The sequence below is a fragment of the Ziziphus jujuba genome, chromosome 1 (assembly GCF_031755915.1).
Source record: "Ziziphus jujuba cultivar Dongzao chromosome 1, ASM3175591v1".
NCBI lineage: Eukaryota > Viridiplantae > Streptophyta > Magnoliopsida > Rosales > Rhamnaceae > Ziziphus > Ziziphus jujuba.
In genome coordinates this window covers 13727024-13867597 of record NC_083379.1, presented here as the reverse complement: position 1 = coordinate 13867597, position 140574 = coordinate 13727024, and the positions used below count along the sequence as shown (strand labels likewise).

General features: G+C 32.6%; 16 protein-coding genes across 34 annotated transcripts; 8 read left to right on the top strand and 8 right to left on the bottom strand.

The window, feature by feature from the left end:
• The first annotated feature begins 621 nt into the window (after positions 1-621).
• On the top strand, positions 622-7513 carry LOC107418652 (vacuolar protein sorting-associated protein 2 homolog 2). The gene is made up of 11 exons (XM_016027355.4): positions 622-799; positions 1320-1364; positions 2107-2141; positions 2227-2277; positions 3623-3727; positions 3821-3892; positions 4202-4273; positions 4573-4653; positions 4737-4772; positions 4873-4955; positions 7166-7513. Exons 1-11 carry the CDS (start codon positions 766-768, stop codon positions 7224-7226), a joined length of 675 nt encoding a protein of 224 aa, XP_015882841.1. The 5' UTR covers positions 622-765; the 3' UTR covers positions 7227-7513.
• Positions 7514-8706: 1193 nt separating this feature from the next.
• LOC107418498 (verprolin) lies at positions 8707-9126 on the top strand. The gene has a single exon (XM_016027195.2). The coding sequence runs from the start codon at positions 8707-8709 to the stop codon at positions 9124-9126; it is 420 nt and encodes a 139-aa protein (XP_015882681.2).
• Positions 9127-11127: 2001 nt separating this feature from the next.
• Positions 11128-17491, top strand: LOC107418601 (gamma-soluble NSF attachment protein). The gene is made up of 9 exons (XM_016045198.4): positions 11128-11286; positions 11945-12012; positions 12195-12279; positions 12378-12536; positions 13678-13815; positions 14257-14335; positions 14624-14703; positions 16189-16318; positions 17168-17491. Exons 1-9 carry the CDS (start codon positions 11240-11242, stop codon positions 17270-17272), a joined length of 891 nt encoding a protein of 296 aa, XP_015900684.2. The 5' UTR covers positions 11128-11239; the 3' UTR covers positions 17273-17491.
• Positions 17492-20360: 2869 nt separating this feature from the next.
• On the bottom strand, positions 20361-23431 carry LOC107433840 (succinate dehydrogenase subunit 7B, mitochondrial). The gene is made up of 4 exons (XM_016045201.4): positions 23272-23431; positions 23113-23181; positions 22427-22529; positions 20361-20613 (listed from the first exon to the last, which is right to left on the bottom strand). Exons 1-4 carry the CDS (start codon positions 23326-23328, stop codon positions 20552-20554), a joined length of 291 nt encoding a protein of 96 aa, XP_015900687.1. The 5' UTR covers positions 23329-23431; the 3' UTR covers positions 20361-20551.
• Positions 23432-25644: 2213 nt separating this feature from the next.
• LOC107433851 (DEAD-box ATP-dependent RNA helicase 8) lies at positions 25645-32789 on the bottom strand. 2 transcript variants are annotated; one of them, XM_025067226.3, is made up of 11 exons: positions 32400-32789; positions 31700-31954; positions 30608-30668; positions 29044-29278; positions 28518-28756; positions 28030-28281; positions 27770-27950; positions 26925-27013; positions 26772-26845; positions 26567-26679; positions 25645-26339 (listed from the first exon to the last, which is right to left on the bottom strand). In XM_025067226.3, exons 2-10 carry the CDS (start codon positions 31909-31911, stop codon positions 26601-26603), a joined length of 1422 nt encoding a protein of 473 aa, XP_024922994.1. In that variant the 5' UTR covers positions 31912-31954; positions 32400-32789; the 3' UTR covers positions 25645-26339; positions 26567-26600. The 2 variants fall into 2 exon arrangements, with proteins under 2 accessions (XP_024922994.1, XP_015900705.2); XM_016045219.4 differs by having other exon boundaries at positions 31700-32068; positions 32400-32788.
• Positions 32790-33660: 871 nt separating this feature from the next.
• LOC107433855 (DEAD-box ATP-dependent RNA helicase 6) lies at positions 33661-40571 on the bottom strand. 3 transcript variants are annotated; one of them, XR_007241267.2, is made up of 12 exons: positions 40271-40571; positions 39564-40021; positions 38576-38636; positions 37068-37302; positions 36565-36803; positions 36063-36314; positions 35799-35979; positions 34994-35082; positions 34840-34913; positions 34635-34747; positions 34299-34387; positions 33661-34173 (listed from the first exon to the last, which is right to left on the bottom strand). XR_007241267.2 is itself a non-coding variant. In XM_016045226.4 (11 exons), exons 2-10 carry the CDS (start codon positions 39833-39835, stop codon positions 34669-34671), a joined length of 1482 nt encoding a protein of 493 aa, XP_015900712.2. In that variant the 5' UTR covers positions 39836-40021; positions 40271-40571; the 3' UTR covers positions 33661-34387; positions 34635-34668. The 3 variants fall into 3 exon arrangements, 2 of the variants coding, with proteins under 2 accessions (XP_015900712.2, XP_048330894.1); XM_016045226.4 differs by having other exon boundaries at positions 33661-34387; XM_048474937.2 differs by lacking the exon at positions 40271-40571 and having other exon boundaries at positions 33661-34387; positions 38576-38703; positions 39564-39749.
• A 7059-nt stretch (positions 40572-47630) lies between these two features.
• Positions 47631-56079, top strand: LOC107433853 (lysine-specific demethylase JMJ18). 4 transcript variants are annotated; one of them, XM_025067225.3, is made up of 13 exons: positions 47632-48141; positions 48549-48599; positions 48751-48829; positions 49220-49291; positions 49748-49825; positions 49944-50456; positions 50564-50788; positions 51511-51672; positions 51995-52363; positions 52507-53560; positions 53655-53758; positions 54715-54912; positions 55285-56079. In XM_025067225.3, exons 3-13 carry the CDS (start codon positions 48788-48790, stop codon positions 55648-55650), a joined length of 3183 nt encoding a protein of 1060 aa, XP_024922993.2. In that variant the 5' UTR covers positions 47632-48141; positions 48549-48599; positions 48751-48787; the 3' UTR covers positions 55651-56079. The 4 variants fall into 4 exon arrangements, with proteins under 4 accessions (XP_048330862.2, XP_048330857.2, XP_024922993.2 ...); XM_048474905.2 differs by lacking the exon at positions 49220-49291 and having other exon boundaries at positions 47631-48141; XM_016045221.4 differs by lacking the exon at positions 48549-48599 and having other exon boundaries at positions 47633-48141.
• Positions 56080-57696: 1617 nt separating this feature from the next.
• On the top strand, positions 57697-63580 carry LOC107418909 (WD-40 repeat-containing protein MSI1). Of its 3 annotated transcripts, none has more exons than XM_048474954.2 (7): positions 57697-58138; positions 58434-58760; positions 59156-59308; positions 59764-59888; positions 59995-60090; positions 62337-62567; positions 63403-63580. In XM_048474954.2, exons 1-6 carry the CDS (start codon positions 57794-57796, stop codon positions 62560-62562), a joined length of 1272 nt encoding a protein of 423 aa, XP_048330911.2. In that variant the 5' UTR covers positions 57697-57793; the 3' UTR covers positions 62563-62567; positions 63403-63580. The 3 variants fall into 3 exon arrangements, with proteins under 3 accessions (XP_048330911.2, XP_015883100.2, XP_015883092.2); XM_016027614.4 differs by lacking the exon at positions 63403-63580 and adding an exon at positions 62822-63206; XM_016027606.4 differs by lacking the exon at positions 63403-63580 and having other exon boundaries at positions 62337-62800.
• Positions 63263-64422, bottom strand: LOC107433850 (uncharacterized). Its single transcript, XM_016045217.4, has 4 exons — positions 64102-64422; positions 63874-63984; positions 63649-63729; positions 63263-63468 (listed from the first exon to the last, which is right to left on the bottom strand). The coding sequence occupies exons 1-4, from the start codon at positions 64306-64308 to the stop codon at positions 63385-63387; spliced, it is 483 nt and encodes a 160-aa protein (XP_015900703.1). The 5' UTR covers positions 64309-64422; the 3' UTR covers positions 63263-63384.
• Positions 64423-76866: 12444 nt separating this feature from the next.
• LOC107433846 (CASP-like protein 1B1) lies at positions 76867-78078 on the top strand. Its single transcript, XM_016045212.4, has 3 exons — positions 76867-77184; positions 77338-77461; positions 77704-78078. Exons 1-3 carry the CDS (start codon positions 76973-76975, stop codon positions 77944-77946), a joined length of 579 nt encoding a protein of 192 aa, XP_015900698.3. The 5' UTR covers positions 76867-76972; the 3' UTR covers positions 77947-78078.
• An 819-nt stretch (positions 78079-78897) lies between these two features.
• On the bottom strand, positions 78898-86137 carry LOC107433859 (1-acyl-sn-glycerol-3-phosphate acyltransferase BAT2, chloroplastic). 6 transcript variants are annotated; one of them, XM_060816484.1, is made up of 9 exons: positions 85715-85956; positions 85577-85623; positions 83248-83438; positions 82969-83041; positions 81782-81976; positions 81285-81691; positions 81021-81122; positions 80003-80310; positions 78898-79271 (listed from the first exon to the last, which is right to left on the bottom strand). In XM_060816484.1, the coding sequence occupies exons 3-8, from the start codon at positions 83428-83430 to the stop codon at positions 80095-80097; spliced, it is 1176 nt and encodes a 391-aa protein (XP_060672467.1). In that variant the 5' UTR covers positions 83431-83438; positions 85577-85623; positions 85715-85956; the 3' UTR covers positions 78898-79271; positions 80003-80094. The 6 variants fall into 6 exon arrangements, with proteins under 6 accessions (XP_060672467.1, XP_048330912.2, XP_024922979.3 ...); XM_048474955.2 differs by lacking the exon at positions 85577-85623 and adding an exon at positions 83927-83979; XM_025067211.3 differs by lacking the exons at positions 85577-85623; positions 85715-85956 and adding an exon at positions 86005-86137.
• LOC107433860 (outer envelope membrane protein 7) lies at positions 86043-86585 on the top strand. The gene has a single exon (XM_016045231.4). It carries the CDS (start codon positions 86165-86167, stop codon positions 86378-86380), a length of 216 nt encoding a protein of 71 aa, XP_015900717.1. The 5' UTR covers positions 86043-86164; the 3' UTR covers positions 86381-86585.
• Positions 86586-87739: 1154 nt separating this feature from the next.
• On the bottom strand, positions 87740-93041 carry LOC107418998 (protein LSD1-like). Of its 3 annotated transcripts, none has more exons than XM_016027719.4 (8): positions 92778-93041; positions 92572-92645; positions 91403-91532; positions 90429-90539; positions 89270-89382; positions 88361-88441; positions 88202-88255; positions 87740-88050 (listed from the first exon to the last, which is right to left on the bottom strand). In XM_016027719.4, exons 3-8 carry the CDS (start codon positions 91512-91514, stop codon positions 88009-88011), a joined length of 513 nt encoding a protein of 170 aa, XP_015883205.2. In that variant the 5' UTR covers positions 91515-91532; positions 92572-92645; positions 92778-93041; the 3' UTR covers positions 87740-88008. The 3 variants fall into 3 exon arrangements, with proteins under 3 accessions (XP_015883205.2, XP_015883198.2, XP_048330958.2); XM_016027712.4 differs by having other exon boundaries at positions 91403-91516; positions 92778-93038; XM_048475001.2 differs by lacking the exon at positions 92572-92645 and having other exon boundaries at positions 91403-91516.
• A 1046-nt stretch (positions 93042-94087) lies between these two features.
• Positions 94088-98456, bottom strand: LOC107433837 (proteasome subunit beta type-3-A). Its single transcript, XM_016045199.4, has 7 exons — positions 98299-98456; positions 97997-98178; positions 97792-97899; positions 97596-97685; positions 97234-97318; positions 95511-95605; positions 94088-94382 (listed from the first exon to the last, which is right to left on the bottom strand). Exons 1-7 carry the CDS (start codon positions 98302-98304, stop codon positions 94334-94336), a joined length of 615 nt encoding a protein of 204 aa, XP_015900685.2. The 5' UTR covers positions 98305-98456; the 3' UTR covers positions 94088-94333.
• A 1227-nt stretch (positions 98457-99683) lies between these two features.
• On the bottom strand, positions 99684-106681 carry LOC107433863 (subtilisin-like protease SBT2.2). 2 transcript variants are annotated; one of them, XM_016045236.4, is made up of 10 exons: positions 106009-106681; positions 105071-105230; positions 104516-104913; positions 103591-103686; positions 103224-103296; positions 102700-102982; positions 101608-101939; positions 101228-101498; positions 100811-101092; positions 99684-100669 (listed from the first exon to the last, which is right to left on the bottom strand). In XM_016045236.4, the coding sequence occupies exons 1-10, from the start codon at positions 106218-106220 to the stop codon at positions 100260-100262; spliced, it is 2517 nt and encodes an 838-aa protein (XP_015900722.3). In that variant the 5' UTR covers positions 106221-106681; the 3' UTR covers positions 99684-100259. The 2 variants fall into 2 exon arrangements, with proteins under 2 accessions (XP_015900722.3, XP_048330882.2); XM_048474925.2 differs by having other exon boundaries at positions 105972-106082.
• A 2363-nt stretch (positions 106682-109044) lies between these two features.
• Positions 109045-118757, top strand: LOC107433843 (probable ribose-5-phosphate isomerase 4, chloroplastic). Of its 3 annotated transcripts, XR_007241305.2 has the most exons (10): positions 109045-109300; positions 109422-109549; positions 109709-109778; positions 110092-110196; positions 110325-110420; positions 110526-110582; positions 111177-111294; positions 111385-111451; positions 112131-112674; positions 118426-118757. XR_007241305.2 is itself a non-coding variant. In XM_016045209.4 (9 exons), exons 1-9 carry the CDS (start codon positions 109097-109099, stop codon positions 118496-118498), a joined length of 918 nt encoding a protein of 305 aa, XP_015900695.3. In that variant the 5' UTR covers positions 109046-109096; the 3' UTR covers positions 118499-118757. The 3 variants fall into 3 exon arrangements, 2 of the variants coding, with proteins under 2 accessions (XP_015900695.3, XP_048330928.2); XM_016045209.4 differs by lacking the exon at positions 112131-112674 and having other exon boundaries at positions 109046-109300; XM_048474971.2 differs by lacking the exon at positions 112131-112674 and having other exon boundaries at positions 109046-109300; positions 111385-111456.
• The last annotated feature ends 21817 nt before the right edge of the window (positions 118758-140574 follow it).

Sequence of the window (140574 nt, the reverse complement as noted above, 5' to 3'; positions counted from 1 at the left end):
GTGAAATGGGATAATTTACAAAAGCTTTGCAAACAATAGTGTAGTTTCATTAAATAACTTTTATCGTTATAGAAAAAAAAAAATCTCCTAAACTGTGTAAAATATATAAAAAAGATAAAATATTAAATTTTGATTAACAAATTATAAAATAACCATATTAGCCTTTTTCTTTTTTGTGAATGTTATTAATAAGATAACCAAATGCAGTTAAAAGCAAGTCTTAAATCATTTGCTAGCATTGTTTCCTTAAGAAAAGGTTAAAAGGTGATAGAAAACAATAAAAAAAAACTACTTTTGATTTTGTTAATTAATTTATATTAATTATTTTATTTCATAATAGCTTTTCTGAACATGATTGGATAAACTAGTAGTTATTTATATTTTTGTGTTTTTGAAAAATGCTTTTAGAGACGATTACTTATCAATTTCATTTAAATTATTTGGCTGATATGAGATCTTAAAAATAAAAAAAATAAAAAGAGAAAACAAGAGGGGTAATATGGTCAAAGAGACATCATAACGGCTAGTTGGAAGATTGCCGTTGGTACTGCGTAGAAAAATAACACGCTCCCCCAAAAAAGTGTCTCTTTCTCTCTCTCTCTCTCTCTCTCACTCTCTCTGTCCCTCCTCCTTCTTCATATTCAGAACTAAAAAGTGGAGGTTTTGTTTTTTTGTTGGGTTTTGGTGTAGTGCCGCCTCCACACACCATTTCCAAGCTCTGTGACGCTTCTCCGAATCCCCATTCGCAGATTCTCAGACTACACCATGAACATCTTCAAAAAGAAAACTTCCCCCAAAGGTGGTCTCATCTTTCTCTTTATAGCTTCCTCCTACTTCTACTCCTAGGGTTTTATTTATTTATTTATTTTTTATTTATTTACTCAATCAATATCACGCATTTTTCCTGAAAGTTCAATTTTTTTTTTCGCTTTTTTAGATTGAGTATTGCTTTCCTGGTTTTAATTTAGAAATGCTGTGGCTTTTCCAATGGGTTTTTGAAGTAGGAAGCTATTCGTCCCCTTTTTTTTTTTTTTTTTTTTTTTGGGGCTATTGTTATTATTTTTTGAATCTCGGACCTGCATTGTACACTTTGTTACAAGTGTTCTGAATTTCCTTCCTCATTTAATCATTTCGTTGTTTTTCTCATTAATTTTCTTGACACCCAAACACTGGTAGCGTTTTTCTTTTTTCCCTTTTTGCTTTTTTCTTTTTTTCCCGATTTCTACTTTTATGCTGAAAAAAAAAAAAAATCTTTACGCGATTTGGATTCTATGATGTGAATTAGCAGTGTGATCTGTTTTATATTTTGAACTGAACAGAGGCTCTCCGGACAAGCAAAAGAGAAATGGCTGTAGCCACTAGAGGTATTTTTAGATCTCTGGATTATTTTGTTTTTATAGTTTTGCTACATTCATTTTTCTGTGATCTGAACAAAATTGGACATTTTATTTTTTCTGGTGAATCTTATCTTGTTCAATCATCCCGTTAAGTAGGATTATTTTTGTTACCATCCCTATCTGGCTGTTAAACTGTAAGTATCTATGCCTTCACTTTATTACTTTTTACCATTTCCTTGAGAATCACTTCCATGCTTGAGTAATGTATGCTGTTCTTGTTAGATATTTTGAGAAAGACCAACTCAATTTATTTTATATAATTAAGTTGAAATCCTACACTTTGTTGGGGCTGTATTTTGTACATTTTATAACATTTAGAACTCAGCAACAATATCATGCTGCGAAGCCATTTGAGAAGATTTTAATCTTCTTCTTTATTTATTTACTTGCCAAATCTATTCGATCTTAGTATCTCCTTTTCTTTTCTTTTTTTTTTTAATTTTATTACCTTTTTCCAATGCTTGCTTCTTAATGTTTAAATTTTTATTTTCCCCTATTTTCAAATTTTCAAAGTAGCTAAAAACTCATTTAAAATGGTGTAAGGGCTTGGAGGTATTCATTAGTGAATAAACTTCTTTATATAATAATAAAGAAGTACCTCTTAGATTTGCGACTAAACAAAACTATTATCTTTGAACTATCAGTCTGAGCTATCAAACTGCTACCTTAGTAATGTATCTGTACTCATTATTTTACCTTTATTTTGCAGGTATTGAACGTGAGATTGGATCTCTTCAGTTGGAGGTATGTGTTATTGCTGTCAAGCATTTTTTTTTTTTTTTTTTGAAATAACTGTTCTCAGTCTTTATCCTTTTCTTTGCTATTTTAGGAGAAGAAATTGGTTGCCGAGATCAAGAAAACTGCAAAAACTGGAAATGAGGTAAGTTTTTGTATATAAATAGCTTTGACTTCTCACCTGTATCCTGGGGGTAAAATGTAATAAAGGACCAACTTAGCGTTTCTCAGTTAATAAATCTTAATGTTCATTTTGGACTGAGTGTGGAAATAAGAACTAGTGTTTAATAATATATTTTGGCTTAGCTATGGACCTTTAAGATCATTTCCAAGTGAAGTCATAACAAACAGGCACCATTGCAATGTTGCTGGCTCAATCAAATATTCCAAATTGGTATATCATATAGCTACTTCTAATTTCTGCTTTCGGATAAGCCTCAGAAAATGTGGATTTTCATTAAGTTGCCTTGTTTATATAATTGAATTAACCATTGCTTATGAGGCCAATTTAATTTTAGTTTCAAGATGTCCATTTTCAGTGGAATGATTTGCTTATGCATTAAAAGTTGATTTTGCTGCTTCAGAATAAAAATTAGGATATTGTCCTGGAGGACATCTAAAAGTTGTTTGTATTCTATTAGCATTTGGATGTGTAATTCCTTAAGAAACTAATTATGCTGACTGGATATTTTGGAAAATGGAAGAAAGTAATTATTAGGAACTTGGAAGCAGAATTTTAAATGTTTTCTGAAAAAGGGAGTAGATAAAACACAAGAAGAGAGTAGGACGAGAAAGGAACTGGGGCATGTATAGGGTATGCATGCCACAACCTTTCTTTTTAATATTATCATGTTAGAAAAGCACCCTAGTAAATTTCCTTCTTGGTTCTGGTTTCGTCCTTGCTTTAGGATTACTTTCAGTTTCATCCTTGGTGTAGGATTTCTCATTGCTGAATTCTTCTTGCTAAAGGATTTTTTATGATTTAGGAACTATCTCTATCTGTCTTTCAAGATTCCTCTTTGTCTAAATCCTTATATGACTCTTTTCTTGTTCCCTTAAATATGATCTCCTTTACTTGAATTCAAGCTTGTGTATTCTCCAATTTTAGTGTGTTACCTATAATATATTTTCCTTCTATAATAACTTTACAAATAAGAAAATGTTATTAATATGGAAATTACCTAAAATTAAAGTAACACAAAAATGTGTATTAGAGAGAAAGGAACCACTAAAGGTAACCATTTCTCTTACTGCTAATCAAATACAAGCCTTACATAATGATATGAACCCAAGATGGTAATCTCTCACATGTCTGTTGGAAGTTGTGTAATTATTAATGCCTAAACTCTGTGCGGTTAAGAAGCTTATAGCTCTCAGTAAAAACAATCAGCAATTCAGCTGGCATTAATGAAACTCTTTTTAATTGGAATCCAATGGGTTGTATGTCTCATCATTCAAATTTTTTTGTATTTATCTGAATATTTTTACAGGCTGCCACTAAAATCTTAGCTCGTCAACTTGTTCGGCTACGTCAACAAATAACTAACTTGCAAGGAAGTCGTGCTCAGATAAGGGGTGTAACAACTCATACGCAGGTCAGTTATTTTTCTTCATCTTCTTTAAGTCTTGTGAAATTTAGTTCAACTCTCACTTCCTAGCTATTGTTCTTTTATTGTCAATATTGGCAGGCATTGTATGCCAGCACATCAATTTCTACAGGAATGAAAGGTGCAACAAAAGCAATGGTCGCCATGAACAAGGTATGCTTGTCAAAGGTTCCTACTAGAAAATAGGAACTGATATCATCAGTCCTTGCATAAATACACTCCTTGGGCATTGGTTTTTGCATGAGTCACCTATCATTTAGGTTTAAGCATGGATTTAGAGACTAACAAATAAGTGTCCACATTAACTAAGTTGCTAGATGATTCAAATTATATCTCTCTCTCCTTCAGTATATCTGACTGTACCTTGCAGTTACTGAGTTTGGCATTTAGCTAGAGTGTTTTTGGCCATCTTTATGGTTTGATTATGTAATTAATACAATTGTTATGTGCTTTCTATTACAGCAAATGGAACCTGCAAAACAAGCTAAAGTGATCAGGGAATTCCAGAAGCAGTCAGCTCAAATGGACATGACGGTAATACTTATAGTATTTCAAGAATAGTCTCTAATTTCACTAAATACTTTTTAGTTTAAACTTTTATGCGTCTAGAAATCAACTATATTTACCTCAGATGAAGTTATGCTTTTTGGCTCCAAATAGTGCAGTCTAAGTTACTCACTTCATGAATTGGATTTTCACTTTCACGTGAAGAAAAGTTTTACATCAAAATATCACTCGAGTGTCATAAATGCTACTGAATCATACATTCCCAGTTTGCTGTCTATATAGAGTGCATTCATGTTATAATTAATGTCTCACTATTCTCTATGCAGATTGAAATGATGTCAGAGGCTATTGACGAAACCTTGGACAAAGATGAGGCTGAAGAAGAAACGGAGGAGCTCACTAATCAGGTAAAGTTCTGATATACTGGTTCTTTTTCCTTTTACTGGTCTGTTCCTATTAGTTTCTCTAATTAACATTTTCCATTTCTCAGGTGCTAGATGAGATTGGGGTGGACATTGCATCTCAGGTTTGTTTCATTCTGAGATTGATCATTTCATGTGAAAGTTTCTTCCACTTCATGTTTTATTCATTATTAACTCTGTGTTTCTTGTTCTTGTTCTTTTCAGTTATCTTCAGCTCCAAAAGGCAGGATTGCATCTAGGAATGCTGAAAATGGTCCATCAAGAAATACTGCAAATGTTGTTACTAGGTATGTGCACTAGACCTAACCTTTTTCCATGTTAGAATGCCAGAAGATTTTATGCTGTGCAAGCTTCTGCCTCTGTGTTTTCAATTTTTCTTTTCCTTCTGTCTATGGTAAAATTGCCTGTTATTTTCCATCTTTGAAGTGTTTAAAAAGAATATGGAATATCTGAAATGTGCAGTGTAATATTGAATATCTTAGTTGTTTATGGGTCTCAATTAGGGGTGGCAATTTGGGTCATGACTCGAAAACGACATGTTTAGTTTACTCAGAATTGACACAACTTGACATGAATAAGTTAAATTAATGCATAAAATTTATAAATAATGATATATAAATCTATATTTTAATATATTATAATGTAAAAAATAATTAAACAAAATAAATAATATTAATATTTTATTTAACTGGGGGTTAGACAGGTCAACCCGTTTAACACAAATGTTAAACAGGTACAACCCCTCAACGCGAATTGCCGCCCCTAAAGTATTTTCTTATTCTTTTTACCTTTATCTCTGGCCTCAAGTTTCTAATATTTGAAAAGATTGCTATTAGTTCACTGGAAAGGAAATATGTTCTCATATAAGTGATGCTATAAACTAGAAATAGCTTATGTTACTTAGAAGTGTATGTAGTGTAATGTTGATAAAAGATGTGACATGGCATTGACAGCATGTAACATGGATGGTGGTTTTGGTTGGTTTATTTAAGATGGTGGCACAGGAGTGATTTTAATGGTACTGCTTTATGTTAAAGAGGCATGACTAATGAAATGACATTGATGAGGAAGACCGAAAATAGAGAGGCATTGATAACATTGGTGGTGGACTGTTTGTGGTGTATTTTATCTGGGACAATGGTGCAGGAGGAGCAAGACTGGGTTTAATGGTTTAATTGACAGAATGGGATGGTGGTTTTGGTTTGGTTTAGTTAAGATGGTGATGGCACAGGAGTGATACTTGATTTAATGGTACTGCTTATGTTAAAGAAGCATGCCCAATGGGACAGTGGTTGAAAAAAGAGAGGCATTGATGACGTTGGTGGTGGACTGTTAGTAGTGTTGTTTATTTGAGACTATGGTGCAGGAGCAATACTGGGTTATTTGAGACAATGGTTTTTTTTTTTTTTTTCACAGAAGCATGTCCAATGAAATGGCATTGACTACATTAATCAAAGTAGTCAATGAAATGGAGTGTTTCTTTTAGGGGTTTGAAATTAATATGTCATTGATCAAAGTAGTTGATGACTGTTTATGAAATGGCATTGACTACATTAATCAAAGTAGTCAATGAAATGCAGTTGTTCTTTTAGGGGTTTGAAATTAATGTCATTGATCAAAGTAGTTAATGACTGTTTATGAAATTATGAGTGCTGCATTATTTGTGATATCTTGTAATTTTCAATTGAACAAATTCATGTTTAAAAAATAAGGATTATAGTCAAGTTGTCCATTAAAATTGAGTCACACATATAATATAAATTATACTTGGCAATTCGGGTTGGTGGGTCGTGTTCGTGTCAACCCGTTTAATAATCGTATTAAAAATGCCTAACCCGAACACGACCCATTTATTAATCGTGTCAGATACCTAAAACACTAACCCGACCTGTTTATAAACAGGTCAACACGACACGACCCGTTTAACACGATTATTTTAACGGGTCGTGTTGACCTATTAACCCGTTAACCTGAAATTGACCTATTAACCCGAAAACTAACATATTAACCCGTTAACCCGAAAATTAACCTATTAACCCGAAAATTTATTTTATTTTATTTTTATTTTTATGTTTTTATTTTATTAAAGATGTATTTTTTGTTTTTAAAAAATTAGTAATAGAAAATTATTTTTATAAAATTTTTAATTTATAATATTTTTTAGTTATTAAATATTATATTAGTGATAAAATATTAATTTAAAAGGGTTGTAATAGGTATATAATCGTGTCGGGTTGAAACTGACACGTTTAATAAATGGGTCATAACGGGTCAATTTTGAGTTAAACAGATCAACCCGAAAATGACACGATTAATAATCGTGTTAAACGGATTGACCCGATTATGACCCGAACCCATTTATAATAAACTCAAACCCATTTATTCCGTGTCGTTTTCGAGTCGTGTCGCCGTGTCATGATCCAAATTGCCAGGTCTAATATAAATCTCAACCAGTGCTAGTGCTTTATGTTCTAACAATCTTGCCATTTATATGCAGTTCTGATACTCCTGGTGTAGAGGATCTTGAAAAAAGGTTAGCCTCTCTACGACGCATATGATCGGCGAAGCATGACACCGTGAGCCTCACGCTATTGAAGTACAGTTTTTTCTTTTAAATGTAAATTTAGTTAAATAACAAAAACAAACATATAGAAGTATGGCACTAGTTGTGGTGGATTGATAATATGCTATGTTGTGTTTTTCTGTTTGTCAAATTCTAGTGTGACCAATGTTTTACAGAAAAAAGTAGTTCCCATCCGAATAGTAACAGAAATCCTTGTATTTTCTTGTTTAGCCAGGAGTAACATGAATATGTAGCTGGCACAATTAGACGGTTCGTTTCATATTCCTTGGTTGTTTCTTGTATATTTTCTTCACGTTGGCCTCTTTTGTTATGTTCTCATATATTCCAAAAGAAACATGATATTTGTCCCATAATGATCATCATTATTGGGATCCACATGCAAACATGACCATTTAATTGGTCAGCTCTATAGATTCATTTTCGCATATTAGGTTTTTGAGGTTTAAAAGGTTAAAAATATTATATGTTTAATGCTGTTAATTCACCATTATCATGTCAACAGCCTTTTTAAGTGCTAAGTTATCATGTATTCCAAAAGCTAAGTTTTTATTATTTTGGTAATTGAAGCTTAGTTAAGTTGATCCGACACAAAACCTTAGACCGAAAGAATATGAATGAGGCTTTTAAGTTTTGATTTATATGAACATCGTACACCTTATACTTCTTTATCTTCTTCTTTTTCTTCTTTTTTATTTTTTTAATATATATTTATATATTAATAATCATATGTTCATTTGGGAGTTCTACGGGAACAAAGCATTCAAAACTGTGCAATGTCGAATTGAATGTCTGCCTACGCCATTAAAAAACCTTGGTCCCAAGAACCGATCGAAGCACCTATTTCGATGCTTAAACCATATCACCGTGTCTATTTATACATCTTTAATTTATACATCTGCAGCATGACCCATTTGATAAGCTCCAATATTTCAGATATATTTGCGCCAAGCATGCATGCTAGCCAGACACGTGCATTTTTGCATGCAAGCTAGCATTTGTTTATCTCCTTTTTTATTTATTTATTTATTTTATTTTTTAAGTAATGAATATATATGTATGTTCGTCGGAGATAAGTATTAATTCCTACAGTGTAAAGTCGGTTTCATTTATTAAAAGAGATTAACCATGCCTGATGGCACTCGTTTCAACTCACATCTGCCACACATTTAAAAGCACAGAAACCCCCCCACTTTGGTCTGCTTCATTATATATACTTCTAATGCTGGAAGTCGGCAAAACCATCAACTTCCCCACTTAAGCATCGATCTTTCTAGTTTATTTACAAAGAAAAGAAAAACAAATTATTTGTTCATATATACAGAGAAAGAGAGAGTACTAAAGTTTTGGACTTGGGCTCTCTATCTATCACACCACGTAGATTTCTTTGTTTTAAGTCTACCACATATACACTTTGCATGCATGATCTCATGTTCTCTTCTCCAAAGTCTGTGAAAATGGCCTTGAATCTCATCTTCATGCTAAGCCTGATAATGGCTGCTGGCAATCTTGTAGATTCTCGCATACTACTAGAGAAATTATCGAACGAAAACGAGCAAAGAAATGGAGGAAAGTTGGTGGCAAATAATGATTCCGACAGTAAAGCTAATAATAACAAGATGGTGGAGAACTTGGGTGACATGAAAGATTCACCACCTCTTCCAAATATTCCCCTACTACCTCCTATTCCAGGAACTGGAACAACTCCATCAGCTCCACCTTTTCCTTTTCCTTTTCCTTTTCCTGTTCCTCAGTTCCCAATCCCACCATTTCCAGGAATAACACCTCTTCCTCCTATCCCTACCATTCCTACTTTTCCACTACCACCTCTTCCTCCTATCCCTACCATCCCCTTTCTCACTCCTCCTCCTGCTTAATTAATGTTTATTATATATCTACGTATTTATGTTTATTTGATAGTATTATATGTATCAATAATCATCTACTGTACTCCATCAGGCAACTTAAAATGGCATTTAATATAGATTACTTGATGGAGCAAAGTAGATAGTTTTAGTTTATACAATAATATTACGTTAAGTATTCGTCGAACTTTATAACGAGAATGAGTATGCTTAATCATTTACATGTATATCCTTTAAAGGATATATATATATATATATATAAATGTTTTAGATGCTCATAAATTTATGTTTTTTTATAATAAACACGTTATGTATATATGTATATTGGTATATATGAAGATGTAATGGGACGCAGTAGGGTCAGCTGGTTTTTAGTTTGTACGGTGTTTTAATTTCAAATAAAGTTGAGCTTCAAAAAATTTCAAATAATGTTTCCCTTATGTAATTACAAAAAGTTTTATAGATTTTCTAGTTTGCATGTGTGTGTGGGGTTTAATTCCTCTCCAAGGATTTGAAAGATATGTTTATGGAAACCATATGTATGACTTTGTTCATGAAATTGAATTAGGAATAAATATATTAATGATGTCAAGATGTAATGTGAATCAAATATTATGTAATATGAATCAATTATTATGAAATAATTTAATGAATTATTCATTATGTTGTTTTGTTGAGAATAACATGCATCAGAAAACGAGTCCATATATATATATATATATATATATATTAAGCACTTGATATTAAGCAATTGAATCTATTTTTATAGAAGTTCTAAACAACATGAAACATAAGAGAGGAAAGAATAATGGTCTGTTTGTTAAAAAGGAAAATATTGAAGGAAACTGATTTCCAAAAACTAATTTTTTGGGATTTAGTTTTTCGAGATGAATTTTTTTTAGATTCTTTTTATAGTGTTTGGTTGATTATAAAAGAAATTAGAATTTATAAGTAATTAAATAAATTTATGCATTAAAACTAAAAAATAAAATTGTATTTAAAAAAATATATAAAACTGATTTTTTAGAGAATTTTAAAATGATAACTCTTTAAAGAGATTCACTTTCCATTTCAGTTTTTCTGAAATTTATTTTCTGAGATTCATAAATTCCTCCTTTCAAAAATTTTCCAAATAAAAAAAAAATTTATTTTTTTAGAAAATTTAAATTTCTACTAACTTTACCATTACCCAAACATTTTATAAAGAAAAAAAAAAAGTTGTTTGAAAAAGATAAGAAAAGAAAGTTGTTTGAAAAAGATAAGTGGAGAGGAAAAAATTAGTGAGAAAATTAATGTAAAAAAAAAAAGCTAGAGAAATTAGATAGGTATAATTTGTAGAAAAATTTTAAAGTAAGAGTAAAAAACTCGCGCGCGAGAGAGAGAGAGAGAGAGAGAGAGAGAGAGAGAGAGAGAGAGAGAGAGAGAGAGAGAGAGAGAGAGAGAGAGAGAGAATCAGCAAGAGAAAATAGAAAGAAAAAAATATGTGTTGTAATTTATAAGAGTTTCTATGGATGACGTTAACAGCCGGTGATAAACATTGGTCCCATTGAAAGCGGACTTTTTTAACAAACAAAATAAATAAATAAATAAATTAAATATATTTTCAGATTTTTTAAGTATTAGATAGATTTTCATAAATATTTCTATTCATTAAATATTTTTTTAGCACTTGCTTGCACTGAATTTTTAGGTAAGTTTTTATTTAAAAAAATCATTTATTTTAATTTTCCCTTTTTTTTATTCCTTATATACATTTTAAATTTTTCAGTTCTTTTTCATGCTTCCTAAGATAAGACAGAAGAATAAATAGAAGGATAAATGGTAATTTAAGAAAAGAAAAATTATAAAAAAATAAATAAATATAAGGATATAAATCGTGACATTTATTTGTTAATTTGTCATATATTACTGCTGAGAATACTTCTTGCTCATTGAAAAAAAAAAAAAAAAAAAAATTTGCTTTTACCGTGTTGATAGGGGTAAAATGGTAAAAAGATAGAAAGGTAAAAAGAACGGGGATTTGATAAACTCACAAACGAAACAACTCAGGGAAGAAAACTCGAAAACCAAAACCAAACCGATCAAAAAGAAAGATCATCATTCACTACGGATTGGGAGCTCGGCCATGGCAGCTTCCGATCCTAACAAGTTGATGGCCAAAGCCGATAAACTGTCAGTCTCTCTCTCTCTCGCTCTAAAATCCAGTTTTTACTTGTTCATATTTTTATATATATTACTTGAGAAATTTGTTGGCTGATTTTTAGCTTGTTTTTTCTTGATGATTGCTTCTATTTGTTCCTTTTTTTTTTCTTTTTTTTTTTGGGACTATGCATTTCTTGCAATTTGAAAGATCGAAATGCGTCTAAGACCAGTGTCAATGTTTCAATTTAATTTTGTTATAATTTATCACTTAAATTTAGGGAAACAATAATTTTTTTTCAATTGTGTGGAATATGAAATTCTGGAAATTGCTTCCACTTGATTTTTTTTTAGTTTTATTTTTAATTTTTATTTTTACTTCTTAGCTGCTCTTGTTGATAGAGGCTACTACATGGTGCAAAGACTAAGTGAAAAATGCTACATGATGAATCATGATGCTGGAAACCGATATTTGATTTGTAAATAGAGTGTGATAAACTAGTTTGATAATTTAAACTTCATTTCATTTTCAGAAACACATAGGCATTTTTATTTTTATATTTTAATTTTGAAATGGTTTCTATTGTTTTGGCATTCTTCCTTTTTTCTTTTTCTTTTTTCTGTGTTTTTTCTTCCCCTTGTACTTCGAGTTATTTATAGAATTGTGGACTTTTTCTGTCCAATTTCTCAGAACAAAACTCAGTCTCACAAGATGGAGTGCTGATTGGAAAAGTGCTACTGTCCTATATGAACAGGCTGGTATGCAAGTTTTATGCAATTTAGAACTTTGTTGATATTTTACTATTAATGCTGTAACTGTCAATCAGACATTCACTTGGTCCCTCAGATAGAAAAAAGAAAAAAGAAAATAGGGACTTGCATTAAACTTTGTGTTTGGGCATTTTTTTTTTTCCCCCCTGAAAAGTTCTTGCTGCTTCTAGCTAATGCATATAGGGTTGCCAAGGATTATGAGAAAGCTAAAGAAGCGTTTGAAAAAGCTTCAAAAGGACAAGAGATGATCTCTTCGTATCCTCATTTCAATTGATTAAAATTGCCTATCTTTTCCATATTGTTTTCTGATGCCTACGTAGCTTCTGTCACTGTATCCTTAACAACCAAATCAGACCCTGGGATGCTGCTAAGCATATGGAGTCTGCTGGTGCTCTAGCAAAGGACCTAGGCAAGTGGAATGAAGTTGCTGATTTTTATAGAAGGGCATCTGAGTTATATATTGTTTGTGGGAGATCACAGCCTGCATCAGATGCTCTTGCAAGAGGGGCCCGGTAAAGACATGCTCTTCCTTGGTGCAACTTTGAATTCTACTTTCTTTTTTTCTCTTTTTTGCTTGAACTACTTTCTTATATGTTATCAAAAGAGAAATAAATTCTTTTTATCACATAAAATTTAAAATATTTGGTGACACACGATTGAGCGTCTCATCAAATTGCACAATGTTAATTCTTTCCATACCTCAGCACTCCTTTTAAAATGGATTTGTTTGAACTTATGTCTTTTGTATAGGATCTTAACTTAAAATTAATCAATATCTTTGCATATGAAAGTAAATAACAATAAAGACTATGGTGGTTTCATAAAAGGAAAACTGAATTATTCATTTTTACTATCCCAAAAGACTTCCAATGCTCAATTGGATTTTAGGTCCTTTATTTTTCCCCTTTTTAGCCACCTGATGATCCTTTGATGCTAAGGAAAACCATGTGGTGTTTGTTAGGAATTGAACTCCTCAGCTGGATGCTCATCTGTTAATCTTTGTTCTCATGTGTTCTTGTTGGATTTGTGGCCTTCTGGCCTTCTCTTCCTTGCTAAAGAATCTGCAATATATTTTTATTTCATTTAGGTGTAATTTTTTTTTTTTTTTTTGGGTTCTTCACTTATGTAAAAGAAGAAAGAAATAAAAGGAATTTAATTTGCAAAGAAGAGCTTAGTTACTTGCAAGATTCTCATGCAGAATGCAATTTGGTGCTTTCTTATATTTTTCTTTTATTTTTGTAATCTTTTCTAAATTCTTTTTCTAAGCTACCATTACTCTCCAAAAGCTTAAAAACTTTTGGAATGTTGGCTCAACAGTGATATCAAACAACACAGTACGCTAACATGCTCCTCTCACACTTGTGGGCCTGACCAATAGTTAGAAAACCAAATAAGGGACTTATACAAGCAAAACAAAATAATCAGAATTGAAGTTAGAATGGCCAGAATTTGAAAACAAGAACAATTAGGCTCGGGTAGCATGTTACTACCATCATCCCATTTACCAATAAAGATTAGCTCAACTATGTATATCAAACCTATACAAACAGGCTTAGACCTTTATACTGTCTCATGAAATATTGCTGGGATTACAACCTTGAGCATTCAAATGATCATTTGGAAAACCAATTGGAATGGCTTTTCTTGTAACAGTGCTTTGGAAGATGCTAAACCTGATGAAGCTATTCAGCTGTACACTGATGCTTGTGCTATTCTTGAAGAGGATGGAAGGGAGCAAATGGCATTTGATCTATATCGTGCGGCCACAAGTGCTTACGTAAAACTTGAAAAGTAAGTTTTTATATGGAATACAATGTCAAAGTCCTTATTTCCAGGTGTGTTGGTGAGAGAATGAAGTAAAGGCGCTGTAATTTACCATTATTACAAGTTTTATATACACAAACTTCATTTACGAACAGTTCAATACATGCTTTGCTGGTTGGTTTAAATTATATTGACCATTATACTGTATCAATCAAAAATATTAAATGCTACATGATTCCATTTTCCATTGGCACACTTGTCAATGTTTTGTTTATAATATTTTCTTGTTTTGATATTTTTGATATTTTTCATGGTTGGTAGCAGTTATTGGAATAATTACTTAAAATTAAAAGTTGATTGAGGTTTTATTTTGCAACAAATCAATGTGAATTAAGAATAATCTTTTCGCATATCTGTTTGATTATAAGCATCTTGAGATTTGCTAAATATCTCTTTCATAATGTACAGATATACAGATGCTGCAGCTTTTCTGTTACGATTGGGCGTGGCTGCTGATAAGTGCAATGCTACAAATAGCCAGTGCAAGGTTTGAATGGTTCTGTCTTTATACTACCATTTAGGGTACAGTTTTATATGTTTGATATTTCGTCTCCAACCATGCTACTGCATCATGTAATTGCCCTAAGATGTGCTTCTGTTTGTGTGCAATGACACAAGTTAGCATGGAAGTATGTCAAATTGAACTTTTCTGTTCTCTATCTATCTTGCCAAAAGAAGAGAAAGGAAAATCTTTTGTTTTTCTTTTTAGCTCATTTAGCTCTGTTCTATAAAATGTTTTATGTGATAATGTTCCTAACAACGTTTCTCCAACCAGGCATATCTTAGTGCAATTATTGTTTACCTTTACGCTCATGATTTCAAGCAAGCAGAGAAGTGCTACAATGACTGTTCTCAGTAAGTACAAGGTTTTTTCACTGCTACTTTTGTCCTTGGCAAAGTTTTTTTTATATTGATATGTATTTAATTGGGAATGCACTTCATGTAGCAATGTTAGATGTAATTATGAAAGTTTACTGAGAACAATCAAACTTTAGTATTTCTCTATGCACGGGAAACATTTTGATTGACATTTAAAATACAAAGATCCTAAAATGATTGCAGGATTCTGGGATAGTGGTGGGGGTGACTGATTGATCGAGTCAAACTATAGGATAACGTAAAATGGTGTCATTGATCTGGTCGAGTGATTTTATCTTTTATCTATGGTGTCCTTTGTCCGACTAGCCATGGACTTCTAAACGGTATACAGGAAAAAAACGAGAAGACTCTATGGTTTAATTGGTTGGCACCTTGATATTAGTTCAACACCTTATTGCAAGAATTTCTTTCATAATCCTTGATACAAATTTTTACTTATGGATTGCCATTCAATTATTGTCTACGAAGACTTGATAGAAATGATTTGGCAAACTGCTTACTGAAAACCATGAAGACCAGCAAACAAAAAATTGGACAACATTCATTAATTGGGATATGCATATGGTTTTACCTATGAGAATCTGAAAGATCGTAAAATATTTACAAGACTAGAACTTTAAGACCAGTAGATGGGACAGGAGAAAGGCTAGTAAAAGTGGTTAATAAGGCATTAAAGTGGTTTTAGATGCGAATGGTTAGTTAGTACCATTCTTTTCCTTGTGCAATAAATGATTTCTAACAAAATATATCCAAACTTTGTCAAGTTTTTACTCTTGAATTCCTGGACTGAAGTTTTCTTGACCAGGAAATGGGTAAGATCTGTTGCTAATTCAGTTGTTTGTTTCAAAAACATAATAAACTTTTATAATTGATAAATCGGTTGTTGAATTTTTGTGCCCTTTTTTCTTGCCTAAATTGTTCATTGGTGATCAAGTGGTTCCCTAAAGTTGAACTTTTGGCTTTGACATTTGCTCATTGGAAATTGAATACTTAGTGAAAGCCTATTTTTGTTCTATCTTCTTGTTGGTGAAAAAATTGGATCTCCACTCAACATAACTTGATAGTCTATACTGTCATAAGGTATAGGTGAAGTTATGTTGTTTGGATTGTGATGTTTATTAATGGGTGTTAGTTGCATTTTGGATTTGGTAGTTTTTTCTGGAAGCATGCAATTGGTAGCATGGTTCCTATACCTTTAAAACCTTTACCTAGTACAACTTGATGGTTTCTTGAGCAAAATCTGTGTATTATTGTTTTGTATGTGCCCTGTAAAGCTTGTGAACAGTTGTCTTGTTTTGTTCATATTGTTAATGTTACTTGCTGCTCCTCTTTTGGAAGAAATTCTGTTGTATAATTTGTGAAAAATTCCCTGCATCGATCTCCTAGAATTGAATCTCGTTTTTTTTGTGGTCATCCACTTGAATGGAATTCATTAGCCTTACTGCTTGTGGCTCTTTGCAGGATTGATGCCTTTTTGAGAAGTGATCAATCTCGTTGTGCTAGCAAGTTTCTTTCTGCTTACACGGAAGGTGACATTGAAGAAATCAAACGCCTTGCTCAGTCAAGCACAATTTCAAATCTTGATCACACGGTACTATTTTTGTTGCTTTGCTTGCTTATGTTTGTTGGAATTTGCATGAATTCTGTAAGTAAAAGATGTGATGGTTTATTTGAATCTGTTACGTCTAACTATCCAAGACTAGGGATTATTATTTGCTCAAGGACCATCTAGTTTTGTAAGTTACCGTGATTACTGATTATTATCTAGCTATGTCACATGGCATGGAGGAGAGACTTGGATTTGGCTTAAGTTGTCTAATTTATTGCACTACTTGACAAAGTTTGAATCGATAACTGATACAGCTGACATCTCAATATTTATATGATAAGTTTTCACTTTTCATCATTCAACTATTAATATGGTAGGCCTGGCTCCATGTTGCCCAGCTTTTATAGAATCTAGATCACACTTAAAACTCTTAACAGGTATTTGGGACTTACTAATTGTTACAAGTTACTGGCATCATGCTCGTCCAACAAAAGTTTTAAAGGTTAGAGCGTCATTGCTAGCTTGCTTTTAACATTTCATTGGTATAGAATGATCACTGTCTGCAGGCTTCCTTGTTACAAAACCATCTGTCTGCTGATGTTGCATATTATGTTAGCTTTTCATTGGAAGTTGAGGGCAGTAATAAGCTGATGTTATTCTAGTTTTGATGGATTACTCTGTTGATTTTCACTCTCAAAGAGAGTGGGAGTTATGCCATCTGTTTTTTCCTTTTCGAGCTCCACTTTAGTGTTGTTTGTTTACCATACAAAGTGTTTCCGACCCTATTTGGGTTTCTGCCGTGGTATTATTATTATTATTATTTTACCATTTCTTTGTGTAATGCTTTTGTACCACATTTTGCATATATATGACCGAAATTGATGACTGCAGATCATTAAGCTAGCCAGAAAACTTCCTACAGGTGATTTGAGTGGACTGAAGACCGATGATTCCAAGGATCAAGAAGAACCACTGGATGAAAATGACCTTACTTAGCCTCGGGAAGATGGTAAAACCTGATTTATAATAGTTTTGACTTTACTATGTTCATTCCATATTTGTGAAATTTTTTCTTGAAAACCCCGGGTGCTATTTTTGTGCACATTACTCAATGAACATGAGTTTGTATTTGTGAACAATGATAGTTTGTATTGTGATCAATGATGTAAAGGAGATGATAATAAAAACATTTGCTCAGCTTTGTTTTGGTGTGAATCACAACCACCTACAAATTTTCACTTTGTTTCAGTAGACTATCTGTGAGGAGGTGCACATTTGGGACAGGGGTGGAAGAAGACGAAAAAGCCATCGAAGAAGTGGTCACGAGAAGAGCAGAAAGGAGAAGGAAAACCAAAATAATTTAAAATTATAATAGCACATAAACGTATATATGTAAAACGAAAATAATATGGAATAAACAGAGAAGAAAACTAATAACAAAGAATATATTAAAGAACAGAAAGCATATGTAAAATCTGGAAAAAAAAAAAATAACACATATAAAGTTTTTTTTTTTTTAAAAAAGGTCAAAAATTTGTTTTTAAACAAATCTGTTTTAAGATTGTAGGAAAATAATGAAATAAAATTGAAAATAAAACAGAAATAATATTTTATACATAATAAAACAAAGCCAAAAAAATAATAATAATAAAATAAAAATAATTACATAAATTATGAACTTGTAGGTCACAAGAATAGTATGTAGTAGAATGAATTAATTCAAGGCTTGCGTTCTCAGTTTCTTTAGAACAAATTTGCTGCCATGGGTAAGTGCTTCCGAAGTATCTGTTTCCTTTCAAAAAGAATGGAAGAAAGACAAGATGAATCTCTGATGCTACTGTGTTGTGTTTTCCATCTGACAAGAGCGAGGTATACACAGGCTTCACAAAACGTGATGTTAATCCCATACAGTTACAAAACTCAATTGGCTGTTACAAAATTAATTTATATAATAATAAATATGTAACACTCAATTTAATAGCCAATTAGAAAATTTAAAAACCTTCAAAACCACTATTACAAAACAATTCCATTCCAAAAACCATTTTAATACCCTATCAAAATCATATTTTTTTCAATAAATTTAAAAATGTATTTTCAATGGTTTTATCATTAACTATGAATGTTAAGTGTTTAAGTGACCATCAACAAAAATATATAAATTTTATTGTCGTGACCATCTAAATTTTTTTATTTGCAAAATGATAAAGATCTTTATTGCAAAATACCAACAAAAAAAAAAAAAAAGAATAATTATTATAACAAATGATTCATTTTTTCATCTTTTTCAAAATTTACTAACCATATTTAAACAAATTCTTATTCCGCAAACAACAATAGTATTCAATTCTTTTTTAGTAAACACTTATAAGAAATATTTTATTATAAAAAAAAAATTCCTTCAGATAGAAGTTCCAAAGGTAATTTTTAATTACTTAGCTAAAAGGTAAGAAGATAAATATTTTCACACATGAAATACTTTTTAATCTCATGAACGTGGATATAATGGAACCTTGTAAATATTTAAGTATGATAGACATTAAATCAAACTCACTTGATAAATTTGTTAGGGTTATTAAGGTTACGTTTTAGATATTAAAAGAAGTCTACTTGGTTTATGAATGATATGGAAATGATAATGATGATAATAAAAATTCTAAATACATGATAAATCTAGGATGGAGACTATTATAAAAGAATTTTTGCGTTAAATATTTACATATATGGAATATAGATACAGCCCTGTGTGCTTATATGTCAACCAAGCTGTTGATCACTATGTTTTTACAATGGATTTCCAAGTCAAAAAACACTACACACCTGGATCTCCTTTGAATTTTTTTTCTTTTCTTTATATTCTTGAAGATTAATTTCTTCATGTGATGAAGAAGAAAGAACCTTTTATCTTAATTGATTTTATAGATTAAAATTATATATTCAAAGATAAAAGGTTCTTTTTTTTTGGTGGTATGAAAAAGTTAGTTCCACAAAATGTCAAATCCTAGACTCTAGATAATTTTTATTATTTTGTTCGTTTTATTTTTGGCAGGCTGGCAGCAATATTACGGTTTATCAAGATGCAATCAGAGATATTATATACATATAGCTCTTAAGGTGCTCTTTAGAGCTTAATTAGATAAACTATAATAATCTTCATTGTTTATGGACTTTTTATCTATTCGTTATTATTTTCTTTGGTTGAGATACTATTCGTTCTTTTTCTAATGGAAGTTAGTTGAATAAACAATAAAGATTTTCAGTTATAATAATAATAATAATAATAATAATAATTATTATTATTATTATTATTATTATTATTATTATTATTATTATTCTCCGCTAAGAACATGATTGTGTTGTTATAATATAATATCCACTTATACAAATTTGATATATTGAGGAATTTATGGAAAGTGAGTGTGAGAGACTACCTATTTTGTATTGTGAGGGACTACCTATTTGTGTGACGAGGTACCCATTTGTCTCGCCCAGTTCACATAATAAATACACACACACACACACACACACACACGTAGGTTTATATTAATTTGTACATTAATATAGAAATTAATACAATCAGTCAAACTAAACTGGAATTATTTTGCTTTCTTGAATGTTGGAACTCTCTCTGCCCTTGCAAGAATAGTCAAAGAGAACCAAACTAGGGTATTTTTTGTTTGTTCATTTGTTTTTTTATGTGACGTCTAAATAGAATAGGTAAACATTAAATCTATTATTCAAAGAGAAACTAAACTTGAGTTTTATTTTCTTTGATTCTTAAATCTAAATCTATTAAGCATATGCATTTATTTACTTGAAAGTTTAAGTAGACGATCCATTTTTGCACTCTCTCCAAGTCTAAAACAAAAGGCCACCAGCCTTGAAAATTTAAATCACACTAATCAAAAATCTACTTTAGTCCATGGTAAGTGGAATATATATATACATATATATATATATATATATACATATATATAGACCACCCAATTAACAATTTCACTCTTTCAAACGGTGAACATCTCGTATTACTCACCACGTGAACAAGAAGAAAGTTTTGATAAGATCTATTCTTCATTTCCAGGCCTAAACAAATTTCCATTGCATTGATTGACATAATTTTAATGTATAAAATAAAACAGACCTTATTAAGAAATGAAGGCTCAAGAGGAAAGAAAAACATAAGTTCACAGCATGTCAGAAGAAGATATTTCTGCTTATTTAACACAAACAACTTTCTGAATTGCCAGAGAAATAAATCTACAGAGATCTGCAGCCTTAGCCTTGTTTCCGAGCTTCTTCTCGCATTACTGCTCTGACATATATTTCGTAGCAACAGCCTGAAATTAACACAATAAAAGCATGAGTGTTGTGGAAAAAAGGACTTACTCGTTGTGGTTATCAAATTTAAAGTTTGTGAAGCGTGCACGATGCTATGCTATAATTATCAAAAAGACAATGATGCCTACTTCAACCAAATGATTATTTATTGCAGTCAAATTACCAATGAAAGATAACTCTGCAATGCAATGTAATGAGTATTTAGCATGAATTCATCAGAAGAATGCTACTATTAACTAGTTAATTTGTCCTCATGAACCTGTTCTCTCAGGAGAGGATAATATAGGATTCAAGGCATTTCTTTTAACAGTTGGTTCAGAAGAACCATGCTGATTTGTAAAATATTCTTGGAACTAGCTATGTTAATAGAGTCCGCAGCCACAATAGGCCAAGCAGAGACCTAAATGCAAATACATCCTTACAAACAACTGGACAAGAAATTTTTTAAGTCACCCATAAAATACGTACAATATATATATATATATATATATTTTTTTTTTTCCTTGATGGGAACATCTTATAACCTTGATAGTTCTTTTTTCTTCCAAGGATATGTAAAAATTACATCAGCTGAAAGAACTAATGCATTATTTATTTAGTCTAAATTGCTTAATACCACCTCTCCAACTACAGGTCACTCATCTTGCAAGAAATTAAATTATGTTAACTAAGCCAAAAAGTTGACAATTAATAATAGAACAATGTTACATAAAACACGGAATGTTAGGGTATGTAATTGCAAGCTTGGACAGCAATATTAAGCATCAATCCAAGCTAAGGCTCCAGAAAGGCAAACTGATTGATCAATAAGCATGCATATTGGGAGCATCAACTAATGCTTTAAACTAGCTACTGGGAGCAAAAACGTAGTTTTTTCAGTGAAGAGGTAGTCCAACAATCATTCAACTCAAAAAGATGAAAAATCATTTAAATCACAAATAGAATAGGATAGAAAAACAATCAAAGACCATCCAACTCAGTCTAATTTGATCATCGATCAAATAATGTTAACCATCCACCCAAGTTAAGCTTGGGTTGTGGTAGGTGGGGTCTTTAAACCTTCAGGTTGGCAGAGCCATCTTACAAGTCTTAAGCATCAGGTAAGAATGGGATTGAATTCAATGTATCCATAATCTTACAATCCTACCTTATGTCTAAATTTTATTCTTGTTGCACACCTTCACAGTGGTTTAATTTTTATCATCTTGCAATAATAATGTTATTCCAAATTCTGAAGAATATCATATGAGTGTTTTTGCTTTGGATAGTCCTGAATTGGTAAATTCAAATTTCTTTTATAGGGTCATTTTCCATTTCAAAAACCTTCATTAATGCAATCTACTGCCAATATTTTGCCAGTAAAACCATTTTATTCTACATTGCTAGCATTCTTTATTTGGTACCTTTCTCAAGGTTGCCAAAATGCTAAACTTATAGCAAATCCAAGTCTTTAGTTGTTCTCGACCGTGTGGACTGTGGACCCAAGTTGGTCATCAGTTTTTGGCACTTAATAATGGTAAGTCTTTGAAACAATATCTACATCACCATTCAAATGGAACAGTTTTTTTTTTTTTTTTTTTTTTTTTGGTTACTAATGTTTAAATTTCATCTCAGACCTCATGTCTACAACATCCCCAATATCAAGACAACATTATCTTTGCATGTACAAGTTCATTCAAAAGCTCCAGCATCTTAAAGGAGTTTAATAAACAAATTTTGCCCCAAAAAGGGGGGGGCAGGGAATTACTACCGTCCTACTCTAATTCTCACAAAGCAAGCATATTATACCAAAAGGCTAGAATACCAACGTACCAGCAACTACAACTATGGTGAGGACATCTCCAAGTCTTTTGACCAGCCGCACACTCTTGTTATGTGATTTGTAACGATTTAGAATCGGGTCATCTGCCAAGAGCTGCATTTGGCATCCAACTTAGCACAAAACAACATAAAACTAACTAAAAGACAGCACACAATAACACCATGGATATAAATCATAAATGAAATGCAACCCATTAGAAGCATATTTAGAATTTTAAATCTAAAAAGTTTCTTCAAAAACATGCATATGAGATAAAAACCAAAAGTTTAATGGGTTACTAATATTTCAGTGTTGGGTTCTACAATAGATTATCAGAGGTGCATATTAAATCCTGGCCTTGTATATCATTACTTGGATGTAATGATTTCCTACTAATTATAATGAAATGAGCTCAAGAAGCCCTACTATATAACCTTGTACTCAACTCGCAATAATCCAAAAACAAACTGAAAACCCTGAGCTGTTTGCTTTATTGGGTCTCCTTAAAAATCCATCAAATCCAAATATTCACATTGCTAAAAAGCAAAAACCCCAGATTTTGACATCGAAATCTCAAATGGTTAAAAAAAAAAAAAAAAGGGGGTTGTAAAATCATCAACTTTAAAGGTGTAATTCCGAAACCCAGCTACGAATCAAACAAAACAAGAAATTTATGATAAAGAAAAAGGAAACTCACAGCTTTCTCGCGAGGCCCTAGTTCGGTGTGGAATTGGCGACCCGATAGGTAAGACGCATCGTTTTGTGTCTGCTTTTTGATGGGAAAGAGTTAGAGCGAGCGAGAGAGCGAGCGACTGAGCAAGAAAACGAACAAAAGCAAGAGAGAGAAAGAGAGAACCTGCAGGTGAGAGCGCAAGCGGGAACCGATGGTGGTGTTGTTCATGAAGAAGGCCATGTTTGGTGAATCAGCAAAACCCAGCAACCACAGACCAAAGTGAAGTTCCAAATGGCAAATGGGTCATTAGAGTCTCTCTCTCTCTCTCTCTCAACTCTTTTTGCCACAACCAGTTTGATCACGTGCCTTGCACGTGACTAGAGATAAGATTTATTTAATTTGTTTAATTCAATTTAGTGTTCTCTAATCTGATTATAATGATGATGACGATAATAATAATAATAATTAGTAAATGAAAGTAATAAATCCAACCAGCTAGGATGATTCACCCACCAAAAAAAAAAAAAAAAATCAACTAGGATGATACGTAATCTGTATTTATAGATCTGGCAAAATGTCATATGATTCATTAACACGACATAAATCCATACCATAATTTGCGGGTTTGAATTTGTGATATTAGATTGGATCCGTATTAGTATCACCCAATAAAACACATTCAGAAAATGAGTATTAATAGCTAAAATCCGTTGGAACCCATTTATATGGAATATTTTCGTAATTTTATATGGCATAATAATATTATCCTTAAAACTAAGATAATAAAATGTTTGTTGCCTCTTTAGCCTTAATCTTTGAGATAGACTTTATCTTATTCGTAGTTTAGATTCAACAGTGAATACGTTCCCATTCTCTCATTCTCAATTTCATAATTAAAGAACTCAACAAGATTCATCGAAAGCTATTTTAACATCATTGGAACTTGAAAGTTCAAAGATCTGAAAAAATAATTGATTCAAGATGACAAACTAAGATTTTATTATTATCTAATCAAAATTTGATATTTATGCTTAACGGATGAACGGATTGGATGACAGGTTATACGAAAATTTAATAAATAGGTTAGGGTTTATATATCTCAACACGAAAATTTAATAAGTCGTGTTCGTGTCCAAATAATTTAACACGAATACAATACAACATGACACGAATACGGTTCAACATAACACGTTACTAGGCCTATATATTTACCAAAAACAAAACAAAAATATCTATAAACTATGGAAACATATCCAACCCTCTTACCTCTTAATCTAAAGTACGTTTCCTTTTTACCAAGGGGGAAAAATTGTAAATTTTAACCTTTCTAAGTATCATTTATAAACCCCCAAAAAATAAAAATAAAAATAAAAATAAAAACCAACCTTCCAGAAAGCATTGTGGCTTAAAGCCACTCTCCTGCAATAAGCTGGTCAAAAGAAGAGGGAAGGGAATTTAAATCAAGAACTCCAGACACATAGTTCCTCAAACACCAATTACAAATAAAATGTGCTAAAAAAAAATAAAAACAAATAGTGCTTATTATAAAATGAATGAGTATTCATCACAAGAAGTGCTTTAATAATTATCTTAGTTAATATTTATTAAAAAATTTTGTAGTTTCATCCGTTTTGATTGTTTTACATTTTTATTTGTTACCAGTTTACTTTTCAAGGTTGATTCTACTTCTATTTTTAATATTTAATTTTTAGGGGGGCATTTCATTTTGCTAAATAATAATCTCTAACAGCATTACTAATTTTCATAATCATTAAAGAAATAGATCCTCATGTAATTTTTTTTTTTGAGAATTAAGAAAATAAATGTACCATGCATAATTATTTAAAAATTACACTCTCAAGAAGTTTTTGATTGGCTGCAGAATAACAAGCATAATTCCAATTATTTATTTATACGTATATATATATATATATTACAATAACTTTCTCCTTTTCTGAAGAAATTTGCAATAACATTCTTGAACGAAAAAACTGGTTGTATGAAAAATGATTTTGGTCGTGCAAATAGAAGGTCCTCGTACATTTTTTTATGGCTCTAGCGTTAGCGGGTATACAATAATATGGTCTAGTTTACGCAATCAACTTGGTTGAAATACGATATCTAACTATGGACAGAATAAGCAATAAAATAAATCAAATCTCGGTTAAAAAAAAAAAATACATATACATATATATATATATATATATATATGTATATACGTTTGCAATTGGATTAGATTATGAGCAAACAAAAAATCTAAAAGGAGATTGAAATTAGAAAGAAACTGAATCAGTACGTTCAAATTCAAAATAAAAATTTTCCGAGACTCAGAAACACTTCAACCACCTCCATTACTCATAATTCAACCTATTCCTGTTCCTCTTACGTTCATTCTATTCACATGTAGGCAAAGCTACTGTGACTCAAAAAGCAGGCAAAGCAAATACGAAACGGATCATAATCTTTTTCTACACTTTCAAAAAACAGCCAAAGAAAACGCGTTTAAATAAGTTCAATTTTATCATTGACAAAAATAAGTAGAGAAAAAAACCAAGCGATAAAAATTAGCATACTCCGATTTCCATAAATAGTATGAATGTCATTTGAATCTAAGGAGATCTAGCTCAAGCAGAGGCCCCATTTTTCTGAGAAACAAAATACATGAAGAATCGTTGGCTCGGCTTCCATTGCAATTTGAAGCCGGAATTCTCCAAGGAACACAACTCTGGCCTAATGAATCACTTAATGAAGAGACTTTTACATGGTCACCACCCAAAACATACTATGCTGACTCAATTCTATTCTTGTTAAGCAGTCAAAACACTGGACAAGGAGATAAAAACTAACCAACTACTGGAAAATGAGTAAAATGCTGAAAATTATAAAAAAGAAACAAACCACTTAAAAAAACAAAAAAGAAAACTCTTTTTTTTTTTTTTTTTTTAAGTCTATGAAAATAAAAGGCTTGGCTGAATAAAATACATCTTCCAATAGTTAACTGCCCGTATGAACAGACTAGCAAAAGAGCAAATTATACCAAACCAGCAAGTTAGTCAAAGGAGACTTCCAAATGAACCCAGCTTGAATTCCATTAACGACCGTTAATCATTTAGGGCTATAGATTCAGAAACAAATGAAAGCATTTCGAGGAAAGACACCACCTGCATCAAAGACGGACTTTCCCATTCACAATACCGAATTCTTAGATTGCCTCCTCTGATACAGCAGTAGATACCTTCTCCAATTAGCAGCTTCATTAACCACAGCAAAATAAAAACCATATTATCATTTGCACATATAATGAATACCAATTTTTTCTCACACAGCATAAAGAACTAATATGTTGCAATAGACAGTAGAAATGGTAGTAAACTAATACATTCAAGGCCAGCATGACCATATTATACCATACAGATAAAAAGGTTAAATGCTCGGTACAAAATAAGTTTTCACTGTTACAGCATAGAATATTACTCACCATGTTGTCCATGAAGCAAGTTTTCCACCACCAGTCACCGGCAATAAATTGCCTGATCAATATGGGGGGGAATTTGCTTTATCTCGGTGCCAAGTTCCTGCTCAATCCTATACCTGTTGACAAATTACATAAAAGTAATATCAGATATAAAAGATAAACCAGGGAACATTGATTTGAATATAGATCTAAACAGGAGAATACATACAAGTTAAAACGATCCTCATAGGTGATCAAATTCACAGCTAAACCTAGGTGTCCAAACCGTCCAGATCGACCAACCTGCAAGCAAAACATAATTCATAAGAATGTAACAGAATAAACTGAGAGAAAATTTGAATGTAAAAAATGTCTTACGCACCCTATGAAGATATGTTTCAGAATTCTTTGGGAAATCAAAGTTAATAACAACATTGACCGCTTGAATATCTATTCCCCTTGTAAACAAATCTGCAAAATTCAATCACACAAAAATATGAAACATAAAAACATTAAATAAGCAAACTTAAGTAGTTAGCACTTACACCATGATGAAAAATTCAGAATAGGAACTAATAACTATTATGCAATATTTTCAAGACAAATATATCTTTCTTTACTCGAAACAAAAACTAGGATATACAAGTGGCATGAATATAAACAATGCGCATACAACAAAAGTTAAAATAAACTGAATATAACGGATCAGAAGAATAGAATTGCTTAAGATGACACCAAACCACATGCATTTTGATTTTCAAAAAGACATCTTAATGCGTTACTACTTACCTCGACAACTGGAATTTGAGATTTGCATGAGTCTATCATTGCGATAAGTGTAAAAAACACTATAAAATACCAGCTTCATTTTTCATCCAACAAAAGAAATCATTGCAATGATGATTTTAAAGCACAGTATTAGACCATGATCCAGGATGTGACAAAAAATACTGTACCATCTGCTAGATGATACAGATTGAACAAAAGACTCCCAGTGGGAAATAAACTCCCAAATAAGTAAATATGCTTTACATAAAAATATATATATAAAAAGAAGAAGAAGAAGAAGAAACAAAATAAACAGTCGAGTGTTAGACCTGAAATATTTTAAAACTTCAAAATCATACTTATTCCAATACCTTGAACAAGAAAAAGACGACATTTTAAACCGCAAACTTAATCATTCAATTAAGAATTTTGAATAAAAAAGCAAAAGCACCTACATACCAGTACATACAAGATTCCGGCAAGCACCATTGCGGAAGTCATGAAATACTCTGTTACGATGGTCTTGAAGCATCTTTGCATGAATGTAAAAACATGAATAGCCAAGTTCTGTAATTTTCTTGGCCAGTAACTCTACCCGGTTCACAGAATTGCAGAAGATAATTGATTGATTTATTTGAAGCTGGAAAGGAGAAAAAGTTTAATATCATATCCACAGACAGGCATAACCCCAGGAATCAGTAATTCAGTTGAAACCAAACCTTAGAGAACAGAGTGTTCAGGCAATGAACTTTCTGTCTTTCTTCAACAAAAGCATAGAACTGTGTAATACCCTTTAGAGTAAGCTCATCCATAAGGTTAATAATGTAAGGCCTGTGAAGATATCTATCTTTAAAATCCTTTACTGTAACAGGAAATGTAGCAGAAAACATCAAAATTTGTCGATTTGCAGGCAAAAACTGAATCAATTGCTCAATTGATGGTTGAAACTCTGGGGACAGAAGCTTATCAGCCTGAAATTAGAATAAAATAACAGAAACGAAAAGAATAACAAACTAACAATCAGTTTTTTGGATTTAATGATGTCAAAAACCAATAATTTCAGTATTCTTTCAAACATAGCAACATTATTCATAATAGAAGCATAGCTTAAAAGACAATAGAAAATATTTGATGACAGATGAGACCAAACTAGCACTAACAGTTGTTGCCAAATATTTTTTCACAGATTGAATAATCAAGTATCTACCTCATCCATAACAAGCATTGAGCAGTCTTTTAAGACGCAAACACCCTTTTTTGCAAGATCTAAAATTCTTCCAGGAGTTCCAACAAGTAGATGAACAGGCTGATATAAACGCATTATATCATCCTTCAAACTGGTACCTCCAGTCGTAACCATAACTTGAATATTCAAATGCTTTCCAAGCTCCTTACAAACTTGTGATGTTTGAAGAGCCAACTCACGTGTTGGAACGAGTATAATAACTGCATCAAAATGTTTATTGTCAAGCAAGAATATGAAATGAAAACATGAGAAAAGCATGGAATACCAAGGAATTAATTATTAAAAACCAAAATAATATATCCACACATTTCTTACATCGAAAGTGTACCCAAGGATAACTTGCAGACTTATTAACCATAACTACTCTCACAATAAAACAATCATAATAATGAAAAAAGTAGCTTTACAGAACTAAGCATTACAATGACTGTTATCTTTTGCTTGAGACTAGTTGCTATTGAAGCAGACAACAAGAAATAAATCACACCTTGTATGACGTTGTTATCTTGATCAATTTTTTCCAAGGCAGGAATGCAAAATGCAGCTGTTTTTCCAGTTCCATTTTTAGCTCTTGCAAGAATATCACTACCAGTTAGAGCAATAGGAATACTTTCCTCCTGAATAGGAGATGGTCTTTCAAATCCCTTCTCATATATTCCCATAAGCAGTTCACGTTTCAGAAAGTAGTCCTCAAACTCATTTCCTTTTGTTGCTGTCACATCCTGGGAAGAACATTAATGAGAAGACCCACGCTAGCATAAGCATTACCAAACATTAAAAGAAAGAGGAGTTACATCTACAAATAATAGGAGTTAACATAAAAATATATCCAAAAAGCATCTTCAATTTCGAAAAGCAAATAGATCCCAGAAAAATTATTGTAATCAGAAAATAAGTCATCTTGGTGCATCATTTAAAATTTTCCATGCTAAAGAACTCTATGAACAGAAAAGTAAGACTGTTATTAATTATATATGGCATAGAACCAAAATTGCAAGTTATTTTAACTTTAGAATGATCAGTAGAATTATCGTACAAATATCAAAATACATTATAAGTCAACTCAGTTCTCTGTTTGGTGACATATCCAAAGGAGAAAAGCAATTATATAAAATTATCAATATTATCAAAGACACGTTTGGGCTCATTTAACAAAATATAGACAACAAATGACGTCATGCAAAGGAATTAACATGTTAATCATACAGAAATAGTTTGATGCTTGATTCAGGCAGCTTCTCCCAGAAAAAAATATTTAATTCTATCAATGGTTTTCCAGATTCATGAAGAACCATAAGCTAGCACATCCTTATTTTGCCCCAGTACAAACAACCAGTGGTCCTTGTATATGATGAGACTGATACTTCATGGAAAAAATCCAACGTCATGCAGTAACAACAAAAATCACAAAAATAAAAACACCTAAGCAATCCTTTCAGACATGATACTTTCATATGGAATTCAGCTTTTTGCCTGATATGTTACCTATAGTAGTTTGCTCTTAGTCTTAAATGGAACACTATCCATCTTATTCATCTTAAAAGTCCAAGGTCATGCTTTAAAAACAAAAATCACAAAAATGAAGACAACTATGAAATCCTTTCAGACATGATACTATGATATTGAATTCAGCTTTTTGCCTGATATGTTACCAATAATAGTTTGCTCTTAGTCTTAATGGAACACTATCCATCTAATTCATCAATGAGAACATGTGGTATAACCAGTGGCAATATAAAAGAAGTCTTGATTGCACCATGCCATACAGCATGTTACAACCTCCTGAAAAGAACTTAATTCAACCATAATTATCCACAGAACAAATAATGCTGCACTACAACCCAAAAGAGGAAAAGGGGGGCAGAAGTTGTGACAAAGGGAAAACAAATAAAGCATGCTTTAACCATACAGGTGAATGATACTAAATGATATGATAGAATCAACTCAAGTGTACAAATTAAAGACATAAAACTTGAAATTAGCTTCCCTTGATAAAGCTCTGAAGAAGCATGGAGAATGTGGACCATATAACCAATGCATAGAAAACATACCTCTGTTCTAAAGCGGGTATCAGGAGCGGGTATATTTAACCTTGCTTTCCAATCTTGAGAACTAAGGAGCAAAAGAAAAGGGGAAGAAACTATCAAATTGCATGAAAATTAAGCATCATAACTAAGATATTTATGGCAAAATTAAGCAAGAAAAGAAACAATAATATGACATCAAAAACATTAGTGATAAGCTGGTCAAAGCAGGAAAACTCTCAATGTTTACCAAATTACATTTCCAAAATTAAGAACAATGAGGAAACTACTTCCATAAAATTAAATAATAATAATAATAACAGCAACAACAACAACAAATTAATTTAATTTAAAAAATAATAAACAATAAAAAAAGCAGAAAATGTAGGTACCAAAAACCATCTTGACAATGTTAACATCATCGCAAGGGAATAATTAATTCAAACCCAACCAAATCTATATCAGACTGCTGATCACTTCAAGTCTCCTCTAGTTTTATCCATCAAGCCACAACAACAACCTACCCACAATTTTTTATGAACACACTAAGAACTTCCTCAAGCATAAACACAACACAAATCAACAAGAACATACCCCTTCTATTTACTGCTAAATTTCTCCTCTAAAAATTAACATGTGTTACTTCATTGTACAGTTCAAAACACCATGAAACTGATATAGTATATTATATAATTTATTAAACTGATTTTTTTTTTGTTTTTTGAATTGTAAATCACAATAACCACACTCAGATGTTTTGCAAATAAGAATAATAACAGTTACACATAATTGATCAATTTACATATAATTGTTCCCAAACCATCGACATATAATTCCAATATTCTTCACAGTCCATTCAATCTTCTCAAGTTCCATCATGATCCCACACCTAAAAGTTCATTCATTTCACCAAATTTCACAACAATTCAACCCAATCTCCTAGAGAACCTATCTTACCACTATTGAAAAAATTATAAAAAATTGGGGGGGGGGGGGGGGGCGGGGGGTACAAAAAAGAATTCTTGCCTTTATTGGAAACAAAGATACATAAAATAATAAAAAACAAAATTTAAAAAAAAAAATTGATGCATAACAATACATCCATGAAAACAGAAATACCTTGAGTCTGCAGCTTCAAACTGTACTGTCTTCTCAACTTCGTCTACATTTGAATCAGCTGCACTGCCCAACTGACCTCTCCTCAGCCACTGCTGCTGTTGCTGGTATTGCTGGTGTTGCTGCTGGGGAAGATAGTGCTGGTTCTGAACCACACTCCTCTGTACATACTGCTGCAGAGGGGCCCTTGACTGAAATGCAGGGTTCGCATTCATGCCCCCGCCTCTCCCAGCACCAATCCCGGGAGGATATCTCCCTCTAGGGTTGTGCATTGGTTCAAATGAGATGGAATTTAAACTAGATTTCAAGTTTCAAGAACACAGATTTGGTTCGGAGTATAAAAACAAACACAGCCAAGGCACAGAAAATTTACTGCAAAACCAATCAAACAAATCTGATTAAGATTATGGACTGGCTATTTTCGAGGTTTGAGCTTTAAACGTCGCTTCTAGAAACTAAAAAATGACACTATCAATACAACTATGGAAGGTTGAGTTTAATCTTATTCAAAAATAACAAATTCTAAGTTGGAAAATAAATATTACACAAGCACAAACCCTAATTTCACTAAAACCAAAGAGCAACAGCAAATTATTACTACAGAATACTAAACAACACCAAATCATTTGCTTCTTTCACAAATAGATCGAAAAAACAAGAACAAAAGGAAAAATAAAAAATAAAAAAATTAAAATAAGAGTACCTGATCTCGGTCCACAAGAATAGACTATTATCTGAGTCAAAGGTTTCTCGATTGCGGGTTTGGAAAACCTCGCTGCCAACAACAAATTCAATCTCCGACGTCGATTTAAAACTTCGTAACCTATGTATTTGGGGACTTGTGAATTGGTATTCGGAACTTTGGCTTGTCTAAACGCAAAGGGGATGAGCGAAAGAGAGTTATTGGTTACGTAGGGTTTTTCTTCTCTGCGATTTCAAAGGGTATAGAGAAAGATAAAGGCTCTCTCTCTCTCTCCCTCTCTCTCTCTAGGACTAGGGTTTTCTGGAAATGGCGGAGAAGGCGAGTAGGGAGGGGTTGCAATGGACCAATGGTTGGTCGGCTGAGGCACCAATTTTGGGTGAAATGGACAGAGAAAATTATGATGTGCATTCAATCCCACCGTATGTTAAAAAACTTTATCCACTCCTTTACCCACACGTGTCCCTTAAATTTTCAAATACGTCACTCCCCCTCCCGATTTTGTAAGCGTTGCAAATACCATATATATATATATAAAATTTTGTTTTTTTTTTTTTAACACATTTTCAAATTCACCACCAAAAAATAATAATATACACATTCAAATTTTATTTTTATTGCAATTCCACAAATTTTGTGCACAGGTTTTTAAAAATTCCATGTATAAATTAAATGTAAAAAATTTTCGAATGCTAAAATTATTGCTCTTAATAAAATTCACCTCTATCCAATCCCTATGCATAATAAATTACGACCAAAAAATATAATAAAAGTAATTGGGCTAGCAGAAAATTGAACAGAAACTGCTTAAAAAATGATGCACGCAACAACCAAAAAAAAAATACATATATATATATATATATATATATATTCTGGTTACAGTAAGCTCAATTTGTAATTATTAAAATGTTTCTATGCAAGCAGGTCTCAAAAATTCGACACCTTCGCCATCTCCATCACTCATTATACAACCTCTTCCATTTACTCCTTAAATTTAATAGCAAAGCGTTTTTGTTCAAAAACATCGGAAGAAAAAGCCTGTAAATAAAGTTAAAAACTTTTTTCCCCTTTTTTTAAAAAAAAAAAAAAAAAAAAAATAGTTATTGGGGGTGGGAAATTACAACTTCAAATCATCCTCCAGGAAAACCGTGGCTTTACCATTAGGGCTATTCTGTGTTGCCTTTACCCTAAATAAGTTCAATCTAGTTCTCGTGAAAAAATAAATAAAGAAAATAGAACCCAAAACGTTAGCATACTCTTTAACTTCTCTAAATAAAAGATATGTCATTTGAATTTATAAGGAGTAGAGATGAACAAAGCTAGAAAGAAGCACATCGTCTAGCTTAGAAGCCCTATTTCTCAGCAACAAAATACAAGAAGAATCACGAGATCAGCTTCCATTTTCTAGGCAAAACAGCACCGGCTTCATGAAGCACTAACTGAAGAGACTATTTCATGGTCACCATCCAAAGCATAAATTGGTTACCCATTCTCGTCAAAATACTGGAGAAGGAACTAATAACTAACCATGTACTGAAAATGGGTAAAACTCTTAAGAACTATAAAAACAAAACAATTTTTAAAAAAACAGAAATATTTTTTTTTCTTTTCTTTTTTTTCCTTTTTTTTTTTGTCTTTTTCTCTCTTTTTTTTTTTTTTTTTTTTTTTTTTTTTGGTGGCTGAATAAAGTACTTCTTTCAACAGTTCAACTGAGCGTATGAACAGACTAGAACAAGAGCAAATAGTTCCTAAACCAGCAAGTTAGTCAAAGAGGACCCTGAAAAGAAGCCAGCATCTATAAACCAATATAGACTTCTATTAAGGTCCTGTTAATGTTTCAGGGCTATGAAAATTCAGAAACAAATAAAAGCATTCCAATTTCCAAGGGAAGATACCACCTACATCAAAGACAGATTTCTCCATTCACAGTATCTACTTCTCAGAATGTCTCCTCTGATGCAGCAGTAGATCAAATGTGCAACTTCATCAACCTTGATGAGGGAAAAAAAAAAAAAAACACACATTATCATTTGTACAAATAACATCTCATGTATTTATCTACTGATTTCTTCTTAGACAAAATAAAGAAATAATACATAGCATCAGACCTTAAGATATAGCAGCAAACGATACATTCAATGTTAGCATGACGATATCATACTAGACAGATAACAATCTCAAATGCGCAGTTCGTATGAAATCCTCAGTCACAGCATTACAGCCTTGAATATTACTCACCATGTTGTCCACAAAGCGAGTTTTCCATCATGGGTCACCGGCAATAAATTGCCTGATCAATTTGGGGAGGAATTTGCTTTATCTCAGTGCCAAGTTCCTGCTCAATTCTATACCTGTTGACAAATTACATAAAAGTAATATCAAATATTAAAAGCTAAACCAGAGAACATTGATTTGAATGTAGATGTAAAGAGGAGAATCATACAAGTTAAAACGATCCTCATAGGTGATCAAATTCACAGCTAAACCCAGGTGTCCAAACCGTCCAGATCGACCAACCTGTATGCAAAACCAAATTTATAAGAATGAAACAAAATAAATTGAGAGAAAATCGGAATGTAAACACTTGTCTTACACACCCTATGGAGATATGTTTCTGAGTTCTTGGGGAAATCAAAGTTAATGACAACATTGACCGCTTGAATGTCTATTCCCCTTGTAAACAAATCTGCAAAGTTAATCCGATGAAAATTTGAAACTTAAAAACATTAAATAACTAAATTTTGAAGCAGTTAGTACTTGCAATGTGATGAAACACTCATAATAGGAACCATTATGAAATTATTTTACGACAAACAAATCATTCTTGACTCTATCAAACAATAACTAGGATAAATAAGTGGCCGTAATCTAATAAAACTACATACAATAAAAATTAAAAGAAGCTAAACATTACGCATCAGAAGAATAAAATTGGTTAAAATGAGATCATACCAAAAAAATTGATTTCATGCATTACTATGCTCGAAAACTTAAATGTCAGATTTGCATGAAACTATTATTGCAACAAGCATTAGAAAACACTAAAGACCAACTTCATTTTTTATCCAACGTACATAATCTTTACAATAATGATTTTGATGCACAGTATCAGACCCTAATTCTGAATGAACAATACTTCGCCATCTGCTAGATGATACAGATTTCACATAAAAGACCAATCAATAGGGAAAAATCTGCCCCCAAATAAGTAATACCTTGACAAAAAGACAAAGGTCAAGCTTTATACATGATATATCTTAAAACTAGGAAATCATACTTATTTCAATACCTTGGATAAGAAAAAGGGTGACCTTCTTAATCACAAACATCACCATTCAATTAATAATTTATGGAAAGCAAGCATATCCAAAAATAAATAAAGCAAAAGTACCAATAACATACCAGTACATACGAGATTTCTGCAAGCACCATTGCGGAAGTCATGAAATACTCTGTTACGATGGTCTTGAAGCATCTTTGCATGAATATAAAAACACGAATAGCCAAGTTCTGTAATTTTCTTGGCCAACAACTCCACCCGGTTCACAGAATTGCAGAAGATAATTGACTGGTTTATTTGAAGCTGGAAAGAAAATAAGAAAACTATAATATCATAGCCACAGAGAGGTAAAACCCCATGTATCAGTAGTTCAGTTGAGACCAAACCTTAGAGAAAAGAGTGTTCAGACAGTGAACTTTCTGCCTTTCTTCAACAAAAGCATAAAATTGTGTAATACCCTTTAGAGTAAGCTCATCCATAAGGTTAATAACATAAGGTTTCTGAAGATATCTATCCTTAAAATCCTTAACCGTAACAGGAAATGTAGCTGAAAACATCAAAATTTGTCGATTTGGACTCAAAAACCGAATCAATTGCTCAATTGATGGTTGGAACTCCGGGGACAGAAGCTTATCAGCCTGAAAAAAAAATAAACAAACTAACAATCATATTTTGGTAGTTAATGATGTCAGCAACCAATAATTCCAATATTTCTTCCAAATATAGCAATAGTAATTTGTAACAGAAGCAAAGCATAAAAGACAAAGAAAATATGTGAAATTGAAATTTGCATGTTACAGATGAGATGAAATTAGTACTAACAATTCTCAACTAAGAGATTTTTTTTTTTTTTTAATACATATATTTGGGGAATAATCAAGTATCTACCTCATCCATGACAAGCATTGAGCAGTCTTTCAGGACGCAAACACCCTTTTTCGCAAGATCTAAAATTCTTCCAGGTGTTCCAACAAGTAAATGAACAGGCTGATATAAACGCATGATATCATCTTTCAAACTGGTACCTCCAGTAGTAACCATAACTTGAATATTCAAATGCTTCCCAAGCTCCTTGCAAACTTGTGATGTTTGAAGAGCAAGCTCACGAGTTGGAACAAGTATAACAACTACATCAAAATATTTACTGTCAAATAAAGCATGTGAAATGAACACAGTGATAGCATCAATGCATGATGGAGCCAAGGAATTACTTATATATAGCTAAACAATGTATGAACTCATTTCTAATATCTAAAATGCAACCATAATTATTCACAAAAGATCAAAAAAAAAAAGTAGCTGTATAGAACTAAAGCATCATAATGACTTTTATATTTTGCTGGACACTAATTGCTACTTAAGTAGACAATGGAACAAAAAGAATATCCCACCTTGTATGACATTGATATCTTGATCAATTTTCTCCAAGGCAGGGACGCAAAAGGCAGCCGTTTTTCCAGTTCCATTTTTAGCTCTTGCAAGAATATCACTACCAGTTAGAGCAATAGGAATACTTTCCTCCTGAATAGGAGATGGTCTTTCAAATCCCTTCTCATATATTCCCATTAGCAGCTCACGTTTCAGAAAGTAGTCCTCAAATTCATTTCCCTTAGTTGCCGTCACATCCTGGAAAGAACATTAATTAGAAGGCCCACACTAGTATAAGCATTACCAGAACATTAAAAAAATAAAAATAAAGAAAGTTACATATAAAAACAATAATAGTTAACATAAATGTCAATATATCAAATTAGTATCATGAACTACAATGTTGATTTCCATGACAACGATAACTTTAATCAGAAAAGCAGTCGTAATCTAAACAACATTCAGCTCAATGCATCATTTAAGCTTTTCCAGGCTAAAGAGCTCTACAAGCAGAAAACTAAGACTCTTATTATTTATACATAGTATAGAACCATTTGCATTCTTGAATGATAGATTAAACCATCACCTTTATGTTTACGTTGGAAAGCACAAATATCAACATACTTTACAAGTTAAATCAATTTTCTTTTTAGTGACAGTAACTTATCCAAAAGAGTAAAGCAGGGATATAAAATTATCAATTTTATTAAAAACATTTTTTTGCATATTAAACCAAATGCACACAACAAATGAGGGGCAGCAGAGCACCTGACATGTTAATCATACAGAAAACAGTTCAGTACTTAATTCAGCCAGATTCTTCCACATATATAATCAAATATCAATTTTTTCTAGATTCAAGAAGAAATATAATCCAGCACATGCTTATTCTGCCACAATAAAAACAATTAGTAATCCTACATGCTTTTGACATTTATATAATGAGACTTGTAATTCATAAAAAATCCAGAGTCATGTAACAATAAACATCACAAAAATAGAAACACCTATCAAATCCTTTCAGACAGAATACTTTACTATTTTATGCCTGATATGCTATTTGATACTAATAGTAGTTTGTTCTTAGTTTCTCAAACACAACAATACCATCTTACATCTGATGCTCAATGAGAACCGTGGCATGGCTAATGCCAAGTAAATAAATCTAAATTGCACCATGCTATTTGTCATATTTCAAACTTCTCAAAGGAATTTAATTCAACTGCAATGCTGCAATGAACTCCACTCCAAAGAAGTGTTCGTGCGTGTGCGTGCATGCATGTGTGTGTGTGTTGGGGCAGGGGGATGAAGGGATAACGAATTTAAGTATAAATATGGTCCCATAAATGATCTCCAATAAAGCATGTTTCAACCATACAACTGACATTATACTAAATAATATGAAAGAATCAGCTCAAGTGTACAAATAAAAAACATAAAACACAAAATTAGCTCTGTACAAAAACCTTAGGTAGCACGCAGCACCAGTACTATAAAGTATGACCATATATCAAAAGCATAGAAGAATTACCTCTGTTTTATAGCGAGTATCAGGTGGGGGCATTTTTAACCTTGCCTTCCAATCTTGTGAACTAACGAGGAAAAGAAGAGGAGAAACTTTCAGATTGCATGTATTATGCACCATAACTAATATATTTACTGCAAAATTGGGAGATAAAAAGGCAAACAAACAAACAATGATAAGGCATCAAATTCTAGTGATCAGCCAGTGGAAACATTCTATATATCAACAAAGAAATATTCTTATTGTATGTTTACTAAACTACCATCTCCAAAATTAAGAACAATGTGGAAATGACTCTCGTCAAAAAGATAAAGGGACCAAGTTAAAAACCATCTTGAAGATATTAATATCATTACATCCCAAAACTAATTTAAATACAACCAAATCTTCTGCACCAAGACAAACTGACAAACCTAGTTTAAGAAGACTTTAATCAGACTTCTGACCACTTCAAGTCTCCTCTAGTTCTATCAATCAAGCCACAACAAAAGACCTACTGGAAATGAATTACCAAACACATTAAGATCTTCCTCAACTCAAGCATTTAATCAAACCATATATCAACAAGAACATACCGCATTTATGTCCTTGCAAATTTCTCATCTCTTCTCATACGCATGTAATATCCCATTCTACATCTCAACTACCATGCTCAGATATTTTGGCAAATAACAGTTATGCGTCATAGTTCCCAATCCACCGACACATAGTAAAAAAAATCTACTTCATGGTGCATGCAACCTTCTGAAATTCCATTATAATCCCAAATCTACTTCACAGTACATGCAACCTTCTGAAATTCCATTATAATCCCATTCCCATATCTAAAAGATGATCCATTTAACCAAAGAGTGCAAAATTGAATCCAGTCACCTAGGAAATCGAAAAAAAGACTCTTGCATTTATTCAAAACCAAGTCATCAAGAAATTAAAAAAAAAAAAAAAAAAAAAGCTGACGCGTAAACACACCATATCCATGAGAAAAAATACACACCTTGAGTCCACAGCTTCATACTGTACTGTCTTCTCGACTTCATCTACATTCGAATCAGCTGCACTGCCCAACTGAGCCCTCCTCAACCACTGCTGCTGCTGCTGGTGCTGTTGCTGGTGTTGCTGCTGGGGAAGATAGTGCGGATTCTGAACCACACTCCTCTGTACATACTGTTGCTGAGGGGCTCTTGACTGAAATGCAGGGTTTGCATTCATGCCCCCGCCTCTCCCAGCACCAATCCCGGGAGGGTATCTCCCTCTAGGGTTGTGCATTGGTTCAAATGAGATGGAATTTAAACTAGATTTCAAGTTTCAACTACACAGATTTTGGTCGGTTTTTTAAAGACCAAAAGCAGCCAATGCACAGAAAAATTTACTGCCAAAACAGTCAATCAAATGCAATTAAGGTTACGGATTTGGCGTTCACGAGGTTTGAGCTTTAAGCATAGTTTCCAGAACCTACAAAAGAACGCAATTATGAAATGACTGAGTTTAACCGTATCCAGAAAAACAAAATCAAAGTTCAAAAATAAGTATTATACAAATTACAAGCCCTAATTTCACAAACCCAGATACCAACTGCAAACTGGCACTAAAGAAGAGTTAACAAATACCCAATTATTTGCTTCTTTCATAAATAGATCAGAGAAAAAAAATACAAGAAAGAAGGAAGAAAGAAAGAAAGAAAGAAAGAAAAAAAAGAAGCACCTGATCTCGGTTCACAAGTACAGAGGATCATCCCAGTCAGCGATTTTCTCAATTGCGGGTCTGGACCTCGTGGCAAACAAATTCGATCTCCAACTACGATTAAAAAAAAAAAAAAAACGACGTCGTATGTGCTCGGACTTGCGATGAGAGAGAGAGAGTTACAAGGGTGTAGGGTTTTTCTTGCTCTGAGATTTCAAAGGGGTAGACCGTAGAGAATGGAGCCAAAAAACAAAAAGGTTCTAGGGTTTTGTGGAAATGGCGAAGATTGCTAGTTTGAGGGGAAGCAATGGACCAATGGTTGGTCGGTTGACCTACTGACTTTGGGAAAATGGGAGAAACTACAGTGTGCGGCAGTTCCACCGTATGTTCATGAGCTCTGTTCACTCCTTTACCCCCACGTGTCTACTACAAATTTTTGCATTGCCTTAATTTTCATACAAATTGGAAAAATAAATGTACCATTACCTTATTATTTCTTTTTCTTTTTACCATTTGTAAAATAAAGTTTATAAAGTGACAAAGGGCAACAATGGAGAAACACGGTCAACACCATGGTTTAAACCTCTAGTATTCGTTTTTTTTTTTTTTTTTTTTTTTTTTTTTAGTGAATAAGTAGTATTTGTTATTCGATTCAGTACGAAAGAGATTCTTAGATATCACAGAAAAGGTCTTTTCAAAGTACAATGGAATGGATCTATTATCAACTTACCCAAAAGCACCGAAAAAAATAATAATAATAATAAGATCTTTATTACCAAAAGGTAAAAGGCAAAAAAAAATTAAAAAAAATAAAAATATATATATATTATATATATATCGAAATTCTATGGTGAGAACGGTCTGCATGAGGATTGTAATATTAATGATAGTTTTTCATAGTATTAATGATGATTTTCTAGAAAATCGTTATCAATACTATAAAAAATTATCACCAATACTATGATCTACATAAGAATCCGTATAAAAATCGTCCACACCATAAACAAACTGTGTATATATATATATATATATATCCATGTGTGTGCACAATCGGCATAGATGATGGTTCTCAATGAAATTGCCATAAACTGTGATGTAAGGTCTAGGAGAGGGCACAACCTAAAAAGAAAGTACTAGAAAATAGTAATGTAATAATAAGCTTAATTACATTCAATATTATTAAAAAGTCTATGTTTAAAGTTTTAAAGTAATTACACCATAAGAAACAAAAACTACGAAACAATTGTGTTTAAAATAACTAAATTAAATCTCAAAACATGTAATTTATTTTTTTCATAAATATATACCTAAAATAAATTTTTGAAGTTTCCATGCAAAAATGTTAGGGTGGTTCATAGGCAACAAGACTAATAGTTAAATTTACAAGCCAATCAGATAATCAATCACTCTATCCAAGCATGAGAAAAGGACCTATAGCGTAAGCATGTGGTTTCTTATCCTCAAATGAATTTTTAAGATAACATTTCTGACAAGCGCAAATCAAAACATAATCACCAATTTGAAACGTTTAATACCTGTTATGTGCATTAGACAAATGTCATTAGTGAATATGATAAATCTGGGATATACTAGGCAAGGCTTCAACAAGCTGTGTATGGTAGTATCTAATACGTAAAACGATAAAATCAATAGGGTTGGTGAAACACAAAAATCAAATACAAACATGAAAAGGCTTAATACCAATGGACGAATTGATAAAATTATTATACGCAAGCTTGAAAATGTACAACAAAGAGATCCTGATTGCTTCGTATATCACCAACTACGATTAACCTCCTCAATTTGACCATGAATATTGGGTGAAAATTTTGATATGCAGGTTAAATTAGATTGGGATTGGAATTAGAAAGGAATGAGATAAAAATTAATTTAATCTTATGTTTGATGCCAATCAAACAGAATTAACATTTTTTTTATAATACTTATTAAAATGAATAAAATTATCACATAATTTATTAATTTTTGAGATAAATAAGATGATTTAATATAGACAAGTCTTTTATCTAAATTTTTTTTAAAAGTTGATCTAATTAATTTATTCCCTTTACAATTTTTTATATTAACTCTTCCTTTATAAAATAAAAGAATCATAATACTGTGTTTTAGGCTCTTGAAATCAAATGAAAATAAAAAATAAAATAAGAAAAGAAAAAATAAAGAAATTAAATAACAAAATAAAGAAGGAGATGCAAAAATGGAAAATAATTAAATTAAAAAAGATGGAATAAAAGAAAAGAAAAAAATGTAATAAAGAATCAAGTCAAAAATAATAACAAAAGAAGAGGAAAAAGAAATTAAAATGAAAAAAAAAAAAGTGGTTTTCAACTTTTGGTAAGTGAAATAAGTTTTTCATCTGAACTGGATTAAATAATCCCATCAGAAGGGCAAGATAGTCTAATAGGAGGCGAATTATTTTGGAATTCTAAATTTGTTAATCCTATTGCCAATAGTTTTCAAACACAGGTTAGGGATTATTTTAACTCATCTGAATTCGATATGCCAAGCAAGCACCCCAAAAATACTTAACAAATGTGGCATCTTTATTTGACATCATGGTAAGTGGCCATCCAACTAAGCAAAAAGTAACAATCTCTTAAAAACAAAAAAACAAAAAAAAAAAAATGCTTTGCAATGTGTAAGCCATCTTAGGCTTTACTTTTTGGAGTCACGAATGTAGGGGCAATTTTAGAGAATAATTTAATGTGGAAAAAAGGTCTCTAGGCAATAATAGAGAGCCTAACACAAAACTTGGCCAGGAAGAGGATGGATAGATGACAAAATGTATAATCTTAGTGTTTTGTTTTGGGTTAATAGCATTTTAATGCCCTATATTTTGGCCAAATTTTGTATTGGACTCTTGATTTAAAACATTTCACATGGAATCTTCAATTTATAATTCGTTTTACATTAATCTAATTTCTAAATTGATTTTCAATTTGTCTAACAAAAAATTTAAAAATTAAAAAACTTGACTAATTTTCTTATTAATCAATTTTTTCTTACATTGTTTGTAAATCAAGAAAATTAACCGTATGTTCTACAAGTCAATTTGGATATTAAAATAATCTGACTCAAATTATAAATTGAGGATTTAACATAAAACTTTTTAATTTGAAAATTCAATGTGCAAAATGGCTAAAATAGCATAAGTATTGAAATGCATTTAACCATTTTGTCCTTTTTATTTTCCAAAATTGACTAACTGGTAAACATATAATATTGGGAGATAATCCTAGCAATGTCTTTTTGATGTAAGGCCAATAAGACCGATCCAAAACTTCCAAATGACCACCTAAGCTTCTTGTATGCATTTTCCAAACTAGGAATCCTTGAAGTAAGTTTCAAGGAATGCCCAACCTCTTTGCCTCGAAAATGATAGTTATCATGGATAACAAAGTTTTCATATGACAAGAATGACTATTGATGATCACTTCATAAATAAGATTTAATTTAATATAGATAAAGATACTCAAGTTTCAATCTTATTACATGAGCACTCAATTAATAAAATTAAAATTAAATTCTTAATATCAAAATTCAGATTTAGATTTTTTTTTTAGTGTTTAGATTGCATCAAAAACTAAAATTTAAAATTACATTTATTAATTATCTATTCACAATAAAATTTATTTTTCTTAAATAAAATTTTAATATTTCAGTAAATCTATAATTATACCATTTTTTAATTTTAAATTCTAATACTGAATAGTAAATGAATATCTAATATTAAAAACAATATATCATCCTAATGTGTGTTTGATTGAATACTTAACAATCAAAGAATTTACACAACTTAAGGGAACCACAACTTATTGTTTTGGTTATAACAATGTTTAAGAGCAAGGCAATACTTTTGACTCAAGAATAGGCTAAGTGATTTTGCACTCAACTTCCTTACGTATGATAGTATAAGGCTTGATAATCATAAAAGATGAAAGATTCCTTAAGAAGAATGAATAGCGGATACATTTTCTTATAGACTTTTCAACATCTTTGTTAAAATAAACCTCTTTCTAGACAATCCACCCAAGATAAAAATTGAAAAAAAAGAAAAAAAGAAAAAAAAAAAAAGCCTCTCTCTTAACAAATTTTGAACAAAGTTAAAAACTTCGGCTTAAATTAAAAACTCTTTTTCACCTAAATTCCTTATTTTACCAAAAAGAATGGTCTAAACAATATTTCCCACTTATGATTTTAATTAGGGACGGCAATAATTTTAATGCAAATCAACTTCCAAAGACTTATGTTCTTTATTTCTTTTTTTTCTTTTTTTTCTTTTTTCCCCTTGTCATAAGTTTTCAAAGATTTGAATGCATCTTAAATCTAAATATACCTTACTTATTATGTTTTAATTGTTTTGTTTATTATTTTTCAAAATAAATCATATTAACAATGAAATTTAATGAAAGAGAAATAATTACCCTTGATTAATAAAAATTTTAATATATAGGTCTTCAAATACGAAGCTCATTCAACAACTTTAAGGACTAAATTAAAACTTAAAATATATTGTTGATAATTATGAAAATTTTATTTAAAAAATAGAAAATAAGACAAACTTTTTCAATATAAATATAAAAACAAACAGAAGAAAATGTCTTGGTGAATTAATAGAGATAAGTTCATTTTAAGACATTAGTGCCAAAAAAAAAAAAAAAACCCACCTTTATAATCCATTTCGTTTCCCATTTTCTCAAATTCGTGGATTGAATTAAAGTCACGTGCCATGCAACAAGGTTAGAACCTCAGGGTAGACAGCGAAGTGCTTTACACTCTTAAATCCACAAATAAAAAATTGAAGAGTGGCAATTGCCTCTGCCCTCTGGTCCTTGCAGGCAAATACCATAAGATTGCGATCCTTTAAGCTAACCAATAGTCCATTTTTATATAAATGTCTAGTCTTGCCACTAGTTAATTTTAAAATCTTTAGAGAATAAACTGGTAGTGGTGTAAAGAATAAATTTTATATCTAATCCGATCCGGCCTATTTTTATTTTATTGGATTGATATAATGTATAATGTATAACGTAATTGAATTTGATTGGATTCCATATTTTAGAATCTAATTGGATTGAAATTATTTACTTTATAAAACCGAACCAATTCAATGTCCTAAATATTTTATTTATTCCAATTTTTATATGTTTAAGATATCTTTATTGTTTTTCCAACAAACAAAAAATATTTCTTTTTATTTTGTACATTTGTAATTGTATTTTTATAGGCTTGAAGTATAATAATGTTCGCCTATTAAAATTCTAAATTTTACACAAGTTTGTTTTATGATTTTTAAGAATTAAAGTTAAAAAAAATTCATATTTTGACTATGATTCATCAAATGTATATGTTTTATTATATTTCATCAAATATAAATTTAAACAGATAAAAAAATAACCAATCCAATTTGTTTCTAATTGCATTGAATTTATAACGTAAAGTGGACGGAATTGTATTTAAAAAACTCATAAATTTTTAACCGTTAATAATATTTTATAAAATGATATAAGAGTTTTTAAACACCCTAATAAAAAATAAAAATAAAAATGGAAATTTTTATGAGTTATCGTATAACTTTTTAATACGTGGAACCTAGTCCCCATTTGGTGAGTTGGACGGACCACTTAAGCTCAATGACGTGGTGATCCACCCTACAATAACATATAGGATATTCAAATCACAATAAAATCCGTTGCTAATATAGTCATTGTTAATTGAATGCAAAAGTGGGTTGGACATCCCATTTATAGTTTGTTTTTACCTTTTAAATCTTAAATTTTTTTATGAAAAAATAAAAAGTGAAAAAGAAAATCCATAATAACAACCAATTATAATATCATCTAGAATTCATTGACAATTGTCAACAATTAATAACATATATGAATATTTTTCTATAAAAAATGGGAATTTTTATTTATGTAATATAAAAATTAACAGTAATGATATATATGGATGCCAAAAATTGTCTAATTTAAAAATAAAAAAAATTTTAAAAAACATTTTTTTGTCAAAAAATGCTATTAACCATTTCTACCCAAAAAAGAATAATCAATTACACGCTTTTTATTTATTTTAAAGTTGATTCTCTAAGAAATTTTTTTTTTAATAAATTTATAATGTCTAACAAGCTGATTGGAAGAAGATATTCATTTTGACAATGTTTATATATAACATATTAAAAATTTGTGGAAATTTAACTCAATAAAATAATACTCTGGAGCTTTGTGTCCAAAAAATGATGAACGAGTTTAGTATCTCTAATAATTTTTTTATTTTTTTTATTTATTCCTTTTTTATTTTGAATGGTGATTCTAGTATTGTTGATTAACTAATGATTTGTCTATTTAATTTTTACCTTTACAAAGCTATTTTTCCTTTTCTTGTTGAGTTATATTGTTAATGAATCTTTTAAAAGTAGATATTCATTTTTATAAAAGTGTATATATATCACATCAATTTAATATTAACCGATCAAAATCGATAAAATCGAACTGATTTAATTTGGTTTTGTTCAATTTTATCTTTCAGCAGTTCAATTCGGTTTGAATAATTTTTAGTTCAAACCAAGTTGAACTTAAAAGCATATATAATTTTTTTAATATTTTAATTATAATTAGTTAATTTTTAATTTGTTTAAACACTTTCATTTAAATTATAAGTAATATTAAATTAAAATTGTTAAATATTATATAACATTTTTCAAAATATTAATACATATGATTTTCAGTCTGTTCTAGATCCATAATGGCTCACAATGCATCATACTAAAATGAAGCAAACTAAATTTACAATAATTGGTTCCGTTTAATTTGATTTTATTTTTAGGTTCATTTCAATTTAGTTTGAAAAAAAGGAAAATTAAAATTGGCCGAATCAAATTGATACTCATTTTTGTTATATTTATTTTGAACGGTTGCATTGGATTGGATATTTTGAAATGTCTATGTGATACATTGATGCATCAATAATTTTAACAATTCACATCCTCATTAGTACTGCTGTGCATTATTTATAATACCAAACACATTTAATATGATTTAATATGTTAATTAATAATTAATTGTATTTAAATTCATTTTCTTTTTAACTTTTAAAAACTAAAAATTCTGTATGGATAACGACCATATAAGACAAACTAATTAATAATTGTTGCATTGTTTGGTCAAAATTCTATGATCATGTAGAATAACATAACAAATAACATTTTTTTTTAAATATATATATATATATATAACGCAGAGAAAATAAAAAAGGGAAGGAAAAAAGAAAAAGTACAAATCCAATTGTACAACTGCGGAAGCAACCGACCCAACGCGTTAAGAAAAGAGAGACAAAGAAATGGTTGTGACACTGTGTCAGTGGTGGGACCCACGTTGGGCTTTGTGTTTTGGGTTCTGATGATAAATATTTTATGATATCATCTTTTTCTGTGGTTGGTTGGACTCACCGCTTTCCGTTAATACTGCGTGCGTTTGAGCGGGTTCTTCTTCTTCCATCTTGACCCTCTCCTTTTCCTTTTTTTTTTAATTATCAAAATATTTAATTAATTAATAAAATAATAATAATAATAATAATAATAATAATAATTAAAAGGTTATTTTCTTGTTAAAATTTAGATCCAACTTCCTGGTTTAATGAGGATTCTCTAACCCCCACCTCACCTGGGTTACAATTTGCTTATTTATTTGTTTATTTATTTTCATTTTTTTAAAAAACTAAATAAAATAAATATTTGGATATTCTGAATAAATACCCCGAATATATATATATATATATATAAATTAAAAAAATTGTCTTAACGGAAGAGTAAAGGGTTTTCATTCAAAGTTACACCTTCACGTCTTTCTCGCTGGAAATTAAAAGCCGTTCTTGAGGTAACCCCTTTTCTTTATTTGATTTTATTCCCTTTTTTTTTTTTTTTTTAAATGTTGCTTTGTGGTATTTATTTATTTATTTTTAAGAAAAACTGTGATTTGGGTTTGTTCTGTTTTCTTTGCTTGTAAACGAATCAATTATTAATTTTTTTTTGAAAATTTATTATTTTTCTAAATAAGTTTTGTTTTACTGAGTCAATTCTTTGTTTTATCATTAAAATAAAAAAAAAAAAACCAGATTTTGTGTGAAATTGTTTGATGTGTAGGATTTATGGAAATTGCAAGAGATTGAATCACTTTTGGATAGATATACAAAATTGCAAGTTTTGTGGAGGGGGGTTTTGATTTCAATTATGCTTTTGGGGTTTCTGAGCTGATTGGCATATTGTTTTTGTTGGTTCATGGAGGGAAAAGAATCAGTTTGTGGGGCAAGCTTGCTTGGTGCTTTTGTTAATTTGGTATGCATGAAACATTGTGTTGTTGTTCTTTCTTATGTACATTATTTAGGATTTGAGTTTGTTTAATTATGAAAGAGTTAACGATTTGTTGTGATTATTTGGTTCTATATTGATTTGTAGCGATCAGTAAAGCTGTGGGTTCTTTTTGCAGGTTTTGTAAATTAGGTTTTCCATCATTTTTTCAGCTAATGGAACAGTTTAAATCGCATGCAGAATCTCTTCCAAAAGAAGTATGGAGCTCTATTTCCTATTGTATTATTAATCATACATGTTATATATTCAAAATTACTTAACACCATACATTTGTCATTGACCTATAAGAAATTTCTCCATATATATATATATATATATATGTATATATATAAGAATACTACTACCGCCAAATTTCTTAAAAAGTTGAAATGTAAGGAAAAAAGAAATTGCAGATCTGAAATATATTTTCTGTTTAATGTAAAAATTATCTTGTCCTTTGGTTTTTCCTGATTGTTTGGATTGTTTTTCCTCCTTGCGTCATTTCTTTCTGGCTTTGAAAGTGGAGTTTGATAATCTAATGCTATCTAAAGCACTTGTTTCCTCAGGCTCAACTACCCTTTATTTTGTTTGTGAATATACTTTTGCAGGATCATATGTCTGAGCAAAATAAAAAAAATGGCTGTGATCTCGAGTGCTCTGGAAGTGCTTTAACTCGGAAGGTACACAGTTTTACCATCCAGAGTTGGGAAAGTGCTTTTTGTAGGACAATTGATGGTTCATAGTAACACATTAAGAATGCAGTGTTTCAATTTTATATTGATGTCTCCAAAGCTTTTACATCACTAAATTAGATTAACTAAAGCTTGTTTGGTTAGTTTGAAAATGTCCTAAATTTTCTGTAACACTTAAGAATAAGTTTATGAGATAGCATGAGGCTTTTTCAGTGTGAATAATTAAATTGGTTGAAACCTCTGTTTGAGTCTTAGATTGCTAATCTATTATGTGGCATGATTGACAAAGCAGAGTTATTTAACATCTTAAGTTTAACTTGTTTGAATTTCTTTGCTAAAGACAATGGCTTGGAGTGTTTAACTGACAGCTAGAGAATAGAGATATGAACCTTTACTTTCTCCTGCCATCTTATTGTTTTACTAATGGGATTATAATTGGCACAGATATCTGCTAGATGGGTTCCTGATGAAGCATGTAGGCCTGCTATTGAAGAGGCACCTGTATTTTATCCAACTGTTGAGGTATTTTGCTGTAAAGAATATGCCCTGATGTCATCTTCAATTTTTGTTTCTTTCATATGTGGTAGTGTTACTAGTATTCTTGTGTAACTGACTCTTTGGATTTGCAAATTTTTATTAGGAGTTTGAAGATACACTCGGTTACATGGCAAAGATACAGACAAAAGCACAACCTTATGGTATATGTCGGATTGTCCCTCCACCTTCCTGGATTCCACCCTGCCCTCTTAAGGAGAAAAGCGTTTGGGAGAATGCTAAATTTTCCACACGAGTTCAGCAAGTTGACTTGCTTCAGAACAGGGAACCCATGAGGAAGAAAAACAGAAGCAGGAAGCGAAAAAGAAGGAAGCACTCAAGAATGGGAACAACTAGGAGACGAACCAGTTGTGGTTCAGAAGCTAACATTGCTTCGGAGAGTGATGAGAAATTTGGGTTCCAATCTGGATCAGATTTTACTTTAGGAGATTTTCAGAGATATGCTGATCATTTCAAGCAGCGTTACTTTGGAATGAAGGATACTAATGAATGTTTAGACCCTAGTGGAGTTGGACATGATGAAAGATGGGAGCCCTCTGTCAAAGATATTGAAGGTGAATATTGGCGGATAGTTGAGCAACCTACAGATGAGGTTGAGGTATGGGGATTATGGTTTCAAATTGCTTTCTTTGGCTTTTTAAGGTTTTTTTATGTGGATGTTTAGTTTCCTAAATGGTGATTCTTTTTTTTTATGTAATACTACAGGTTTACTATGGAGCTGACTTGGAAACAGGAGGATTTGGAAGTGGGTTTCCTAAGGCATCATCCATGGTAACTGAAAGTGATTCGGATCCATATGTGATGTCAGGTTGGAATCTAAATAACTTCCCCCGCCTGCCAGGTTCTGTACTATGTTTTGAAGGAAGCGATATCTCTGGAGTTCTAGTTCCATGGCTTTATGTTGGAATGTGCTTTTCGTCATTTTGTTGGGTAGGTCATGCATTATCATATACTTACACATGAATTATTTAGGTAAATATATTACAAAATTTTAGAGAATGGATTCTGTTATGGCTAAAACTGGTTGAGATACACAGAAAACTGACTAGAAGGAGAATAATTGGGTAAATTGTCGGAAACTTATCGTTGATCTCTGTAGGCATCACACACATTAGTTTAGTTACTTGTTGGTGGGTTTCACTGGTTTCAAATTATTAGTCAAATTAGTCTTATAAAAGAAAGAGTGGAATGAGAATGTCTGTATTTCCTATAGTGTGATCTCTTGCAAAATTAGGCCTACTAAATACATATTACTTCTCTCTAAACATAAACAACAAAACCAAATACCGATGGTGCTGCCCGCCAAATATCCTTCTATACTCTGTCTGGGATTAAAAAACTGTTTGTTTTGAAGAAGTGGAGCACCCCTGTAGCTTAGATCATTGAATTCTCACATTTCTGTATTGCATGTATTTTTGGTTTGGGGTTGTTTTATAGTTCATCTGTACATGGGATCCTATTCTTGGTGTATTTTTAATTTAATTGCTTGTCAAAGTCAAATAAAGGACTAAATTAGATATAGCAAACAATAAAGCAGAATGATGTAGTCATATAAATGTCAAAGTTTAGGTCCGTATTTCTTGCATCACCCTCATAAACTTTTCATTTTCTTGCTGGAATTCATCTTGTTTCTTTTCTATGGCTTGAAACAGCATGTTGAGGACCACCACCTCTATTCATTAAATTATCTACACTGGGGTGAACCAAAAGTATGGTATGGAGTACCCGGAAGTCATGCTTCTGCTTTGGAAGCTGCAATGAGGAAACATTTACCTGATTTGTTTGAGGAGCAACCAGATTTACTTAACGAGCTGGTAATATTTGTTGAGACATTTTCTATTTGTTTTGATCTAAAAAACTTTGTTATGATTTGTTTAATTTTTATCTCGTTTTCTTAGAGAATGTGGTAGGATTTTCAATTAATTTTAGATAGCTATGCAGAAATTTGCTTTTAGCATGTGATAGAAATTCAGTTTCTATTTTGTTAATTGATTTTAAAAACGAGATTGTATTCTAGTGATTTATAAAACTGAAAATTGTGCTTTAAACTAGGAAACTGAAAATTCTATTTCTTGCCTTGCTTTTAAATCATATTAGTGTATTTCAGGGACTAAAGTTGTTAACATCCTTTTGCAGGTCACTCAGCTGTCTCCTTCAGTTCTAAAATCTGAGGGAGTACCTGTATATCGAGCTGTCCAACATGCTGGAGAATTTGTTCTTACCTTTCCCAGGGCATACCATGCTGGATTTAATTGCGGCTTCAACTGTGCTGAGGCAGTGAATGTGGCCCCTGTTGATTGGTTGGTGCATGGACAGAATGCAGTTGAGCTCTATAGCAGGCAGTGTCGCAAGACATCAATTTCCCATGACAAATTGTTATTTGGTTCAGTGCGGGAAGCTGTTCGAGCTCTTTGGGAGTTATCAGTTCTTGGAAATAAAGCCCTTCAGAATTTGAGATGGCAAAATGTTTGTGGGAAAGATGGGGTGCTTACCAAGGCAATTAGGGTATGTTATTTCTCTCTCTCCCCCTCCCTTCCTCCCATATATAGAATGCACATGTTTACATAGATTCACATATTTATTGTGTTGTTGTTGGTAAAAATTTTTCTCTAGCACTGTTTGATATTTTCTTATTGTTAATTTGATAGGCAAGAGTACAAATGGAGGAAGAAAGAATCGATCATCTTCCGGCTTCTTTGAAGTTGCAGAAGATGGAAAGAGATTTTGATTTGAAAGATGAGAGAGAATGTTTTTCTTGCTTCTATGATTTGCACTTATCTGCCTGCAGTTGCAAGTGTTCCCCTGACCGGTTTTCATGTCTCAAACATGAAAACAAACTTTGTTCATGTGAAATAGATAACAGATTTGTCCTTCTTCGCTATACCAAAAGTGAATTAAATATTCTGGTTGAAGCATTAGAAGGAGGTTTAGAAGCTCTAAAATTATGGGCATCAATGGAACCTGAAATAGTTTCAATTGATAAAACAGTTGTTACTGCACATAAGCCAGATGTGGAAAGTGGAATTCATGGAATTGACCCACAAGATGAAAGGGAAACTTCATTTTGTTGTCCAGGAACAGAAGATAAGTTGAACACAAATGACTCTTGCAGTTCGCATAGTCATGTTTCTTCCGAAGTAGTTCAGTCAGGGTCTGAACCGGGAACTATTGGCATGTCTCACCTTACTGTTGATGGTCATAGTGAAAATGATGAAACAATGGTTATGAACGATAGTGGTAAGGTGAGGCAGGAGTGCAGTATTGACTTGAATCTTGACTGTGCATCTGATGAACATGAAAGTAGGTTGCTGCATAATTATGATGATTATGAGAAGAAGGCAATCACAAATTCGGATGTAGGAAGAGAACCAGATACATTGAAACTTGTTAGTCACTGTTGTGTTTCTTCTCCAAAACTTCTGGATAGAGATTACCAACTCTCTTCTAGGGACATGGAGTGTGACTCTACATTTGATGATAATAAGTTGTTTGGGGCTGATCTTCTTACTCCAGATTCTTATTCAAATGTGCCAGCGAGCAGCTTGAAGGAAACAGAAATTGTGAACACCTCAGATATAAAGATATTTATGACTCATCAAAGCTCTCCATCACAGAAGTTTGGTTCGTCTGTTGAGCCTATAAATATTGGATCCATTGTCTTTGGGAAACTATGGTGCAACAAGCAGGCTATATTTCCAAAAGGTATTGTACAGTAGCATGTATGAAAAATAATTGTAATTTGTTTTGCATTATATGGGAATGTTCTTAATTCTTCCCAAATGGTAAACTGTTGCAGGATTTAAAAGTCGTGTAAGTTTCTTCAGTGTGCTTGATCCCACAAAAATATGTAGCTACATCTCTGAAGTTCTTGATGCTGGGCTCCTTGGGCCTCTGTTTAAGGTCTCTCTCTCTCTCTCTCTATCTCTCTCTGTGTCTTCCTTTCCCCATAGATGTATCCTTTTTTTTTTTTTTTTTTTTTTTTTTTTGGGGGTTAAGTATGTTGTTTCTGGTTGTATTTCTTGATGCTGGGCTTCATTGGCCTCTGTTTAACGTCTCTCTTTCCCTTCCTCCATAGCTGCTTCTTCTTTCCTTTTTATGTTTTTTCACTGTGAAATATGTTAGTTTCAGTTGAATAGGCTTTTTGAACCTTAATGTTTTTTGTTTTCTCTTCATTTTGCTTCAAACTCAACTCTTGCTAACAAGTTATGGTGACAAATCCCCAACCCGCCATTAGAAGTTATTTTTTCTCTTTCTGATGCCCTGGGATCTCACCTATCAACCCCAAAGAAAAGACATCTTTCTTGTCTTGCTGGGATACAGGGCATGAATGTTTGGGGATATCAAAAATCTGTCCAAAAATTCATATCTCCTGTCATCCTAAGAGACCATCATTTTTTCTTAATTCATTTTTGTTGCAATAAAAAGAAAAGGTGATGTGCATATGAAGAAAAGTTGGTTGAACCTCTAAACAGTTACTAGAGACAACTTGTTACATGGTATCAGGCTTTGCCTTTTCTGTCTCTCTGTTACTCTGAACACTAATGATATTAAAATGAGGACTGAATTGTATTATTGAGAACACAAAGTTGGTTGGTGAGGATGTGATTTAAGTTATACTGCTAGGGCAAAGAGCATGAGATACATGTTAGACAAACTCAAGACATCTTATTTAATGGTTTGACTGTTAGAAAAATTTAATCACAGGCTTATAGGCCTCAGTTTCAACTCTTAAAGGTTCTTGTAAGTTTTAGGTGTTTCTTTTTAGCAGTCAAATTTGCACTAATTCTTTCATATCCACTATTTATTTGTGTTGCGTCATAATGTATATCTTTTTTTTTTTGGGGCACTATTTTCAGGTTACTTTGGAAGATTGTCCAGATGACTCTTTTACAAGCGTTTCAGCAGAGAGCTGTTGGAAAATGGTAATAGAGAGACTGAACCAAGAAATAAAGAGACTAAGTTCACTAGGCAAACAAGGATTACCCTATTTGCAGCCTCTAAATAGCATTGATGGGCTTGAAATGTTCGGGTTACTCTCCCAACCCGTTATTCAGGTAAACCATTATCTTTTTATTTCATTTGTTTTGTTTTGTTTGATTTTCACATTATTCTATGGTTGAGCCAGCTAAAGCGACTTTTGTTTTAAAATTTTATTGCTTGGTGTCTAAGAACAAAACTATATCTCTTGTTTTCATAAGAAATGAAAAGTATACTTTGATGTGAATCTTTAAAGTTGAAAGCATTTTTCCTGTTTCCTACTTCTCCTATTAGTGCTTTTTGGGCATGGGAATTGGGAATGCTGGACACATGGCTGCTTGCATCGAGACTCAAACATATATGTGTTATTTACTGGCATGCATTTGATTTCAAGGGCAAGTTACCTTGTTTTAGTAACTGATTTTGAATTTTGACTGAATTCTCCTCAGGCTATCGAGGCGCTTGATCCAAATCATCAATGCATAGAGTACTGGATTCACAGGCAAACACAGCCCTCTACTTCGAAAAATGATTCTGATGTGAAGAAGCATTCACTCGGACCAATTAGCTCCCTAGGCGAAATGAAGCCAAAGGTTTCTAGTAGAGAGCAGGACGAGAATAACCCATCTATAGGTGGAGGTAACCATTCAACCAACAAAGAAGTGCAGGAGGTTGTACGAGGACTATTGAAGAAGGCGAGTCCCATAGAGTTAGAGACATTGCATAGGATATTCTGCAGTCAATCACAAACTGCTGAATGGAGAGCCGCATTCACAACGTTCATTGCAGAGATGCGGAAAAATGTAGATAATTAAGGAAGAGGAGTAGTAGGTCCCCATCATTCATTCTCATTGAAAAGGTTAACTTTGTTAGTTGATTAGTGATTTTGATATAGGCCAATTCTTTCAAAGGAGAAATTCATAAAGAAGGTTATGTGTCTGTGTGTTGCGGCCAAATGTTTCTGCGAAGTGGTCCACCATTTGATTGACATAGAAAGAAGTACTGAGTAGGTAAGGGTCTAAGATTTTCCAGTGGGGGCATTTGCATTTGCCTTCAACTCACACCCAAAGAGAGATGAGGCGGTTTTGTAAATTACAGAAGTTTAAAAAAAAATAAAAAAATTATGCTAACCTGTCTTTATTAAATTGAACTCCCATTTCAATTTTGTAATCTTGTATCGGAAAGTAATCATTTTTTTTTTTTTCTTTTGCTTCTATTTAGGATTCTGTCTTTGTTCCTTAAAAGGGTATTTCTCTTTGTGGGTTCATAAATTCTGGATTTATTTTAACTAAATTTTTTAAAAACGACAGTTTTTAAAAAAATCACTATTAATATTATTATATAAAGATAAATATTGATCGCAATTTTTTTAACTTTGAAACATTCTGCACCATAACACGGTAAATCTCTCTCTCTCTCTCTCTCTATATATATATATGTATATATATATATATCTTTATATTTCTGATGCATAGTGATTTTTTTTTTCCCCTTTAAAAAAACCATAAAACCTAATTGATACAAAAGTTTCCATCTTCCATAAGAGAATGTAAAACACAGTTATTATTTCGTTGTACATATTTTGTTTTTTTAAGTTTGTTTACTACGTGATAAAATCAAACTTTTCAGAGCTAAAAGACATGTTGTATCTCCTTTTGCCATTTGGAAAAGGATAAATGATTTCTTTTTTTCTTTTTCAAAAAAAGAAAAAAAAAATTGTAGGTGTTCAAAAATTTTGAAAGGGAACTTCCAATGTGCATTTCCGTTCTTGAAAATATTTCATCATTGGCTTTCGAAAATGAAATAAGAAAAAAGAAGAATAATAAAAATTCTTTTTTGAATAGATTCAAAACTTCAAAAAAAAAAATTGGAAAAATTGATTTGTTGACATAAGCAAGTTCAAAAATTTATCAAACACGGGTTAATTTCATAAATTAATTTTGTATTTTATATTTTGAGAATAATTTGTAAAAATAAAAAAATAAAAAATAAAGTCTAGAATGCCTTAATAATACATTGAGAAGTTTTTTTCATTTATACAATATCATTTTTTATACACTACAATTTAAATTTATAAAAAATATAAAATAATTTTATATAATATTTACAATATTTAAAATATCTACAATTTTTACAGTTTTAATTAAACTAAAAAATATAATTTTTTTTAACAAATCGTTTAGAAGTCAAATGCTATTCCACGAAAATTCTTTAACAATGTTTTTAAATAAAACTAATAGTTATGAAAATTTTATAATTTTTTTTTTCTGATTAGAACATTTTTTAGTAATGAAAATATATATTCATCAGAGTGTTTTATCTTAAAAGTATGAACATCTATAAAAATATATTCGCTCAAATAATTTTAAACACATTAGAAATGTTCAGTCATATATTTTTTAATATATTTAAGATATTCATATCTGAAAATATTAGGTAGCATATTTCTAAATGCAATTAAATATTTGATTGTATACTTTTAAATGCATCTGAAATAATCATATCTAAAAATATTTGATGACATATTTTTAAATATATTTAAATATTTATATTTAAAATATTAAATTATATATTTATGAAAATATTTAAAATATTTAATTTTATATTTATAAACATAAATGTATTTAATTAGTAAATATTTTCAATAATAAAATTTTAAATAAAAGCAAAAGTACAAATTTATATTGTTACGGTATAAATTAGTGCAATCATAACTTTTCTAATATATAATATGTTTATATATATATATATATATCTATATATTAATTTTTTTAAATTAATTAAAAATATTACGAGATTAATTTTATTTAGAAACGCGTTATAATATATGGTTTTAAACCCAGGTTTTCACTCACTCGTACCCCTTCTTCGTTATCACAATTCTTGGCGGGAACAGAAGCAGTAGACAAAAGTAGAAAAATCCCGAGAAAGTTGAGCAAGAAAAAAAGAAGGAAAAAAATGGGAAAAGACGAGGAGGAGATGAGGGGAGAAATAGAGGAGAGGCTGATTAACGAGGAGTACAAGATATGGAAGAAAAACACGCCCTTTCTGTACGATTTGGTCATCACGCATGCCCTAGAATGGCCTTCGCTCACTGTCGAATGGCTTCCCGATCGTCAAGAACCTCCAGGGAAGGACTATTCCGTCCAGAAAATGATTCTCGGGACTCATACCTCCGAGAACGAGCCCAATTACCTCATGCTTGCTCAGGTCCAGCTTCCTCTGGAAGATGCCGAGAACGATGCTCGCCATTACGATGACGATCGAGCCGATGCTGGTGGATTTGGGTGTGCCAACGGCAAGGTAATCTTTTTTTATTTATTTATTTTATTTTTTATTTTTATTTTTTGCTATCTGTTCGGTTACCGAGAAAGTTAGAATAAAACATAAAAAGGGTTTTGGGAATTTGCTGATAGATATTAGAAGCTCGAATTTTGAAATGAAATTTTATAAAACAATTATGGCTAAAGATTCTAATTTTCTTTTCTACTTGATTCCGAGCAAAATTGTTTGCACTTGGAAGCTACTGACTGTTTATTCCATTATCCAATTGTGTATATCAATGTGAATGTGCTTTAAATTTCTCCGATTTCTACAGGTACAAATAATACAGCAGATAAATCATGATGGAGAGGTTAATCGGGCTCGTTATATGCCTCAAAACCAATTTATTATTGCAACTAAGACTGTTAGTGCCGAAGTTTATGTTTTTGATTATAGCAAACACCCATCGAAGCCCCCTTTGGATGGTGCGTGTAGTCCGGACTTGAGGCTCAGGGGGCACAGCACTGAAGGGTATGGTTTATCATGGAGTACGTTTAAAGAGGGCCATTTACTTAGTGGTTCAGATGATGCACAGATATGCTTGTGGGATATCAACGCAACACCTAAAAACAAAACCCTAGAGGCTATGCATATTTTTAAGGTACTTTCGATATGTATGTTGGATTCTGTTCGTACCAATATGGTTAAATGTGCTTATTTGTGTTTTACTGAAGTTTGCTTGACGTGCCTGCATTTGCAAAACTAAATCTTAAAGTCTGTATGTGGTTGTGATTGCGGTTTGAAAAAGGCATTGATATTAATGAACAATAAGTAGATGCTAGAGCAAGTGATTGTCAAGGTTAGATATATTTCTACGCGATGAAATTTAAGAACACCATATATAGTGCATGAGATGCTGTGAAAAGCTGATGTCAATTCTTGTAATAAGATAGCTTCTTACGTGTATGAAACTTAAATATCATGCTGATGATGTATGTTTACAGCTACTTGTGATGAGATTCATAGACATTTGATTGAAAGCAATTTTTGAAATAGGTGCATGAGGGTGTCGTAGAAGATGTAGCATGGCATTTGAGGCATGAATACTTATTTGGTTCAGTTGGTGATGATCAATATCTGCATATATGGGATCTCCGGACTCCGACAGTTAGCAAGCCAGTTCAATCTGTCATAGCTCATCAAAGTGAGGTGAGTGCTGTGAATATCCTTCTTCCTTGATTCTCTGCCTTATCACTTCCATGGAATCTGTGTGCGAAACATTCACTTTTGAGAAGTAGAGTTTTATTTATTAGTTATTTCATGCTCGATGTCAACATGGTTGCTTATCAAAACATGCATTTGCACCATTGCGGTCTAGTTTAGTGATGGAATTTATTTGTTTTGAATATTGTAGCATAACTACTATTTTGCCATCTTACCCACCTTTTTTTGGAAACATGCTCTTTGATGGGACTAATGTGTCTTTTATGTTTTCTTTATTTCATTTTGATGTCAATACCTTCCCATCCATTAATGTGGTAGTCCTCTTTGATATATGTTTGGATTCAATGATCTTACTCTACTAAAATAACTGTGGGGAAATTCTATTTCTTATAGTTTTTATCAGTTGTTGAAATAATCTCTTTCTTGTGACATTGTTTTAGGTTAACTGCTTGGCTTTTAATCCCTTTAATGAATGGGTTGTTGCAACTGGATCCACTGACAAAACTGTTAAGCTGTTTGATCTTCGCAAAATCGGTACCACACTCCACACTTTTGATTGTCACAAGTAAGGATCCTCCCTTTGAATGCAATGTACTTATGATACACATTATCTTTAAACTTTGCTATGCACTCTCTATCATTGAACTAAAACTTTTTCATGATTTTATCAGGGAGGAGGTTTTCCAAGTTGGATGGAATCCAAAAAATGAGACCATCTTGGCTTCTTGTTGCCTTGGACGGAGGCTCATGGTGTGGGATCTTAGCAGGTATTTCTTAAACAATAATCCTCCATTCTTTTATTTGTTAGATTGCTATTGTATGTATCTGGGACTCCTGCTTTCCTGCTTATACAATATGACAAATACAATCTTGAACTTTAAGTTTAAACCGATGTAATATCGTTACTAGTTTTGCATGGCAGTTTTGTAAGTTTTGCTTCATTGATTAGTTTTTGAGGTGGGAAGGTTTGACATAGGTCATATTGGAGCTTAGATATTTCTTATAGAGATATATAAATTGTGATATAGTTCCAACATCCATTCTATTACAGGACATCTTCATTAGATGAAAATCTGATGTGGAATCTTTTATCTCAGCCAAACATAAAATAATTATGTATAATTGAGGTTGATTATTTAGCAAGGTTAGGATTGATAAGCAAGAAAAAACTGGGCTGGTGCATATGTCAGGTATGATTTTGGCTATTTGCAAAATAAGCAAACAAATATAGAAAAAATTATATTACGGAACCAAGAAATTACATATAAGATAGGGGGTGAGGACAAAGGGATTGCATATAAGATAGGATGAAGCTCACATCCAAAGATTATCATCACATGGTGCCAAGATATGTAAAGTATAACTCATTCTTAATCCATGTTTACCATAATAATGTTGTCATCCTTTATTTTGAAAACATATATAGTACAACATAAGTAGGGTGCATGTCTTTTGTTACTAGCAACTGGAGAGCAAACACATTTTGCTACCAAGTAAGCTAGTTAGGAGTTATCCAGGAAAGGGAAAAAAAAAAAAAAAAAGGAGGAAAATTAAGGTTAATTTTGGGCCCTTTTGAATTATCTGCAAAGAGTACAAAGACTAAAGAGTACTATTAGTAATTACAAAATAAGAACATAATGCAATTGATATGTGGTTGTAAAATGACGACCACATGTATACCTGATTAAAAACCTAAAAGATTATACTATTTGAATGTAGATATTTAATGTTTTTTAGTTTGCCTGTCTTGTATTTCTTATTGAGTATCATTTTGAAACCTGCATTAAGCATTATTAGCAGCAAAATTCAGTGTCATCTTTTGTTTGGCAGGTGCTCCATTGTGTTGCATAGTTAAAACAGTAAACTTTTATAGTTAAAATCAAAACTGAAAATATCAAAGTCCCTAAAGTTCTGAATTGCAGTAGATGAACATAACTGGGTTTTTCTTCTGGGCGGAATTCTCCTAGCCATTCTGTTTTTGCCAATAATACTTTCAATTTTTCCCCCCCTATTTGGCTTGTTTTGCATGTGCAATAAGCAGTTTTTCATGTGTGGTCCTATAAACTAATGATAAATGTACAGCTCATACTTATTATTTCAAATTTTCCCTTAGATATTTTGGTTTTTGAATGAAATTGATACCATTCCATAGTGTTCTTGAGGTCTAAAATGACTCAACAGACAAGAAGGGCTGCATTTAAAATTAGTTTATATTGCACTATTCCCCACTGAAGGATCATATGATTTTTATAGTTGTACTTTGAACTTTAAATGTGAATGGAAGTTAGGATTTGTGTTCATTTCTTACTGTCTGGTACAATGAGAATTAAGGGTTGGAAAAAAAGAAATTGAGGGTGATTCTAAATTACATATTGGTTGGGCTAGGTAAAATTGGCTTGGTTATGCGTGGCAGTTTGAAATAGATTCATTTTATAGACAACTCTTTAATTAGGAGGTAAGATGCTCTCATGTATTGAGAGAGAAAATGCAGAGAAGATTTTATTTTCGGCTGAAAGTTTAGTTTATCTGAAGCAACTTCAAAAATAGTGCAACCTTTATGTTTGTAGGCCAAGACTAGGAATCTTACATCCTTAATTACTCTCTTTCATCAGCAATGCTTGTTTAGCTGTAGCTTTAAAATATGATAAAACTCGGTGAACTTGAGTCAATTACTATGTTAATACTCTTTTCTGCAGTCAAGAATTTTTAAAGAAGTCATTTTGTATACATATTTCCACATAACCCATATTGAAAGTGTAAAAAAATGTGAAAAATTAAGTTAAATTAGGGTGCTACCTTATCATTGCTTAGAGTAATTATAGCAATGTTGTTCAGGTGATCAAAACTCTTTGAATGTAATATAAATGGGTGGTAGAAACAGACTTGTATATTATGAAACTGAACATTTGCTCTTTATTTGGTATGCAACTATGCACTACCCTCTGGGATTTTGAGTGAAATTTGATTTGGTGATAATATTTGCTGAATTGATGACTTTTTGTGCTTCTTACAGAATTGACGAAGAGCAAACACCAGAGGATGCTGAAGATGGCCCACCAGAGTTGCTGTTTATTCATGGTGGTCACACAAGTAAAATATCTGATTTTTCCTGGAACCCATGTGAAGATTGGGTCATTGCTAGCGTTGCTGAAGATAACATTCTCCAAATCTGGCAGATGGCTGAAAACATCTACCATGATGAAGACGATTTACCCGAAGAATCAACAAAAACTGCTTAATTAGTGTAATTTCTCAAGCTTTTAATGGTCCAGTGCAGTAACATAGGGTTTTTCGTTATTTATTTTCTCTGTAATTTTCTTCTTGTTCTTTTGCCTTCACATTTGCATAAGAATTTGCTTGGACAGACGTTACTTTGTGTTCACCCATGCATGCTAATTTAATGCTGAACAGCATATGAATCAGACTGTTTAGGAGAAGTCATTATGTGAGTTTGAAGTGCCATTAATTTTTGGCTGATATAGTTGTTGCTGATTTCAGAGTCGATATGGATCGAATTTATGCACAGTGAAGTACGTAGTAAGTCTTAGGTCAGGCTGACCAGAGTTGAAATATGCAAAATTCACTTCATGGTCTTTGAATTCATTCATTTGGATTTGGTCTTATCTTCCGATCATCAGAATTGAGCGAATGCAAGGGTTTGGTCTGGCATGCATTGTTTTGGATGAAATTACGTGCAATTTTCCCTTCCATTCTGCTGCACTTCAATAGTCGATATATTTATATATATATAAATATGTATATGACTTTTTGTATTTCAGATTAACCCTAAGTGACACGTTTAGAGGCACAAAAAATAGTTGAAAGATTCATCAACACATGCCAATTTATATACGTAAAATTTTATGCTTGTTGTCCCAGCTTATATTAGGGTGTCTGATGACTGGTTGCATGTAAGATTACATGTAACTGGATGCTAAGTGCCCGATAAAATATTATTGTCCGTATATGTATAATATATGATATATGTGCCAAGCATTCATTGTACACGCAAATTTATTTGAGGAAACAATAGAAAACCAATCAATACAATACATAAATGACTATTTATCCAATTGCAGTAATTCTATATTCTTGCTGAGCTCTTCTAGCTTTTGCATCCTCAATCTTTCGCTCTCTGCTAGCAGCTGGTAAGAAGTTTTCAGCGACAATGTGAAGGAGAAAACAAAATCTATATCAGAACCATCAATTACTAGTAATTATTTTCGTATCACTAAAGCATCTCGAAAAAGGTATTTTATTTATTATTTTGGCAAAAACAATTCAAAAATTGAAAGTTCATAATAGAGATGTTTTGTAATATTTACCTCTACTAAAGTGGTGACAAGCTGAGTCTTCTCTAAGTTCTTTTCATCGAAAGTTTGAAGTGCCTCTTTATACTCCTTTTCCTATCGCAGTTAAGAATTACAACCCCAAAAAAAAAAAAAAAAAAAAAAAGAGTTATATTCATTGAAATTCAAAAGTTTCATGTTTTTCTTATGCGAATGAGGCAAAAAAATAAAAAACTTAGAGAAAAATATATGGATGCACACCTTCTTCTGGCAGGTATGTCCAATTGACTTAAGCTCTCGATTAGCTATATCGATTTTCTTTCGAAAATTAGCTACATCCTTCCTCATGGGATCTGCCATTACTTCGAGTTCCTGCAAAGATTGTGTATAAATAATGCAGAAAAGTATATATACATGCATGATTTGTGGAATTATATATATATATATATATGTACATGCATGATTTGTGGAATTGGAATACAGACTTACTTCCCAAATGTGTGCCAAACGCCTAGTTTCTTCTTCGGCACGACCCAATTGAAGCTGAACCTTGTTCCTAACCTCCATTATCTTTCTCTCAATTTCTTCTTCCCTAGCTTGGAAACTTGATAAGGTCTCCTCATGTTCCTCAATATTCTCCTCTGTTGATAGCCTCCCACTGCTTCCGATACTACCAAGGCTTAGCATCTTCTGCATAATTAATTTCTTAGTTCCACAACACCAACCACCCTCTCTATTCTTTTGTAATGATCGGTCCTTTGTGTTTCCTTTGCTTTAAAACTTCCCTCCCCCACCCCCTCTCTTTGGTGCTTAAATATCTTAAATTTTGAATTTCAAGGATAATTATGCCAAAAATATATATTATAATGTAAAAACATTTTAATCTCTCCAAATTGTTTAAGTAGCTAAAGGATTTGCATGTAAAATTGTTTCCGTTTTTGTACTTTTCACACCAAAAAGTAGTTTAAAATGTCAATTTTTGCAAAGGAAAGCAAAGCTATTTTTTCCAGTGTGGATCGCATTTGCTTTAAGCAAGAGGAAGCGTGTGAAGCGACAGAAAGTATAATTGGCCAAAAATTATGTTTGTGGGTTTATGCTTGTTGGTCACTTCTCATGCTGTGTCATTTATCTTGGGAGTCACACTCTATTTGGGCTTCATCTAAAAAAAGGCACAAAATATTATTTTGTATTTAGCGGTCAATTTAATACATATGTATAAGCATAAAATAATTATCACATTATAATATTCTAAAATTTCATTTGGAAGTGTTAATTTTGGTGAGAATTTTGAAATTTTTTAAGAAAAAGAAATTTTCCTAAGTTTGGATGATTTTAAGAAGGAAGAAATTATGAGCATTAGAGGAAATTAATTCCATAATATTAGAAAATAAGGTGAAAAGTGAATTCTTTAAAAAAATATATATTATTTTAAAATTTTCTGAAAATTTAGTTTTATATTTTTTTTATTAAAATACAAATTAATCTTCAATTTTTGAAACATAAATTAATTTCTTATACTTTTTTTAGTGAATAAATTAATTAATTACTTGTAAGTTCTAAATAACCTTGTATTCACAAAACACTTTAACAAATAATTTATAAAAAATTGATTTCAAGGAAACTAAATCTTCAAAAAATTAATTTTTAAAAATTAGTTTCCCTCAAAATTTTAATACTTCTCAAATGGAGCCTTAAGTCTAACTATAATGCAAATAAATCGTGATGGAATGTAACGACCATTTTACCTTCACTGATTAGAACTATATGTATAAATATATGTATAGTTAGGAAGAAATTTCATAGCATCATCATTTGATTACTCCCAATCATGGTTTGTAAACTCAAAATTTCATGAAATTTTAGGAAAGATATTTACTTTTTCTTTGTTAATAGATGAAAATGTGTGCATAGATACATAGAAAAGTTTGTGCAATATAAGCCTTTGGTTGTCTAGGCCTAAGAATGTATATATTTGAAAAGTTGAAGGCTTAAATTATACATTTATGAAGTTAAAGATCTAAGTTGTACAAACTTGAAAGTTGAGATATTAAAGTGCAGTTAACTCATTTTAATTTTTATAAATGAACATATACTTATTTACTAGTTTAGGTTTTTTTTTTTTAATCATAATTTACTATCTTAGTTTATTGTGTTCTAAAGTTGAACATAGTTTATGCAAGTTAAAAAAAAAAAAAGAAAAAAAAATTTGTTTAGTACTTCTTCTTGTTCATCCATAACAAATTAACAATTACATTATATTGAAAAACAATAACAACAATATCAACATAGGCTTTCTTGCATTGAAAAACAACTTTTAAAACCTAGCATAAATGTAAGATAAATTGTCCCATCCAGCACTTGATCATAGGGCTGTGAATAAGCTCGAACAGCTTCTAATCGACTGAATCTCAATTTGATTTTAGCTCATTCGAATTCGATTGTAAAGAAAAAGAGCCGAGCTTAAACAAGAAATAAAGCTCAAGAGCCAATCTTGAGTAATAAATTGAGTTAGTGAGTAGTTCATGAGTAACTCAAATTTATCAATCATATATTTATATAAAAGTTATATTATGAATTTAAACACATTAAGTATTTATAATGCATAAATAATATTTTTTATATTTAAATTTAAATTTATAATATTTTTAAAATTAAAATATTTTTATAATAAAATTAATAAAATAATTGAAATTTATTAACTAATAATGTTAAAATTTTTATTCTAAGAAAATAAATATTTAAGTTTTTAAACGTTTATAATGTAATGGATCAAATCGGACTTAAATAAGTAATTTTAAAATTTTGTGAGCTTGAGCCAATCTTTAGCTCTCTTAAAATCATGCAAACTGAGCTTAAAAATGTCAATATTTGGCTCGACTCAACTCATTTACACCTTTACTTGATCAACTCTTTTTTTATTGGTATATGTACGATTGGATTGGATATTTGTGATAAAATTCGATTGCACTAGAACAAGATTATTTTAGTACAATACAGTGTTTAGTCCACCACTGAATTAAAAAAATTTGAATAAGTAATGTATTGTTAAATTAATAAAAAAATATAATTAAATTTTATTAGTTTTATAATAAAGAAAATTTTGCTATTTTATAATCAAGAAAATTTTGCTCGACATCATCTGAATATTGCCAAAAGGAATTTATCAACACAAGACTATTATCATAAATGGATTTATGAATTTTTGGTAGACACATTAAATTAGGGGATTGTGAATACATTAAAGTATAAAATAATTTTCGTTAAATGAGAACTCGATATAAAAGTATGAAGTGATATTGTACGTTGTATGTTCCCTTTAGACAAATAGATCATATGTAATGAGTCTTAATTAAAGCATTTGGGTACATTTGGTAAAATATTTATCATGACAAAGGTCATAAGATTCAAAAGTTTGTGATTTAACGCATACTCTAAGCATTCAAGCAACTTTGTTCCACGTATGTATCGTAGAAAAGGATGAAAATCTGAGTGAAAAAATGGGGAGGAAGAGGTAGAATGATTGGCCTTGTACGGTGCTGCTCAGCAGCAATTGTAAACATTTATACCTATCATCATGGTAATCATCTTCATCTTGATTACAACTATAACTTTTCTCATTCCACTTCCATACATAGCAATTTTCTTTTAGGTTTGTTCAATGTATACTTCTATATATAGAGATTGCAATATTCATGATGGTACGAGAGTTTTAATATCAACAGTTAGAATTTAAAATTAAAAAAGATCAAATATGAATTTAAATATATTAAAATTCTGTTTGAGTAAAATGTACCATATTAAAATCGAATGGTCGATAAATTTAATATTAAATCTTAACTTTTAATATGATTTAAAATTAAAAAAAATAATTTAATATTAAAACTTTAATTTGAGTCTAACCGTATATATACCTATATATGCATATGTAATAGATCCATATTCGTGGCCTTTTTTTTTTTAAAAATATTTTTTGGATTAAAAAAAATTACATTCTTATCTAATAATGTACTATTTGATCGTTGATAAGAATTTAGGGTAAATTAATAGCTACTTAATAATATATAATTTATTAGTGGTTTTCGCAATTATATTTATATTATTGTCATTTAACCAAAATAAAAAAAAAAGTATATATATGTTATTGTGTTTGGCAGGTATAGCTGGGTCTTTTTTCCAAGAGTTACATATATATATATATATATATATATATCCGAGTTGTTAGTTAATTAATTATAAATATTTTATTTATGTAAGTAACTATTCACTTTGGGTGAATTGCTTCTCTGTGTGGATAGAAAAATTATGCAGCAACAATTATATAAATATTATGTGTACATATTAAAGAAAGATATATATATATATATATATATACACATTAAACTTATCATTGCTACATATAATATAAAAAAATTTGGTGGAGGGGCAACTGGAACTATAAACATTGCTTGGTCAATGCAGATTAATTCAATATTCAAGGTTGTAAGGGTACGTTAATATCTATCTTTCAAACCATTTTTATTTTCTGAAAAAAAAGACCCAAAATACTACGAAATCGTATGGTGCTTGTACGATACCAAAATACTCAGTAATCCTAACCCAAAAGCCAAGCCGGTATTGTGACTGTGGTTTGCGAATTGCTAATCTCACACTATCTTTTTACAAATGAGGATGTTAGGTTCAATCAGTATTTCAAAATATTCATTTGTGGCTATGCTCAAGCTCGCTTTGAGATAAGACACATAAAAAATGCTTTTAAAGTTAGAATTTGAAGAATTACTCTTGCATGTTTCAAGAGATAGAATTTTTTTGTTTTTGTTGTTTTTCTTTTTTTTGGATTTTTGAACAATATTGTTGAATGTTGATCACTCTAAAATTATTGTTAATCACTCCAACTAGTAATAACAGTATGAAGCAAACTTCACCTTGTACCACCAAGGGGTGTTAATGGGTTGAAATTTCCAAACATTTTACGGCATATAATTTCAGAGAACATCCGGTATATATAATTAATATTGTTAAGTTTTTAAGGTATTGAATCCATTAGTCTATACAAATATAGATAATAGATCCATCCAATCTTAATTGTGGTCCGTTTGCATTGATTGTTTAAAGCCGTTTAGGCTACTTATTATTGAAATACATTTTGGCCATATTTTACATTTGCCTTGATAAATAAACATACGCATGTTCTGATAAACTTTAGTATATCAACTTTTTCACCAAGTAATGTGGTGGAGCTGACTTGTTATTATTTTATTAGTTGAAAATTTAATATAAACTAAATATAAATAAATAAAAAATTTAATACAATCCAATCAAATAATAACTTTGTCATTTTACACATGATTTGTTAAACAAAATAATATAGAAATTTTTCATACATATTATGCATGAGTTTCAATTAAAATGATAAAGTCCCCTTTGGATAGCAAAACTACTATTTTTTTTGGACAATAATTTTGAATTTAAATTTCTATATAAAAAATAAAATAAACTAATAATAAAAGAGGTCTTAGCGTAGTTATAAAATAAAAGGAGGGAAAGGAAAGTATAAAAGCACATAATCTATCTAAATTCATCAAAAATAATTCTTCTTAAACTTGGAAAATGAGGCATTGCAAATTTTACTAACTTTTGAGTTTTAGTTGTATAAGCCTCGTTCAGCAAAATAATGTACAAATAAGTTAACAAAATTCCATGAAGAACAAAGAGTACTTTTCCGGCAATACTAGCCACCAGTAATCATTTAGGATGAGAATGAAAAGGCCAATTGATGTCAAGGTCTAGAGAGGAAAATAACCAGTTGAATTCCTAACTATTATCAATAATAAGTTGGAAGCGCATTTATGGCAATGTTGTTATTCACAATAAAGGAAAGAAGAAAATTCCAGTATTTAGCATAAGATTCTTTCCAAGTCCATTATTCAGCATAAGAAGCGAAAACAGAAACAACTTGAGAGTTGACACTCTTTCTGCAAACATAAAATTAAATTTGGGAAAAACAACAAAAATGATCATGAACAAAATTCTAACATGTAAAATTAAAAGATATAATATTGGTAGGCTTAGCAGGTCCAGGGTTTACAAAACATATCCAAAAGAACTATCATCTACAAGATGTCAACCTTTTTTTTTTTTTTTTATTGAAACAAAATAAAATAATAATAACAAATAAAGCAGCAATTATAAATTTAGTACTCATATTTAATTCGTAATGAAAAAAAATAAATAGTAATAATCATCCCAAAACCATACACTATTGGACAGCAGAATTTGAAAAAAAATAAAAATAAAAATGAAAATAAAAAACACACACATGTCTCAGTCCTTCATAGAAAGTATAAACTGAACATTAAAGATTCTGAAATAAGAAAGTTGACCCAAAAAATATAATAAAAATAGTAAAATAAATGGACTGAATATAAAAGCCAACGAATGACTAATCATAATAACCAAAGTGCATAAGTATCGATGTGTAAAGACATTTACTGGAAAGTAACTACTATAAACGAGTAATAACCTAATTTACCAAAATAAACAAAGAAAGAAAGAAAGAAAGATATTAGTAAATAAGCTAATTAAAACCATCTGTGGCTGTTGTACTTGCTCTTCTTCTGCTCAAAAGGAGTCTGCTGGCGGTAAAACGGAGACTGTGTTTCAAATGGAGGAGTGGGCGGTGGTGAGTCTGCTGCGTATGAGTCCGGTGATGAGGGAGTTGTGGATGTGGTGGAGGACGGCGGCGACGGCGGAAATACGTCGATCTGGAACCTCTCTACTACCGTCCTAGAGTTCACAAACAGTTGGCCGCCACAATTGGAGCAGCTGCTGCGTGGTTGTTCGCTGCATGCCATGGTCTCGCAACAGCTTAGGTGATACCAACACCAACACCCGCCAGAGCAACCCGGGCGGCTGACGATGTCGCCGCCAGAAAGAGTCCCCGCATTCGGGACACTCTTCGCTCACAGCATCGACCGACTCCTTGTAGCTCAGCTTAGTCGGAGATGGAGGTCCACGATAAGCAAGAGGCACACATTCACTACTCCATTAATATTGAGACATTGTGAAAGACCTATTGAATTCAATTTGAGTTTTGAGCAACAACAAAAATTAAGAAGCATTTAATTATCAACTTCAAAATTATTTGATCAAAATTAATTAATTAAGGCTGTCTTTCCTACCAAGTAAGTAATACATACATTCATGAATGGTACTCTCTATATATATATATATATATTTAATGCACAAGCTAGGTGGTGTGTTTAATATAATAATAGGTGAAAAAACAAAAAAGAAAAATTCTTACAAACCACCAACAACCAACCATGTTTGATGTTTGGTTTGGACAGAACATGAAACAGAGTAAATAAATATATAAAACATGCATACCTGCTGGGATAGAAGAAGAAGAAGAAAGAGAGCTACTCCACTGGTTGAGCAGAAAATTCTGCAAAGACGTTAAAAACACCAACAACTGAGTTAGAAGAAGAATGAATATAATTAGAGCAAAAAAGCTCCATGTTTGAAGCCTAACTAAAGAAGAAGACACAGACACTGCTTGCTTACCCAAGTAAGTAAGTTTGATGATAACGAAGATCGTGTGTGTGTTTGTTGAAGTGTGGCTTGGGATGTCTATATATAATATAACAGAGTGAGTGTGGTCGTGTATTACGCACTCAAAAAAACATTAGAGAATTAGGAAATTTTCCCCATGATTTGGAATCTCCGCTTATTTGCCAAAAATTTCATTGCCAAAATTAGCCAGCAGCCCCAAATTGAAATATGGAAGGCTTTGGAGATTGTTTTTTTTTTTTTTTGGGCAAGTAAAGAAAGCACGTAGTTTCCATAAAAATAAATAAATAAATAGAAACATAGATGGCGTTTATTGGAATCTTGGAGATTATGTGCATGGATTGAATTTGGAAAATATTAAATGCAAGGATTGCCGCAAATTTTTACTTTCTTGATGAATAAGTCTGTCTATATAAAAAATTGGATCACATAGGAATCAATGGGATGATTGTGCATAGGACTACTTAATGGCCTACTCTCATGCCAAACGTTATAAATTTTCTCTTTTTTCTATGTCTTTAAGTAATAAGAGGATCAAGTGAAGTGCCCTGTTTTTCAGTATTCTTCTCCTCCCCTGTTTTTTATTATTTTGAAATAATTTATTATTATTGTTCACAAAATTAACCAAACTGAAGCAAAACAAACATATCAAGTGCGTATCAATGTTTTCTTACATAGGTACAATGGCGATCGATGAGATAATGCCACACACCATTTTCTTTCTGGATGGATTGGAAGATGCTTGTGGTTCTATGTTGAAAGCTCTGAATTTCACTGCTTGATCATGTTATGATGATTGACGAGCATGGACACAAGGCTTACTTTTAAGTAACAATACTTTCATGCTTACTTCAAAACAGAGGAGACCAAGGCTTCGAATTTGCTTCTTTTTCATGCAGATTACTTCCAAAAATTTTTACGATGATAGTCATAGCAATTTTGTTGTTCACGAAAAAGCAAAGTCCATTATGATCAGCATAATATTATTAAAAATAAAAATAAAAAATCCGCTTGCAAATTAAGCCACAAACAAATTTAGATCCAACAAAAAAAGTCAAAAAGTATCTGCAAATTAATTATAGGATAAAAATATTTAGATAGCATACTTGTTTCCCATATAGCTTTAATATTTTCTTCTTATAGAAAAATTAAGTTATTGGACATTTGCATTTTATTTTTTGTCTCCTTCAGAAACGAAACCTATGAATAAGAAATAGTCTTCAAGGGGCTTTAGTTCTTCAATGGGTTTATGGATGACAATTTTGACAGATCCCAAATTTAATTAAGATACCCTCCATTCCTGCAGGCATCTATAAGAGTATTCGGGACCAGACACTGGCACTTTGGTTTTGGCTGCAACACCGGAGGCACTTTCTGCATATCATCAACAGCAAGACAAATCAATACATTTCTGAACACTCCAAACCCTTGTCAAGCACTGCATACTACCCTCACCTGTTAAGTTATTTGGGAACTGGCTGGAAAAAAACTACATCTTCCTCTAATTATTAACTAAGAAGTCTTTGTTAAAAATAATGCTAGAGAGACTAAATTGATCTGATATAATTCTGACCGTATATATATATATACATTTATATATATGTATATTTATAAAAATCTCTGCTCTATGAATTATATATAATTAATATGAAAGATCTAGAGAGATAGAAGTTAGTTATAATACATTTATTCATTTATATATATCTATATATATATATATGTAGATAGTCTGTCTATGGTGCTGACGGTCCTCATGCGGACCACAGTATTGGTGACAGTTTTTCATAGTATTGGTGACGATTTTCTAAAAAACCATCGTTAATACTATGAAAAACCGTCACTAATACTGTGATCGTCATGCGGACCGTCCTTACCATAGAATTTCCATATATGTAGATATGTGCGTGTCAATTAGGTCACCATGGAATTATAGAAAACAGGTTCAAACAATGTTTATTGGACATATTTTCCAATGCTCACCCTCATGTACCATGTTAATTCAATGTATTTCAAAAAGTCTATAAGAAACGACTTTAACAATATATATCAAACATATTTTCCAATAATAATATATATGAGATGGAACCATACTGACATGTCAATTAGAAAGATTAACATCTCAATTATTAATTTAATTCCAAAACCTAGTTACGAATAACAATCCTTAACACTTGTATGGGAATTATGTTCCCAAATAGATCAAAATCCCTATGTGTATATACATGTATGAAATTCATTATACTGTTTAATCCTTTTCCATACATTCCTTAATTAATAAACATATAAAAACATTCATCATAAGAAGCAAAATTTTTCTCTGTCTTGCAACAATTGTAGGTTGATATTAGGCAATTAAGTCTCTTCGGTTCAACAATTTTGGGCAGATGATCAGGATAAAAATCTACAGGGACAAATAAAGAAGGAGAGGAAGGAGGATTATAACCACTGTTTGGCTGCACAAGATTAGCCATTATCACCATTTTCATCATCGTTGTCGTCGCAACTTCCTTCATATTTCTATAATATATATCACTTCCCCATTTCTTCTTGTTTATGATATATAAAGAATAATGAATGTTATATTTATATATTATTTATAGAACACATACCTATGCAATATATATATATATATATATACACGGCCGGCCTTAAAGTTAGGGATGGGTTCGGTGTGATTCGGTTCGGTTTTATGGATTTTTTTAAACCGAATCGATCAACTCCATTTGGGTTGCGTACGAAACCAAACCAAACCAACCACCACGTTCAACCCGACTGAACCAAATGGATGGTCATTGGTCGGTTTGGGTTGGATTAATGGTTTGGGTCTGGTTTGAACCTCATATTGGGCTTCAGCTCAAATTTTTTTATTTATGCTATTTTGAGATAGAAATTGTATACATTGGACTCAAAATTGTATAAAAATTTTTTAGATCTTGTTAATTATCAATCTTCAATCATATTCATATATTATATTTTGAATTAATTATCTTTTTCAATCTATTATCTAAATTAAATAATATCTAAATTAAATAATTTTAACATACATTCACCTAACAAAAATACCAAATAAACTAACTATTAACTACAATACAACATAAAGCCATACAACTACAAGACAAGTAAAATAATACAATATAAAACCATACAACTACAACTTAATTATACAAATACATCATACCCAACAAGTAAATTCTACAACAAATCTACAATCATTATTAATTATAAAATAGAATACAATCCATATTTGAAATCTTAAATTTCAAAATGAACTTATAATTAAATAAACTAACAATCCATAAAAATAAAAATTATTTTAAAAAGTCTTTTTCCATACTTTTCAATTCTATTCTCATAATAAATAAAATAATAGTTTTATTTTATAATTATATACTATATTTATATATAAAAGAAAAACAAAATCTTAATTTAATTAATGATCGGTTTGGTGCGAGTTGGATTGAGTAAAATTTCATCCAACCCGCAATCTGAACTAACCATTTCAGTTTTTTATATTTTTAACTGAACCAAACCGATTAATAAGTTAAAACCAATCCAAATCAAACTAAATATGTCGGTTTGATCGGTTTGGTTGATTCGGTTTGGTTTTTACCCATCCCTACTTAAAGTTATAAAGCTGGTGAGGCAGCGTAGGCCAACATAATTATAGGACCACCATATATAGTCTTTTTTTTTTTTGGTTGAAAATAACCACCATATATGATCTATAATTAGTTATTTAAAAAAAATTGTATATGTTAATTGGTTAATATGTTAAATTGCCCATGTTTATCCTTAATATATAGTTAAAAGAAAGAAATTAATTAAATTATATAGGCAGTTTGCTATGACTATTTAAAAATTTTGAGGATTTGATTTATTATTTAAATAACAAAAGGGCTTGCTTGAATATCATTCATTAGTAATTTTAGTATTCGTGGCTCTCAAAAGGTTATTTCGGGGAAAAAAAAAGGATTAATTATATATATGTAAAAGTTATGTTTTCTCTTTTTCTAAGAGTCATTATATAATTACAAAAATTAGGTTGTATTAAAGTTTTCTTGGCTGTTGGTGTTCGTTGTAGCTTATCTACGTTAACTATGCTAGTTAGACCAACAAATGTGGATTTATGCTACACAGTAACGAAAATAAAATAAAAAAATTTTAAGCACATGTGTGCATATGTTAAAGTTAATGCTCTTGCTAAACAGAAAAATCATCCTAGAAGACACTTTGATAGTCACTGCAAAGACAGCTCTGTGGAAAAATCAAATGTTTACTCGAGTATAAAGACCGAGTTTGAATCCCCCCATTCAATATTATTTATAAAATTAAAAAAACAAAAAAGATATGACGCTTTAGTATACTTTTGCACTCTTGTTTTAAGAAAACACTCGCAACTATAAAACTAGAATTATTTATTTATTTATTTTCAAATTATAAGATAAATGAAGATTCAAACTCATAATTATTATTCAAATAAACAATAACTTTATTACTGAAAGATTTCTAAAAAAGAAATAACTACTATAAGATGGCCTAGAACTTAATTAGACTAGAGTATTGCAATTGTACGTCTTTACTACAAAGTATTTTTTTTGCTTATATCGTTTGACAAATAAAGTACCTTTTACTTACTTAATTGGCCACTTTGACGACTCTGTTAGTATTGCAATATTTTTTTTGTTGGATTCATAATCAAAATAATTTTGGTCGAATGATTTTTGTAATATATCTAGTGTTGAAGTGTTGATAAATACATTGTTGACGTCTAGCTGACATAAGAGCATGTTTAACAACCAGCTGAACTTTTACGATGAGTCATGGATTTTAATTAGGACTTGTTGTAGATGCAACTTGTACATACATATAGCCTAGACTAGTTTTAACTCCAGCCTAATCGAATTGTTCTATTTTAAATTTAGTTAAATTTGATTGGACAAGATTTTAAATAGTTCAATCAAATCCAGTCCCACATTTTTAAACATGTGCCTCCTAATGGACTGAGCGAGGTTCAAAAGTGTTGCAGTCATACAATAAGTTTTAGCTCTTTTGCGAGCATGAAATTTGTGTTGCCTACAAAACTATTGTGGAATCATGGTAGATTCAATACGACGTCGTAGGTCCCTCACTAGTGCTATATTGACATGTCACGGTGATATAGCATGAACCTCCACTGGGTATGCTCCACAGCTTCATCCACACACGTAAACAGAAGGTATAAAAGTATATGGACCATAATGGATCTTCCTTGATTTTTTTTTTTTTTTTAAAGTAATTACGTTTTAATAGTAATCCTCTAGCCTTCTATATATTTAATTAAAAAATTTAACGTACGTATACTCCATTGTTTTTTTTCTTTCAACTTATTCCATTCTTTACCTAATCTAAATTATTGGGGTCGTAGTGGGTCTAATAGGGGATTAAAATATATATAAACACATTTCGTATACAACGACATTGATTTTAGCACAAGGAATTGAATAAAAGTATACCTAATTATTTAGCAGCTGCACCAACATGGTAGAAAGAACTAGCAGATAGTTAGACCACCCCAAGAAAACTCACACTTATATTTCACTTGCCTTATTGGACTTAACATTTGATATTGTTAACCCAATACTTGATCTCCTTTCCCTAACCATATCTACATATATTAATAATATATTTATATAAATATATGCACACTCTCTGCCTGCTCATTTCACTACAATCTTCATATTCAATATCTTTCACTTTCTTATAATTCTTTCTCATATATACACAGAAAATTGAGCATATAATAAGAAAGAAAATGGCTATGGAAATTGGAGGAAAAGCAGTAGAGAAGCCAATTAAGGATTGGAGGCTTTTGTTTCTGAGGATGGTTTCGTTTCTGGGCACAGCATCTGCAACTCTTGTAATGGCTTTCAGCAAAGAAACCAAAACCTTGGTGGTTGCGACCATTGGCAATACCCCTATTAGTGCTACTATCACGGCCAAGTTTCAACACAACCCAGCTTTTGTGTGAGCCTCCTCAAATTACTCCTCTGTCTTCACTAGCTAATCAATCACACACACACACATATAAATATATATATATATATTTTTTTTTCTTTCTGAAATTAAAGATGTACTCGTATTGAGCCTTTCTAATGAGTGATGAAATTTTGTGTATAGCTTCTTTGTGATAGCCAATGCAATGGCCAGTCTACATAATTTGTTGATGATAATGGCAGAGGTTTTAAGAGACAAGTTTAATGACAAGGGAGTTTACCTCGTGATGGTCGCCATTTTAGACATGGTATGTACATATAATTTGTTACTTTACTAATTTTTATATATATTACTGTATAGTAGTACGCATGTACATACATTTTTGAAGATCATGCATATTGCATTCCTTCTGTATATTTTAGTTTTACATATTATTATTTGTCACTAATGTTGATGATAAATAATATTATGATAGTTTATATAGTTTCGGAATTAAACTACAAATAACATTATTTATGACTTTTCATTTGGGAAACAATATGTACGCAGATGACAGTGGGTCTAGCATCAGCTGGGGATGGTGGTGCAACTTTCATGGCAATGCTAGGGAAGAAGGGTAATTCACATGCAAGATGGAACAAAATATGTGACAAATTTGATCGATTTTGTGACCGAGGTGGAGGTGCGCTAATCGCTTCCTATGTTGGCCTTGCTTTTTTGCTGCTCATCACTGTGCTATCCATTATCAAACTGCTAAAACATCCAAAAACCACCAATACCACATTTCCTTAATTAGTAATGTAATAGCAGATGTGCAAATGAATATGCATGTGGTTTGATCATTAACGTAGAAGAAGACATACATAAGCTGTAATTGGTGTCTGGAACTTTCTTTTCCAATTAATTTCCATGTTCTGAATGTTATTCAGTGTAAAATAGTTGTTAGTCACTCATATATCACCATCAAGCAAACTTCACCTTGAGCCACCTTTTGTGGCATATTTCGAAAGATGTTCAGCATAATGATTAATATTGTTAGTTTTTCAGGTATATTCAATCCGTTAATCCGTACTAATTTAGGTTAAAAATCCAACCCAATTCAATCTAACTTTGATCTATTTGCTTTGATTATTTAAAACTGTTTAGGCTCCTTATTACTAAAATGCATTTTGGGCATATTTTACATGTCTTGATAATAAAACATATATATATATATATATATATAGTTATATACATATTTTGATAAACTTTAATTCTATAAGCATCAAATTGTATACCAACTTTTTCATTGGATCTTGGATGGTGAACAAATTGATTTGCTATTACTTTATCATATAAAATTTAATATAAATTAAATATAGATAAGTGGAATCTGTAAAGGAATAAATGACAAATTCAATACTGAGCCAATAAAATAATGACTTGGTTATTTTGACACATCATACCTTAAACAAAGCAATATACAAATTTTCACACATTGTGCATGAGGTGAGTTCAGTGAAAATAAGAGATTCACCTTCGGATATCCCCATTGTTTCTTCGGGCGATAATTCCAAACTTCACCCCATACACCAAGGAATAAAAAATAAATAGAAAAATTTTTAAAAAAAAAGTGAAAATAAAACAGATCTTAGTGAAATTATATCAACTTCTTATTTGGTTGGAGAAAGAGGAAGAAAGGAAAGCACAGAATCTATTTCAATTCATCAAAACTAATTCTTCTAAAACTAAGTAAATAAGGCATTGTAAACTCAATACTTTCTTTGAATTGACACATTCAAATTTTACTAACTCTTGAGTTTTAGTCGAATAAGCCTTGTTCAGTACAGTACTGTACAAAGAAGGAAACAAAATTCCAGCAAGGCACAAAAATTTCTTTTTAAGCAATACAAACCACCAGTAAACATTTAGAATGAGAGTGAAAAGGCCAATTGGTGTCAAGGTCCAGGGACAAAACTAATCAGTTGAATTCCTAACCATTGGTATTGCAGAAAAAGCCTCCGAATTTGTGAGATGTATCTCGAACCTTTGTAGATAGAACACAGAATTACCCCACTTGAAAGGCACCGAAGTAGCCAGTACAGCCAAAATTTGTTAGTGCCTTGTTTGAGCTATTCCTAATTTGAAATGAGGAAGAGGAAGAAAATAAACAAATAGCAACATATTTAATTAAACTGATGAGAAAAGTTTTCCAAAGAAACAGTTTACTAAGGCGAAAAGTGCATTAATAGCAATATTATTGTTCACAATAAAGGAAAGAAGTGAAGTCCATCCGGCACAATGTTATCCAAAAAATAAAAATCGAAAACCACTTGCAAATCGAGCCACAAACAAATTTAGATCCAACAAACAAAACAAGTATCAGCAAATAAGATAAAAAGATTAGACAGTATATTCATTACCCACACAGCTTTAATAGTGTCATCTTCCTAATACAGTAAAACTAATCTATTGGTAATTTGCATTTTATTTTTGTCTCCTTCAGAAATGAAAGCCATTAATAAGAAACAGTCACACTTCCCAAACGGACACTGCTGAAGTTGATATCTTTGTCTATGTCACTTGGTTAAGACATAAATCCATAACCAGCATGCTTCACCATCAACTTAAAAGTTAAGTCTAGTCCAAAGTTTTACATAAGAACAAGGAATATTTGAATATAGATCTATCCATTCTTCCACAGATATCATGCACTTATTCTGTAACAAAAGCTACATACAAGCCTACACCAAGTGGCAACATGACTAATGACAAAATACATACCCAGTTGATTTCAGATTGACATTATTAATTTTTCCATGTAAGGACAAATAGAAACACATAAAGGCAACATGAAAATGAAGTGTACCTCTCTGGTTTTGTTTCTCTGAGCACATAAAAATGTTGAGTATTGAAGTATCACCCCTAACAGGCCACTTAAAACAAGGGGTGGGAGGTATCTCAGCCTTCATGATTGAGCGCATCTGCTATTATGGTTTTAGTTTCATTGCCTAACACATCTGGATCACTTCCTTCTATGGGCTTATGGATAACAACTTTAACAGATCCCAAATTTAGGATACCCTCCATTCCTGCAGGCATGAGTTTTCCAGTTCCTATAAGAGTAATAGGGACCACTGGCACTTTGATTTTTGCCGCAACACTGAAGGCACCTTTCTACAAATAAATAGCAAGAGAAATCAATACTTTACTGAATGCTCCAAACCCTCGTCAAGCATTGCACACTACCCTCACTTGTTCAGTTCTTTTTTCTATTTCTTTGTTTGGGAACCGGTGTTGGAGAAAAAAACAGAATGGAGAAAAACTGGTCAGAAAAACTACAGCTTGTTCTGATTGTTAACAAGTCCTTCAAAACAATAATGCTAGAGAGACCACAAATTGTTTACCAAATGATGTGGCAATATTTTATTAGTTTGTCTCCGTAATTTATCCATATATAGGTTATATTATTTTTTCAACCAATAATATATTAACACATCATTTTGACACCTCGTTTTGTAAATGAATTTGGTGCCTCTAGCATTACTGCCTCCCAAAATAGTTATAACATCCATAGAATCTGGCCATTTTAGTGATTTATATTTTACCTATTTCAGTGATTTTGAATGGTTAAATGTGAATCAAACTGAAGATTGTCAAGGGAAGAAAAGCAAACTGTTTAACTATGCAAATACATAAATAAGACCACCAGCAATATCACAAAGCACAAGTCAGGTATTATTTCTTTCAAGTGGTACTCTTTAAAATTAAGTTTTATTTGTTCTTAGTAACATAAAATAACAAGATCTTCGTTTCATTTCTTAACAACCAAACCTAGTGTCACAGGATACAGTCTGGATTAATGGCACCAATCCAAAATATCTCACCTTGAAAGCACCTAATTTTCCATCTTTACTCCGTGTTCCCTCAGGGAAAAAAAAGACAGAGGCCCCTTTCTTGAGCAGATCCATGCATCGCTTAAGACAGTCCTACACGAAAATAGAATTCAAAAAGAGACATATCATAATTTCATATAACGAGAATGACAAGGAAATGATTTAAATGCCAGAATTTTGGCATGTTGTCATCTACTAGACAAAGTAAACAATATATTGTCATCAATAATGATTAAGAAAAGAAAAAAGGATTACCAACTGGCTTCTACTGTCCATGCGCTTTAAAGGAATTACACCCAACAGAAACATGGCCCATCCAATGATAGGAAAAAGAAATATGCTAGTCTTGCTGATGAAATTAAAGGGCCTTCCAAGAGTGAGAAGTGTATATATATCTAGAAAGCTCTGGTGGTTAGATACATATACAGCTGGAGTGTCTGGCGGGGGCAAATTCTCCAATCCCTCAACTTTGATCTTGAAAAATGGACTAACAGTTAAAATTGCCCAAATTTTAGCAATAAAATGTTGAGCTTTTCTTCGATATTGATCCAACAAGAGTACAAAAGGATGTGCTATCAGCATCAGCACAAACGAAAAAATGGCAACAAAAGCAGTTACAGCATAAAAGCATATCCCCCTAACTTTTGAGCCCAGATTAAGTTCTGCATTTAGGAAAAAACAACAATAAGGAAACACAAGTTATGAGCAGCAGATAGAACAGATGCTAACAGGAAAATGATGTTTAGAGAAACCTTCCAATGCGTAGGCAGCATCAGAGGTCCCACTTCCATTAAGTTCAGACTTTACAACTACACGGCTAGACAAATTATGCTGGCTTTGCAATTTTACATCAGAATACAGTCTGTTCAGCTTATACTGCGTACTGCAGTAGCACCTTGATGCATCACCATGCTTCCTTGGAATGCATAAGGAACTTCTTGGAGAAGCTGTAGCAAAAAAGAGAGTACATATTAACCCATAAAACATTCACTTATTTGACTAAGTAAAAAATTATACTACATAGAGGCAACCAGTAATAATGCAACATAATTTACTGATTATAGGATCTATGAAAATCCCAACCTAAATTTCATTGTAATTTTTGAGACCTAGATTATAAAAAATGGTCCCATATAAGTTCACAGGTTTTACTCACATTGCTAGCAGATCAAACATATAAAATCGTGTGATTTCTTTCATCATTAACAAAAATTTATCTCATTCTAGTTTTGCGTCTTCCTTGTATTAAGACTTTAGGATCTCTAAGTGTAGACACCTTTACATAAACAATTGAAGGTACTTGTAATAGATTCAATTAATGGCAACAAGTGCAAAATTAATTGAAACAATCAAGCAATTTTAACATACCAAAGGGATCATTTGATGCTTAAAAAAATGCAAACAACTTAAAAACCAGGGAGTTTGTTGTTGAATTTGAAGTTCTGGGAGAAAATCAGCATACCCAAGTTGGTACTGCCATTGATGAAGAAGATAAACATGACAATTTTAGTGACATTGATATATGGGTAACATTATGGTTAAGTTACCATCAATACTAAACTTTAGCAGTTAGGAATGTATATATCAAGTAGACACGTCAAACTATCCGTCATCTGTAGGCTGTCCACCAAACAAAAAATGGACCCTACACAGAGCATACATTGATTATATTTAAAACAACGTGGGGTAGCAGGATTCAAACAGAAGACTACATTTACAATCAGGCCATGATATCATATTAAATTACCATCAGTCCTAACAGCCTGTGGACCCAACAATATGAGGTAGACACTTAACAATTATAATTCCACATCATCAAAAGTCAATATCGTGCACAACATGGTAAGAATACATGTAATTAGAAGTCAACATATTATGTCATTTATTTGGGTATGAGCAAATTAGCGTTGGACGATATGCCAAGGTTGCCTTTACTTACAATGATTTGAATTTCGTAAAATGGGTCTCTTACAAGGAGAGCAGCCAAAGCAAAGTTTCTTACTAGCGAATAACTGCATTAAATGCGAACTAATCATAATCAACACAGCCAAAGCAGAAATTTTTTGACAAATGGTATTAAATAAAAGTCACACCATTCATCGTTGCACACATGAGATTACTGTATTACAATATCTGTCAGACATAAGGCACAAAGAGTATAGGGATAAAAGGCTATTTGTTGGGTCTGTCCAGCATAAATATACTTAATTTGGCATACCTGCAGTGCATGAAGTGAACCCAGACCAGAGTGCAGATCAAGCTTGAGAGAATCAGATTTTGTAGTAAAAGAAACATTGAGGGGCACCATTCTGGGAGCTGAAAGTATTCCCTTGCCACACAACGAAGGGATAGCGCCAAATGAGGCACTACAAGAACCATATTCCATTCTTGAAACAGACATCTCAGAACCTAATTTTGAAGAAAAAAGGAGCAATTAAAGAGTTTAGTAACACTAAAGATGGAATTAAAAAAATGCAGTAAAATATAAGTCAGAAAAAGTCTACTTTTGAAGTCCCTAATCCAGCAATCTTTTGCATTATCTTTCCTCTAAATGCAGCAACAATGCAAATGAATTTCAAGATCTAAGCAAGCCAAACCCTAAACCGATAGCATTGTTCCAAAGTGAACATACAGTTGCAATTAAGATGTTCTCAAAAAACCAAGGAAGAGAGCTTACAGGAGCAAAATTTAAAGAAAATAAAATATAAAGTGGCATAGCCAAATGGTAACAAACTTGTATACTGCTGAAAAAGAAAAAGGAAGTTCCAGCATTTCACTGTGGCCAATAAAGAGTTTAAGAGATAACAGAGTTTTACAAACTAACTCTTAACTATTTTCCTTTTTTGGTCCATTACAGACACAAGGAGCTTATGGGTGGTCAAGTCTGAATTAATAACCTCAATACTTTGGTAGATCATGAACCATGTGATAAAATACATCCCCAACTAGCCTGTCAAAATATATAAATTACATAATCAATTATTAGGAAATGGATATCTTATTTAAAAATTTCTGCTCTTAACAAGTTATGATGTCAAACATTAATGTTGAGGATGGGCAGAGAAACACCAAAAATCCTTCTACAGGCAGACATTATAATACTGATTCTCATCATTTCTCTTAGAATCCAAAATTGCTTACACTTTACTCTCTTACATAAAAATCTCATAAAAAAAAAAAAATGTGATCATTTATATCTTTCATAACCATTAGAAATTTTCACCGCTACTCAGCTTGAAGCAAAAGGTATATTTACAAAACCTTGAAAGCTTCTCTTTCATTTAAACATCAAACATCGAAAACTTCCCTTAACAGACATGCAACAACCGGATTTGAATAAATTCTTGATGGCTTATGAACCATTGGATGGATCCAAAGCTGAGATGCGTTCGACTTTTTAAAGGCAACAGATTAATTAAAGGTTTTGGATGCCATACTCCTACATATTGCTGCTTCTCTCTCTTTCTCCATTCCATCTCTTGCTCTTTCTCATGCAAATGGTATCTCTCTCTCTCTTCCTCCTCCTCCTCCTCCTCCTCCTCCCCATTATCTCTTCCTCTTCACACTTTTTCTTTATCTACAGTTATATGAATGACTTTCAAACAGAATACTGCTCAATCTCACTGTTCTCTCCCTCTCAATCTCAGCCAACCCCTCTCCATCTAAATTCTCTCTTCAGAATAAACAGATTCATACAGGACAGAACCATGGCTCCATTGGGTGTCAAATTAGAAGAGAAAGACTTTCCTCCAGTTAGAAAAAGATAAATTACCAGGGACAATATAAGAAATTTAATTTTTCATGTACATACAGGGAGTAAAGAAAGGTCAGCTAATCACATTTTAATAGTTTCTATACACAATTATAGCCTTGCCTTTCTCTCCTCGTCTTTTTGTTTTCAAACTATGTCTACTAGACGGTTTAAACAGATAATTTTCGCCTATTAATTTCAGTATATACACATAGTTTTTTTAAAACTTTGCAAATAAGCAACTGTGTAATAAAAGGTTATCATTACTTATTCTTATTTCCAAATTTCGGTTTGTATAAAGCAATATTGGGTGGAATGAAAAAAATAAATAAATAAATAGAAAAATGAAAGTTCTCTGATTCTGCCTGAAGTGTCAACTAAAGCTGATAGTGAAGTCAAAAGCAAACAAAACCTTAAAAATAGATACAGGCCATGTTAGGACTCAAATACAACCTTAACAATATTGACAAGTAGAAAGTAAAATGAGCGTTCACTTGGTAATTTTATCAAACGATATACACCATGAGAACAAGAACAAGAACAGTTAGATAACACAATATAAACAATACAAAAACAGCAAGACATAATAGACCTATATAAATAACTACAAGATCATATTGTTTCAATCACTTCACTAACTTCACTTAGAAAATGAACAAGTAAAAAAGCAACCCATATGCATAATCTGGAGGCCTAAAAAGAACAACACCATTCTAAGGATAAAAAGAAACAAAATGAATTCTTAAAGTAACAACAAAAATCAGCTTTAACTTCTAAAAGGGTATAAGAATACAACTGCAGAGAGAGGGCACAGCGACGACAGAATGAAAGAACAGCCAATAGCTACAAGAAGGAGCTGCCCAGAGATTATCCAGTGTTCTCAACCAAAACTGGATTGCAAGAAAAACTAATGATTGGGTTTTGGTTGGAATACCTGTTTGTAGTCAAGAGAGAGCAGATGAGATCGAGAGGCAACCCATCTCGAGGTTGTTCTTGTTTATGATCTCGAAGCAAAGGAAGATAGACAAAGAAAAAGGTAGCAAAAGCGGCTATTCTATTTTTACTTTTTTTTTTTTTTTTTTAATTTCTAATTCCAAGTTCTATATGAGAAAAGAATATTTTTCATGTACCGCAATGGAAAATTTGAGTTGGTACACATAGCCAATTATAGATTGCCATATATACGAATAATTACAAATCAGACTGAAAGTTCCAAATCAGTACCTACACGGTATTCACGTGGTCGCACGTGCTTCCCTAACCCTGTAAATCGACTCCACACGAGTGGGTCAATTGCGGAAAACCCCATTTTTGGCTTAGCGGGAAAGGAAAAAGAAGAGGAAGAGAAAGAAGAAGAAACTTGTCAAGCAAGCAAGAAAGAAAGATGGGGAAAACCTCGGCAACCAAGCAAGCCATGGTGGTGTTCGGAGCCTTAGCGTTTGGTTGGATGGCGATTGAGTTGGCTTTCAAGCCTCTTCTCGATAAGGCCCGATCCGCCTTGGACAAGTCCGACCCGGATCGCGACCCTGACGATGTCGTTGATGACTCTGCTGCTGCTGGGAAGTCTTCAACTGCCGATGAGAAGACCGGTGACGATTGAGGTAGAATCGGAAGGCTTTCGTTACTTAGTAGTGGTGGTGGTGGAAATTTTGGATTATAATAGAACTTTGTTATTGAACTTTTTTTTTTTCGGCTTCTAATGAACTTTTGCTGTGAAACATTGTGCTAATTTGACATGCAGACTATGTGTTTGACGGATTGTTTGAAAGGATGGATTTGATTTAAATTTGGTTTTATTTTGTAGATGTTGTTGGAAGAGCTTTTCGTTCTTATTTTTTGGATTTATTTTTTATTTTTTATTTTTTTATTGTTTGCGTTTGTTCAATATTCCAATCAGCATTTAATTGTCGACCATCAATTTTGTAAGTTATCATTTTATTTCTTTATTGGGTTTTTAATTTGTGGGTGGTTATTATCTATTGCTTTTTAATAATTTATACATTTGAGACTCTTTTAAAATGATTTTAATATCACTAAACCCCAATATGCAGACCACATACTTCTAACGGGGTATTTAGGGTTAAATGAGATACTTATAGAGTTCCCATTTTGTTTTGCATTTGATTTTAATTAGGAATGACAATTTGTCTGCATGACCCGATCGTCATGGTGCACCGGCCCTAACAGGATAATTTTTCTCCGAAAAATCGAAATTACGGAACGGACTCAGGGCAAAAAAATAAAACCCAAACCCAGTTCAATATATATATTTATTTATTTATTAGTTTTTTCTAGTTCTATTTATGTAAAATATCATTTTTTTTTTCTTACATGCTCCAACCCTAAATTCTCAACTTTGATTGTCGATATTGATATATTTTGTTGTATTTTTATTACATTTTAGTCATTTTATTTATAAAAAAAAATTATATAAATTATTTAAAAAAAATTATATGAATGATAAAAAAAAAAAAAAAAATCCCATCCCGTCCCGATTGAAGAATCCCCGTCCACGCCCCCATCTATAAGGAAACTGAAAAAATCGTAAAGACAGGATAGAAAATTCTCCCGGAATAAAATTTTAAAAACTGATTTCATCCCATCCGTTGCCATTACTAATTTTAATATAATAAAAAACAATTTTGTTTTGGATTGATGTTAATGGTAATAATTATGTGAGTATGAAGTGTGTCTTGGGCGTGGGTATAATCATCAACCTCACTCATTTTTTTTTTTTTTTCCCACTTTAAGTCATACAATTCATAGTCTCTGTTCTCATAATCTGTTATCAGAATTTAATCTTTTCGCTTTTTTTCTTTCTCATTTACCAAGCATTTTTTAAGAAATTTAGGTATGCAATCAAAACTTGGTTCTTAAATCAACCTGAAAATCATGTTTAATATATGTATATGCCGCAAAATATGATGAGCAGTAAGTGCTGATTCTTTTAGTAGAAACATGAAAAATAATTTCTGAAATTCGATGAATAAATTTGGTAACCCTAGTATTATTCATTGCAGTTACATGTACTCCAGTGTGATAATACAACATCCCAACAAAAGTTCCTTTAAAACCTCAAATTGGAAATCGTTTCTATAACGAATGCTAAACAAGACAATTTCTCACAAAATATACACAGCCAATTTCCCTATGTATATATCAAGTGTAATAATTGCTCCTTGCCAAACATCACTAATAACAACAATAAATCTCAATTTGTGATTGGAGTTATCTCTTTTCTGTTGTGACACCAACAACAACATTGCTCACCTGCAAAATTTAAAATCTTATTAGAAATTTCCAGTTTGCTCACATGAAATTAGGACTGTTTTGAGAAGGGAAAATCGAAAAAATAAATAAATAAAAATAAAATAAAAAATTAACAAAAACATATTAGGAGGAGATAAGCAAACTAACTAACCAATTTTCCACTTTCATCAACAGTCATAGGGTTCTCAACCACAATAGTTTGGCTCTGAGAATGAGGCATGGGATGGAGAAAATACAAGAAAAAAGTTATTAATGGATCTATATCACCAAAACCATTTAGGAATATAGAAGAAAACTTTATGAAACTTACCCCTGAACTAGAAGGCATTATTCCAGAATTAGCTGTCCCAGTGGGTCTGTGCGTTGGAATTGAAACCCCAGAATTGGCAATCTGTAAAATTTACAAAAATATGAGAGAGAGAGAGAGAGAGAGAGAGAGCTTGCCATAGACAGTAAGAAGTATCTATGACAAAAGTTAAAGAAGCACTACTGTGTTTACAAGACCACAGGGGGGGAATTGACAGCTAAATGATCTTATAGTCCACTTATAGATGATCCAATCAAGCTTTGATGCTTTATTTTTATTACGCCCAAGTCCCTACAATGATTGCAGTTGTTTTCACTAAGATCCTTAATTTAATTGATCCTTATTTACCTAGGATAAGTGAATAAGTCTATACAAGATGGTTATGGTGTTTCAGCAAGAGTATGGGTTAGCAAGCATAACAATGAAGATTCCAGACATAAAGGTTTATGGGTTTGGTGTTGTGAGTTTATAACCAATTAAAGACAAATCTCATCCGGAAGCTCAGGTGCACGCTGAATCACATGATTATGGCAACCTCATTTGTACAGAAAACGAGGCACTAAAGAATGACATAAATTTTTACCCACTTCATCAATTATTAGCATGCAAAGTCATAGCATTCCCTCATTAGAAAACCCAAAAAAAAAAAAAAAAAAAAAAAAAAAAAAAAAAAGAGAAAAAACTGAGATTTATGTCCATTCATGCATGTATCTAAACCACCTCTTCAGACATGTGAACCTACTTAGTTTTCTAACTTCAGACTCTTGAAAAATGTGAACTCCATAATGAACAGAAAAGGTGTTCAATATAAAATAGGGCAATTGAAATCAAAGCAACAACTTTTGGCAAATACTCTAAGAATTAACATACATTGATTTAACAAAGATTGAATAACTTCAAATATATACTTACACCAGTATTAGTAACATAGTGACACACTGCACATTTGACTGATGGAGCTCCATATGGATACATGAGAGTTGTTCGACAGTTCCCGCAATTGATGTGAGATACCTGATTGGATGCTTTTTAAGTTGCAACAGAAAAAGGTATGTCAGGTATGTTAGTAAATATGGAGAGGAACATATAAACATATACAACATTACAAAGATGCATCAAGATCTATAGATGCAGTATAGGCACGTCATTGCAAATCATAAACACAAAGAAATATTCAATCAAAAGCATATTGCTGGTTGACAACAATTATCTAAAAGGTTATGTGACAAAACAAAACTATTAAATGTAAAACGTCCTAGTTTCAGAATGAACAGTAAAGAAGAGTAAGAAATACACATATGACATTATTCACCATCAGATGGAGCAACAAAAGTGGTTTTCAAGATGTCACCACACTACCAGCTCCAGCCCAGTCAGTAAATAAAAAGCGAGAGGTGAAAAATTCACATGCTTCAAAAATGATAAACACCAAAATGCCAATGGCAGCTGGCACCCACTACCTTAAGAAAATGCATAAATCCATGTAATCAATTCTTAAATTGTTACAACAGCTATAAGTCTGGATCCAGGCACACATTTATGCATGTAAGCATGATTGCATGAAAGTATATTGATAAGGAACAAAGGGAGAAGTATTGCTTTAAGTTACGGAAGAAGGAAACCTTCCCTATACTATGGCGTAAAGAAACATATACACTTCATGCATTCTCATCACAATGGAGAAACAAAAAGCTTTTCTAGCTTCAAACAGTATGAAGCAGACAGGTTGGATATGCGGACACATCAAGGATCATATATTTTCTCCACCATATGCAATGGCTCAGGCAAATGACATGTAGCATATGAAACAGCACGTCCAAGAAATAAATGATAAATAAATGAGGAACAATTTGAACATGATCCAACCAAAAATTCATCATCAATATCGTTGCAAAGTTGATCTCAACACTAAACTTCTTTAATTTGAAAAAGATCAAGCCTCTCCACCATTTGTTATTATGCAGATTATGAGCAGGTATCAAACCACTATGGAAACTTAAAACTCAGTTTGCACAACTGATGACCTAATTAATAAACATTTCACTTCTTAAGACAGGAAAATAAATTGTACCTGGTACATGGTTCACTGACTGACAGCAAGAGCATCTCACACTTGTAGCCCTACGTGTATACATTAACAATGTTCTGCAGCCTCCACATATAAGTTGAGCCATTTCTGTCCCTGCAGATGGATTACAATACAATCTCCTACTTAAGAAAACCCCATAACTCCACTGAATCTTTATATTATGTTTGATACCAAATAACAGCACTGCTAGTGTCTGGTCCCATAAAACCCTGCTTGCTTGATATCTTGTCTTACATACATGTCAAAAGCTACATAAAGTATATTCTATTTGACACCTACAAAGATAAGTTTATAGCTAGAATGAGCATTTTCCTCTCATGACCAGCTTGTTCTTATTTGACTGGTTCAATTTCATATAAGTTTCAAGTAAAACAAAGTGAAGAAACAGAAACCACAGTTCGGGAGAACTGGAAAACTTCTATGCTTTCTGCCTACATCATCTTCCAATCTACAACTAAAGGCAAAAGGGTGGACGAACAGTGCTGGTGCTACTTATCAAACAACCAGAAGCTAAATCATTGGAGGGGAGGAAGGAAGAGAGAGAGAGAGAAAGGAGCTCTCCAAATTTTATCCTAAAAGCAATTTTAATCAAAATCACTTCAATTTTATCAATATAATAATGGCCAAAACACATACAACCGAGAAGAGAGAACATTTATGATGCTTGCTTTTATCAAAATGATAAGATGGTGCAATTCATGATTTAACAAGTTGTTGTGAAGAAGATTGCAATGCATTTTCAATTGTCTATTACAAAATAGTAACATTGATTCAGTATCTAAAGGAACCTTTGACAATAGAACCTTAATATTTGGTTTCATGCATAAGCTGAATCTTTTCAAACTATCAAGCTTTCATCCACTTAACAATTAACAAACACAAAGACAGAGTACGTGCTCGAGATATTGATGCTTCCAGATTTTCCATTTAGATAAGAGAACGGAAAAGAAACATACCAGGAGTTGGGACTGAGGTAACAGAATTACATAACGCACAGCAAACATTAGATGCTCCCCTAGGATAAAGAAGGACGCTCCTACACCCACTACACACAAGCTGGCTCTGCATAGCTGCGATGTCAAAAGACTACACATAATGAAGATTGTTACCAAGAGACTTAATTGAAGATTATAGCAATAAATTATAGCCACACACATCTGTAATTATTAAAATCTTTTAACCAATGCACTGCAAATAGCTGTACAATCCACGCCGTACAGAAACCATATTTTAAAAATAAGTAAAGTGGATCAAACTAGGCCTAGTTAAGGAGATAAAGGCATATTAAAAAAAGGCATATTCAACAGTTAAGGAGATAAAGTGGATCAAACTAGGCCTCGTTAGATACATGATAGAATAAATATAAGAAAGGAACCACTAAAAAAGTTAGAAACAAAGTCAAACAAAATTTCAACATTAAGATAAAGTATTTCTTAAAATGTTAAGAATGTTAAACTCCTTTAAATAAAGACCATAACCACTAAAGGTATATAAAGACACTATTTCTCAATGTAGAGAAAAATAATGAACCCAAAGAACAGGGGAAAACTTCAAAGTACATAAGATAGACAACAAAAAAACCAAAAAAACCCACAAAGCTAAGGAGCAGTTAGCATAATTACCCTTAATTTTGCACAATAAATATATTGGAACATGAAATTTTAGAATCAAGTCATATAAAAAAATTGAAAAACGCGAACAACCCGGTTGGAACACAACACAAATTATCTACAATTGTTCATAGCTTCGCTTGCCTAGTGTTATAGCTAAGCAACACTAACCCCAAACAACCACACAATTGTTCATGAAGAATTTGATCATAATGCTAATAAATCCACAGTCCTCTTCAGAAGAGGAAGGAAAAGAAAAATTTTTGGGTTCCATAACCGACCCAAGGTCACCTAAACAGAACCTCCCATGATCCTTCGTTATACATAAGTACCCAATTCAAATATATTCAAGCTCAAAAAAAAAACAAAAAACAAAAAAACAAAAAAGATCAAAATCAAGAAAGGCTTTCAAAAATCCATATCCAACAGAAAAGATATGAAATTGTACATTTTTTTTTTTTTCACCCAAATCAAACCCACAAAAAATAATTGAAGCCAAAAAAAAAAAAAAAAACCTGGTTTCGTTCAAAATTGGTGGTAGAGAAGCCGCAGGGGTAAATGGAGATTTGTATTTAATGAAATCGAATCGCTGTGAAAAGAAGAAAACGAAAAGAGACAATTGAATAAATATGAGGCAAGCAAAGCATCAAACATCGATGAAAGAGGGTTGTTAAAATAAATAGAATAAAATTAAAAATAATATATTTATAAAAAAAATTACCAGAAAGAGTGGCAAAAAATGGATGTGCATGGATGCTGCTGTTTCAAACGGAAATTTCAGACCGATTTCTCAACACATTCCGATTTGTTTCCTTTTATTGATTTATTGATTTATTTTGACTTTGCGTATGGATTTGATGCCTCCGAGACAAACACGGAGGTGGGTCGGTCAATTTTCAAACCAACTTATTAGTTTTCATTTCTTTTTTCTTTTTCTTCTTAAAAAAAAAGTTTTTCTTTTTTTCAAATATTTCCACAAGAGAAAAATCTAATCTCAAATTTCTCTTTATTTTATTATAGTATCATCAATTATTTGCCAATCACACTGTCCTATTTCAAATTTTAAATATCAAAATGTATAATTTTTCTCAGAGCCGTATGCTATTAATAGGAATAAAATGAAATTTTTACTAATGATTGACCTTAATTGATAGATAAATACTATTATTTATTTAATAAAAAAATATTAATATTTATCATCACTTGGATAGATTTGTCAAAGTGTCGTATGCAATTAATAGGAATAAAATGAAATTATTACTAATAATTGAACTTGATGATAGATTAAATATTATTATTATTATTTATTTAATCAAAGTATTTAAACAAAGCATGAATATACCCAAAAATAAAAAAACAAAAAAACAAAAGAGAGAGAGAAAAGTGGATGTAGTAATTAAAAATTAGATACATATAAATTGAGATCCGACAAGGGAAAATATAATTTAGATGAATAAATCAAAGAGGAACTAAGACAAAAGATTTTAAAAAAAAAAAAAAAAAACGGAAGAGAGGAATTGAAGAAATTTCTTTTTCCCAAAAAGGTAATTAATTGTAAAAATTAATACATATATGCATATACAAAACCATAATTGATCCAAAATTGAGATTGAATAAGCACGATCTCTTATAATATTGGTCTGATCCTTTTATATTAAATGCTAATCGTACGGCTGGTATATGTTAAAGGCAAATTGAAAAGGTTGATATGGTAGATACTTAGTTTAAAGATTTTTAACATTTCTTTGATATAAAGTTCAGATGCAAAGAACACCTTATCCTTAATACAAAGAATGCATGTAACAAACCATCTATGTTTGTTACATTATTTCATGTAACAAAAATGGTTTTCTTTTCTTTTTCAACGTTAGCATAGATTTGCTTTGATAGACCGGCCAGGTCACAAAGCAAACCCTGGTTTCATCGATTGGGTGTCACCACCACATAGAGGTTTTCTCCATTTCTCGAGGTGTCAAAACTCAAATCAGTGGCCGGGCAATGCCGGCAGTCCAGCTAAAAATGCAACATACATGAAACAAACGCTAAACTGCAGCCAATCAATTCAGGAACACGTATGCTTTCAAGGAAGAAGGATATAACAGCATACTGATTTGCAAACTCAAAAGCATGTCTTAATTCCAATAAATTTTCCTTAACCAAAAAAAAAAATAAAAATAAATAAATTATGGCTAAACAATCTTTAAGAATTTATCGGTACAATACATTAAAATTTCACCATCACGTAATCAAGGGCACTGGGGTCACGGCAGCAAAGTATCAATCCATTCTTCCTTTCAAGATCCTCTCTTTCACTTCAGTGGGTGTTCTGCAGCGAAATGAACAAACAGATAAGTATCATGCAACTTTTTTTCTTGGATCTTGGGATAGGGGAATTCAACCTCAAAATTTTTGCATGCAAAAATAGTGAGCACACTGCTAATTACATCCATATAGGAAAAAAAATGCATCAATACCCAGAAACAAAGCTATTGACATGAACTCATTGTTGTGATGAAAAATAACAACGAAGATAGAAGAAAAGGAAGACGGTCGTGGTGTGTGTATATATATATATATATATATAATAAAAAAAATGTAAATAAAAACACACACATCATGAACATAAGGAAATAGAAAATTGGTTTGTCCAGACAAAGCTGCTTCCCAAATCCTCAAGGAGAGTTTTATGTCAGGATAGATGTCACAGATCAAGAATTTCCTTAATCCTTTTCCTTGCCAAGAAATTAAAATAACTTCATGGAAATTTGGGAATTGTAAACATTTCAATATAGAACTAGCTATTATTAAATTTCAATTCATTTATTTTTTACGCAGCTTTGCAGCAGCTGAAAGAAGCATGAGGCAACACATCAGCCACCACCCAGCTTGTTATTTCTCTTCCTCCAATTTTTAAATTATGCTTGGAGAACCATATTTCAAGCATCTACTACTTTTCAAGGAATATAAAGCAGCTTCAAGACTTGTGCTAAACAATCCAGCGACATATAATACATGAATCAATTTCTATATTAAAGCTTTGAAGTTATATCAACTATATTGCCCTTTTTCTATTTCCTCTTCAAGGTTTTTGCTGGGATAGGCCAAATCAAATACCATTGCCAGCAGGGGACAAAAGAAAACTAGCTGCCGATTAAGCTAATATAGAAATGGAAAAAGAAAACTAACAATTTAAAAAGATTCTTTTGCTTTCTGTTTGTTTCCCATTATATATATATATATATATATATTCTTCTTTCTTCTTTTTTTTTTTTTTTTTTTTCCTTGCTCGCTGTCAGTCTTTTCAGCAATCAATAGGGAAAAAAATACTTACTGGTGAACTAAGCAGTATGAAAACCAAAAAAGTTTCAGGCTTTCCATTTATTTTTACATATAATGCTCGTAGAATAAACATATTAATTAGCAACAATGACGAATGAAGTTTTTAAGAGCTTACACAACATAGACATGGCCTCCCCATCCACTCAAACAATCTCGATCAACTGATGATAGCAGTGCTTGGGAAACAGTCTCAAATAATTCTTCTGGTTCCTGCATGACAATTAGAGAATAAAAGTTGATGCAATTTTTCCTAGTAGTATGATAATGAACAAAAGATTTTCTGTAACAGCATTACCAGCACAATGATTTTTAACCAAATAGCAAGTGGTAACTTCAAAAACAAATTAAGCCCCAAAATTTGCATGACAATTTTAGCTCACTTTGTTTCTCTTTAGCTTTGTTTATGTAACACTCAAACTGTGATAATAATTTTAAAAAAAAAAAAAAAAAACGCCTTCCACCCATCCACTCCTGAACGTAGGGGACAAGAAAGGGATGACACAAGTTTACCACCCCAAGCACCGTATTACCTCCTAAAACTTAAGCTAGCCATGACAATAACAAGGGCACAGCTAGGAAAGAAACAAAACAAGTTGAATTTTCTACTCTGCATGCTCTCTCTCTCTCCATCAACCCTCAAAAAATCCTTTTTTGGAAGTAAGCGAAAAACTTTACAATCTATTTTAAAATTAGCCAGCCAATGGATTACTTGGCAATCAATCAGATTTCCTTTAAACAAATTCCATAAAATTGCTAAGCTAAAATGCTAATTTATCTAAATGGTTAACATTTAAGATTTAAATATAATCAAAAGTTTATAAATAAACTTGATACCTGTGATTTGTGAGCCTAATTTTAAGGGAAAAATCACAAAATTAAAACTTATATGTTCCAATCTTCACCAACAGATATAGGTAAACAGAAAGAGGGCAAAACAACATTGTTGGTAGAAATTGAATCAATTCAATTTTTGTTAACAATAAATCCATATAAATTTTGTTTGGAATATGATTGCAGATTCTATTCTTTATTTTTATTTTAAAATCTTGGGGTTGGGAGCTGCAAACTCTTGACTTCCACCCATGGAAAAGAGACTTCCACCTATGGAAACAGTGAACTTTGTAGATGAACTTCAGTTACTGGCTTCGATGGTTGCTTGACATACTCAAAGATTATTTATATTATTGATGTTCTACTTGATTAGATGACCAATCTTATATGTAGGTAGAATGCTAGGCAAGCAGTAATGGGGTTGTAATGGCTATAGTTTAAGAAGTGGATTTGGAAGTCAGGTGGGTCGGTGTGAGGTTTGAGCAGTGGAAGCAAACCATAGGTGTAACAAGCGGGAAAGAATACTGTTTTTATGTTGTTCAGATACAAATTACTTTATCATTTGAAAGGAGGTCACTCTTAATTCTCTTATATTTGAACAAGAGAGGGTAATATTACAGATTAAACGTTTTATTATTCTACCTATAACCATATATTTGCATGACATGGTGTTAAAAAGTTTATATATTGTATTCTTATAAAATACAATCCACAAACCATTACCAACTAAGGATACCAACCTCATATGCAAGGCTATATATGGCCAAACAAACTTAAATGTGTCATTTATAACAAATATGCACTTCTCTAATATCTAAAATTTCAAGATCAAGTATGAGTTTTTAATTGTTAACGTAGTAAAGCACAGTCTTCAAAGTTCATTATATAGTTGCACTAGCATAGCTAAGATTTCAGAAACTAGAAAATGTCAAACAATACACATAAAACCAATTAAGTAATAAATTTGGAATGCCTATAACAAAAGTAATTAAAGTCGAATGACAAACCATATCAGGCTTGAACATTGCCTCACAAGCACCGTAAAGAGACTCTGATGCAGTGCCAGCTACCACAAAATCTTTCGCCAATTCCCTGTGTGCATACACAGATCAAATAGATCATATCAATACAGAAACCAAATAGGCTTAGCTATAAAAAGACTGAAAGTGAGAATATTTTCATCATATTCCACAGAAAGCTCCATTCACAGTTGGGCACTATATCTAATATGTAACAAACTGATATTACCTGGCTATGGCAGACAACAAGTGTTTGAGGAGAATAGAAGAACAAAATTTACTATATTTCGCTTATGACAATAATAAAAAATAAAATAAAATAAAAAAAGAAGTTAATAAGATCAACTTACTTTGCTCCAATTGAATCCATTGTACAAATGAATGGCTTGTCCTCATCACTCAATCCAGCAATTACAGGCTGACAGAAGTACGGCCCGAACCTAAACCATCAAAAACGAACAATTTTTCAATCAAGGCTCACATTTTTTTCATCAAAACATTCCTAAAAAGAAATTAATTTTAGTACAAAAAATTAATCTGGAAAACCTCTTCTCGTAAAGAATAGCTGAGACAAGGCTTGCAAAAGTCTCGGGCCTCATATCCCTCTCTTCTCGAAGCTGATACAGCTTGTGCCTAAACACCAGTCTTTGATACCTGAACCCAAACAAAACCAAAATCCAAACCCAATTATTTCCCACAACAATTAAAAATTTCAATCAATTCAGGGGAAAAAAAAAAAAAAAATTCGTACAAAGTCTGAGCATCAGTGGCGAGACCAGAAAGGCCGATCAAAAGCTTATCGTGGATTTTGTAAATCCTCTGAAAGTCGGTGGCCACTGTCTGGAGCTGAACTCCAAGCCTCCGATCGCTGGCAATGGCGAAGCAGTTCTTCCCCACCATAGCAATTAGGGCACTTCCATTATACTCAAAGATCTGCCAAAAAATAAAAAAATAAGAAAAAAAAATTAACCCCAAAAGAAACAAATTACAGCAAAATCAAATACTATATACTATGTATACATGAATTTATCGCTCGAAAAATGCAGTACGTACCGACATCGTTACAAGTTTTTTCGACTGGAGATTTTGAAGACAAAGACTAAACTGTGAAAGACGATGGCTTGGAGCTCAATCCAGCTCTCCCAAATTTTTACTCTTTCTTTTCTCTTTTTCTTTCAGCTTTAATGGTGATGGAATGGGCTTTTTTATAATTGGGTCTCTTGGGTTGGGTTTGGGCTGGGTTTGTTGTCTCGTATACGAAGGGAAATGAACTCTATATTAATTTACCAAAATATCCTTTTCTTCTTCCATTTTGTCCTTTCAGATTTTGAAATGGTTGTTTTGTGTTTTCTAGGGTTTCAAACTTTTTTTTTGGGGGGGGGGGGGGGTGGTTAAAACAACTGCTTGCATGTGAAGGTTACACGATTCATCATGTAACCGTTATAATTATGTATAATGTATTTAAAAATAATTTATAAATTTAAAAAATATAAATAAAACATATGAATCTTATAAAATAATTGTTGAGTGTTCGATTATAAATGATATATTTTTTGTATGTAATGGTTAAAACTACATTATTAGTGTAACCATTAACAATTATGTACAACATAAATTAAACAATTTAAAAAATTTGTAAAATCAAATAAAAGATATAAATCTTATAAAATAATTGTTAAATATTTGATTAATTAACGTTTTATTGCTCTTAGTCATGTATAAGTTGCATGTGGTCCTCTCATTTCCAATTGTTGGCCCTTCTTTTCTGAAAAAATTAGTCTGCCTCTCATTCCCAATTGTTGGCCCTTCTTTTCTAAAAAATTCTAGCCTTGTTTGCTTGGATTCTATCTCCATTGCTATGGGCAAAAATGCATACTTGCTATATTTTTCTGAGTACAACTTTTTTAATGGAAGCTCTCAATGATAATTCCTTAGTTTTATTGCACAATATTGATTTAATTATTAAATTTACAGTCAACAAATAATGCAAACTCTTTAGTTACATTTTATAAGTAGTAAATTCCATTTTATACATAATGCAAAGCTTTATATTTATTTGAGCAACATGATTTTACTTAAAGAAGAATACCGACTTTTATTCGATGAAAATCCAGTCATTTTAGTTTTGTAATCCCTTTAAGCATGGAAAAGCAGCTGGAACATCAATTATCATTTATGCAAGAATACTACTTTGGTCACTATATTTAGGATGGATCAAATAATGCAAGTTCATGCTTGCATGGATCAATTAAAATTAATTTAGTGAGTAGAAATCTACCAATCAAAAAGACAAATAAAACGCTGCTTCCTTTTTTGTTCCATTTCAGTTCTACTTCTCAAAAAACACATGATCCGAGAGAGAGAGAGAGAGAGAGAGAGAGAGAGAGAGAGAGAGAGAGAGAGAGAGAGAGAGAGAGAGAGAGAGAGACGGCACAACATTATTCAAAATTATTTATAACTTTATACATTACAAAGAGGTACTTCATAATTTACATCATAAAACATTTACAATGTAATGAATGAAAAAATTGGTTAACATAACTCAACAAGGAAACATTTGAAAACCATCAACAAAAGTGATAAAAGAAAAAAACATAAACTAGGTTTAACAACATTTGTTGGCACACAAGTTTACAACAATCCTCAGTTTAAACGCTTTGATTCAAAAAAAATTCCAGTTAAGGCCTTGTATTATAAATTCAGTTTGAATTCAAGTCAATGGACATGAACATTAACAAAGTTAGTAAAATAAATCTCACATACTAAATTTTCCAAATGCAATTGTCAATGAATATTTCTATGTTTCTGACAATTGCATATGTTTTTCAGTCACTTTCAATAATCTCTGCGATTGATAGTCCTCGATTGAACTCTACTCGTAGTTATAAGGCCTCAACTGAAACTTTTTAAATTAGAGGATCCACTTGGATTTCTATAAACTTGAGAGCCAACAACTATAGTTAACCCAAAAACAAAACACAGCTCAACTTCAAATCTCAGATGTTAGTTGTATTCTATAAGTTTTTAACAATGACTGACAAAGGAAAGTTGACAACATGACCTTTATTTCCAAAAAGTCCAATCCTTCCAAAGCTAGCAACCGAGCTGTTCATCGTCGCATTCAAGAATATAGACAATACTTGTGTCTGCCCCCAGCCAATCTGAAAGTGAGTTGGAGAAACCTTTACAGAAACTCCATACGGAGCACTCCAACCCACACTGTAAGTTTCGTTGTCAGCAACATTACGCACTAACCTCTGGACTGTTCTAGACTGATTAAGTTTCACTATAGTGATTGACGGCAAGTTCAAATCAGTACCACTGATGGTAGAATTATAAGCCCAACAGTTTTGACCGGTGTAATTCAAGACCACAGGTGCTGATCCATTAATGCCACAAAGAAATGACATATACTCATCATAACCTACACAAACAACACTTGCATATCAGGCAAAGACTAAGATGTCAAACCTCAGATAATATTAGTAAAATAACAAGAAGCAATTAGGGTATGCCAAATATTTAAACACACAATGTATGATGTATGTAAGCTGGTGAGACATACCGGAATCAAAAATCAATCCTGGATTCAGTGCTGCTGTTGCATTCACAAAACCACTGCCCATGTCAAAAGGTGTTGCAGGAGACTGGTTTAGATCTGGATTCGCATAAGCACGCTGAGCCATTATTGGCCCACCATTCTTGTCATATGGAGAAGCTGTTGTGGAAAGTGCAGATCCAATTGCAGAAGGGCCAAAACTTGGGAATTTCTGCTTGATAAGTGCAGCAAGCCCAGCAACATGAGGAGCAGCCATGCTTGTCCCGGACATTATTGCAAAGTTCTCACCTAAAAGTGTATACAGATCAATACATATTTGCACAGTGCATATATCTAATGTAGTGCAGAACACCATAAGTAAGAAATCTTTGTGATCTGTACTGAGTTAAAAATGTATTGTTATTTATGTTTGTAATCTTGTACCAAGGAATTCAACTGAGTCAGCTCCAGCAGAACTCCAAGCAGCCCATACAAGATTTCCAGGAGCTACCAAGTTAGGTTTCAATATATCCGCATCATCAAGAGAAGTATCTTCAGGATCTGGTCCTCTAGCAGAGTAATACATAATTTTTGGAGCAGAATTGCTATAGTTTGCCTTTAATCCACCACAAATGCTTGCACGAGCCTTAAACTTGACAATTTTGTTTGAAGGACCATCTCTCTCCAGAGAGGAGTTGTAGTATTTAAGTAAAATCTGCCAAAAAAATATCATTTACACACAGTAAAGTCAAAGTGATAAACGGGCAAAAAGACCATAAAAATATGTCCATACGTGAACATATACTTGACCACAGTTCCATTACCTTGGAGTCTTCTGGGGAGGAAATAATAATGCCAGGCATTTTCATTGGAGTAGGATTAAGCTGAAAACCAATTACAAAAGAATCCATGTAGAATACAACACCAGCAGCACTTAGGTTTTTAGCTGTTTGTAATGCTTGTTTCATTGTAGAGAGCCCAAGCACAAATCGAATTGAATAGCTACAGATTAAAAGATTCCCTTGGACTAGATCACGGTTAAAGTGACTAGAGTCTTGGCATTCACCCACATACATATCATCTGCAACAGTAGCTTCATCGTTCAATGCATGAATGGCAGAAACGAGTGTATACAATGTATCGTTCCCTGTACCAGCTGAAGTGAAGAGGATACATATCAGTCTACTTTCCAATAGAAATGACCAGACTCATAATGGTATAAAAGTCACTATTGCACATATCAAGAGATAACCATACAATTTTTATCGTAGGAGCAGACTAAGCATGTGATTCAATAAGAAGAAAACAAAATAATAGGTTGAAGCAGGACTCAATTATATCACAAGGTTACTGAAGTCTATATCCATAAATCATGTAAAATGAACCTAGAATGAACTGCCAAATACTATAGAAGTGGCTGTGCAACAAATACCTAAGGATCTCAAATTAACGCACAAAGATAAAAAGTATGAACAACCAAAGAGGGCATCCTGTATAAGAAAACAAGCAAAAGCAAAAACTCCAACACCTAAATACATATAGGGATGTTGTGGACATAGTTTTCATTTTCTCATGTAAATAAACAGATTGGATGATCACAGAGAAGCTTAAAGTAATCCATATCACAATTTTTACAAATCACCCTCCCTGAGCATAAAGAAGAACTATGAGTTATCCTCATCTTTTTCTTCTACAAGTATGAAAAGAAGTAGAAACATCAACAATATCAAGTAATATGGTAATGGTAGTTAATGATGGACATCATAACACAAAATAATAACTCAGTTCAAATTGTGTTGTAACTTCACTTTCCAATCCAGATTAAGCTGTGTATAATGAATCAATACTTGCTTGCCAGACTCCCATGTACAACAAGGTACCTAGAAAACAGACACAAAATAACAAGATAAACTTACGTGCAAGCCCAACTCCAGGTATGGTGACATTGTTCCCAAGCGTCATAGAGTTACTATAGCTTCTATCATGAGAGGCAGCACCAACTGTGAAAATCCATGGACTGAAGGAAGACATGCTGTTTGGAGATGGTCCGGTATTGCCTGCTGCTTGCACAACAAAAATACCAGCCTTTACAGCTGATAGTAATGCCATGTCAATGGGATTAAAGAATGTAGCAATTCCGGGTGGACGTCGATTAGGAGTAATTGATAAGCTTATTACATCAACCCCATCCTGAGCAGCCTGAGAATGAATGAACTTCCAAATTAACTATGATGCAGGAGTTAATAAATATAGTCATCTATTAAACTTTCCTAGCATCAATTAAAAAAACAGCTAAGGTTCCAGAAAAGGACAAGACAGAAACATTGACATTTCCATGGATTACAATCAAATGACACTGTCATAGCCCTGGACCCCCTTGTAAATTCATCACGTGTGATATAAATATTTCATATAAACATATCAAACAAATTATCTTCACCTGGTCTATTGCAGCAACAACATCTGCAGCAAAGCCTCCAAAGCTCTTGTACAATGCCTTGTAAACAGCAATACTGGAAAGATTTGGTAGTTAGTTAGCATGTAAAAACGAAAAAGCAAATGATTTTCTATAAAATTGAGGGAAGGTGTATGTTAGCTGTCACTAAAAGTAAAGACATCAAAATTTCAATTATTTTGGCTTTAAAATGTGTACCATATATGCTTCAAAACAGTAACAGGTAAGAAAATTAACCCTGTTCATCGTTTTCCAACAAGAATAATAGTTGTTTCATGGTTAGTTTTTTCAAGGATGAGTTGAAAGAGCAGTGGAAGGACTGAATAGAAAATTTCAGACATAGAGTAATTACTGGGAACGAGGAGCCATCCCACTTGCATTTCCAAAGTGATGACCTGAAACAACCACTGGAATCCCATGGTTTCCTGCTGCAACAGAAGCTGTGTGCCTGTATGTTAAAATTAGACCCATCATTCACCATTTTCGAGTTGAACAGAACAACATGAAAGATGATACTACCTTTTCTTCTTCTCTCTCTCTCTCTCTCTCTCCCCCCTCAAAGTATCTCAAAGACTGCTATTTTTTTCAATTGGTATTTAAAGAATTTTTTAGCTTTCTCACATAGTACATGCAAATTGATGTGAAGAATTTAAGAACTTATCGAATTACATATCACACTGAAAAAATTATATCTTTAGAAAATAAACTTGTTTTACTTCAACAATGAGATTAGAATATAATTTATTTTATTTCCAATTGTATATAATCTAGAAACACCATGAGTACAAGACAATGCAATTAATAGTAACCTCAACATACAAAAAAGCATACAAAGTGAACGGAAAAGAATAAACATGTGGCCTATACAATGTCAATATAGGAAAGCCTCTTCAACACAAAGAGAGAATGCATTAGGAATGTCAATAAAAGTTCCTTAGCTGCACTAATCTTCCTTTTTTATTTTGAATTTCGATAGGCCCCTATAGATCTCTTACAAGTTCCTTATAGCAGTATCATTTCAAAATTTATAAGAGGTGAAAAATCCCAACATATGACTAAAGTGTATTCAAACATTGCTTCCTCTATTTTTCTCTCTAAGGGGAAAAAAGATAGCAACCCGAAGTTTCCAAGTAAAAATCAGGATTAAATGTAACTGCAAACAACAACAACAACAACAACAACAACAACAACAACAACAAAAGATGCTAAAAACATGGAATAGACATAGCTTGTAGAGGCACAAAAGTCAGAACAATAGGAAAAGCAAGATAACTCACGTGCCATGGCCATCACCATCAAATGGTGAAGCATAGTCCTGTGATGAGTTGAAAATTCCCCTGATTATAGCAGATGCTGCAAAATGGCGGGCCCCAACAAGCTTCCTATTGCATGAACCAGATGGGAAATCAGGAGTAACTTCACAGATGCCTGAAAAATGATGTGGAACTGGATATTGATGATCAGACGTAGCATCAGCAAAACTTGGATGGGATGGATCAATGCCAGTATCTATAAATCCAATTACAATTCCCTCTCCTGCAAATTCATATCCACCTTCTTGTGCCCAAGCCCCTTGTGGTAAACCCAAGAACTGGGGAGTATGGGTAGTTGCAGTTCTAACAGAGTAATCCATAACAATATTTGCCACTTCTCTCCTCCTAGTAAGCTTATCCGCCTTCAAATTCAGAAATATAACTCCATTAATGGTTTGAAATTAAACAGTTTAAATCCAAATAATAGGTTATCAACCACCAAAATGTAGAAAGTCTACATTAACCAATATATAGAAAATAACAAAGATTATAAGTAGTTATAAATGACTGATGTTTTACCTGTTGTGGGGTAACAAGCACAGCAAATCCATTAATCAAGTAATGGTAGCTGTATAGCTTTAGATAATTCTCCCCTCTCAATGCCCTCTTTAGCAATGAATCATGAACCCGAGAAATATAAGAACTGTACCTCCGATCTGTTCTTGTAATATTCCTGTTTCTGAAGATAAGGCATTCAAAATCAGTGAAGCTAATACTCCAACCAAAACAAAGTCCAAGAAGAAGTCAAAACTCCAAGAAGAAGTCAAAGTTAAATAGTGAAAGAAAAGAGAACAATGAGGTAAAGTAAATGAAATTCTAGTAAAAAACATAATTATGTGTGGTAGATGGATTTCCAACATATTAATTAATAAAAACAACTATAAAACATTGCAAAACCTCCACTACCTGAAGTTTTCTTTATGAAATAGTAATGGGACATGGCAGATCAATTAATTTACAAAAAAATAACATAAATAAATAAGAAAAGAAAAGGAAAAAGAAAAATAAATTTATGAGGATTTCACATCCAGTAAGGAGTAAGATCAAAAACATTAAACCCTTGCAACAAAAAGAAAATAATAATAAATAACAGAAATTGAAACCTTGAAGACATGTGCATACTAAATAATTTTAGTTAATGAGGGCTGAAAGAAATCATAAGACCCAATTGTCCGTAACTGAGAAACCGTACTGTGAAATTATGAAGTTTGGAGGAAAATTTGACCACGATTTTGGAAATTATAAAATCTACTTCCCAACAAAAGAAAATAGAAACAGAAAGTAATTTCACAAAGAACCAAAAATAATTACAATAATAGCAAAAGATATTAAATTTGAGCTTTCGAATTTTTACTCAGCCAAAATTTACAATGAAATTTAACAAAAAGTGAAGAAGAAGAAGAAGAAGACAAGCTAGTACCTTAGTGAAGAAGAAGAAGAAGAAGACAAGCTAGTACCTTGGTTTGTGAATGTTTAACCTTCCAGAAGCACCATTTCTGGTAGCATGACCTTCCCTTCTCAACTCACCATAATAATTAGCAGAATGAGCTTCTTTAAGAGTGACAATATACACAGCCGAAGTGTTTTCCGAATCATCTTGACACAACGTGCTCAAATACATTCCAAAACAAAGAACCACCATTAAATACAACCCATAAATGCTCCTCATTTTGGAAACCGAAAAAGAAGGAAAATTTTCCCAGTAAACAAACAGACCCAGATGAACAAAATCGCTTTTTTAGCTCAACTCCTCAAAAACCCAAGTCTTCCATTTTTATTTTTTTTTTCCCCAAAAAGCAAGCTTCTTCCTCCCCAGTATTTTTAACCAATGTCAATGGCACAGACTTAAAGAAAAACCCAGAAAACCAAAGTACCCTTTACTGAAATGCAAACATTACTAAGATGGGAAAGTGGAAAATCGCATAAGCATTCACGGAAACGAAGTGAGATGGTCGAGAAAGAAAGACTCTTTTCGTTGAAAAAGACCACCTTTCGTTCACTTTTTGATGTAAGAAAGAGAAAATAGAAAAGAAAGGAAGTCGGTATTAATAGCTGGACTGCTAAGAAGTATTAGAGAATCTACATAAAACTTTCTTGGGTGCTGTGTAGTTGAACGTTTTGTTTATTTTTTCACGAGTAGAAAAGCAAAAAAATAAAAACGATCATTTTTCTTTTGTTGTCGTTTCCATATTTTAGACTGTTGAAAGAGTTTTTGGTGTCTTTTTCTGTATTTTAGAGTGTTTCTTCATCATCTTTTTTGGACATACATACTCAAATTAAAAACACATTATCTTCTCCTACAAAATTACACTTTCAATGTGTGTATATATGTAATGTATACGCAGCCACTTCCATGTAGTCATGTACATACAGTGATGGTAGGCTGATGGGTCAGCATTCTCAATTTGGCCCTTCTAGCATGTGGTTGTCTATTTGCCCCCAACGTTCCAATTTTTTTAAGACCACCCGTGACATAACTTGCAGAAAGAGAAAGACTGAAAGGAGTAAAAAAAAGGTGGAAAAAAGAAGGAGAAAAAAAATGGAGGTTGGTGGGGTTGTCGTGGGACGGTGGTTTATGGACTATGGTGGTGGAGTTAACAACACAAACACACTTCCATGGATGAGTGCTTGCACATGTGAAAAGAAAAGTGCAAAGAAAATGAGTAGAAAATTTTTATAGGATTCTAGTTCCATGTTTTGGAATCTTTTTATTGCTCATAATTCATCTATGCTTTTCTTTTTATCTCCTTTATATGAATGAAAATTTTCCTAGTGATTTCCTCATATTCTTCACACAATCTCTCTTTATTTTTTTCCTCACAAAGTGGTAGGCCAGATGCCACCATAACACAACCATCATACCCTGTTTGTGACCGTGTTATATAATAGTCGTTAAAGGGTTTTTAGTGTCTCCAAAAGAACCCGATTCCACAATCATTAGGTTTTCTCTATCTTTTTGGAGGTAAAAAATCCATATCATTTCCTTTTCTTTTCATTTTTTTTCTTTGTTTTTTCTCTTTCCATGTGACAAAGCTGAGAGAGAGAGAGAGAGAGAGAGAGAGAGAGAGAGAGAGAGAGAGAGAGAGAGACAAAGCAAATTGCGTTTACCGTTGGCCCATTATTCCTTCTATTTAGAAAACCAAGTTTTAGTGACAAAATAATGGACAAATAAAATAATATCTTTCTAAATTTTTAGGGGAGACAAACGTGATTATCTTTTATCCATTTGCTAATTATGATATCCCTTTATCGAAATATCTATCATTAGTGTTACTAATTAGTCAAAAACTAATACTAATAAAGTTTGCAAGTACTATACAATGATACTGGGAATGTATACTGAAAATAGGCATTATTTTGATACTTTGAAGTTTGACCAAATGGGTTTTTTTTTTCTTTTTCTTTTTTTTTTTTGGTGAATCTTATAGGGAGTAATTAAGAGAATCCCCTTCTGATGGGGATATTGACAATTAATTATGGATCGCATGCATTATTTTTGCTCTCCAAGTATTGCCCAATGGTTATCTATGAGAGAGGAATATTGGGGTGTTTAAATAGCTGTTCCTTTGGACATTTGTGGGGTGTAACGTTATACATCTTCTCAATTTAAAGTGTGTCCCACATTGAATTCGTAGGATGTCAAAATTGATATTGAAATACTTGTTATTAATTGGGAGCTGTCAATTTTTGAAAAAGATTCGTCTAACAAATGTTTGTACTCTATTTTTTCCTGCATTCATTAATGGTTCTTTAAAGCTTCTATTATACTTATATAAGACTCACCATCTACATTCATTGCCTTCCTGGGTTTAACATGTACTAGATTTGTCCAATTAAAGATGGTGTACGTCATAAATTTTCCAATTATTCATCCATGAAAATGGTTTTATTGTTATTTTTATCCAACCACCTATAAAAATTTAAGTTTTATATGAAATTAGAGAATTATTCTCCTCATAAAATTTTCAGTAATAAGAGCTTTTCTTTTTTTTTAAACAAAAAATATGACTTCAAAATTTTATTTAAAGAAACATTAATAGGAGATGGAGAGAGTTAACTTCAGTAGTAAAACATCTTATGTTATGAGGGCATGGATTCGCATGGATTCGAATCATATAGAAAATAAATTTTGAATATTTTATAATGTTCCAAAAGAAAAAAAAAAAAAAAACATTAATGGGGCAGACGGGATCTAGAGAAGTTCATATAACTCTATATCAAAATGGTTTAAGCGAAAAATTAAAAAAATAAAAATTGGATTGGGTAAAAAGAAACCTACTATTTAAATCTTGTCTAATCGGATTGGACCGAATTTAAAATAGTTCTGCAGGCCAACCCAATCTTCATTTTAAAAGGTTCTAAAAAGAAGTGTTTTTGAGTTGAATTATGGTTGGGCCTAAAGTGGCGAGCTGATTTTATCATTGATGAGCCTGGTCCACTCTTGTTTGACGAAGAAGGTTCGCCAAACCGGCTACACCGAACCGGGTCCACAGAAAGTGGCTAAAGATTTGAAGAAGGTGAGCCTATTCCACAGGTGGTGAAAGAATGGTGTCCTTTGCTATACCATCAATGGCAGCAACAGCTTCATCATCTTCAGCTCCATTGGCTTGTTGTTCTTCTACTTCTCTGCATTGCTCTGCAAATTATTCAAATTGCAGGAGGAGGAGCAGTACTATTCACTGTCTGAGAATCACTGCTTCTTCAAGTCTCGCTGATGCCTCTGCACTTCTTCGAGCTGCCCACCACACTGTATGTTATGGTTTTTTTCATTATTTCCTTGAAAATTTCCATTTTTAGAATATTTAGAGAGAAAACAAAGCAAATGTTCGAATTTTGGGTTGTGGGTTATTTATTTATTTATTTTTTATAGGTGGATACTTACATAAAAAGCGGCATGGTAATTGGTTTGGGGTCTGGTCAAGCTTCTGCCATGGCTATAGAGTATCTGGGTCGGCAGCTTCGTGTGGGTGCTTTTAGAGATTTAGTGGGGATTCCCACGTGAGTTTTATATATCTTTCTTTTATCTTCCTAAGTATATATAAATACTTTGTTTTCAATTTCTTAGTTTCTTTGCCACCAATTTTGTTTTTTGTTGATATTATATTTCAATCAACTTCTCCAATTAGTTCTGTAACATGTTGGTTTGTTTCTACGCAGGTGTGCTGCAAGTGCGAGTGAGGCAGCAAAAGCAGGAATTCCACTGGATTACTACCAAGACAGTTCCCAAGTGTGCACAAATTCTTAACCTCTAAAACAAATTTTGTTTTTTAACTGGTGGTTTGCGACTCTTAGATGTTTTGGAATGTTCTCCTTGCTTGTGGGTTTGTCAAAAATGAATAACAAGCAATTCAATGCATTTTGAGCATGCATTCCCTGGGAAATGTTTGAAAATTAAAGCTGCAGACTGCAGTGACGGATTCATAAGCCATAGAGACGTGGGTAGAACAAAATGCCTGCACCATTCTGAATGTGCGATCAGTATGATATTATTTGAGCGTTAAATGTTAGTAGAATGTCATTTTTAACTTGCTTCTTTGTAGATTGATTTTGCATTTGATGATGCTGATGTTATAGAAGAAGGAACACTTACCGCTATCATTGGTCGTCGGAGTTTGCAAGGTGATGAGTCCATTATCCAACAGAAGGTGGGTCAGAAATCTCAGGATATATATATATATTTTTTTTGTCTGTAGGCTTGTAAAGCTGAAGCTACAGAAGAGGGAATTTGTTAAGATATAACTGAACAATTTTTTTTTCCCCTTTCCGCTTGCAGAGTATATTAAATACTGCAGGTAAACTTGTGTTCATGATCACAAAAAACAAGTACAAAGGTGGTCTGGATGGTTCTGTTCCAGTTTTAGTTCAGTCTGTAAGTTGCTAAATTTATCACCTTTTTTGTGTATATGAAACATAAAATACCAGAGTAAATGTAACATTACGTAAGATGACAATAAGATTCAATTTTATATTTCAGCTTAACTGGTTGGAAACTGCGGAAGAGATTGATGATCTGTTTTTGGGTGATGCAGAGGTTTGCTCTCTACAAATATTTCCTTGCCTTTGCTTTTGTTTCTTTTAATATCTTAAATAGTTATTCTTCTTCTTTATTTTAGATGGGTAGAATGTATCACCTATCACCTTTACTTCACAGTTAAAGAGTCATCAGATGGCCAGGAACCCAAATGATCTCGCATGCACGACCTTCTTTGGCCATAAAAAATGTAGTTATTCACACACAATTATAGTTAATTTCGTGTAGGTTTAGCCACTCTCTTAGCTTGATGCAGGTATTCTTATTTGCACAGTGTGCAATAATGGCAGCTTCAAGGCAGGGTATTCAGTCTGGTTTAGCAATGCCTAGACTTTAGTTACTGTCAGAAGTTTTATCCTGGCCAGTTGCTTAGATGTCTAATTGATGAAGCTTTTCTGTGTATGTGCAAGAAAATAAATGATATGTGCAAAATTCTGTCAACAAATGTTCCTTTATTTTATTTATTTAGCATTAGAAACAGGTGTTTTCTTACATCAATGACTCCAGTTTTTGGTAGAATTTAAGTATTGTTTAGTGTTCATTATGCGGAAGAAGCTGCTGATAATAGTACCATTTTCTCCCTTCTAAACGAAGGTATGGAGGAGACCAGCAATAGGGCATGCAGGTCCAATGGGGGGTGACTTCCCCCTACTTACCAAAGAAGGACACAATGTTCTTGATGTCATTTTCACATCTCCCATACAAAGTCTTGGTAGGTCTCGGACATTCTTCTTCCTGTTTGAACATGGCTTACTGTGGTTGGAGAATACTTTTGATTGCTTGTATAAACTATAATTTTCAGGTGATGTAGCTAAAAGCCTTGATAACATTGATGGGGTTGTGGACCATGGAGTCATTTCCAAATTCCCGTAAGGTTTTTGTTCCTTTGTAGACTCTTTATGTTTTATAGATTAGGTATGCATATTGTTTGATTCACAGATTGGCAGATATCACTTTCAGCATGAAAAACAACAGTCCTTTCGGTAGACTAGTAGGTTTGTCATGGCAGAATGCAAAAAAATAAAAAAAATTAAGAATAAAAATATTGCACTTACTATTGTTTTATTCCTCTATTTCACTTATTATTATTATTTTTTTATTTTATTTTTTTGGTGGTTGGAGATGCATAAGTAGTGAAAGTAATGAAGTTTATCTTAGTAGTGCTGCACATTTCTGAAAAATGAGAACTATGCATTAAATGTTTTCTTGGAATTTAACTTTTCTGTATTGTGGAGTTACATTAGATTGACTTGAACGAACCAATAATAACTCATGCATATGAGATAGTATTTTGTTCAAAAGTTGGACCATGAAATGTAAAATTACATGAGATTAATTTTTATGATTTGGGTGATTGAGGAGTCCAAATTAATATGCCATAATATGCACATGAGACCCAACTTGACCAAAAACTTGAGCCATTTAGGTCCTAGACTTATCCAGTATATCAATCCTACATCATTTTTTTTTTCTTGGTACTGTATTGTTTACCTTTTATTCCACTTTTGTTGGTCTCTACATCTCTTTATATATGGGTTTTTTTTTCAGGTTTTAGGCATTTTGAGTAGCTCCATGTTTGACTTTGTACCCACTTTGCTGCACCATCCTTTAGTGGCTTTTAAGTCATTCTATGGTTCAGCCAAAGAGAGTCCAATTTTCCATGATTCAGTGGCTCTGTGCAATAAAGTTCAATAATTCATCCTTTAGCGGCTTGTTATCTCGTTCAACAGCTCAACATGGGGTGTCTTAGACTCCATCCTTCAATGGCTTGTTATCCTATTGAAAGGTTCTGTTCATTAGAGTTGAATACTCTATCATTTTAAGGGATCAGCCTAAGAGAGTCCAATATTTATCTTTTCATTGGCTTGTTATTCCATTCTGCATCATGTCTTAGGAGAGTCCGATACTGAATACTCCATCTTTCGTGGTGGCTCTTGTCCTCTATAATTCTATCCTTGGGAAGCCCACTGATTTGATCCTAACACAACAGACTTGAACTTGCTTGAAGAGTTGTGTTGCTTACCGCATACCTTCTCACTGGGTTGCAATACCTCACTTCTTTGAGATCTATCTTGGTCCAAGATCTTTAGCTGTTAGCTCTGATACTAATTTGTACATGATTCAGGAAGTTCATGGAATTCAAATAAATAGGGCCTTAGTATACAGTATGAGAAACCCAACTTGACCGTATACTTTTAAGGCAGTAGATCTTGAATCAATTCGACATATGAATCCTATATTTTTTCTTTGCTTATCAAAAATGCTTTCTGAAAAAAATACTAGCTGCATTTTGGAATCTTTGGTGTAGATGAAAAATGTTTAACTAAATTACTTAATATATATTGAAAAGGAAGCTTCATATTTGGCAGACCTAGGTAACCATACAGACACCTTTTATCCATTACTGCTGCCATTGCCAGGTTACTAAAAGAATGACCTTTAAGCCTTTTGGTTTTGTTCTTATGTTCCTTATTATAAAATAGAAACAGAAGAATGTGAATAATGGGATATTTTTATTATGCTTCTGTACATTAGGTTTTATAACCTTTTCTAGGATACATAATAGGTAATAAATCCTCTTAATTCTAAATATAAATAAAATAAAATAAAACTGATTCCTAAATATCTGTACAGCTCATAACTACCTAAAATAAATAAATAAATAAACACATAATCAAACACATATGTACAGAATCTTCCAACACTCCCCCTCAAGCTGGCATGAATATATCACTCATGGCAAGCTTGCTAACTAAGTTCTCATACTGCCCTCTAGGAAGTCCTTTGGTAAGAACATCTGCTACTTGGCTCATGGTGGGTATGTAAGACATACATATCACACCGCTGTCTATCTTCTCCTTGATGAAATGTTTATCCACTTCTACATGTTTTGTTCTATCGTGTAGAACTGGATTATGAGCTATGGAAATAGCTGCCTTGTTATCACAATAGACTTTAATAGGTGCTGGTGTAGAAATCTTCAACTCTTCTAGGAGTCTTTTGATCCATAACACTTCACAAAAGGTATGTGCAACAGAGCGGAATTCTGCCTCTGCACTACTCCTTGCTACAACATTCTGTTTTTTGCTTCTCCAAGTGACCAAATTCCCTCCTATCAAAGTGCAGTAGCCTGAGGTAGATCTTCTATCATTTATATCACCTGCCCAATCTGCATCTGTGTAGGCTTCAACTTGAAGATGACCCCTATTTTTGAACAAAAGTCCTTTTCCCGGAGTTCCTTTTAGATATCTCAAAATCCTGAACACAGCTTCAAAATGAGTAGATCCAGGTGAATGCATAAATTGGCTTACTACAACCTGTCATCCCTGTTTCTTTGAGCAAATCAAGAATGTATTTTCGTTGGTTGATGAAAATTCCCTCCTTGGACCTTGCAAACTCCATCCCTAGAAAATACCTAAGCTTTCCGAGGTCTTTAATGTCAAATTCAACCTCAAGCTTATTCTTCAGCTTGTTAATCTCGAACAGATCATTTCCAGTAATTATAATATCATCTACATACACTATCAAAACCGCTATCTTACCCTCGGTGGAGTGCTTGAAAAATAAAGTATCAGCTTGGCTTTGTGAGAATCCGTGCCTCTTTACTACATTCCCAAATCGTTCAAACCATGCTCTTGGTGATTGTTTCAACCCATATAAGGATTTTTTTAAACTGCAAACTTTGCCTCTTCCAAGACTTTCTTCAAATCCGGGTGGTAGGTCCATATATATTTCTTCCTTTAGGTCTCCATTCAAGAAAGCATTTTTGATATCGAACTGACGAAGTGGCCAATTGAAATTTACTGCAAGAGAAAGAAGTATTCTGATGGAGTTAATTTTAGCAACAGGCGCAAAAGTTTCTTGGTAGTCTATACCATGAGTTTGGGTAAATCCTTTTGCTACGAGTCTTGCTTTGTATCTTTCCACACTTCCATCAGCTTTGCACTTCACTGTAAACACCCATTTGCAACCAATTGTCTTCTTATCATGAGGTAGATCAGTAATACTCCACGTATTATTTTTTCGAGAGCATTCATCTCTTCCATCACAACTAACCTCCACTTCGAATCATCTAATGCTTCCTGAACAGTTCTTGGCACATACATATTAGAAATCCTAGACACAAATGCTTTATGAGTATGTGATAATCTTTCATATGACAAGTATTTTGCAATAGGATGTTTTGTGCAAGCTCGGGTACTTTTTCTTAATGCAATTGGGAGATCAAGATCTGAGGATGATGGATTAGGCAAATTATGAGAAACAGATGGAATATGAGTAGACGAAGGCTTACTTTGAGTTATAGGACCTTCACTCGGCAAATTGGATTGGACTTCTGCTGGAGGAACAACTGGAACAGTAGTACCTTTATGAAACCTCTTCCTGGTATAAAACTGAAGTTCAGGATGAGAATTGTTATCTGTTTGTAGTACTTCTCCCCCTGTTTTTGATAATGTAATATCTGGCAAATTTAGATTAAGGGTACTATCACTCGGTTCCATTCTTTCAACAACTGTTTCCGGTATTTGCTTATCAGAAATAATTAAAGGTATAAATTTTTCTGGAATAGGTAAAGTTTTCCAAAAATTATCTTCCTTTGTTATGTTCTCCCCCTGAAGAGAATTTTTTTGAAAGAAAGGTTGGTCCTCAACAAAGTGTACATCCATACTCTCAAAAAACTTTTGTGTAACTGGATTAAAGCATTTGTATCCTTTTTTGTTAGACGCATAACCAAGGAAAACACATTTTTCAGCTTTAGGATCTAGTTTAGAGCGAAAAACATTTGGTATATACACATAACAAACGCAACCAAACACTTTTAAAGGAAGATCTACAGTTATCCGAGATGTGGGAAAAAAAGTTTTCAGAATCTGTAAAGGTGTTTCATATTTTAGAACTTTAGATGGCATTCTATTTATTAGATAACAAGCAGTTAGGATTGCATTTCCCCATAGATATTTAGGTACATTCATAGAAAACATGATGGCTCTAGCTACCTCAAGAAGATGTCTATTTTTTCTTTCAGCAATTCCATTCTGTTGTGGTGTATCACGACAAGTTGATTGATGAATAATACCTTTTTGGGTCAGAAATGCTCCTAAATATTTATTAAAGTATTCAGTCCCATTATCTGATCTTAAAATACCAATCTTGGTTTGAAATTGATTTTCAATCATTAGGAAAAATTCTTTAAATCTTTGTTCAACCTCTGATTTTTTTTCCAACAAGTAAACCCAACACACCCTTGTATGGTCATCAATAAAAGTTACAAACCATTTTTTGCCAGAAAGTGTAGTAACCTTAGAAGGACCCCAAACATCACTATGAAACAAATAAAATGGTTTTGAAGCAAGATAAGATTTTATTGGAAATGAAACTCGATGATCTTTAGCCAAATGACAAAACTCACAATGAAGTTTCGAACAATCAATTCCTTTAAATAATTTAGGAAATAAATATTTAAGATATGGAAAACTAGGATGTCCTAATCTTTTATGCCATAATATAACTTGATCATAGACAGGGTTTGAACTAGTACTACTTAGGCCATGAACTTTTTTATTACCAATAGCGGTTTCATCAAAGTAGTAGAGCCCATTTATCTCTCTAGCAGTTCCAATCATCTTCCCCGAGTTCTGGTCCTGAAAAATACAAATGGAAGGAAAGAAGAGAATGGAGCAATTAGTATCTTTAGATAGTTTGTTGACAGAAAGAAGATTGCAGGCAAGTTTTGGAACATGTAAAACAGATTTTAGAGTAATTTTTTCAGAAATTTTAATGTTTCCCTTTCTTGCAATAGATGACAAACTACCATCAGCTATTCTCACTTTTTCAATACCAGAACAAGGATAATAGGAACTGAACAGGTTAGAGTAACTTGTCATATGATCAGAGGCCCCTGAATCTATGATCCAAGGATATGATTTTCCTAGAACTGAGAGTGCCAAAGAATTGCTACCTGTTTGTGCCATAGACCCGACAGGAGTATTAGGTGACGAATAAGATTTTAGAAGTTTAAGAAGATGATCTAGTTGTTTTTTACTGAATGGAGATGATTCTGCCTCGTTTGCTAAGGGTAAACGCTGTTCACCAGATTTGCTCATCCTTCCGATGGGTGGTCTACCGTGCAACTTGTAGCAATTCTCTCGAGTATGGCGAGGTTTCCCACAGTAATCACAGCGTAGGTTATACTTGTCTCCAACCCGCTGATTTTGGAATGACTTTCGACTGGCTTGGGCTTCGGATATAATTAGGGCTGATCCTTCCACAGGTCCGGTTGTACTTGCAGTCTTCTTCACGAGCATCACTTGTCTCCGGCTCTCTTCTCTACGTACTTCTGCAAATACCTCACCAATTGGGGGCAAAGGATTCCTTCCAATAATCCGGCCACGAACCTCATCAAATTCAACATTTAAACCTGCAAGAAACTTGAAGACTCGGCCAACATTCACCATCTTCTTGTAGTAATTGCAGTCATCGGGTGACTTCCACTCATAATCGTTGAATAAATCCAGGTCCTGCCAAATTCTCTTAAGAGAATTAAAATATTTAGTCACAGAGTCCTCACCTTGGCGAATATCTCCAAGTTGTAGAGTTAATTCGTAAACTTGGGATTGATTCTCTAAATCTGAGTACATCTGTGAGATACTATCCCATAATTCCTTGGCTGTAGAATAGCAAAGATAATTTGCCCCTATCTCTTCAGCCATAGAATTAACCAACCATGTCATTACCATGGAATTTTCAGCATCCCAAATAGCATAGGTTGGATCATTCACATCGGGCTTCTTTGTGTCTCCTGTGATATAGCCAATTTTCCCTCTTCCTCTGATATACATGCGAACAGATTGTGACCACCGGAGAAAATTGTCACCATTTAGTCGGATTGTAGTGATCTGAAAAGGGTGACTTTCAGGTAAATTCCGGGCAATCTGAGGCTCAGATTGAGAAGACTGGGGCTGAAAATTGGATGTGATTTCGGACATTTTTAGTGCAGAAACGCAGAAAGTACTGTTTACGCGAGGATACTGTTCATGCGGCGAGGATACTGTTCATGCGGATTACTGTTCACGTAGGTACTGTTTACGCCGCCGCATTTTTTCACAGAGAGATTTAACCTTCTCTTATACCATATAAAATAGAAACAGAAGAATGTGAATAATGGGATATTTTTATTATGCTTCTGTACATTAGGTTTTATAACCTTTTCTAGGATACATAATAGGTAATAAATCCTCTTAATTCTAAATATAAATAAAATAAAATAAAACTGATTCCTAAATATCTGTACAGCTCATAACTACCTAAAATAAATAAATAAATAAACACATAATCAAACACATATGTACAGAATCTTCCAACACTTATTTGGTTACATTTCTCTTTCTAGTGACAATAAAAATGTACATTTTATTTGAATTCATCTTTCACAAACTTTGCGCCTTCTTGCAAGTGGAGTTTTGACATTTCGTTGCACATGATCAGAGAAGAAAAATATTGTTTGCTTCCATGATTTCATCTAGTCTACACCTTTCTCATGTTGGCAAATTAGCATCTCCAAATCAGTGTGTGTGTATATGTTTTTCTTGGTCGCCAACTTCAACATTAATCCTAGAAAAATGCTATTTGTCGTCACTGGTAAATGATCACTAGTGGAACTTACATGTCAAATGACAATTTAAACGATTACTATTAAAGAGTTTACTTTCTTCACCAATGATGATAAATAGCACGATTCTTAATCCTATGCTACTAACACTCCAATCATGGTTTATAACAAGTTTGATAATATTTATATGAGATGCAAATTTAATTTTCCTCATATTACTTTGATGAACTACAGATGCACAGCAGTAATTGCTTCAGAAGACGGACTAAGCATTGTCGATAATCTACGGAAGAGTTCAGTCGAATGAGTCTAATTTGGCCTAGCAGCACAAAGTATGCAGCTTTTTGGTATTGTTTCTGCACATATATTTTGCCTCGACTAGGATTTTAAATTTCATATATCTTTTACTGAAAAGGGCCCTTGAGGTTGTATTGGATGTTTCCAAAATTTCTTGAATTTTGGCCCTCCGCTCCTATAAGTTCTTTTACTCGAGCCATAAATATTTGTGTATGTGTGTGTGTGTGTGTGTGTGTGTGTATACATATATATTACTCCATTTTTGGTTCCATGAGTTGCCACATTTGGCCCTCCACTCCTATATGTTCTCTCATAGTAGACCTAACGAATTTTTCAGATATAAAGTTTCTGGTTGCATATATATTTTATTAATTTCCAAAATTATAAAAACCTTTTTACACCTATTTAACTTGACACTCTGTGTGGTCTCTCAACAGTGGGGAGAGAGAGAGAGAGAGAGAGAGAGAGAGAGGGTAACAACTCCCGTCGACGAACTAATTGAAGAAACCGAATTAATTTTCTCTGTTATTATATATTGTTCAATTCGGAACAAAAATGCATCAGCCATAATGCAATCTACAAAACGACCATAAACTTACAACAAAAATATTTGTAGCTTATCCACCTGTTAGAAATTCTTCTCGTTATATTTTAATATAAGAAACCAATGAGGAAATTAAGTATAGCATCAACACCAAAGACTTCAAAGAAAACTGTTTTCCCCAAATAGAGATATATAGAGATCATTCCTTCCTCCTCACGGTATTAAATATTAAAATCTATATGAAATCATTAACCATTAATTTATAACACAACAAATTCTCTAATACTCTGCTTTAAATAATTTAAAGTCAAGTCCAAACGTATATTTAAAATTGTTGTTCCCACAAAAAAATAAAAAAAAAGGGGGAAAAAAAAGAACAAAACAATTAAAATATAAATATAAAAATTGAGTACCTCTGTACTATGAGAGAATGGCAGCTTCTGTTTTCTAACTCTGATAAAAATGGCAGTTTATATTTTCTGCAAAAATCTGTTTGTCCTTTTTCTATACACTTTCTTTTGTATGGTTACCAAAACTGCCGCTACGTTTCCATATGTAAGCACATAATCTTTACTTTCATTGATTATGTTTTCCGAATCTTGGCCTGTTATATATAAGTTATGAATCACAATCTCTTATTACTTACCACTTTTTTGCCCCACTACTTTTAACATGTTTTTTGCCATTTGGTTTGAATTTGGATCAAAGTGGCATACACAAAACTGGCTAAACCACAGTGGTGATTTGCACAACAGAAGATATGCAGACAAGGAGTTGAAGATCAGCCCGGAAAGCGTTTCGAATTTAAGGTTGAAGTAGAAATTCTAAGCAGGAAATGACATAGCAGCAACACCTGCACTATTCAATGGGACACTTTATTTTCCAAGCTGTAATGGTTACATATATGTTGTGAAAGTCTCGGATGTATCTCTTGTTTGGAAAAAGAACTCGCAAAAGTTGACGGGCTTTTAATGCGACTAGTTTTGTTCTCAATGTCAACTGGACCGTGTCGAGATCCACTCCGACAGTAACCGGCGAATTGCTCATCGTTGGAATATATGGGCCTGCTATGGTTATTGCAGTGGAAAGATCAACAGGGAAGCATGTATGGTCAACCCGGCTTAACAACAATGTCGCAAGTGTCATCAATATGTTTGGAACCTCTTATCAAAGGTTAGTGATCATACTCGTCACCTGATCTTTTCTGTCCACATATCATGCAATCTCAAGTAACTGTTTTCTAAAAAAAAGTTGAGATTTTGTTACCGGTTTGGACATAAATGAGGATAGAAAATCTTGCTTTATTTCATTTTCTTCATGTTTTTCCATATTCTTTTTTTTGGTTAATCTTTTTTTATTTTTGTGGATCTTCATTTTCCATCTTAATTTTAGTGGTATTGTTATTAAAAATGAGATAAAAATACCTCAAAGGAATGCTAAAGTGGTTGAATTAATAACGATATAGTTAAGAGCCGTACGAATGTAAACAATTTAATTTGGTCCTAATTATATTATTATTAAGAATATAATTTTTAAACCAATAGTTGTTTCTTGATAAATTTGAATCAATAACTCATCATTTAAGTCTTTAATGAAATATAACCATACTTTTAAAAATAAAGATTTTTAACTATTTTTTCATTGTAAAAATACTAATACACCGTTCTTTATAGAACACAATTAAAACATGTTTATTTCCTGTTTTCACAAATTTTCAATTACTTTTCTTCTTCTCTTTCTTATTTTTTGATTGAAACTTTCCATATATCCGTTGTCGATTTTGTAAGGGCCATTTCATATAGTTTCATCTTTACTTTTCATGGTTCAAGATATATAAAATATAAATTCATATAGTTTCATGTTTTCACGAAATATAATGCACACACACACATATATATATATATATAAATAGAGAAAGGCTAAGGTGTGGTCTGTCAACATGCGGATTTGCACCAAAATCGACGCTTAAAAAGCATTGACTTTGTTATTACAAATATACAGCAAAGTCAATTTTTTTAAAAAAAGTGTTGATTTTTATGTAGATTCACATACAGACAGACCGTACCGTAATCTCCTCTTATATATATATATTGATAAATGAAATAAAACACATAATTTATGAAATTTGTTTCTTAATGATTCTTGGGTAGGACTTGCTTATATGAATGTTGAAGTACCAATATTAGTTGTCATTTCAACGTTTGATAATTTTTTAACGTAATTTTTGGTTTTAGAATTTTAAGAATTTAATAATTTTATTCAAAGGAATTAAAGGCATTAAGAATCACTATTAGAATAAATAAATAAATATATTTTTTTTTTTGGGTTTAAAATAAGGTTTGGATATTGATAGTGGAGTTTTCCGATAATTGTTTCAAAATCTGATACACGTTATGCCAGATTTTAAGTATAGTTATACTCTACCAGCATTGTGCCAGAGTTTAAATATAGTTATACTTTACCTAGTAGACTGATTCTAGTATAATATAGTATTGATCTACTATAGTAGTGTAACTCCAAGTAGAGTATTACTTTACTGCCAATAAAGTAATATGCTAGTAGAGTAATAGGCTACTAGTAGTAACATAATAATCTACTGCCAATAGAGTATTACTCTGCTACAGTAGTTTCATTCACTATTGTATTGTGTATTGCATAATACATCCATTAAACACAATTTCTTTAAAAAATATATATATATTAAATGTATAACAAAAATTTAATACTTGAAACATTACAATTTACAAAACTACAGTAGAGTATATAATTACCGAAGCATAGTAATACTCTATAGAGCATAGTATATAATTACCAGCTAGTAGATTTATACTTTAATACCAGTAACTGTAGAGTATTATTTTGCTACAGTAGTTTTATACTCTAATTGTAGTGATGTGAATTGTAATTTTTCAAGTATTAACTTTTTGCTATGTATTTAATATTTTCTTTTCAAAAGAAATTGTGTTTAATTGATATATTAAGCATTGAAGATATGATTAAAGTCCGTATAGTATTTTGATAGTGGAGATCTGAAAACAAATTTTTTTTTTAATGGTGTTAAAACAAGGCTTTTTTTTTTTTTTTTTTCGGTTTCTTATTCATGTTAGATAAATTTTGTCATTTTCTTGTGCTTAAACATGAATACAATATGAAATTGAAATTCTTGTACAATTCTCATGAATATTTACCCCTCAAATAAAGATAATAAATGATGAATGATGATGTAAAATTTTTTATTTCACAAAATAATATAGAAGCCTCTTTCAACATACTTTCGTGTATCTGCAAAATATATACATATAGTGATCATTGAGATTCCGAAGCAAAATAATAAAATGATAAAAATAATCTTTATTAAAAGGACGGGAAATTTACAGTAGTGACAAATTATCATTCCGTTTTGCCAACCACATTGCTCTTTCTTATGTGGTGTATTTACTTGTGCACAAAATCAACAAGTAGGAGAATTTACCAATGTTATTGTTATTTTTTGTTTTCGGTTTTTTTTTTTTTTTTTTTTTTGTTTGAAAGGATCTTCTACTTATTCCTAAATTTATCACGTAGTCAACAAATGGTTGGTAAGTATCTTTGTATTGTTTTATTGACACAAGAAAATATTTATGGGTTTTCCTTTGATAGCAGTTTTCTTCTTCGTATGTATATAAATATGTTCTTATACTATTTGGGAAAGTCACATAATACCCCAACTTTGATAAATTAATAATATGAAAATTGACTGAGAAAATTGCAATGACCAGTGAATTGCAATGACTGAGAAAATTGATCATTTTTTATTCAAATGGTAGTGGCTGTGATGAAAAGCATGACATTTTTGGAGATGCCAAAATTGTGGCCGGAGATGGTGACAGGAAAATACAATGATGAAGGGAAAGAAGTAGCGTATATTTAGGTTTAATTCATTTAGGGTAAAATACATATAATTTATTAGTTCAGATAGCAAGAAAAATGTTTTAACGTGGGTCTGTGTAGAATATAATATATCAAGCAAGTCTTATGATATGAATTACAGAGAGGCACATTCATGTAGCAGAAGCATACGTTGGTCAATATGTATAATGCATGCAACAGCCATGGAGCAGTACTAAAAGTTTGAGGTGGAGGGTTCCATGAAGTAACCTACATGAAATGCTTGATGGGTTTAGCAAATCTCTTTTCTCTTGTACCTCCATTTGAGTCTTCTCTGCTAGTTCTCGCCTACGGTTAAGTTACCACATTCAGTTCACCACTTGTATTTCATCTCTGTTGATCAGATTCTTTTCAAACAAATTTTAACTTTTGTTTTGCTCCTTTGTATATTCACATTGTTAATTTAGCCACATTTTGGGGACCCCCTGTTTCTGAGTTTCAGTGCAATAAATGGAAATTAGATTTGTCCAACTTTTAATATGTACATCCACCGGTATCAGTCAGAAATAGGAAGCACAAACACAAATATATAAATACAAGAAAAGGGTGAGGATACTGAGATAATTTAGAATCATAATGGAACTATGCATTTGTTCACTTCTCATCTGGTATTTCCACATATCTTTAGTCTAAACAATAGAAGCAGAGCAGCCTAATGAAAACAGAGATACGGAGAGCGGAAAAAAAAACATGAGGGTCATATAATTCATCAAGTTAATTACTTTCTTATCGTATATAATTGTAATATCAGTTGTGCACGTGTAACTACGGTTTAGTAGAGTTTGATGTATTGTTCTGCTTGTATTTAAATACTGTTATGTCTGAATGATAGATGAGCCTTTTTCACAAATATTACAAACTCCTTAATCGTATCAGAGCCTTCATACTTGATTCGACCATGACCATGGAAAGCCTAGTTCGATGCTCTTCTCTTAGGATATGAACTCTCCGATTATGTTGATGGAACTTTCCCCTGCCCATCACCTACGATCGCCTGCTTCAACACTCCCAAACCAGATTATTTATTTTGGATACGCACAAATAAACTCTTGTTGGGTCCAATCCTTCCTTGCCTCCCTTTCATGGGAAGTCAGTTGTTTTGTGCTAGGTACCCAAGCCTCTGGTGATGCCTGGACCAAGCTTGCAATTGCCTTTGCCTTCTTTGCCTCGTGAGAAGCTTATCAAACCTCAAGGCAACCGAACCATCACTGACTATCTCAATGATGTCTAAAGTGCTGCTAATGAATATGGTTTACTTGCTAATCCCATTGATGACAATGAACTCATCCTTTATATCAATCAATGGTCTTTCTAATGATCTTAAATGTATGTCTGCTGCTGTTTGCGCTTGAGATAACACAATTTCTTTTTAGGACTTTTAGGAGAAATTAGTGGAGTATGCTGCCTTTCTTAAACCTACTGGTGTTTATAGTGATGATGGTCCTATCATTAAGCCCATGTTGCAAACCGATTCTCCTAGTCCTATCATTGACCATGTTGCAAACCGATTCTCCTATGGAAATTCCTCAAAAGGCCATGGCAACTTCTTTAAAAAATCTGCAGCTATCAAGGATGGTCCATCTCGAAATCGGAATTTTGGAACTGGCTCACTGATGCATAGAGAGAGCGATGTTAGTTATGTTCACAGCAGCCTGTGACAACGGTGGACCTATACCCCATCTAAGTAACATCAGTCTTATCCACCTTGTCCTCCCTCACCACCGCAAGTCTTTTTTTATTCTGAACTGTCCAACTCAATTCTTCGATCGCCTCCAATTAGCAGCCATGGTTAATGGATTCAGGCCCCTTTCATCTTGTCTCCATAGACCTTCAAACCTATCTCTTCATTCTAAAGATTATGGCACCAATGAGATTGTTGTGGTCAATGGTAACACTTTTTCCATCACTCACACTAGTTCTATTCTCTACCTTTTTGCCCACTTCATCTAAAACTTTAGATTGTCTAATGTCCTTTGTGTTCCTAATATGAATGGTAATTTGCTATCAAAATTTTGTAACACCAATTATGCTTTTGTTGAATTTTTATCTCATTGTTCTGTTGTGAAGGATTTATAGATGGGCATAGTTTTGCTTTGGGGTCCACACAAATGGGGGCATTACGAATGCCTTTCTAGACAGCCTTCTTTGCCTCCATCATCTCTATCCACTTCCATCTTCTCCAGTGTCAAGGTTTCCTTAGAAGATTGGCAGCATCATTTTGGGCATCCATCTAACTGGATTCTTTGTCAAGTTGTTTCGTCTTATTCATTACCAACGTCAAGTTTTAATAAATTTAATTGTAATTCCTGGAAGTGCAACAAGCCTTATGAGTTTCCTTTCAAACCCTTCAATTGATATATTCAGATGTTTGGGGGCCTATTCTTATTAGTTCATTTGATGGTTTTAATTAGTATTTAATTTTTGTAGACCATTTTACTAAGTACATTTAGTTTTTTTTCCCATTCAAAATAAATCTTATGTTTTATCTATTTTTTATTAAATTTAAGTACGTTGTAGAGAAATACTTTTAGAGAAATAATCTCTGTTTTTTTGGGAACAATGGTGGTGAGTCTATTAAACTTAAAAGCTTTTTTGAAACCTATGGCATTACTCATTCCACAACACACACTCCAAAACAAAATGGGTATTGCCGAAAGAAGACATTATCAAATCCAGGAAATTGGGTTGTCGTTGTTGGCCCAAGCAAACTTGGCCAGTCATTTTTGCACTTGTGCATTTCAAATAGCTGGTCATGTTGTTAATAGATTGCCAATTCCAACACTCTCTACTTTTCTCTTATTTTGAAAAATTATTCTCTAAAGCATCGGATTATACAAAACTAAAATTTTTTAGTTGTTTGTGTTATCTATGGCTAAGACCTTATGCTCAAAACAAATTGGTTTCTCGTTCCACTTTGTGTATTTTCTTAGGTTACCGTAAAACAAAAAAGTGGCTATGCATGTTATGATCCCGTTAATAATAAAATTCATTATGCTAGGAACATTGTTTTTAAGGATAATATTTTTCCTTATCCGTCATTAACTGAGTCCTAGTTGTCCTCTGTATCTACTTCAAGTGTTGTTCCCATACCATCACTCTCGGATGCAGATCTTCTGTCTCAAAAATTCTATCTCCAATCCTATCCTATTAATAAAAAATAGACATTTCATTTAAAATATTAATATATTTTTTTATCTTTTTACATTAGTAATTTTCATTTTCCGTTAACTTACACTTACGGATAAGTTTTTCATGTGAATACAAAACATCAACTGAGCCTTATCTCATTAAAATTATAAAAGAAGCCTGTATTATTATTCTTCTTTTTTAATTTATTTATTTTTATTTCTTGTGCAATTCCCTTGCCGTTCTTCTCTCTTTCAACCCATAATGTACTACACCACTCCTAACAAACCATAGAAGTTCGTGTGGTGCTTTAAGCCAAAAAAAAAACACCAAAAAAAAAAAAAAAGTAAGTTGTGTGATGCATTTCGCTGTACATATACAGAGCCTTAAAGGAATTGCAGTGTAGAAGGTTGTGCAGCGCCGCACAGTGAAAAGAAAAATAGAGAAAGAAGTTGCTGCAGTGCCATATAGCAGAAACCAAAAGAGAGAAAGGAGCTTTAATGGTTGCTGCTGCCGCACAGTAGAAAAAAATAATAATTAAAAAAATATAAAAGTTATGGGTTAAAGGAGAGAAGAACAGCAAGGGAATTGCACGAGAAATATAAAAAAATAAAAAATAAAAAAATAAATTAAAAAAGAAGAAGAATGATACAGGTTTTTTTTCAAATTTTATTAAGGTGGATCCAATTGATGTTTTGCATCTATATGAAAAACTTATCCATTAACTTACGCTAATAAAGAGTAAAAGTTAACGAAGTAAAAGGATGAAAAAATGTATTGATATTTTAAATGAGGTATCTATTTTTTATTGATGGACAGAATTAAAAACAGGATTTTGGATACATCCTATCACTCCCAAAAAAGACAATATCTTTCCTACCCTTTTCCATTTACAATTTTTCTTCCCCTATGTCACATCTTTGTCTCCGCCTTCTAGTTTCAGGTTTCTATCTTTCTTCTCCCATTTCGTTGGTGTCTTAGTCCACTCTGCCTACCTTTCTTGCATCCTCTGATTCGCAACCTCTTTCTGTCTTGTTCTCTGTCTTCTAATGCCCTTCATGTGCATCCCCCGATGGCTCGAATTGGTTCCAACGTTGAACCTACTTCACAAGTCTCAACCTATTTCGTCTCCTCTTACTTGGATTCATTCCATGCGAACTCACTCCATGAATAACATTTTTGAGCCCAAGAAAAACCTAGATTGTTTTGTTGCAACCAAACATCCTCCTCTCACCACAATTGAGCCAGCCACGGTCTATCATTCAAGCGTTGAGCAATCCAAATTGGCAAAAAGCAATGTGCCTTGAGTTTGATGCACTGTTATGCAATGGTACTTGGGAGTTACTATCACTCAAACCACATTAGAATGTTATTGGTTGAAAATGGGTGTTTTGGTTACGCAATTCGGATGGTTCTACTGAGAGATATAAAACTCGTAATATTGTTGCCAAAGGCTTTAACCAGTAAGCCAATGTTGACTATTCTGAAACTTTCAATCCGATTATTAAACCGGCAACCACTAGAATTGTTCTCATTTTTGTCAATAGCAGGCTATTTGCCATTTGGATGTTAATAATGCTTTCTTAAATGGATGACCTAATGAGAAGTATATATGCATGTCTCCGCCTCTAGGATTCATTGATTCTACCTATCCTAAGAATGTCCGTAAACTCAATAAAGGCTTTCATGGATTACGACAAGCACTGATGGCTTGGTTTACAGAATTGAGGTTTTTCTTCTAAGTTTGTTTTTATCAATATTTTATTCGGATTCTTCTCTATTTGTTTATAATTGAAATGGCTATGTTATTTATATATTGGTTTATGTTAATGATATCCTGTATACTGGAAACAATGTGAAGTTTCTATTTATATTTGTTCAAGCTCAGTCGGCCAAGATTTGTCTCAAGGATCTTAAGGACTTAAATAATTTTCTAAGTCTCGAAGTCATTTACACGGCCAGTGGAGTGTTTCTTTCACAATAAAAATATATTCTTGACATTCTTGAGCGCACTTCCATAATTGGTGCATGGGATGTCTCTACACCTTTGTCTTCTTCAACTCCTTTGCTTTTTCATGACGGCTCTAGCTTCACCGACTGAATATTGACGGACTCTAGGTAGTTTGTAGTAGTACTTGTCTATGGGTCGGTCCCATATTACTTTCTCTGATCTCAATTTATGCATTATCCTATTAATGTGCATTGGGCTGCTGCAAAAAGGTTACTTCGTTACCTTAACTGTACCTATGATTTTGGCCTCTTTCTTTGTCGGAACTTTCCATTGCATTGCATGCTTTCTCTAAAGCTGATTGGGCTAGTATCCAAGATGATCGCACTTTCACAACAGCTTATGTTGTTTTTCTTAGTGCGAATCCAGTTTTGTGGTCCTCCATGAAACAATATTCTGTTCGCGGTTTTGCATTACTATATCATTATAATAAAACTAGAGCTGTATCATATATTATTATTACTATTATTAACTGATAATTAAGGAACTGTGCTTTCAGCAGCATTCTAATCTCCAGCCAGATAAGAGAAAAAGCAGCCATGCGGTCTGCCTCGATGTTAAAAGAATTTAAAGATTTTTGGGATGATTGGGGAATTGAAGTGCTAGTGGCAATGAGCTGTGCCATGCATATAGTGCTCACTCTATTTGGCAGCCGCAGAAGGTTCATGAAAACATATGAATTTTTGGTTAGATTCATAATCTGGTCAACCTATCTTCTATCAAATTTTGTGGCAACTGCTGTCTTCAGTAAGCTCACTTTCACACCCGTCAGTGATTTTACTAAAGAGATCACCGATAGTGAGCTGAGGGGCTTGTTTGCACCGCTGCTTCTCGTGCAACTGGGAAGCCTAGATTCAATCACAGCCTACTCGATCCAAGATGCTGGCTTGGCACATAGGCAATTTCTAAACCTGTTTGTCCAGTTAAGTGCTGTGTTATGGATCCTTTTCAGTTTCTGGACTAACTCTGCTATTTCATATCTGTATCTTCCTTTTTTACTTGCTGGATTCATCAAGTATGTAGAGAATGCATGGGCTCTCTCCACGGCACTAAGAGCTAGTTCTAGGATTACCATTCGTGACTTCAAGCCGGGTAAAAGAGAAAGAAAAGAGTGATCTAAAAGAGAAGAGTGGTCTTATATCCTGCCTCGCCCTAGTATTCCAGATCTGGAAACGATCATAATGGCCTATTTTTGTTTTTTCCTCATGAGAAAGCTGTTGAATTAAATTAATATTTGTGGATTGGCATAATCAATTACTCACTTACAGGGCCTATTTATGCCATTAATGGGACCGACTTATTTTATTATTTTGTAGTAGGGCCTTTGGTCACACACTCTCTATAAGACTCCAGTTGGCCCATTGAACTGGAGGACCAACTCTCTTTATAAGCCCATTGACTTATCCATATTTTTTCTAGTATAATTATATTATCAAATTATTATTATTTTATGTGTGTCAAAATTAATGGATAAGTCTGACTTGCAGAGACTATTTAAAAGGTCTAGGGCAAGCAGACAGATATACCATACAGTATTTGGAGATTAGGGTTTTCAGAAATCTGAGAGTGGTTTGAGAATAGTATGTCCATAGGCACTACTTTACGTTGTTTCTATTTTGCAGGATTAAAGATCTAATTTATCAATGGCTGCGTTTGGAGGTTAGTAATTTATGATTTATGGAATTTATTATGTATATTTAGATCCATAAAATTTCTAACAATTGGTATCAGAGCAGGGGTTAATATGCATAGTAAATTTCCTTGTAATTTATCGCAGTTCGCATGTGAATATTGATCTGTGTTTTGGCCATTCATGATTGATTATCAGTGTGTTCTAGATATATATATATATATATATACATGTTGCTTTACATTAATTTTTCTTTTCTTTTCTTTTCTTGATTTGTATACATATGTAAATTTTGAGATTCAAGATTATGTATTCTATTAAACATATTTACGTGTATATATATATATATATATATACTCATGGTCGATTATTGTTTTTTTCTTAAAAAAAAAAAAAAACCTGGGTTTTCGGCGACCCAATTTCACATGCTTGGGTGTTATAATTTTCTGGGTTTTAGACTAAATTGATTTGGGGAAAAAGTTTCCCAAGAAGACACGAAACAAACGGCACCACTTTTGCCTAAAATTTTCTGGAATTTCTTGTGTTTCCATGGGTGTTTGGTTGTGTTTTGGCCGAATATAAACCTTGCTTGGATGTTTATTTTGGGTTGATTTTGAATCAAATTGATTTGTGGGAAACGTTTCCCAAGAGAAGACGAAACTAACGCCGCCGGTATCGTCAGAAACGGTGGCCGGAACGGTGAGATATGGCCGGGTAAGACTAGTGGGTCGCGTGACCCGTTTGGACTGGAACCGGGTCACGGGGTGAAGAAGAAGGCGCGAACGGCGTGCCGTTTGGGTTGACTGCTGACGTCATCTGCTGAAAAAAAAAAAAACTTTTTTTTATTGATTTATTTGTTGTTTATTTATTAATTAATTTAGTGATTCAATTGTTCAATTTATTTATTTATTGTTTATTTATTTGTTTAATTATCACATTCCAATTTTATTAAATCAAATTAAATCTTTGTGATTGGAAAATTAGATTGTGTGAGCTTACCCAAAGAGGCTTTGTGCCTAGTTGGTATAGTAGTGTAGAATTTTAAGTACTCACCTGTCGTGAGACTTATTTTGTCTGCATTATGTGTACCAATGTAATGTATGTTGGCATAGTGAATGAGATATTTTATATTTGCCTATTTCATGAAATTGCCAATATGTTATTTTTCTCCCACTTATTAACCAGGGTCTATACGGGTAACTAGGCTACCCTGTCGGTAGTTTTATTTGCTTTGTATGACGCCTGGAATGGCAGTGGAAGTTGATTGAATACCATGTATTGCAGATTCTGAGTTGCCCTGTCGGTGATTCAATTCAATGCATTTGATTGTGGTTATTTGGTTGACTGTCCCTGGCCCGCGTAAGGGTATCTTTAGTGCTACAAAGACCCTAAGCGATATTTATGTTTGTATTTTTGTGTTGAGGGGCTGGAAAATAGTAATTGAATTGTCTTAAATTTTTTTGAATGTCTTGTTGTTTACTATTTTTACAGCTAGTAGCACCCCAAACCTTCTGCCCATGACTGCCATGATGAAATTGGATGGGACAAATTATCAGAAATTGAAGAAAACCTTAGTTATGAATTTGACCTTCATGAAATTGGATTTGGCTTTGGAGATAGATCCACCAAAGATACCCACTGATGAGAGTACTGCAGCAGCTAAGAAACTTTATGAGGATTGGAAGCACTCTAATAAGTGCTGTATGATGATGATGGAGAATTACATGGATGAGGCCATATATGCTAGTATTCCTAAAGTGGATACTGCAAAGGGACTTCTTAAGGAGATAGGAAAGAAGTTTATCAAGTTTGATATGAATGAGAAGCATCATTATTTGGACCTATTGAATAATACCAAGTATGATGGTATTAAAGGAGTAAGGGACCATATTATGCTACTTTCTTCCTATTATAATAAGCTGAAGGATCTTAATATGGACATTGGAGAGGAGTTCTTGATCTATTCTATAATGAGGAGTCTTCCATCACAGTTTAATAATATAAGATCGAGTTTGAATACTAAGAAGTTTGGAGGAATTGACTACTATCCTTGTCAAGGAAGAGGATGATATTAAATTAAGTAAGTCTAGGTCTGTTGCTATGGTTTCACATCAGATAGATAAGTCCAAGAAGTTTTTCCAAAAGAAGGGACAAGGATTCAAGCCAGGATAAGGTTTCAAGCCTGGACAGGGTTTTAACCCCAATAGGAAGAAGTTTTCTAGTATGAAGCCTAAAGGGCCGAGGGATGGTGGTTTTCAGATTAGAGAAAGGAAAGAGTACTTCAATGGAAGGTGTGGATACTGCAATAAAGTTGGACACAAGAAGATAGACTGTTGGACCTTAAAGGGAAAGCAAGAGAAGAAAGGTAATATTTTAATGATTGAGACCAATATTATCGATGTGCCTATGAATTCTTGGTGGTTAGATACTGGAGCAACAATTCATGTTACTAATTCATTGCAGGGGATGATAAGCCGAAGGGGCCCAACCAATCTTGAGCAGCATGTTTATATGAGAGATAGTTCAAGAGTGAAGGTGGACATTGTAGGAACAATCAAGTTGAAGCTTGCCAATGGATATGTTTTGGAGTTGCAAGAAGTTTCTTATGTACCTTCAATAAGAAGAAACTTGTTATCTATTTCTGTTTTGGATAGTCAAGATTATAGTTTTTTGTTTGAAAATAACAAAGTTGAATTATTTAAGGATGGTAAAGTTATTGGTTTTGGAACTTTATGTGGCAATTTATATAAGCTTGATTTATTTAATAATGATCTCAATTTCTCTGTTAATTCTATTGTTGCTTCCAAACGCCCAAGAGTTAATAACAATTCCTCAATGTTATGGCATAAACGTTTGGGACATATTTCGAGGCACAGAATGGAAAGGTTAGTGAAGGATGGGATACTTCCTAATCTTGATTTCTCTGATCTTTTGACTTATGTTGAATGTGTGAAAGGGAAGTTAACTGCCAAGGTAAGAAAGGATAAGTTAGCTAGGTGTGGAGATGTTTTGGAGTTAATCCACACTGACATATGTGGACCTTTTACACCAACTGCTTTGGGTGGTTATAGATATTTTATTACCTTCATTGACGATTACTCTCGTTATAAACATGTTGAGCTTATTCGTGAGAAGTCAGATTCTTTAGTTGCCTTTAAAGAGTTTAAGGTAAAGATGGAGCTTCAAAAGAATAAGAAAATAAAAGCTGTAAGGTCTGATAGAGGTGGTGAGTTTTATGGTAGATATAATGAGACTGGCAGGAACCCAGGGCCTTTTGCTATTTATTTGCGTGAGTGTGGCATTGATGCGCAATATACGATGCCTGGTACACCTCAGCAAAATGGTATAGCTGAGAGAAGGAATAGAACTTTGTTGGATATGGTGCGGTTTATGTTGGCAAATTCTAGGTTGCCAGATTATTTGTGGGGAGAGGCTTTAAGGACGGCAGCTTATATTTTGAATCAAGTTCCAAGTAAGTCCGTTCCTAAGACACCTTTTGAGTTGTGGTCAGGAAAAAAGCCTAATTTGTACAATTTTCGAATATGGGGTTGCAACGCTGAAGTAAGGATTTATAATCCCCAAATTAAGAAGTTGGATCCTAAAACCATTAGTGGATATTTTGTTGGCTATTGTATGGGATCTAGGGGTTCAAGATTCTTTTGTCCTGCTCATACCACCAGGATCGTGGAATCAGACAGGGCCATTTATTTTGAAGATGATTTTGGGTTTGGTGATAGTAATGGTCCAAGGGAATCTCAATTTAGAGAAGAAAGTGTTTTCATTCCCAGTATAGTTGTTCCTGATAGAGATATTGTTGATCTAGTAGTTGATGAACCAGTAGTTGGTCAGAATGAACTCATTGTTGAAGAGCAGGATATTTCAGCTATTGCAGATGCTGATGTACCTTTGAGGAGGTCACAAAGGATTAGGAGATCAGCTATTCCTGATGACTATGAGGTTTACTTGCAAGAGCATGAGTTTGACATAAGTGATGATTCAGATCCAGTCACTTATGAGGAGGCCATAAGCAGTTCAAATTCAAATTTTTGGTTGGATGCAATGGAAGATGAAATGAATTCCATGGCATCAAATGGTGTTTGGGATTTGGTTGAGTTACCATTGGGTAGCAAGCCTATAGGGTGCAAATGGATCTTTAAGACTAAAAAGGACTCCAATGGTCAAGTGGAGAGGTATAAGGCTAGACTTGTAGCTAAAGGGTTTAGCCAGAAGGAAGGAATTGATTATACAGAGACTTTCTCTTCTGTATCCACAAAGGATTCTTTTAGAATCATTATGGCGATTGTGACGCATTATGACCTGGAGTTGCATCAGATGGATGTCAGAACTGCTTTTCTGAATGGTGATTTATATGAGGATGTATATATGGTTCAACCAGTTGGTTTCCAACAAACAGGGAATGGTAATTTGGTTTGTAAGCTTAAGAAATCTATTTATGGTCTTAAGCAAGCTTCAAGACAATGGTATCTTAAGTTTGATGAGGTTGTCACCCAAAATGGCTTTAAGGAGAATGTTGTTGATAGATGCATATATATGAAGGTCAGTGGGAGCAGTTTTATATTTCTGGTGTTGTATGTTGATGACATACTTTTGGCTACTAATGACACTGACCTATTAGCTGAGACAAAGCAGATGTTGTGCAACCATTTTGATATGAAAGATCTTGGTGAGGCTTCTTTTGTTTTGGGCATCAAGATTGTTCGAGATAGGACTAATTATGTAGTGCAATTGTCTCAGAGAGCTTATATTGATAGAATTCTTAAGAGATTTGATATGCATAATTGTTCTCCTGAAAGTGTACCGGTTACAAAAGGTGAAAAGTTTTCTAAAGATCAGTGTCCCAAGAATGATAGAGAAAGGATGGCAATGAAGAATGTTCGCTATTCTTCAGCAGTAAGTAGTTTGATGTATGCTCAAGTATGTACACGGCCTGATATAGCTTTTGCTGTGGGTGTACTTGGTAGATTTATGAGCAATCCTGGTCCTATTCATTACCAAGCAATTAAGAAGGTTTTTAGGTATCTTCAGGGTACTAAAGATCATATGTTGACATATCGTGGCACCAACTCTCTTGAAGTAGTGGGTTATAGTGATGCAGACTATAAAGGTTGTGTGGATGATAAGAAATCTACTACTGGTTATATATTTATCATGGCAGGAGGTGCTGTATCTTGGCGGAGTGCCAAGCAGTCAGTGACAGCATCCTCGACTATGGAGGCAGAATATGTGGCGTGTTATGAGGCTACCCGTCATGCAGTTTGGCTACGGAATTTTATCCGTGATTTAAGAGTAGTTGACTCCATTGAGAGGCCTATTATGATGTATTGTGATAATACTGCAGCGGTGTCTTTCTCCAATAATTTAAAAGGTACTCCTGGTGCGAAGTACATTGATGTGAAATATTTTGTGGTAAAGGAGAAAGTTGAAGAGGACCTCATTACTGTTGTTCACACGCCGACTTATAGCATGGTGGCAGATCCATTGACCAAGGCTTTACCGGTAGGCATATTTGAGGAGCATGTGTCCCATATGGGATTGTTAAGCAGTTGAGACAGCTGTGGGTCAGTGGGAGTTTTTTATGTTTTCTGTAGTAATATCCATGTTGAGTATTATTTATTTCTTTGAATATTTTAATATATTGATGTATGTTGATCATTATTTATTTATGAGATGATTTATTACACATATTATTGCTCCTTATATTTACAGGCCTGTTGAGACTATTAGTTTATGTATATGTGTATGTTGATCCACAGGTGCCATGATGAATCCCTACTACCTAGTTTGGGTATATTGTTGTATCCTGTCGATACGCAATGTGCTTGAATGAGATGGTTTTGTGTGTTGGGGGATTGCACATGGTTAGGTAAATCTCTACTACCTAAACTGAGTTTATGGGATGCAAAGTACTCAGTTGAAATGGTATAATGTTTTGGGAGATTTACTAAGAGAATCTCTACTACCTAGTCTAGTATATTGTTGTGTCCTGTCGGTATACTATATATTTAGATGAAATGGCATTATGGTTCGGGAGATTCTATAGTAAGTGAGTTTGGATTTTATATGATGATGATTATGCAGTCCAAGTGGGAGAATGTTGAATTAAATTAATATTTGTGGACTTGGCATAATCAATTACTCACTTACAGGGCCTATTTATGCCATTAATGAGGCTGGCTTATTTTATTATTTTGTAGTAGGGCCCTTGGTCACACACTCTCTATAAGACTCCAGTTGGCCCATTGGACTGAAGGACCAACTCTCTTTATAATCCCATTGACTTATCCATATTTTCCTAGTATAATTATATTATCAAATTATTATTATTTTATGTGTGTCAAAATTAATGGATAAGTCTGACTTGCAGAGACTATTTAAAAGGTCTAGGGCAAGCAGACAGATATACCATACAGTATTTGGAGATTAGGGTTTTCAGAAATCTGAGAGTGGTTTGAGAGTAGTGTGTCCATAGGCACTACTTTACGTTGTTTCTATTTTGCAGGATTAAAGATCTAATTTATCAATGGCTGTGTTTGGAGGCTAGTAATTTATGATTTATGGAATTTATTATGTATATTTAATCCATAAAATTTCTAACAAAAGCATCACATTGAAAAGTGTGTTTACTGGCCTTTACTCCAAGCTTTTATAGTAACTTGGTATCAATCGATGGTTTACCAGCTGAGGACATTCTCAAAATATAAGATTGTGAACTGGGTTTCGGGTATGATGGACTCTCCACAAAAGTTCCAATCGTCTATACCCGGATGGGTTTTGCTCTTCGTCTCGTCAGTTCTCTAAGTTTGATTTCGGCCTCGATTGCATTTGCTTGTTTGTTCAAAGATGCCTTCGTTTATTACATAAATGCAGGCTTCATTCTTGTGGTTCTTGGGGGTGATTATCACTCTAGAGGCTTATCAAATCTACATGCTGTTTTCCTCTGACTGGATAATACTACAGATGAGCAAGCACTGGGAAAAGCCAACTGCGATGTGGTTCTTGAGAATTGTATCTGCACAATCAAGCAAACGGAAAGGGTGGTCCAACACATTGGAACAATTCAATTTGATACTGCTTTTATAATAAGACTCGGCATTTCTATTCCGATAGAATCCTCGCTTTCCTGAACTTGGACATAGAGATCAGAAAGTGCTTCTGCACGACCAGCTTGGAAATTGATATAGGGTTGAAAAAAATTGTGATCGAGTTTGCAAAAAAGGTGAAAGAAGCAACTAAAACCAACAACACCGGAGGTGAATGGGCACTGATGGGACTGAGTGATGAGGTAATATATCTGTTCAGATGGAGTTGGACACAAAGAGATCTCGATAAGACAATCATAATTTGGCACTTTGCTTCCGAGATTCGCTACCATTTCGATATCGATCACATAGAATCAGAACCCAGAATAAGGACGGGAAGACAGCTATCAAATTATATGATCGATGTACTTTCTTGCCGCTCAATCTCACATGTTGTCCATTAGCACCTCCGAGATAGTATTCCATTATGCATACAGCGAACTCATGGAGTTTCTTAAAGCTGATGACTCCTTCTCAATAACAGATATAAAGACAGCATGTAAGGAATTGCTGGCACGAAACTTCTACGTAAGTCCAGATCCACACGAGGAGGAACAGACGATAGTGACCCATGACTGGGACGTACTATCAGATGCCAAAAAACTGAGTACGGAACTATTCAATATGAATGAGATACTAAATGTCAGTGAAAAATGGGAGATGATATGCGTTGTGTGGACTGCGATGCTTTGCATTGTGGCCAGAAATTGCCCGGCCGATTATCATGCAGAAACCCTCCGCAGAGATGGTGAGTTTGCCACTCTTGTCTGGTTTCTTCTACTCCACTAGGAAAGATTTTATTTTACTGTGGCACTATGGCAGGCCTGTTTGTTCCTGAATTTACTTGTTATATTTGTTATATTTCATTACTTAATATTTGTGTGTTGTGTGGTTTAAAACTCTTTCCACTGAACACCCAAAGTTCTCCAAAGAAAGTCTCTGATTTTAAATTTTTAAAACCGCGCCATTCATTTAATTTTTACTTCTCTCAATCCACCAAACAATACATGTTATTTGTTCTTTGAATAGTTTACGGTTGTGATGCAGTTGTAAAGGATTTCATATCACTACCAAGTGGTCATTTTACAAGTGAATATAATTGAAAAGTTATGGGGTCAAAAAGGAACTAGATAATGCGACTGAATTGAAATGTATAGCTGTAAAAATGATTTAAGAAAAACAAAAACAAAAAAAAAAAAAAGGAGTATTATTGTAACTTGTAACTTTCTCTATATGCAACTACTATTTTTTGGTGTATGAACTAGTACTGAACTAAAAGGCCAAAAAAAAAAAAAAAAAAAAAAAAAGGAAGAAAAACTGTCCATCATGGAGCCCATCTCAACCACGCGTGACACATTTAATTCCAAGTTTCGTCCCTAATGTTGACCACTGCCATATAGTCCTCAGTTAATTGTATTTTATAATGTGCATCATGTTACACCCACCTTCATGACTTTTCTAACTTTTACCATTTATATATATATATTTCAATTTCATGATTCCTTCCCATGCACTTTAAAAATGCTAGGTCTTTTAACTCTTATTGAATATTTATCAAAATTTTGTTAAATTGTTGAATTGGCTTTTGAAAGGCTCATACCTCTTTTTCATCATTTTAATAGGCTCTCTAACTTTTTTTGGATAAATTCTTAAAGAATCACACTCCATTTTTTTTTTTTTAAAGAATGGAAAAAATATTTTTTTTTAAAAAAAATGGAAAAAATAACTCTTAAAAGAATCGTCAAATTCAAGTCCACCGTGATTTTAGGATAGGATATGTAATATTTTATATCAATTGAAGTCGTCTCTTGATAATTGATCAAAGTATTGCTATAGATTCTGTTTATTCATGGTCAGCTTAGTTTGAATGTAAAAATTATTATTTATAGCATTTTGTTATTTCATAAAACATATGTATAGGAGTAAATTAAGATCATTTTTATTAGGGAAAACACTTTCATATCAGATTCTTGATCGATCCCATGCATTTATAAAAATTAATGGTGATACTGAGTTACAATATATGTCTATGGATCATCACTTGCGAATGAATTAAAACCTTCTTTTATCTATTTCTTCTTCTTCTTCTTCTTCTTCTTCTTTTTTTTTTTTTTTTTTTTTTTGAATATTCTAATTCTAGACCGAAAAACGAAGTAAACTCAAATTATGGTATAAAGTTATATTTTGGGACTTTACATAGGAATATCATCCCTAGGAGAAACATGTGTACATTGCCACCGGAAACTTGTACTCGGTCTCTTCGAGCGTTCGCCGGTGCCCAGAGAAACAAAACAAACAAACCCAATCAGTAACTTTACATCCAGATACTTCCATAAGTAACAAATAATATCATTCTCATTATTGAATGAATAATGAAAAAATTCATTTAAATTGGAAATAAATCGTCGTTCAAAATAATAAAAAAAAAACAAAAGATTGGAAATAAATCCTGTTGTTTTTTAACTTAGCTTGTTATCTTTTATTCCTATTAGTTGTGAATCCAATATAAGTGAATTTTTAAAGAAATTTTATAAAAACAAAAAAAAAAAATAGAAATACATTATTTTGCTGTGGCAGTAGATAAACAATTTGGTAAATATGACACTATTTATTTAAAAACTCCAACAACCGCAAACAAACATCAAATAATTTGTAAACTAGCACGCGTATTTCTTAACTTTCTTTTCAATTAAATATAAGGAAAAAAAAATACACTTTCAACTTTTCTTTAATCGGTTTTATAAGAAAAAAAATTTACTATTTTGTGGTGGATAAAGTAATAATAATAAAAAAATTGCTTATATCTGTGCATCATTTCTTCACGCAACGCCTTGATAGATCATATTAGATCCACGTCTTTGTGCTGGTTGATTCTATTAGACCCACGTGTGACACATTTTCCAAGTTATTTCATCCCCAATGTTGACCAATATTAGTGTCTGATATAGTCATCACGTAAGTATATTTAATAATGTGCATCATTTTTCACCCACCGTTCATGACTTTTTTTCCCTGACTTTTTTTCCCTACTTTGCCATGTATATATTCAATTTCAATTCATTGCTATTTGTTTTGAACTCTTGTGGAGTGCTTGTCAAAAATATGTTAGCATTATTGTGGACTTGCCATAATAACATACACAAATGCATAACTCATGTTAATGTTAATTTATGTGTTGTTTATTTTTAATTTCGGGATGAACACGTATTAAATTTAATACTTAAAATATTTGGACCATTATCTCTTTTTTACATATTGTTATCCATTAAATGATAGATTTATGGTTTTATTATTTTATGGGTCATTAATTATTTGGATGAACACTAGTTATTGTCATTCGCTAAATCCATATTATTAGCCTAATTTTGATTTTGAATGGAATGTAGTTTTCATGTAAGTGAATATGTGTGTAATATGATGTATGTTTGTGATGTGTGAATGATGGTAAGAAAGAGTGGAACCATGTGAAACAAAAGGGAGTGAGAAAGGGTGCCATTATTTCTAGAGTTTGGAGGTGCACATTAGCTTGTTTTCAAGGCGTAGCTACTCTTGGACTTGAGGGGGCCATGGCCCCCTTTTCCTTTCTAATTTCTCCCTTTAAAAGCGTGCGTTTAAATATATTTGTGGTTTGAATTTTATATTTTACATATATGACTCCCCTAAATTTTACTATCGTCCTTTATAAATTAAATATTACTCTTTAAAGATTGAAATTATATAACATATATATATAAAGAGTTTGTAATTATCT

Bases quoted from the DNA above. Each gene is read 5' to 3' on its own strand.
- LOC107418652 (XM_016027355.4), top strand. From the start codon at position 766: ATGAACATCTTCAAAAAGAAAACTTCCCCCAAAG. The intron at 2,278-3,622 runs GTAAGTTTTTGT...ATATTTTTACAG, and splicing joins CTGCAAAAACTGGAAATGAG to GCTGCCACTAAAATCTTAGC. The intron at 4,654-4,736 runs GTAAAGTTCTGA...TCCATTTCTCAG, and splicing joins CGGAGGAGCTCACTAATCAG to GTGCTAGATGAGATTGGGGT.
- LOC107418498 (XM_016027195.2), top strand. From the start codon at position 8,707: ATGGCCTTGAATCTCATCTTCATGCTAAGCCTGATAATGGCTGCTGGC.
- LOC107418601 (XM_016045198.4), top strand. From the start codon at position 11,240: ATGGCAGCTTCCGATCCTAACAAGTTGATGGCCAAAGCCGATAAACT. The intron at 13,816-14,256 runs GTAAGTTTTTAT...CATAATGTACAG, and splicing joins GCTTACGTAAAACTTGAAAA to ATATACAGATGCTGCAGCTT. The intron at 14,704-16,188 runs GTAAGTACAAGG...GGCTCTTTGCAG, and splicing joins TGCTACAATGACTGTTCTCA to GATTGATGCCTTTTTGAGAA.
- LOC107433840 (XM_016045201.4), bottom strand. From the start codon at position 23,328: ATGGCCTTCTTCATGAACAACACCACCATCGGTTCCCGCTTGCGCTCT. The intron at 23,182-23,271 runs GTTCTCTCTTTC...ATCAAAAAGCAG, and splicing joins GCTTGCGCTCTCACCTGCAG to ACACAAAACGATGCGTCTTA. The intron at 20,614-22,426 runs GTACGTTGGTAT...TGTTAATTTCAG, and splicing joins CACCATAGTTGTAGTTGCTG to GCTGTTGCTACGAAATATAT.
- LOC107433851 (XM_016045219.4), bottom strand. From the start codon at position 31,968: ATGCACAACCCTAGAGGGAGATATCCTCCCGGGATTGGTGCTGGGAGA. The intron at 27,014-27,769 runs GTATGTAGGTGC...TGAATTTTGCAG, and splicing joins CCGGAATCTTGTATGTACTG to ATTTGTTTACAAGGGGAATA. The intron at 26,846-26,924 runs GTGCGTAAGACA...TTTTGCTTGCAG, and splicing joins CTGAAACATATCTTCATAGG to GTTGGTCGATCTGGACGGTT.
- LOC107433855 (XM_016045226.4), bottom strand. From the start codon at position 39,835: ATGCACAACCCTAGAGGGAGATACCCTCCCGGGATTGGTGCTGGGAGA. The intron at 35,980-36,062 runs GTTTGGTCTCAA...TTTTCTTTCCAG, and splicing joins TGAACACTCTTTTCTCTAAG to CTTCAAATAAACCAGTCAAT. The intron at 34,914-34,993 runs GTGTGTAAGACA...TTTTGCATACAG, and splicing joins CAGAAACATATCTCCATAGG to GTTGGTCGATCTGGACGGTT.
- LOC107433853 (XM_025067225.3), top strand. From the start codon at position 48,788: ATGGAACAGTTTAAATCGCATGCAGAATCTCTTCCAAAAGAA. The intron at 51,673-51,994 runs GTAATATTTGTT...ATCCTTTTGCAG, and splicing joins CAGATTTACTTAACGAGCTG to GTCACTCAGCTGTCTCCTTC. The intron at 53,759-54,714 runs GTCTCTCTCTCT...CACTATTTTCAG, and splicing joins TCCTTGGGCCTCTGTTTAAG to GTTACTTTGGAAGATTGTCC.
- LOC107418909 (XM_048474954.2), top strand. From the start codon at position 57,794: ATGGGAAAAGACGAGGAGGAGATGAGGGGAGAAATAGAGGAGAGGCTG. The intron at 58,139-58,433 runs GTAATCTTTTTT...CGATTTCTACAG, and splicing joins TTGGGTGTGCCAACGGCAAG to GTACAAATAATACAGCAGAT. The intron at 59,309-59,763 runs GTGAGTGCTGTG...ACATTGTTTTAG, and splicing joins TCATAGCTCATCAAAGTGAG to GTTAACTGCTTGGCTTTTAA.
- LOC107433850 (XM_016045217.4), bottom strand. From the start codon at position 64,308: ATGCAGAAGATGCTAAGCCTTGGTAGTATCGGAAGCAGTGGGAGGCTA. The intron at 63,985-64,101 runs GTAAGTCTGTAT...CAATCTTTGCAG, and splicing joins GTTTGGCACACATTTGGGAA to GAACTCGAAGTAATGGCAGA. The intron at 63,730-63,873 runs GTGTGCATCCAT...TAACTGCGATAG, and splicing joins GACATACCTGCCAGAAGAAG to GAAAAGGAGTATAAAGAGGC.
- LOC107433846 (XM_016045212.4), top strand. From the start codon at position 76,973: ATGGCTATGGAAATTGGAGGAAAAGCAGTAGAGAAGCCAATTAAGGAT. The intron at 77,185-77,337 runs GTGAGCCTCCTC...TTTTGTGTATAG, and splicing joins CAACACAACCCAGCTTTTGT to CTTCTTTGTGATAGCCAATG. The intron at 77,462-77,703 runs GTATGTACATAT...ATATGTACGCAG, and splicing joins TGGTCGCCATTTTAGACATG to ATGACAGTGGGTCTAGCATC.
- LOC107433859 (XM_025067211.3), bottom strand. From the start codon at position 86,089: ATGGGGTTTTCCGCAATTGACCCACTCGTGTGGAGTCGATTTACAGGG. The intron at 83,042-83,247 runs GTATGCCAAATT...CATTTAATGCAG, and splicing joins GTTCACTTCATGCACTGCAG to TTATTCGCTAGTAAGAAACT. The intron at 81,977-82,968 runs GTAAGTAAAGGC...TTTTTGCTACAG, and splicing joins TTTACGAAATTCAAATCATT to CTTCTCCAAGAAGTTCCTTA.
- LOC107433860 (XM_016045231.4), top strand. From the start codon at position 86,165: ATGGGGAAAACCTCGGCAACCAAGCAAGCCATGGTGGTGTTCGGAGCC.
- LOC107418998 (XM_016027719.4), bottom strand. From the start codon at position 91,514: ATGCAGAGCCAGCTTGTGTGTAGTGGGTGTAGGAGCGTCCTTCTTTAT. The intron at 90,540-91,402 runs GTATGTTTCTTT...ATCCATCTGCAG, and splicing joins TACCTCAGTCCCAACTCCTG to GGACAGAAATGGCTCAACTT. The intron at 89,383-90,428 runs GTACAATTTATT...CAACTTAAAAAG, and splicing joins GTCAGTGAACCATGTACCAG to CATCCAATCAGGTATCTCAC.
- LOC107433837 (XM_016045199.4), bottom strand. The intron at 97,900-97,996 runs GTACGAATTTTT...GTTTGGGTTCAG, and splicing joins GCCACTGATGCTCAGACTTT to GTATCAAAGACTGGTGTTTA. The intron at 97,686-97,791 runs GTTTTCCAGATT...TTGATGGTTTAG, and splicing joins GCTATTCTTTACGAGAAGAG to GTTCGGGCCGTACTTCTGTC.
- LOC107433863 (XM_016045236.4), bottom strand. From the start codon at position 106,220: ATGAGGAGCATTTATGGGTTGTATTTAATGGTGGTTCTTTGTTTTGGA. The intron at 103,297-103,590 runs GTAATTACTCTA...AAATCTTTCCAG, and splicing joins GGGATGGCTCCTCGTTCCCA to TATTGCTGTTTACAAGGCAT. The intron at 101,499-101,607 runs GTAATGGAACTG...TTTTTTTGGCAG, and splicing joins CCTCCCCAGAAGACTCCAAG to ATTTTACTTAAATACTACAA.
- LOC107433843 (XM_016045209.4), top strand. From the start codon at position 109,097: ATGGTGTCCTTTGCTATACCATCAATGGCAGCAACAGCTTCATCATCT. The intron at 109,779-110,091 runs GTGTGCACAAAT...GCTTCTTTGTAG, and splicing joins ACTACCAAGACAGTTCCCAA to ATTGATTTTGCATTTGATGA. The intron at 111,295-111,384 runs GTAGGTCTCGGA...TATAATTTTCAG, and splicing joins ATCTCCCATACAAAGTCTTG to GTGATGTAGCTAAAAGCCTT.